This window comes from Schistocerca americana, chromosome 5 (assembly GCF_021461395.2).
Source record: "Schistocerca americana isolate TAMUIC-IGC-003095 chromosome 5, iqSchAmer2.1, whole genome shotgun sequence".
NCBI classification, from domain to species: domain Eukaryota; kingdom Metazoa; phylum Arthropoda; class Insecta; order Orthoptera; family Acrididae; genus Schistocerca; species Schistocerca americana.
Window position 1 is genome coordinate 324818870 of NC_060123.1, and position 144179 is coordinate 324963048.

Sequence of the window (144179 nt, forward strand, 5' to 3'; positions counted from 1 at the left end):
AACGAACACAGCAGGCAGTATCTACACTGCCTTCAATGGGTTTATGGTACCTCCTCTGTAAACAATACCTGTTAACTGTCTAAAGTTAAAATGGAGAAGGACAAACATAAAAATTACTTTGGAATAAACGGATCATGCGCAATTCCAACACTGAATTAGCGTAAAGGACCAGCAGCTCAATTTATTTGTTCTTTATTTAGTTTTCTGTGACAGTTGCATATAATCTTTAATAATGCTGTGTGCACTCATTTTCAAACCATTGCCTGCACATCTAACATCTGACTGTAACATAATTCCACTGTAACAAGCGGAAGGCTTGCTCGTACATCCGTGCATATTTGTTACGAGGGGTATTCGTTTATTGAGGTCCGGTTGGTCGCGAAACGTAAAGCACAACGAAAATCCGATGAATCTCTGCACAGGTGTGTTGCAGTATGTCTGTCGGTCACGTGACGTCTCTCTCTTTAGTTCTGAGCGCACAGTGAGCATATAAAGATGCCTAGAAAATATTGTCTCCCCCTTGGCTCTCTCTGAGTTTCATCTCTGCTGACATGAACCGCTAGCTATGAAGACAACATTTTGCCACAGAGAACGAGCTGTAGACCACTGTAGATAATTTGCAGAAAGAACGGGTGGCTGTCTTACATCTAAAGCTGGTACAACGCTTTGATAAGTGCCTAAGTCGGAGCGATGACTATGTAGAGAAGTAACTGGAAGGTGTAGCTAACCTTGCAAATAAAACTTTTTTGATTTTCTCTGTGGTTTCCATTTAGAAACGAACAGCCCTCTTGTGTTGACCTGGTGAATGAAGAAGTCTTTCGAATGTTCCATCGGAATTATATCACAGCCATATATTAGAGGTGCAGGCAGTGGTTTGAAAATGAACAGACGCCTTCTAAACTGGTCACCATTATAGATTATATGCAATTGTGACAGTAAACTAGAGAAATTTCGAATAGAATTTATTGTATTGTATACGGGGTGGAGAAAAATTGTGTCACAAAATTTTAACCTTGGATAGCTGATGCCAATACAAACCAAAATTACTAATGTTGTGTAGGTGGACAGCGCACCATTTTCAAACTATGGCAACTTGGCACCACCCGCTACGATTGACCGTGGGTTGTCCTGTTGCCGTTCGTTGGTTGACGGACAGCGCTATGGTTGTCGGCTCACACCTACAAACGTCCCTCGCCCCGTCACTGCCCCAACGTGATACGCACACGGGTCGAATAGGGCTTGCTGTTTGTCTTCACCTCACGTCAGAGGCATTCACACGTAATCTTCGCTTCAGAGTACACACACATCAACTGCGATTTAGTCATACAGTAAGCATGGTTGCACAGTATTCGTTTGAAGAACAACGAGATATGGTTTTTGTTTATCGACTAGCCGACGGTAATGCGCATGAAGCTCGATGGTTGTATGAGGAACGGTACCCAGCAAGACGCCACCCGCACCTGCAACCGTTTACAGCATTTACTGGTGACTTGGCGAAACAGGGTCGTTAGCCGAAGATCATGGTGATGCTGGAAGACCTCGAACACGACGGGTTGCTGCATTTGAAGAGACTGTTCACGAGCGCTTCGAGGAAGAACCTATGACAAATATTCGAGCGGTTGGACACAACATGGAGGTTTTGAGGGATGACGGCCAGCATCCATTTAGTTTCCACCCTGTCCAAGACCTAAGTCGTGTGGCAGACTATGAACACAGGCTAGGGTTTTGCCGGTGGTTTCTGCAACATGTTGCACGAGGTCCCGACTTCCCTGCCATCGGGTTGTTTCCTGACGAGTGAACTTTCCATCGGGATGGCCTTTACAACACTCGAAACGTTCATTACTGGGCAAGGGGAAATCCTCAAGTCACTTACGTCCACGGACACCAGGAACGATTTTCGCTCAACATTTGGGCAGGCATTGTGGGTGACCATCTGATTGGGCCGGCCCGCCTACCTCCTCGACTTACTGGGGCAAATTATCTTCACTTTTTGCAAGAAACTCTACCCAGCCTGCTGGAAGATGCTCCCCTGGACATACGGCTACGCATGTGGTTCAACCATGGTGGGGCACCTGCACATAACAGTCGTGCTGTGCGCGGGTATTTAAATGAACGGGTAATTGGCAGAGGTGGTCGTAGGACATGGCCCCCGCGATCACCAGACATCACGCCACCGGACTTTTTCCTGTGGGGATTCTTCAAGGTTCTAGTTCACGTACCCGGACACGAACCACCTAGAAACGAAGAGGAATTAATGGATCACATTCAGTATGCTGCCAGTCACATCAGGGCAGTGGCAGGAATCTGAAAGTGTTCGGTAGAACACCGTTCGACGTTACCAAGCTTGTGTAGCGACGGTCGCCAGTTCGAGCACCTGCTTTAACTAAACAATGTCCTAGCTGCAAAAAAGGCCCTTTTCAGGGCCGACACAATTTGTAAAAGAAATTCTGTACGCGAATTAACAGCTGTTGACGGGTTTGTTCCCGGTATGTCTTATCATGAAACTACAATGGATGTGTCGGGACCCTGGTGGATTCACCCCCAGATGGAAGGCTGGCGTGCTACCACCGAGCGTGCGGGCCTCCTCGGACACATCGCCATCTCCGGCAGGCAAAGCAATCACGATCACGCGTTATTTAGAGCATTCAGCAACAGGGTAATCCCACAGCCAATCAGAGCGCGTGGCGCCAAGTTTCCGTAGTTTAAAAATGGTGCGTTGTCGACCCACACAACATTAGTAATTTTGGTGCCTACTGGCATCAGCTATCCAAGGTTAAAACTTCGTGACACAATTTTTCTCCATCCTGTAATTCCCCGTCTAATCCGCCTCTCTAGGTAGCGGATATCTCCATCAAAGATCTGTCCACCTGGAAAATGCTGGCTCATGAAGCCGGTGCCTTTCTCGCAAACCGAAAAACAGCTATATTGATTAGTGAGTATCATTCACTCCCTAATTCATACACACATTACGTTTCAAAAACCAGCTGCGCCCAACTTGGCCCATGAGCCCCATCCTACCCGCACGAGGGTAGACAGATGACTCCCCTAATTCATGAGATCCAAAACGCCCCACGAGTATAGATGACTCCCCTAACTGGTGAGATCCAAAACGCCCCACGAAATGTCCGCAGCTCGTGGTCTTGTGGCTAGCGTTGCTGCCTCTGGATCATGGGGTCCAGTGTTCGATTCCCGGCCGCGTTGGGGATTTTCTCTGCCCAGAGACTAGGTGTTTGTGTTGTCATCATTTCATCATCATCATTCGTGACAGTGGCTCAATTGGATTGCGTGAGAAACTGGACTGCGTAAAAACTGGGACTTTGTACAGGTGCTGATACCGAGCAGTTGAGCGCCCCAGAAACCAGACATCATCATCAACTCCCCTTTCAGCCAAACAGAATGAGCAGAATGTACTCATTTCCATTAACTGCATCCTGCTCCCAATCAAACAGCTTTTGCCAGGTGTTGCTTCCTTTTTTCTGTAGCAGATGTGGAACACACCGGCTGTCGTGAGAAATCGAAGACCTTTAAGCCTGCCATGTAGGCTCCGAGCACAACCCATTTAGTTTTTGTATGTCCATCCTTTTGACTGGAGATCTTGGGGATTGCGGCCGATCATTATTATAAGAAAATGGAACACCTACAGCCGTCCTTATGATCTTATTTATTGTGTAGCTACCAGTTTCGGCTCTTCAGTGCGCTATCTTCAGGCATCGGTTGATGCTGAAGGGGTTATCACGATCCATACATACGCTACATCAGTGGCCAACATAACTGGTTTATGCAGACTATCTGTAACTGCCCAGTTGATGGTTGGAATGGTGGCATTAATGTTGTAGATAGTCTGCGTAAACCAGTTATGTTGGTCACTGATGCTGCGTATATATGGATCGCAATAACCCCTTCAGAATCAACTAAGGCCTGAAGATGGCGCACTGAAGCGCAGAAACTGGTAGCTACACAATAAATAAGATCATAAGGACGGCTGTAGGCGTTTCATTTTCTTACAACCCAATTAGGATGGCTATGGAAAGACCGACTCATCAACTCCATGTTGGAGGACATCTCGTTCCCCCTGACACTGACTCTAGCTTTCACAATAGCCACATGACGAACAGTCTGGCGTTGTCAGGAAACGATATGTTACAGATCCAAGCTTTACTTTCTACTCGACCATCGTCGTTCTTCGAAAAGAGAGTCGGCCTGTCGCGGGCCACCAGCATTCCGTAGGCAAGCGGGAGTGTTTATTGATTGGCGGCAGGGAGAGAGCGGCGCCCGCACATCGCATCGGCCGAGCAAACAGCGCCGCCAATTACTGCGCCCGGCCCGTCCCCGGCCACAGAGGCGCGCGCGCGCTCCGGGCAGCGGCGGCTCGCACGCTCGGTCAACAGTATCTGAGCGCGAGGCTCACAGTCAGCCAACAAGGGCCCGTCGCTGCGCTTCCGTACGGTAGCCACTCATCCTACGCGATGACGATGAGGATTAGATTGAAAGTACTTTTCCTTTCAGTAGCTCCACAGTGAGGAGACCCTCCAGGATGCGGAACAAGTCAGAAAACAGGAATTTAAAATAGGAAACAGCGATCAGGCCCTGAAGACCACGCGATAGTCAACTGACGGGCATGTCATCCACAGTCATTCATCATTAGATGTGGTATGGAGGGGCATCCGTGCCCAGAGACTGCAAAGTTGCACAAGTCACAACAAATTCCAAAAAAAAAAAAGGTAGTAGGTATAATCCACTAAATTACAGGTCGATATCATTAACGTCGATATGCTCCAGAATTTTGGAACGTATATTGTGTTTGAACATTATAAATCACCTCGAAGAGAACGCTCCTTTGACACACAGTTAACACGGATTTAGCAAACATCATTTTTGTGAAACACAGCTAGCTCTTTACACACATGAAGTGTTGAGTGATATTGACAAGGGATGTCAAGTTGATTCCGTATTTCTAGATTTCCAGAAGGCTTTTGACACTGTACCACACAAGCAGCTTGTAGTGAAATTGCGTGCTTATAGAATATCATCTCAGTTAAGTGACTTGATTCGTGATTTACTGTCAGAGAGGTGACAGTTCGTAGTAATTGGCGGAAAGTTATCGAGTAAAACAGAAGTGATTTGGCGTTCCCCAATATAGTGTTATAGGCGGCTTGCTGTTCCTTATCTTTATAAGCGATTTAGGAGATAATCTGAGCAGCCGTCTTAGGTTGTTTGCAGAAGATGCTGTCGTTTATCGTCTAGTAAAGTCATCAAAACAAATTGCTAAGCGATTTAGAAAAGATGTCTGTATGGTGCGATAACTGGCAATTGACAGCCAAAGAATGAACAGTGCGACGTCATCCACATGAGTACTAAAGCGAATCCGTGAAACTCCAGTTACACGGTAAATCAGTTGAATCTTATGGCCGTAGATACAACTAAATACCTAGGAATTAGAATTGTGAACAACTTATATTGGAAAGAACACACAGAAAATGTTGTGGGGAAGGCAAACCAAAGACTATGTTTTATTGTCAGAGATGTCACAGATCTACTAAGGAGACTGCCTACACTACGCTTGTCCATCCTCTTTTTGGAGTATTGCTGTGCGGTGTGATATACTTACCACATACGGTTAACGGAGTACACCGAGAACGTTAAAAGAAGAGCAGCACGTTTTGTACTATCGCGTAATAGGGCGAGAGTGTCACTGGCATGATACATCATTAAAACAAAGGCGTTTTCCGTTGTGGCGAAACCTTCTCATGATATTTCTATCAACGGCTTTCTCCTCAAACTGCGAAAATATTTTGTTGACGCCGACATGCATAAGGGGAAACGATCATCATAATAAAATAAATGGAAATCAGAGATCGGGCAGAAAGACATAGGTGTTCGTTTTCTCCACGCACTATTCGAGACTGGAAAAATAGAGAATTATTGTGAAGAAGGTTCGATGAACCCTCTGCCAGGTACTTAAGTGTAATTTGCAGAGTATCCACGTAGAGGTAGATGTAGATGGCGTCTGCACACTGTACTCAGGGCCACTGCCGACGCTGCTACCTCGGTGCCGCTACCACTTAGCCAGGTAGCTCCTCATTTGACATCAGGAGGCTGAGTGCAACCCAGTCCAGCCCCCTCACTGAGGAAAAATCCCTGGTAGTACCAAGAATCGAACCCAGGCCTCTCTCATGATGATGTCTCACATTGATCACTCGGCTATGGAGTATTTATACACAATAAATGTCTGCTATATACAGCTTCATTCTAAGGTAACTATACACACTTCGTGTGTGTAGTGTACGCATCAAGACAAGAGTAAAATGTTAAAAAGAATAGATTGATAAATCAGCCAACCAGTTGAAAATAAAGGTTTATTATTATTTAGTCTCTGACACAAGGTACATGTAAATTACCCAAATATTTTATCTTGTGACGCCTGTTGCACCATGTGATGTAATACGGCCAATACTTCTGAAGAATAGCCGGCCGGAGTGGCAGTGCGGTTCTAGGCGCTACAGTCTGGAACCGAGCGACCGCTACGGTCGCAGGTTCGAATCCTGCCTCGGGCGTGGGTGTGTGTGATGTCCTTAGGTTAGTTAGGTTTAATTAGTTCTAAGTTTTAGGCGACTGATGACCTCAGAAGTTAAATCGCATAGTGCTCAGTGCCATTGAACCATTTTTTTCTGAAGAAGATATTTTTACAAATATCGAAACTATGGCCAAGGGATAATAAACCTTTATTTCCAACTGGCTGGCTGATTTTTCAACCCATTCTTAATCACAAAGTTGCTGTTTCGCAGCCATGTTTAAGATTTTTAAAAGTTAAACTTTTGTCAGAAATAGTTTTATTTCCGAGATATACAGTAGAAGTGGATCACAAATAACACAAAATTAATTTTTCTCAGAAAGCAAGGACATGGGGGGACCTAAAATTCAGCTCAACTACGTACTGTGCGTTTACCCAGAACACGTTTAAAATGACGCCTAAGTAGAAGAAGACAGTGACTTGCTGAATGTCTTACTGCTCTCGGAATGTTGCCTGCTCTGTTCATATCCTTCTGCGTAGTTTCATAGCTGTTTTCAGTTCACTACTGTACTTGTGCTACCTTCTCAGTTCCAAAACCATACAAGAGCTGTCTGCAATGGCCCAAGGGTGAAAGTCCACCGGATTAAGATTCGGCGATCTGGCAGGCCAAGCAACTAGTCCTGCATGACTTATCCACTTATCAGGATAAGCTATACTGAGATACTCTCTTGCCTCCTAACTAAAAAGTGCAGGGGCACCGTCGTGCATAACCCATAAGTTTGTTCGTGTAGTGAGTGGGATATCACGAAGCGGAACGCCCAACTCATGTTCCAAAGACCGTCCGTGCACTCTGCCAATCAGGCACTGTGGAATAACACGCAGTGTGAGTAATTGATTCTCCACCATGCCACGCTAAATGTTCACAGCAAAGCGATGTTGATATTCTTGCACTATAGTTACGTGAGGGTTCTCATATGCCCACATATGCATGTTATGAGTGTCCACGATACCTGCACAGGTAAAGATGCTCTCAGCCATAAATAGTACCTAATGACTGAATATTGGATAATCTTGCATAGCGTTTGAGCAACATCTTACAGAAATTCTGACATCTAGGGTAATCTGCCAGTGTCCTGCACCTTCTACAGGAGAAATGGGTGGAATTTCTGTCTCCAAAGTGGGCTCCACACAGATGTCTGAGGAAGCCCTACAGTGGCACTTATACAGCAGGTACTTATGATCGTATCTTCATCTACCACTTCCAAGACGTTCTCACCATCCAGTTGAGGCTGACCTAACTGTGGTACACCATGAATGCCATATTCCCTTCAACACCACACCACAGCTATGAAAGTCTGACATTTACACACATCGACGTCTTGCTGCTCGTGAAGTACCTTTTGCTGCAGGATGAAGGAGGTCCATATCCATGCATTCCCTGTTTGAATATGCCAACGTATCATATACAATGACTGCAGTCTATGAACTACTGACAGAATGAATGTACGTAGTATATCTGGTGACGCTACACTACAATGGTGCCATGGAGTACAACAGACCACACCAAAGTCAAATAAGCAAAGGCATTTTGTGCTAGAATCAACTGAGCAGTTTCTAAGGGCGTATAAAGCAACATCAGCTGGGGAAAACAAGCCGAAACCTTGTAATGGCCCATGATGAAATGCCTACCACAAATGACGTTATGCATAATAACTAGGAGATAAAGGAATTTCAGACAAAACTTTTTGTAATATTTTACTCTTATTTTTATGCATGTATTACAACTATGAAGTGTGTACAGTTACTTTTGAATCATCCTGTATATAAAGCAGAGTGTATGTGTCTAAGTGTGGATCTCCTTTCAAACTCCTGGGTCGATTTCAACCAAATTTGGCACATAAACAGCAGGCATCACTAGTATCAGTGTTGTGAGGTTCATAACTTCCTAACTACAATAGGAGAGGCGATATGAGCACTAACGTATGTTTCCAGCCCTTGGCATATAGGCTGCCCTACATGACACGCATTTTGTGTTCAAACAGTGTTGGCCTGCCAAATCAACCTTTTTACCAGAACAGCATAAATGTCAGAGGCGAGAAACGGTTTTCTGTGCCTGAACATGTAGGCTGCCCTGTTTGAAAGGAGTTTTCTGTTGGACAAGTATCGTCCTGCTTTATCGACCTGATTTGTATGCCGGCCTGAACATCATAGTAAAAAAAAAGCATTTCAGCCACTTATTTGCCCCTGATGTGTAGCCTGTGGTTCATGACAGACATGATGTGGGAGTAGTATTGGCCCACTTTATTGAACAGTATTGCAAGGGCCAAGTGTGCTGATGAGTATAGCTGAGGCCAGGTTGAGATAGGTAGAGGAGAGGATGGATCGAACGAAGGAAGGAGAAAAAGGGCAGAGATAGGGGATGGGGGGGGGGGGGTAGATGCATGACACAGGTGGAAGGTGTAGGAGGGCAGTGAGCAGGTGAAAAAGGAAGAGTAGGAGGTGAGATGGAAAGAGAGAAGGGGTGGACGATATGGTCAGAGAGATGGGGTGGAGGAAATGGACAAAGAGAGGGGGAGAAGGAGATGATGAAACAGAGTGGAGAGGAGGAGATACATAGAGATGGGAGGATGAGTTAGATAGACAGAGGGGGAGGAGGAGGCAAGTTCACTATGTGTGTCATACACATTTGTGGGCAAGGCTGTGGGGAAAAGACTAATTTACAAATACAAGCAAATATGCTAATGTACCTTCCACAGATGCCAATTGCAATGCTCTTCACGGGTGTGAAACAAGCAAAAAAATTTTGAACATATTTTCATTTAGAATGTAATAATACCTTTTCGCAAAACCTGTAAGCATTCAATAGACTGAATCACATATGATAATACGCTATTTTCCTATGTTAAAAATATGGGTTGGCTTGTTGTTATCCTGATTTATTACAATATTGAAATAGCATTTACGGTCAATGTCCTCACAAAATACCTGTTATCTTTATGTAATTAAGCTTAAAAATCAGTAAATATCAATATATCAAGATCTGGTCACGTGATCGAAAATGCTCTGTTATAGGCCGATTCTCTGGTGACGTCACAGGCTAGGAGTAAGACGAAGCTATATGTGTGTTACAGGAGCGTTAGCCAAAGTTACGAGGTTCTTCCGTGCTCTTTCTGCAAACAGTTTAGTTATTTCGTGGTGGAAAACGCAATTACAATTTCTAAATAACAATAGAAAGGAATTTTGTGAACACTAATAGTGAAAGTCTTCCAAAAGTTGATGCATTTGCGCTGCAGGGGTCCGTATATTATAACTAGTTTTTCTACTATCAGTGATGAGCTACGACCCAAAACACAACAAAATTATTCTTGGCAAAACTTAATGCTGATTTCCTTTATAGAAGACACTCAACAGAGAAACTGTCTTTGAGGCGTTCGGTGTCGCAATGGATAACACATCTGACTGCAGAGAAAGAGGTCACATGTTCGAATATTAGATGTTCACATGTTCACATGTTCGATGTATATTAGAGTCTTACACGATGTAACAACTGTTTCGAATGTGGGATGTATTATATATAGCTTCACATTAGTCTTAGTGTGAGAAGTGAACAACAAAGGACAAAGGCATTTACTTTGAGAACAAACAATTCACTTTTTTGGAAAGCATTGCTAGTACTGAAAATATCGCCATACGCCTACAGTACAATGGGGTGTAGAACGATGAGGTTGTACAGAGAGATGTAAAGCGTCTACAACTTGCAGGTGACAAAAACGTAAGGGCTGACATTTCTGTGAGTGTAAACTAACGTTGGCGTCTGAAGCAGACTTGCTTCATCTTTATGTAAGATGACGAAACTGCAAAAGTTTAAGCATTAAGGATCCTAGTTGGACCATTTTCTCATAAAGTAAAAAGCGTGTGGTCACATTAACTAGAAAATAACTTTTTGAATGTAAAGTGTGTGAACAGCGACTGCAAATGTAAGTGCAGCCAGGAAATACAATAATATTCTGTTTCAGATCCGCGTGATGAAGTTTCTTGATTGTGATTTGTTTATCATGTGAGAGGACTGTAGAGTCGTTTCAGAAATGTTCCTTCGGGTTAGCCGGCCGGGGTGGCCGAGCGGTTCTAAGCGCTACAGTCTGGAACCGAACGGCAGTTACGGTCTCAGGTTCGAATCCTGCCTCGGGCATGGATGTGTGTGATGTCATTCGATTAGTTAGGTTTAAGTAGTTCTAAGTTCTAGGGGACTGATGACCTCAGAAGTTAAGTCTCATAGTGCTCAGAGCCATTTGAACCATATGAACCTTCGGGTTAGATTCGAATCAGCGATGTATGGACATCAGCTCGTAAAATTCGACGGTCTACCGCTCTAACAAATGAGCTACCGAACAATAAGGTTTAGCTGGGTAAAACAACAAGGAGTTTAATTTCGTTGAAGCCGGCCGAAGTGGCCGTGCGGTTAAAGGCGCTGCAGTCTGGAACCGCAAGACCACTACGGTCGCAGGTTCGAATCCTGCCTCGGGCATGGATGTTTGTGATGTCCTTAGGTTAGTTAGGTTTAACTAGTTCTAAGTTCTAGGGGACTAATGACCTCAGCAGTTGAGTCCCATAGTGCTCAGAGCCATTTGAACCAATTTCGTTGAATGACGCTATCCTTCATTGTGACAATGGGAGAGCATATTTTAGAGGTAAGTTAATGTTAACATCACAGTGTAACACATTTTTAATTAGGTTAGTGAACTTGTGCGTCGAGGTGGTCGCAATTTACAGGTATAGTGCAACCGTGACGCCGGCCGAAGTGGCCGTGCGGTTAAAGGCGCTGCAGTCTGGAACCGCAAGACCGCTACGGTCGCAGGTTCGAATCCTGCCTTGGGCACGGATGTGTGTGATGTCCTTGGGTTAGTTAGGTTTTAGTAGTTCTAAGTTCTAGGGGACTCATGACCTCAGCTGTTAAGTCCCATAGTGCTCAGAGCCATTTGAACCATTTGACTGCACAATTCGTTCCCTTCATCTACCTCAACAATCCCAACCTTTGTGAGACCATTATCCCTCAATGCAATCAGCTAATATCGCCTCCCTCGCCACAACTTTATCTACATTAACGCCTAATTAAACATCATATGCATCTTCTCATTCTCTGGAACACTCAAAAACAACTTTTCAGGAGTTTTTATACATGTATTTGTACAGTACGGCACTACGCACCGTTTGTAACCCATTTTCTGAAACCTAAATTTCAAAGCAAGACATCGCTGTGAATTCGCATTATGACAGTAGGAGCAGCGGCATATCCAGTGACGTCACGGGCATCACATGACTCGAATGGAGCGTTTTAGCGGTCCTTCAAGTAATTTGAATTTTATTTCCGTTTTTTATAGAAGAAAGCTGAATTTGGGTGCAAGAGGAGAAAACGCCGGTTAGGAATGCAAATGACATAATTAATCATTTAAGACAATTTCAAGAAAACAGTCAAATACCCTTTTCTTAGGCTATTATAGCCATGTATCATCAATTACAGAAACCGTTTTTTGGCACTAAAACCGTACAGAAGTCAGATTGCATACTACTGATATTTAAATTATTTGATATTGTCAGTAACATATACACATCATTTGGTTGTACTAAGAATTTCATCAATAGAGTAAAAGGAGTTGGACACCTTTAGGCTCCACTTAAACTGAGTTCAAGCTTTCAGTAGACTTGGGAGCATATGACAATTCTTACTCTATTACAGCCATGGATCATCAAACAGAAAAATCATTTTACAACACTAAATCTGTACGAAGGTCAGATTGTATCTGAACTAGTGTTACGATCAGTAACATGTACACATCAGTTGTGTCTACTAAGAATTTCATCAATGAAATGATCGTATGGTATTTACTGGCCGGGATATCCCCTTCGGGGCTCGACCGCCGTATTGCAAGTCTTTTTAGTTGTCGCCACTTCGGCGACTTGCGTGTCAGTGATGATGAAAATGATGATGAACGACTCACAACGCCCAGTCCCCTACCGGGAATCGAACCCGGGCCCCCTTGCGTGATAGGCGCAAACGCTAACGCTGCGCTACGCAGGCGGACATTTCATCAGTAGAACAAAAGGAGTTGGTCACCAATAAATCCTTTAGGCTCCTCTTAAACGGAGTTTTATTAGTTGTTTAGTTTTTCATGGATGCTGACAAGTTATTAAAAATGTGTGTTCCTGAATAATGGACACCTTTCTGGACCTAAGTAAATCTATGTGACACATTACGTTTACATGCGATACATCTTCCGGAAGATGAAAAACTGAACTTTGAAAAACCGATCCCGCTGTCACGTTCACACGTTAAGGCCTGAAGTAGATTAGCTACCCCAGTTAAATATGGTGCCCCGAAAACAGCTGTTACAGTTTATGATATAGTCAGCACACTCGCTATTTCTCTTCATTAGACGAGGTATAATCAGTTTCAGTCTAACATTTATACAACCCTTCACAATACAAAAAGCCACCAGATCCATATTAGCCAAAACTTTTTTTAAAAAAAACAATACGAAACTTGACAGCCCAAGCACGTTTCAAACCCGGTTGCGTTTACAAGAGAGCGCAAATCGATTGCGGAACTGGAAAACAGGCAACCAGAAGCGGATTTCCTTAATCGATTTTGAAGTGTTTACGTGACCACCCAAAAGCGGTATTGAGAAATCGGCTTAGGAAATCCGTTTCGGGAGCCCCATGTAAACGCGGTGAATGATATCGCAGAACTTTACGTAGTCAACTGAGGGGGAATGACGGAAGCGGGACGGAGTGGTAAGAAACTTTCCTTTTGTCGTCTCTCGGCCTGATTGATTAGCGGCGTGCTTGCCGGTATTCAGTCGAGTTGTTGACGCGAATTGCTCTTCTGTGGCAACCTACTCATTTTAGACCAGCACTCTCATCCTATGTCTTCAGTTATTTGTTGGATCAACTCTTCCTCAAATTAAGGCCAAAGCTTGATACTAGTAGTTTCGATGTAGTCGCTGATCTCATTTCTGCTACTCTTCATTACGTTCGTCTTTGCTGTCCGTGTTTTCAACGTGTTCCTCTGTTCTTCTCATATATGTTACCAGTGTAGCTAATTTTCAACACCCTTCTATAGCACTACATCTCAAACGCTCCCATTCTCGTCTTTTCCATCTTCACACAGTCCATGATTCATTTCCATAAAATTCTGTGCTCCATATGTACATTTTCACAATTTCTTCCTCAGTTTAAGGCCGATTGTGCGTACTAATAGACTTCTTTTGGCCTAGAATGCCGTTTTATCCCATGTGAAAAGCTTTCCATATCCTTCTAGCTTAGTCGGCCATGTGTTATTTTGCTTCCAAGACTGCTCAATTGCGGGCCGAGTGATTCTAGGCGCTTCAGTCTGGAACCGCGCGACCGCTATGGTCGCAGGTTCGAATCCTGCCTCGGGCATGGATGTGTATGATGTCCTTAGGTTAGTTAGGTATAAGTAGTTCTAAGTTCTAGGCGACTGATGACCTCAGATCTTAAGTCCCATAGTGCTCAGAGCCATTTGAACCATTTGACTGCACAATTCCTTCCCTTCATCTACCTCAACAATCCCAACCTTTGTGAGACCGTTATCCCTCAATGCAATCAGCTAATATCGCCTCCCTCGCCACGACTTTATCTACATTAACGCCTAATTAAACTTGACATTAAAAAAAGAATATATTCGATATTCAGTTTTTGTAGGTGTATTTTAGAGCATGAACTAATAAGTCAATAACACACTTTGAAGTGCTTATTTCTAACAACGTTTTTTTTTAGAGTATGATGAAGAAGTTCTCCTTGTATCACAAATGCTACCTACAACTCCTTTTAAGAAAAGTCTTCTAAAAACCGTAGTAAAATGTTACAACAACCACAAGTGAACCGTTTCAATAACGAATAAAACTATGCGTGTTTATGTATGTAAATGTGCTGAAATATTATTTTGGAACGAGAAAAATCTCCTTCTTTATGTGTCTTGAACACAATAATATGAATAATAAATGTATTTCTGTGTAACAAATACTAAGAATAACAAAGACTTCGAGTAGATCATGTCACTGAATTTCTGTATAATAGTGGAACAATCACTTGGAAGAATAAAACGATCACACTGGTGTCAGCTCTCGAACCTATTAGACGTTTCTGTACGCGGTTGCTTCTGAATGCACGATTTTGTTAATTGTACGTCAGTTTTTCACTAGTATATATATATATATATATATATATATATATATATATATATATATATATATATAACGTATTTGTCCCTTTAATCTCATTTCATATCGCACCTCCATGTGAATATAATTAAGTGGAAATAATTAAGCATCGCCAGAATTCGTGTTTTATCATTTGCTATTTGCCATTCTTTTGTCGTAATGGCGCACTGGCAGTCATTATGTGAAATATAATTAATCACATGATTTTCGGGCTTCACGCACAAGATAAGAAGAAAATGCATTTGCATGACATATACACGATGAACGGGAAGGTAATAAATAATAATATGAAGCTCAGGCTTGCTTATGAGTAAACCGCTGACTGTTAAAAAAAACTTGTTTTAACTGCAGTAATCATAATTAACAGTATACGAGGTCAGGGTATAATAAACAATTTACGCAACTTTGAGAATAATAGTGCAGCTACGCAGTGATTATATCGTGTCTCTCTCTGCAACAGAATTTATATATCAGGCATTAATTAATTAAATACTACAGTTTTAAACAAACCAGGCCTATTTTTTAGCTAGCCGTGTGTGTTGACAAGGTAAATTATTACATCCCAACCTAGTACCTTTACTCAGAATTATTTGCCTATGTATCAACATTGATGATTGTTAGCGTACATTTTAGCCGCTACTACGAGGACACGAAATATAGGCAGCGTCACGAACTTGTAAATATTTTCATCCACTATTCCAAACGTAACAAAGCGATACCTTTTATAAAGAAAAAAAACATGGGACCTTATTTCCACAGGATAGAAAGAATAGATAAAATATATTGATGTATTGTATTGTGCGTGAAATTAATTTGTGCATATTACTGGACAACACTAAATTCCAAACGATCCGGACATAATGCTGCACTTAAAAACGGTAAGGCACTAGGGTGTTTGGTGACAGGACATGAAGCTGCTATGATAACCCTTGGACATTTTCAATTTTTGTGTGTTATATCTTGAATTGTCTGTACCTTGAGTATAAAACAGGAATAGTTCGTAATCGCGTGAAGCTTGAGGTACATTTTCACTGCGTTTAGTAGCAAGTCTCTCCCGCAGCCTTGTAACAACTGACTCCACAACTAAATGTTCAAATGTGTGTGAATTCCTAAGGGACCAAACTGCTGAGGTCATCGGTCCCTAGACTTACACACCACTTAAACTAAATTACGCTAAGAACAACACACACACACACACCCATGCCCGATGGAGGACTCGAACCCCCGGTGGGAAGGGCCGCGCAATCCGTTTCATCGCGCCTCAAACCACGCGGCCACTCCGCGCGCCACTCAACAACTGACTGTGGATTCATACACGACAGCTGCTACGATTAATTTTGCATTTACTAACATTATGAAGTGTGCTAGAACACGTCAGCGAGGGAGAAAGGAAACAAAAATGTCTGATTTCGAATCTCTAGCTAGTGTACAAGAATTACAAGGTGAAGGCAGAAAATTAACCGAACCTTTCTCCCAAGAAGACATAAGAACGCAATCGGAGCAGCTGACACACAGCGAGTCAGAAACCAACCATCATCGGCAGGAATGCTGGGCGATGATATCTTCCCATTATTTTCTCAAAAATTAGAACTTAGAAAAAAGAAACGTGATGAAGCTCTTTTAGCAAAGCTACGTCAACAACTAGAGGATCACGATAAGCAAACGAATGAAGCACTAGCACTTAAAGAAAGGGAACGTGAAGATAAATTAGCCATTAAAGAAAGGAAACGAGAAGAGAGGTTAGCTCTTAAAGAAAAAGAACACTATGAGAGGTTAGAGGGTAGAGAGAAACTACAGGATTGAAACATTACCCATCAATTAAATGAAGTATTAATAAAGCGTAATGAAGCTTTATTACAAAAACTAGAGCAACAGCTACGAACCAAACGAACTTACGTGACTGCTATGAAGGAAGCTTATCGTAGGCTACTTGATGCAGTAGCCAACGTCACCAATGAAGATCGAAAGTGTCAGTAAGCACAAAATGCCCTGGACACTAAAGTGCAGAAGATCACTATTAGATTAAACCATCTTTCTCTAAACTAAACTGAGAAGGCTGAAGAGCACATGAAGGCTTAAACTGAGAAAATAAGATCTGCAATAATCAGTGGTTATCGAAGGAAGATGTTGAGATTAGAGAACACGTAACCACTGAAATACAAGCGGTAGTACAAAGAGTCACGATTGAAGCCGCATTCGGTGGTGGTGAATCTGCAACCAGATTGAGATCCGAATTAAACAAAGTTCAACGAACTTTAGATGAGGAAGATCCACAGTCGAAAAATGAAATTACAGCATGTATTGCACGTCTAGAACGAAAGGAATCGAGTGTGTAGCAAAGTGATCAAAATATGACGCAAGAACGTTAGAAATACGGAAACGAAAGTTATTGTGAATCGATAGCTTTCCAGGAGCGGAAAAATTACAGTCCAGCTCCAGAGAGAGTAGCAGTTGTAGCTGAGAAACAAAAACCAAGCTACGCAGATATCAAATTACAGGAAAGCCGTATAAAACATAGGCAATTTCAAACCTTCTCAGCTGAGGAAAATATTATATACCGCATCCACACCTTTAAACTAAAGTTGAACACCCCATGCCTTCCAGTAGTGGTCATAGGAGAAAAGTGAAAGCACCTCTACATAATCATGTTGCGATACATCGACGGTGAGGATATATGTAATGAATCAGCGTTGACCCGAAATTCTGTAGTGGGACGGGTAAATCCGTGTTGCTAGCTGCAGTGCACGCTGAGACAGGCAGTACACCGATTACTGTGGGTTTAAATACAAAAGCAACGACAAGTGTGATGAGCTTCGCTTTACATAAAAAATTATGTCAGGTATATAAGATACTGGCTTTTCCAGTACGAGGTTGTAGAATAGTAAGTCCCATTATCCAAATTACAGGTAGTCAAAGCACAGGTGCAGGACTAACTTTTAATGGGAAATGGAGCCTTTAAGTGCACGTTCCTGGTGATAAAAAACTTATCAGTGGCCTGTATCCTTGGTTGGGATTTTATTGGAGAGAGGAACACAACGATGGACCTCCCGTCTGCTACCTGTACTGCGGATAACTTAGGAACATGATTGGCACTGGAATTAATCGCTACAGAAGATGTATATGGCAAATATTGCCAGAGTCTCTATATTAAGCATACGCGACCTCAGTTGTTACACATAAACAGTATTTTATCCACTCGGAGATACTGTACCTTAGGAGACAATTGCCACTAAAAAATTTATTCGACGAAAGATTGGCTAGTCAGAGTGCTTAGATATGTAGCATCAGGCACAGTTAATGGGTTTGCTAAGCAATTATACGGCTTTCCTGAGAAGCGAGGAATCAAAAAAGGTCAAATTTATAACACGGAAGAGTACCGATACGAAACATATTGCCGTGCAACTTATTCGGTCCCTTGGACGAAAAAAGGAAACGGTAACCAGAGGAATAAGAAAGATGTTAGACTGGAATATTATAGAGCCTTTCTGTTCTCCTTATAGCAGTTCACTATTAGCTATAGCAAAGGCAAATAGAAGTGTAAGACTTTTGTTGGATGCGAGGGATATTACCAGGATAATTGCACCGGTACCTACCTAGATAACATACACGATGGGTAGACTATGTGGGTGAATTTCAGCAAATATACAATAATTTGCCTCATTATTCCTTTTTGTATACCCCTGTGCAGATTATGTTAGCTGCTGAGGAAGAGAATGAGTGAACAATCCCAATAGCCAAGCTAGTCGGATCAGAAGTAACTCGGGAAGCAAGGACCACCCAGCCTTTAACCAAAAGAACTCAAGAAGCAGAAAAACGCAAAAGGAAGTATGATAAAATTGTAAAGCGAGAAGGAGACTATGACGTTGGAGAACTAGTACTCCTAGAATCCATCCTAAGCTTCCACATACGGACTTTAAAAAATTTGTAGAATAACTTGCAAAAAGAAGTGCGAGACTTCTCGAGATAATATTTGATTTCTTTGTATATGTATGTTGTTCGTTATGTAAATATTTCGAGTATGTAAGTAGTAGACAGAAGATTTTTATCTTACATAACATTTTCAATGTATTTGTTAACAGCATGCCCAAGTGGCAAAAAAATGTTCAAAAGTGTTTGAAATCCTATGGGACTTAACTGCTAAGGTCATCAGTCCCCAAGCTTACACACTACTTAACCTAAATTATCCTAAGGACAAACACACACACTCATGCCCGAGTGAGGACTCGAACCTCCGCCGGGACCAGCCGCACATATCCAGGTGGCAACTAAAGCAGAAATCGGCCTAGACAAACAATGTCTATTGCGTTTGAAATTACTTTAAAATGTTTTTCAAACATTTTTAACTATGTCTCTTGTATAATATTTTGAACAGGGTTAGAACATCATTAAATGCTATCTACTTGATTTGCTGATGGTTAATTAGTCTTTTAATTCAGATTCTTTTCCTTAAAAGTTTTAATGAGAATAGCCATCTTTTTTTACGTTTTATAAACCTAATACATACGAATATTACGATGTTCCATTTTTATCATACAATTAAACAATGATTCACTATTTACTTAAATGTTCTTGTGTGCCTTGACAAACATCCGTGGATTACCAAAGTCTGAAGTGCTTTGGGATGAAGTTTTTCTTACTGGATCTGATGGCAGTTTTGCCGATTAGTTTTCGCGTTTCTGGTGTGTATATATAGGAAATATTATTTCTTTCATTTACATCTACGTCTACATTTACAGCTATACTCCTCAAGCCTTACGTTATGTGGCAGAGGGTACTTTGAGTGTCTCCAGAACTTTTCACTTTCCTGTCCCAGTCTCGAATTGTTTGTAGGAAGGTCGAGTGTGCGTAGTATTGAAGTAAGGTAATTACACAGTTAGAACATATGCTGAACTTGATTCTCATGTTCTCCTAGCAAGTTTGAGTTTATCTGGCAGTGTTTCTTGGTACATTATCGATATGAAGTACGAAATCCACGCACTAACAGCTGTTAGTCCGAATCTCTGATTTTATCTTCATAGCTTTTTCGTGAGATATACGTTGGAGGAAACAATACATTGGCTGACTCTTCTATGGGCAGAAGATCATGAAATTTTAATTGTAAACTATGATGCAGAACGCCGCTATTGCATGCTCGCCACTGGAGTTGGCTAAGCATTTCTACGACGTTTCCTGGCTTACTAACTGAACCTGCAACGAAACGGCCCAAGCAGCGAACAGCATCTTACAACTTTATTTTAGCTAGTGATTGGTTAATGATATAAGATATGTGACTGAAAGAATAATTCAGTATCTCGTAAGTGGACGGATGAACACTTGTTATTAATGAAGACAACTGTAAATTGCAGCAGTTTATAAGAAAAATACCTTTTTTCATACATCCCGAAGTGTTTCACCTTTTTAAGAAAGCATCTTCGTTGTGTATCTTTGAATATTACATTATATTTTCGTTGTGACATACTAGTTACACATTTAAAAACAGTTCATGGAAGTATTTTATAATAAACTGGAAGCGTACTTACAGTAAAGCGCGTATTTCATTATCTGAAAACCATTCAACTTTTCCTCATGTGGAACACCAGTTGAAAGCCTCCACTTTTTTGTGTGGGTACTGTAGTTCCACAACGTAACATTACAACTACGATTTCCTGCGCCTAGGTTATCCTTCGTTTTTTAAGTGTTGTACTCACAGAAACACAAAAACGAAACTTAGTACAAATACATCCAGGAGCACCAGTGCTCAGAAGCCAGCCCAAAATACATAAAGATAGTATTCCGATAAGGCCATTTATCAACTTCAGGAGTACTCCAGCGTATCACATTACAACGTTCGCTCACAAATACTTAAGTGAACATTTCAAAAGTAGAGGACATCAGAAGTATAAAATACTCCTCAGAATTAATATGAAAAGTAGACATACGCAAGTTCCACAACTTGTTGTCTGTTCTAATTGTGTAGTATTTTATTTGTGACCTGCTAGTGTTCCCTGCCACTTTTCATTACAATTTGACGCAAAACCACTATTTGACTTTCACTGTTGTAAAAAGCATTTACATCTAACAATGTTACAGGATCTGATGATGATGGCGTAGTTCGTCGAAACCGATAATAGTAATAAAGGGAATTTCCAGGTATCTCGGCAAACTTGATTCTTCCAGATAATTTAATCTTCAGATCACCCCCAACAATTAAAGCAATGTCAAATACATATAATATTTTACAGAAATAGTAGAAACAAAAAATATAAAGTAATATACTGACACAGTTACATAGATGGTACCACTTACCTCATAGATGAACAACAAGAACATACAGAGTGTTCCAGAAGGAATGATAGGTATTCAGAGATATGACAGCAACGATCAGTCGAAGCAAAACATTCTAGTAAACATGGGCTCTAAAATGCACACCTTAGAAGCTATGGGGAGTTTTTCATCTGCGCTACTTTGAACCATGTCCCCACAGCTCTTGCTGTGTGCATTTTGGATCCATATTTACTACATATTCTTTTCTCGTTTTTTTCCATGCCAAAATGGCGTCAAATAAAAAGACCTGCACCAGGTGGCGAATCCCCCAAAAGGAAACTCCCAGCCAACAATGCCATAAGCACTTGTTTTGTTATTGGAACAACTTCAGCCCTTGTGCCGCATTGCCGTTACGGATTTACGTCTCTAGAAGACATTACTACCGGCAATAACTTGTCCTGGGCTAAGTTTCTGTTCTATGGAATATTTGGACACCAAAGTTCATCTCGAGATATTTCGTTAGCTGTAATAAACCAGTATTGTTTTACTTGGAGTAATTTACTTATGTAGTGGTTTCAGAACGCTACACTGGCGCAATAATTACAAAGCACATCACAACACTGTTATTGTGTCAGCTTCCATCTTACCTAACAAAATTTGATGCACATCCAACATTCGATTCTGCTTCGCTTATCCTGTTGATCTTACTAATTTCAATTTTTTCCCTTAGTAAATTTTGATTATATTGTATCAGATCATCTCATGGACATTTTAGGATAATTTTGAGTGAGTGGAGAAGCATCATGAAACGGTGCTCACGACAAAACAACACGTGTTGCTTGATGAATGTTAGGAGAAGCACAATCCATATTAAACGTATAATCATATAGATCTTATGATTAAATATTTCCCTGAGACTTTCAAGTCTCTTTTTTATTATCTACGATAATGATCGAAGCAGCAGAAATGAATAAAAATTTGTGCTGCGGCCGGGACTCGAACCTGTCTTCTTGCTTGCTAGGCAGAAATGCTAACCTTTTTTATAATTCTCGTTTTGTTCGTTTCAGTTCGTTGTATCTGCTATGGCCGGACGTCACAAGACATCCGTTTTAGTTCGTCGTTGACCCATTAACTCAGTTTTTGTACTACAGAGGGCAGCTCACCTTCTGACCGAACACGCTGAGTTACCGTGCCGGCTGCCATTACTCTACCGCAGCACACTAGTCAACGCTGCTGCACGAGCTACTGTGTTAGTGTAATGGTTAGCATTTCTGCCTAGCAAGTAAGAAGACCCAGGTCCGAGTCCCGGCCGTAGCACAAATTTTAATTCATTTCGTTTGCTTCGATCATCACATTAAACGCGTTTGTGCAAGAGTTTAACACTAAAAAGTGTTTTGGCAAAATCTCCAGAAGCGTCTGCAATGCCAAACTTGGTTGAAAAATGACGTGAAAGACGCTCTGCAGATGAATGTGCATGGCTGCTGCCATAGGATGTAGCTGTGGTGGACAGTCTGGCACGTTGCATGAGACCCTCAGGCGTCGCTTGTTTCGCCCACAGCCTCTGCTGCGGAGGCACATCTTCGTGTACCGGAAGCTGTGGATCCACCCTCCTCGCAATAGGATGTGTGGCAGGTGATAACGCGGAGGGCCAATGTAGAGTTAAGTCGTCTGGCCTCGCCCACTCATGCTGTGGGTGGAATGGTGGCAGCTGCTTCAGCAGGTCCTGAGCATGTGCATGGGGAATGAGGTGTACTGGTTATCAGGGGCTCCAACATTAGGTGAATTGTGGAGCCCCAGAGGCAGATATCGTTTAGCACCGGGAAGAAAGCTAATATACACTCTGTATGTCTGCCAGGGGTTCTCATCTGAGATGTGGTGGCCGCCTTCCCTGTAGCTATCGATCATACAGGTTGCAGTTGTTTGCAAGTTATGGCTTACTTCGGCACCTGTCGCCTGGGTTCTGAGGCCATTTTCAGTTCATACTGGCGGCTGGAGGAGCTGGTGAAGACTGCTGGCCACACAAAATTTGCAGCATTGTTCCCAGAGTCGATCAGGCTCCTTTGATTTGGAGCGGTGTGGAGGGTCTCAACCAAAGACTTCGTCGACTCTGCGATGTCTGCATCTTTCTCGACGTGCGTTACTGAGTGTGGAATTGGTGGACTCCCTTGATAGATCATGAGTGGATTACACAAAAGAAGCAGCTACTTAGGTAGAAGAGTACTTGTGGAGTGTGCATGGTGGTCTTTTAGGCTAGGACCTAGGTTGAGGTTGTTTGAACACTCGCCAGACGATTGGCAGACAGCGAAATCTGACAATGTTCAGGTAAAGACAATCCGACTACAAAATTTTATCAATAAATTGATGATGTATTTGTAACAAAGTTCCCGAACTCTAGTGCTAAAATCATTCTCGGGCGGAGAGCTGGCTGAAATCCAAAGTAAGAAGCTCTGATTTGTTCAGCGACTCATCGAGCGTATATCGTAACGACAGATTAGACGCCATAGGAGAAGGGTGTCTTCATTGCAGTTGACAAAAATATTAAGGGTGACAGAAGTTACCTGGTTGCTTATAACAAGCCTAGGTGAAATCAAGTTAGTTGTTGGATGCTTTTACCGGCCAGCCGATTACACTGTGGCGGTTTTAGAGTCATTGACAGAAAGTCTACGGGCAGCAGTGCAAAAATACCCAGATCTGCAATATTAGTTGGAGACGACTTTAACCTAACTGCATATAGACTAGGACGTCTATGGATTCACTGCAGGGGGTGCAGACAGAAAGTCTTGCAAGGATCTTTTGAAGCTATTTCCCGAAAAATGTCTTGAGCAGCTGGTGCAACAGCCCTCACGCAGCGGAAATTTTAGACCTCATGGGTACAAACAGGCTTGACCTAACCGACGGCGATAGTATAGAAACGGGGATAAGTGACCACAATGTCATCATAGCGACATTGGTTAGTAAAGTTAATAAATCAATCAAGAAGACTACGAGACTGTTTCTGCTATGAGCAGATACATAGTTGTTAGCATCCCAATAGACAATGAAAGGACATGATTTAATTCCAGTACGATGGATCTAGAGGAATTATGGGCAAAGTTTAAGTGGATTGTATGTCATGCTCTGGAGAATAATGTGCCGAATGAGTGAATGAAGACTCACCGCGCCTTAACGACTATATTCTAAAAATGCTGAGGAAGCAAAGGCTGTAGCACTCTCGGTTCAGAAGATAATGCGCAAATGCCTACAAGTAAAAATTAATATAAATTCGTGAGTCTGAAAAACATATATGGGAGAAGCTCACAGCAACTTTCACCATCATACCTTATGTAACTCCCCACCTGTCACTTATCCGGTTTTGGCGTGTGTTCGCCCCAGCTAACTGACTAACAGATCAACAGAGAGTGCAAAACTGCTGCAATATCGGATAACGCAAAATAAAGTAATAAGGCCCTGTGACTCCTGATTGAACTGCGGTGGCAGTGTTGACATTAATTGATTCAGAATTGATCACTTTTAATTAAAAAGGGGTGCACATTCATGTTATATTCAGCTATCGAACACCAGATGCAAATGTTGAACATAAAATTAATTAAGAAAGTAACTTGGGATTTCAACTACTTGATTGAAAACAGATGCAGTCGATTAGCACAAATTTATTTTAACTCCCGACCTTCAATCATCACATTACAAGACTCCCCTATCAGGCAGTGGTAATAAATTGCGTTTACGTGGAGTCAAGCACAATAACTCAAAAGTAATTCCTATCGACTGACCCAGGCGTAATGTGAAAGTGCGAAAAGAATTCTACAATACACGGCCCATGAAACCCTCATGGGAACCTTGCCGACGTGATCCAACAAATTAATCAGTGGCCGAACCGGGTGCAATATCACTGAATACAGCGTGGCGGAGCGGTGTTGTTGTGCAGATGTCGGCCGACCTCGTGGTGCTGCAAGGCTGTGCTCGTCTATTCACTCCTAGCTATCATGCTCAGTACATAGCTGAACCAAAACTTCCTATCTCCAAGCTCAATCGTTCCATTTGCTAAGTCCTAAACTGCAGAGATGCTCACTCTTTCTCAAGCAAGCTGAGTAAAGAACGCCACGTCCGCACTCTAGGCAACCTGGGAATGGAAGACCCCTACGGAGACTTCTCACAGTAAGCTCTTCGCTTCGGTTTCCCCTCCAGCAAAATCACTTACGCCAATTGCAGTGCAAGTCGCGTTTATTATGTGTCGCTTCCCAGCGCCAACCAATGCCTGCTCTGGGAAGTGAACAAATTCCCACAAAATTTCCCTTCCTCTCAACGTTTGCTGTTTAGCTCCTCCCAGGCCACCCATCAAGGTTAGCGCCTGCACAAACACCAATTTTTCCGGAATTCTGACTCCCAGGAGAGTACTTCAAATTCCTTGGTCCTATGTTCCCATTGGAGGCCGGCGTATTTCATTCTGTCGCTCTTCACCTGATTTACTTCAGACTCTGCGGACCGCGAATTCTGCGTGAAGTTGCTATAGTCATGAACATGCATATTTTGACCTCTGTTGACCGCTCCAACATAGCTTTGCGCGGCTTTCTCGCATGTTTCACTGAAAACGGAACGACGGACATTTATCAACAGGCGTACAAGTTCTCCGTCTGCTTCCCGGTACACCAGCATGGGGTCAACCACCCACTCACTGTCACTCATCTTAAGGCAGCTGGAGGCCGCACCCAGTTACCGCTCTCTCAGAGCTTGAGCCACCCAAAGCTGCCTATTGTCACTTCCCTTCGCCGCTCCCCAGCTATGCGCCGCAGTCAACTCTGTATACTTCCCTGGGATAAACTAGCCTCCAGTAAACTGATGTGTTTCCACACAGTTTTTCATGTCGTGTGAATTACTTTAAAACCATCACCTGACATTAATTATTCCAATATATCCATACTATACACTCTACAGATGCATTGTGCCTTGTCAGTCATTTTTGTTCAGCCCTAATGTTCGCTCAATGTGAGTTAGGTGATCTTTAATGACTTCATGTAAGGGGCTTAGTTCTTGACATCTTACACTTAGCTATAGTTGTTGCTGAGAACCGGTGAAAATTCTGGTCCCACGTAAAATTGCTAAGTCGGCACAAGTATTCTGTCCAGTCACTCGTCAACCAGTCTCGTGTGGTATTATGAAACACCAAAAATAAAGCCGTAGCTTTAAATTTCCCGTATAAGAAATCGTTCACATAGAAAAATCGTACAAACATGCCATCGTTAGACCATCGCACAGACTCCTGTATGGAGAACAAAGTAACAAGCAACCCTGTAGCAGAGAAACAACTGAAAGAGTTGAAACCTAATAAGTCGACAGCTCCTGACGGTATCGCAGTTTGGTTTCATAAAGAGCACTCAACAACAGTGGCCCCTTGCTTAGCTTGCAATTCTCGAGAATCTCTCGCCCAGAGCAAAGGCTACGTGACTTCCGAGAGAGATGAACCATTTGGTCAGATGGACTAGCTTGTTCTTTTTTTTTTTTTTTTTTTCATCAGCCTTCTGACTGGCTTGATGCAGCTCCTTCAAGAATTCCTCCCCTGTGCGAACCTCTTCATCTCAGAGCAGCACTTGCAACCTAGGTCCTCAATTATTTGCTAGATGGGTTCCAATCTCTGTCTTCCTCTACAGTGTTTTCCTTCTGCAACTTCCTCTAGTACCATGGGCTCATTTCGTGACGTCTTAACAGATGTCCTATCATCTTGTCCCTTCTCCTTGTCAGAGTTTTCCACATATTCCTTTCATCTCCGATACTGCGCACAAACTCCTCATTCCTTACCTTATCAGTCCACCTAATTTTCAACATTCCTCTGTAGCACCATATCTGAAATGCTTCGATTCTCTCCTGTTCCAGTTTTCTCATAGTCCATGTTTCACTATCATACATGCTGTACTTGAAATGTACATCCTCATAAACTTCTTCGTATGATACTAGTAGACTTCTCTTGGCAGGAATGACCTTTTCACCAGTGCTAGTCTGCATTTGATGACCTCCTTGCTCCATCCGTCATTGGTTATTTTGCTGCCTAAGTAGCAGAATTCCTTAACTTCATCTACTTCGTGACCATCAATCCTGTTGTTAAATTTCTCGCTATTCTCATTTCTACTACTTCGATTTATTCTCAATTCATTCTGTACCCTTCTGTACTGTTCATTCCATTCAGCAGGTCATGTAATTCTTCTTCACCTTCATTCAGGATAGCAATGTCATCAGCGAATCGTATCATTGAAATCCTTTCATCTTGAATTTTAATTCCAATCCTGAACCCTTCTTTTTTGCATCATTGCTTCTTCGATGTACGGACTGAACAGCACTTCGTTCTTGATCGTCCAGTTTTATTATTCCCTCTTGACTCTTGCACATATTGTATATTATTCGTCTCTCCCTACAGCTTACCCCTATTTTTCTCAGAATTTCGAACATCTTGCGCCATTTTACGTTGTCGAACACTATTTACATCTCACAAATTCTAAGAATGTCTCTTCATTTTTCTTTAGTTTTGCTTCCATCATCAACCGCAACGTCAGAATTGTCTCTCTGGTGCCTTTACCTTACCTAAATCCAAACAGTTCGTCATCTAACACATCCTCAATTTTCTTTTCCATTCTTCTGTATAGTATACCTATAAGTAGCGTGCATGCATGAGCTGTTACTCTGATTGTGTGATATCTCTGGCGCTTGTTAGCTCTTCCAGTTTTCTGAATTGTGTTGATGATATTTTCCCAAAAGTCATATGGTATGACACCAGACTCATACATTCTACACACCAACGTGAATGGTTGTTTTGTTGCCACTTCCCCCAAAGATTTTGGACATTCTGACGAATTGTTGTCCTTCCCTTCTGCCTTATTTCATCTTAAGTCCTTCAAATCTCTCTTAAATTCTGGTCCTAATACTGGATCCCCTATCGCTTCTAAATCGACTCCTGTTACTTCTTCAATCACATCAGACAAATCTTTTCCCTCACAGAGGCCTTCAGTGTACTTGTTTCATATATCCGCTCTCTCCTTTGTACTTAACAGTAGAATTCCCGTTGCACTCTTAGTGTTACCGTCCTTGCCTTTAATTTCACCGAAGTTTGTTTTGCTGTATGCTGAGTCAGTCCTTTCGACAATCATTTCTTATTCGATTTCTTCACATTTTTCTTCCAGCCGTTTCGTCTTAGCTCCCTTGCAGTTTCTATTTATTTCATTCCTTAGCAACTTGTATTTTTCTGAATTTCCCTGAATGCTTTTGTACTTTCTTCTTTCATAGATCAGCTGAAGTATGTCTTCTGTTACCCATGGTTTCTTCGCAGTTTCCTTCTTTGTACCTATGTTTTTCTTTCCAACTTCTGTGATTAAGCTTTTTAGAGATGTCCATTGTTCTTCAGCTGTATTTCCTACTGAGCTATTCCTTATTGCTGCATCTAGCCTTAGAGAACTTCAAGCGTATCTTGCCATTCCTTTGTACTTCCGTATCCTACTTCCCTGCGTAATGTCTTAAACTTCGGTCTACTCTTCATCACTAATGCATTGTGATCTGAGTCTAAAGCTGCTGCTGGGTACGCCTTACAATCCAGTATCTGATTTCGGAATCTCTGTCTGCCCATGATGTAATCTGACTGAAATCTTCATCACCTGGCCTTTTCCAGGTATGCCCCCTCATGTTATGATTTTTGAACAGAGTATTCGCTATTACTAGCTCAAATTTTCTCCCCTCTCATTCCTACTACCAAGCCCGTATTCTCCTTTAACCTTTTCTACTAATCCTTCCCCTACAACTGCATTCCAGTTCCCCATTACCTTTTAGATTTTCGTCTCCATTTACACACTGTATTATCTTTCCAATATCCTCATATACTTTCTCTATCTTTCCATCTTCAACTTGCGACGTCGGCGTGTATACCTGAACTATCGTTGTCGGTGTTGGTTTATTGTTGATTCTGTTAAGAACAACCCTACCACTGAACTATGCACTGTAATACACTCTCTGCCCTATCTTCCTATTCATAACGAGTCCTACTCCTGTATACCATTTTCTGTTGCTGTTGATGTTACCCTGTACTCATCTGACCAGAAATTATTATCTTTTATCCATTTGATTTCACTAACCCCTACTATATCTAGATCGAGCCTTTGCATCTCCTTTTCAGATTTCTTGCTTTCCTACCACGTTTAAGCTTGACTTTCCATCCTCTGACTCGTAGAGTGTTATCCTTTCATAGGTCATTCAGCCCTATCTCATGGTCATATCCCCTTTGGCTGCCCCATCCCGGAGATCCGAATGGGGGCTACTTCGAATTGCTTTGCCAATGGAGAGACCATCATGTCACTTTTTCAATTACCGGCCACATGTCTTGTCGATACACATTATGCATGTTTAACATAGTGGTTTCCATTGCCTAGTGCATGCTCATGCTATTGATCGTTGCTGATTCTTCCACCTTTAGGGACAGTTTCTCACCCCAGGGCAAGACAGTGCCCTGAACCTCTGTCCACTCCTCCGCCCTCTTTAAGAAGGCCATTGGCAAAATGAGGGTAACATCTTATGCTGGAAGTCTTCGGCCGCCAATGTTGATTATTACACAAAATTTAAGTGTTAACTTTATTTACTATTCAAAGACGCTACCTCTAGACCATGGGTGCAACTACTAACTCTTTAGTTTCTACCTAATCTGCTTGAACGCGCCACCGGTGGCCTTGAAGCAACACGGCGGATGAGATAAGTGCACCTTGCGTTTTTAACTTGGTTTATGGCAAGTTTTCCGTCGACAAACTGCATAAATGTGAATTTAGGCACGTTAAAGTTTTCTCTCCGCCTCCACTACACGTTTTTCACACTAGCATCATGTTCTGTAGCCTCATTAGCGTCCATTAGTCGTTCAGTCAAGTATCGTACAACACTAGATGAGAGGTTAAAAGCGTCTCGTAGTACTTCTTCTGCATTGAAGTCCCACACCCTCGATGTCGGAAGATTTCGGCTGCCTGGGCTACACTCAGAGCGAAATTGAAGCTTTGGAAGAACCCCCCCCCCCCCCCCCCCCCCCCCGACACCATCGGCAGCCGTCTGTCACATCTGCTGTATCCGTCTGTCCGTCGCTCAGTGCTCGCCACCACTGGCCCATCTTTGTTCCCTTTCCCTACTTCGGTGACACCTGTCGTCAGCAGATCGCACTGTCCACCATGGACACACTCACTCCCACCACCACCATCCTACACACCTCCCCTTCCTCTGTCCTCAACATTATCTTCTGGAGTGCCTACTCTGGGCTTGCCTCCCCTCCTCACACTCTCCTCCCATTCTATCTCCTCCTCACCTCTGTATCCCCATCTGTATACTACTCCTGCTCATCCTCCTTCTTCCCCCTGCTCCTTCTCCTGCTCCAGCACCCTTCCCCCCTCCTGGCACTACCACCCATCCAGATAACTTTCCTCCAGTCCCTATTTACCACACTATGACCACCCCTGCTTCTTCCACCAGTGACACTGCTTGCCAGGCCACATTCGCCACCTTAGATTACCCAGCCTCCCTTCAAAGTGCCTCCACCTCATGCAAGTGGGCTGGCTACCACCACCTCCCAATCCAACCTGTCCCTTACCCCTCCACCCAGGCCACCTCTGCAAAAAAGACCCCCAAATGCCCGAATGCCAATCTCACCTCCACTCCCTCCTCCAAGAAACCACCACCCCCTCTTCCCCCTATGGACACCACCCCTCCTCTGGCATCCCCAACCCCCACACTGCATACATTCATCCTTTCAACCCCGATCCTAAATTCCTCAATACCCGCACCTTGCCATCAAAATCCACAAGCACATCCCCTGTACCCCCACTGCTCAACTTATCCCCCACAGAGACTCTGTCCTCATCAGCTTGCCTCTTCCTCTTTCCACACTAATCTCCTCTGGAAACTTCCCCACATCACCTTTGGCCCACATGCTTCCCTACCACCTTTCCTTACCTCCTCCTCTCCCCATCAGTCCCAACCCCCTTGTTTCTGCAGACCCTCACTGTCTTGATCACAAAACTCAGCCCTGTGGTCACAGAGGCGAAGATGTCGGCAGAATTGAATGCCCACCCCACCTGGAAATTTGCTTGGCCCAACAAATCTGCAACAGCTTCGGCCCTACGTTTCTAATGTGTGTGTTCACAGCATCTGCCTCCTCCATCACTCACTTCCTAACTCAGGGAGCCCTGATTTTCATCCTTCACCACCCCATTGACCTCTCCTGTTCCTCTCCTCAGACCCACCACTGCCAAAGCTGTCTCATCTACAATGACCAACTCAGCCCCAATGTGGTGCACCCACTTCCTCAAACAGTATCGCAACCTCACCTCTCCTGCTTCTTGCAACACCTGCAATGAACCCCACACCACCTACCCCTCCAAAGGCCAAACCCCTTCCCACCAACTGCGAGTCCCATTTGCCCCATGATCAGCCCCTCCACCCCAACAATTCCGTCCACACTCCCCCTATGGCTGAAGATATCATCCAGTTCCTGATCATCATCCTCCAGAGTATCCACCCCTACCAAGTCCACCCCATACCCTCCAGCAGATCTCCCTCACTGCCCACTCTGCCTTACATTTGAATACCTACACCACATACTCCCACAACCCACCTCACCTTCACCCACCTAGACACCCACATTTAAGCCTCTCTCCTCCTTCCTCCACTCCCTTCCCCCTCTCCCCCTGGTTTCTCAACAGTATTGTCTCCTATAATTAAAACAGTTACTCCCTCTGTGCAACAAATACCTCTCCATGCATACCCTGTTCCAGCAGCAAGTCAACTCCTTCATCCTTAACAAAACCTCACCATGTTGTCTGCACCTTTCCCTATCTCCTTCGCTGCACCAACAATGCCCTTCCCCTCGCAGGAGGTGGGGTTGCTACTGGCTACCACAAGCATACCCCTGCTCAATGACCCAACTGAGCACCTTATCCTCATCACCTTTTTTCCATCCCTCATCGTCACCTGTAACACTATCTATGTCCATCCTACAGCTCCTCTTCCCTACAGCTTCACCTCCACCTAAGTGATTGCCACAGACCTCAACATCCACTGCCACTAACCTGCCACCCTTCAGTGGTACCATCAGTTCCTCGCCACCCTCCATGGTGACCTTGTTCCCCTCCCACAGTACACCTGTCCCAAAAGTAACTCCACCCTTGATGTCTCTTTGCTCCCCTCCAACCTCCTTGGTTGTACTGCCTCGACCCCATTGGTAGCAACCACCTCCTGCCCTGATTCCCCTCCAAAGTTCATCCATAACTACTGCCATTCCAATTGGGATGCCTACCAGGAATCCATTGCCCCACAGGTCGAAAGCCACCCACTTACCTTTCACCATCCTGCTGATCTTACCTATGCCTCAGCCTTCCTCACTGATGCCTTAGAAACCCACATCCCTACCAAACTTATCCACCCTCATTGCTCTACTCTTCCTACACAGGCTGTCCTTCTCCATGAATCATGCAGGCTTTACCCCTCCTTCCTCTGCACCTGTTGTTGGGTTACACTCTCCTGCCACAAGAAATTACAACAACACATCCAAAACCTCCTAACAGCAAAGAAATTCCGGGACTGGCGCCAGACATGTGCATGCCTCAACTCCACCCTCCCTATCAACTCCTCCAAGTTCTGCTCTGCCTTCCACTGTCTTATAGGTAGCCACCCCACCCCACACCCCCACAACAACCACCTCTTCTCTGACAACCTCAGTAAAGCTAACCATTTTACTTCTCAGCTCTGTGATGTTTTCTCCATTCCCAATGATCCTCATTTTGATTACTCCCTCTTCCACACAGTCCTGGAATGCTCCAATACTTCTCTCCCACCACTCGCCCCAAGTTTCTGGCTCAAAAATGGTTCAAATGGCTCTGAGCACTATGGGAATTAACTACTGTGGTCATCAGTCCCCTAGAACTTAGAACTACTTAAACCAAACTAACCTAAGGACATCACACACATCCATGCCCAAGGCAGGATTCGAACCTGCGACCGTAGCAGTCACACCGTTCCAGACTGTAGCGCCTAGAACCGCTCAGCCACTCTGACTGGCCCAGTTTCTGGTACTTGGATCAATTACCCTATCCAACATAAACACTCCCATTACTGCACACAACATCAAACTCGTCCTCCACTCCAAATGCAACACTGTCCCTGGTGGCAGTGGTGTCACCTACTGCGACCTCAAGGAATCCACCCAATCTTCCTGGCTGTCCTTGCTACACTGTATAATGTGCTCCTCTTCACTGGCTTTTACCCTGACCTGTGGAACACTTCCCATGTCCTGCTGCTCCCTAAACCCAACAAATCCCTCTCTGATACCTCTTCCTATAGTCCCCTGTGCCTCACCTCCATGATCAATAAGGTCTTGGAGTCTATCCCATCCCAGTGTATTCATCACCACCTTAATCAACACCACCTCCTTCGCCCTACCCAGTGTGGCTTCCAGTCCTCCTCCTCATCCAATGACCAGCTCCTTAACCTTACCAATCTTCTTTCCCTCCAACTTAACTCCCATTGCTCTGCTATTTTTGTTTCCCTCGACATCCATAATGCCTACTTCCGTGTCTGGCAACTCAGGCTCCTCTTTAAACTCCAGACCTGCGGCTCTTCCTATCAATTACGTCCATCTCGTTGTTTCCTTCCTCTCCCATCGTCCCTTCTATATCACTATCCACAATACCAACTTACACATTTTTTTATCTCATCCCTGGCGTGCCCCAATGCTCCAACCTCTCTCTTCTTCTCTATCCCCTGTATACTGCAGATATGCCCAAACTTCCACCCACCTGGTCACCAGTTCGCTGATGACACCGCCTTCCTGGCCCTTTGTCCTACCCTTGAACGGTCCCCACATACCCTTCAAACCCACCTCGACCAGTTCACTGCCTAGTGCAACCAGTGGCTACTTCACATCAACCCTTCCAAGACCCAGACAATCATCAGGGATCATACCACCAGCCCCTTCTGGCTCCATGGTTTTTAGCTCGCCATTTATGGTCGCCTTATCCACCTCACTCCTACTCTGAAATACCCTGGCCTCACCCAAGACTGTCACCTCACCTGGACTCACCATTTCCTTATTATACAACACAACACCCACAATAGACACCACACCCAAAAATTCCTGTTTGGCTGGAAATGGGGACTGCATCCATCCACCATCCTTCACACCTACAATCCTTGACCCACCCCATCTTTTGCTACACCAGCATCACCTGGATTTCTGTCCCACCCAGATTCTTGACTGCCATCCACTCTACCTCACCTTCCATATCTGCCATCCATCCTCCACACAGATCCACTATAACCTCATCTCCTTCCCACATCTTCTCCTTTTCCTCAAAAACATCCACACCCTGTACATCATCTGTAGATTCAATCCCACCCATCCCCCGGTGTCTTATGTCCTCTCTACCCCAGTCCACTTCTGAACATTTACCTTGTTGCTCTGTCCTCTCTCCATCTCCACACCCTCCAACTCCTCTCGCAATGCAACTTCCAGTGGCTACCCATTGTGGATGATGTGCTTTACCCTGACTCCTACCCCTCCCAGCAACTCTATTCCTACATTCACCAACCCCCTACTCAGGGCTCCCTCTCATGTACTCTCCCCTTTCCCTGAGTGGCTTTTTCCTTCACCCCCTCCCTTTCCAGTGCACCTCCTCTGCATCTCTGTGCTCTCTCCTGACTTGCCTTCCCCCTCCATCTCCCACCCCATGCATCTCCTGCCCCTTGCTGCACCCCCCAACCCCACTGTTTTTCCTCCCACCCTCTCCAGCCCCCTCCCCCTCTGCCTCCTCGTGTCCCCTCTTTTCTCTCCTCTCAGCCACCCCCTCCCTCAGCACGTCCTTCCCAGCAGGTTTTACTCTTTGTCATGTGTGCTCCGTCTTGTGCAGTGGTTTTTAAGTGTTGTCGTTCTGGAGTGTTTTAATTCTGTGGCAACTTTTAATTTTTGTATGTGACTTCAGTGTATTTTAGTGCTACACACATTGCCCTCTTTGTTTTTTAACTTTATCTGTACTTTTTTAACTGTCCCACATGACAGTCTCCGTATACATGTACATTTCAAGCCCCAATGTCTCCCTTTTATTGTCTTTCATATGTCCCGTTTTCCAGTTTTTATTAACTGTATCACTCAGCTGAAGAGTGGTGGATTGTGCTGCTGCCAGCCGTCCTTTGCCCGTATGGGGCAGGGGAATGAAATCGAAATAAAGAAAAAAAAGTCTCCTGGTAACAGTGCCCAGATGACGACTGGTCCATGTCTACCAAAAACTTGGGAGAGACAGACCACTAGACTGGCCAAGCTCTTCAGTGTTGTTATGCAAAATTGTTGACCTATGCGCCAACTGCAACTGTTATAGTTTCAAAAATGAAAACTTCAAAGAATGTGACTAAAATTAGCCCTTTAATGTTTTTTGTGTTTTTAATAGTTTTTCTTTAAAATTAGTATTTTATTTCAATTTTTATTTTTAATTGAATTATATTAAATACCTTTTAATTTCTGAAATTAATTAATATAATTGTTGATGGAACTATTATAGTTCGGTACAAACTAGTATTGTAATATACAATCATGCTCCTGAACTTTCCATTATAATGGCCTCAATACAAATGCAAATTCTTACTAAACTTTTTATATTCTTATTTGTGCAGTAAACTACCGACAAGTTATGAAACAAGGACAAGTTCTGTAAGGGGAAGTTGGAGCGAAGAAACTCTGCAGAAGGCCTACAGTATTGTGAAGAACCGAACACTAGGTGTCAGTGCAGTTGCCAGACATTAACAGATACGTCAACATTAAAAAGAAAACTAAATTCCGGCAACGAGTCGAAAGTTCGTCTTGGGCCACCAACTGTTCCTGGAGAAGATGCTGATTAAAAAAAAAATGGAGCAGCACGAAATAAAACTGCAGTCCAGCGGCTCTTCTCCTAATAGAGAGACAGTTCGAGTGAAGAGTGTCAAATTAGCTGAAAGCCTGAAAATTCCCCACAAAATTTAACAAGGAACGCCAATAAGCAGGTTATGACTGATTTGAAAGTTTCTTGGCTCGGAACCCCCAGTTATAAGTCAGAAAACCTGAAGAACTGTCAATAAATAGAGCTGCAAGGATGAATAAGGAAAGAGTAGAAAACTATTTCACCATGCTGGAGAGATTTCTCCGGGACAATGATTTATTCGGGAAATCGGAGCACATTTTTAATATAGATGAGGTCCCGAGCTCGAGTCTCGGTCCAGCACATAGGTTTAATCGGAAGTTTGATATCAGCGCACACTCCGCAGCAGAGCGAAAATTTAATTCTGGGAACATCCCCCAGTCTGTGGCTAAGCCATGTGTCCGCAGTGCCAGGAAGTTTCATAGATGAGAGTGGTTTACAACTGAATAATAAACTGGGGCAAGTAAGAGCTAAGAAAGGCTAAAACAAGTGAGCACTATTACTAGCGGTGAAAAAGTGAAAGAATTTCAGCTGTTGCTTTTTCAGTGCTAAAGGGGGGGGGGGGGGGGGGGGGGGGTCCATTCCTCCATACATAATTTTCAAGGGGGAGAATGCGAAACAAGAGTTTACTGACGGAATGCCACCTGGGTCACATGTTTTGATGAATGAGAAGTCAAGCTATGTGACTTCTGATACGTTTTATGCTTGGCTCAGAGATTATTTTCCTCCTAGGAAACCACCTAGAAAAATCCTTATTTTGGATAGGCATGTCCCTCATTGCTCAGTGGTGGACATGTTAGAGTGTGCAGGGCTGACAAGTGATACTACCTACTTCCTGCAGCCTCTTGATCGCCGTTTCTTCAAGTCATTTATGAGGTTTTACTATTATGCTTTTAACAGTTTCACGTATAATAACCCTGGTACACAAGTAACAAGGCTGCAGTTCGGCGAAATGTTGACATCAGCTTAGACGAAAGAAGCAACAATAGCGAACGCCGTGTCTGGATTTATGGCAATTGGGATTGTGTATTTCCATACGTTAGCTATTCCTGAGCGTGTCTACCTCACCACCAAGGGACTAGCACAACCAAAAGTGGAAGAAGCATATCCTATCACCAGTGGAAAACCTAGCAGTGGTCCTTCAAATAGTTTTCAAGACACCGCAGAGAAGCTAGTGAATCCAGAGGTTGTTCAGTCACCAGCCGATGTCCTAAATAAAATTCCCCCATCGTGGAGATCTAAAAAGAATCACATCGCCAGGTGGTGCTACAAGTGTTGGTAGAATTTTAGCCGGCCGGGGTGGCCAAGCGGTTAAAGGTGCTACAGTCTGGAATCGCGCGACCGCTGCGGTCGCAGGTTCGAATCCTACTTCGGGCATGTATGTGTGTGATGTCCTTAGGTTACTTAGGTTTAAGTAGTTCTAAGTTCTAGGGGACTGATGACCATAGAAGTTAAGTCCCACAGTGCTCAGAGCCATTTGAACCATTTTTAGAATTTTAAATTCTAGGGAAAACAATAAACTGCAAACTTTAGAAGCCAACAGAAAAAACAAGGAGATAGATAGGCAACAAGTGAAGAATCCAAAAGCCCCACCAGCGACGAAGAAGAGTAGGAGCGACACTCTAACTCACAAGACTCTTGTCCCAACCTGGATGACAGTGAAGAAGGCGACGAGAGCGTTTGTGTGGGCTGTGGGGAGGACTGTTACTGCATAACCAACAAAGCTGATTGGCTCAAATTTGTTATCTTCAGCCGATGCTTGCATGAAAGACGCACAGAATTCGATAACACTTGTGACGTATGCAGTAAATTTGAGTAGCGAAGTAAGAGACAAGAAACACATTTTCAATTTTGTTGAGTGCTATTTTGTCTAAAACTGACACGGTGAAGTTGATTCTTACAAAGAAGAAGACAGCAGCCAGCCACTATTAACACTGCTATGTTATGTCTATTCTTTAAAAAAAGTCATACTGTGAAATCAAAGCAATCTGTGTATTGTAATATCTATGAGAGAGACGGCTGATCCCAGCGGAGGTTCGAGTCCTCCCTCGGGCATGGGTGTGCGTGTTTGTCCTTAGGATAATTTAGGTTACGTAGTGTGTAAGCCTAGAGACTTATGACCTTAGCAGTTAAGTCCCATAAGATTACACACACATTTATGAGACAGAACATCTCTGGCGCTATTGTATTTGTAAAACTGCAATCTTTGTGTCAACTTTAAATGTGGTAAATGCTTTTTGGTATGTGTGTGTGTGCGTGTGTGTTTGTGTGTGTATGTGGTGCCTTGCACAATATGGTTATGTGTAAATCATATAAGTGCTGCATATATTTTGGAATATTTGAAAAATACAATCCTGAAACTTCGCAACAAAACTGAGCGGAATTTTCGATGTAAGAACCATAATCACTCAGCCTCACATATTTGTTTACTCTGTATTTCATCGTTTGAAGATTAGTTATGTTCACAAATGGCACTTCTAACACTGTTTTCTACCGTAGGGTACCAGCACATCAAGAATATTTCGCCACAGTGGAAGAATAAAAATCGAAAACTGACGATTATGTAAAGTGCATCTTGTAAATCTTGTGAACAGCCGTCTGATGATGAACTTCTCAGTTTGAAACCGGTTACGGCGCTGTTTACTTCAATAAATAGACGTATTAATAGTGGCTGGTTGCTGTCTTCTTCTTTGTAAGAATCAACCTACATTAATTTAGTTGAGGTTCATAATTTTTAAAAATGTTACCCGTTTGGAAGGTGAAGAGCATCGGAAAGAATTTAGTCGGCGACTAAGCTCTTATTTCTTTACTTTGAATGTCTCCTACGATTTATTTCACGTTGTACCCAATAAAACTTTGCATAATTTCACAGACTGCTTCGAAATTGTCAACTAGTGGTCGTCAGTCCGCCTCACCCGGATGGTTCGTTCTTATGGACCAGCCACCAATTTCCTTTTATTTAATCCTGGCGTTCTAGTTGACAGTTTTCAGGAATTTTTCGTATTAATGTTGCAAATGTTTTTGATGTAACTATGTGTCTTTTTAATTGTTACAAAATGCCTGGGGTGTCCCAAAATCGCATTATAGAAAAGATGGTCCATTTCTCCTGGGGTTACCCTATAAAGAAGGGTAAAAGACCGGACCCACAAAATTTGCTGCAGAATCCTTGAACGTATTTTCAGTTCGAATATAACAAACTTCTTTGAGAGGGAAAAGTTTTGTCCACAAATCAGCTCGCTTTTAGCAAGCATCGCCCGCAAGAGACCGGGCTTGTCCTTTCCTCACATGATATACCGCGAACCATGGATGAAGGGCAACAGCTGGATTTCATATACATAGATTTCCGTAAAGCATTTTACACGGTAGCACACTGCCGACTGTTAACGAAGATACAAGCATACGGACCACGTTCCCAGGTATGTGCATGGCTCGAAGACTTCTTAAGTAACCGCACGCAGCATGTTGTCCCCGATGGCGAGGGTTCAGATGACGCAAGGGTATTGTCAGGACTGCCTAGGGAAGTGTGATAGGATCAATGTTAATTTTTATATGCATAGCTGATCTGATGGACAGGGTAAGAAGCAGTCTGCGGCTTTCTTCTGATTATGTTGTGGTGTATAGGAATGTTTTGTCGTCAAGTGTCTCTAAGAGGACAGAAGACGATTTAGACAAAATTACTAATTGTTGTAATTAATTACAGCTAGCGCTAAATGTAGAAAAATTTAAGTTAACACATATGAGTAGGAAAAACAAGCCCATAATGTTCGATCACATTATTATTAGTATGCTGCTTCACGAAGTTACATCGACTAAATATCTGGGTGTAACTTTGGAAAGCAGTACGAAATAGAATGGGCATGTAACGTCTTTAGTAGGGAAGGTGAATGGTCGACTTCGTTTTATTGGGAGAATTTTAGGAAAGTGTGGTTCACCGTTTAAAGGGGGCCGCATTTAGGACGCCAGTGCGAATTATTATGGAATACTGTTCAGTGGGATCCGCACCACGTCGTATCAAAGGAAGACATGACGCAGTTCAGAGACGGGATTTGTTACCGGTAAGTTCGAACAAGTAACTCATGACGGACGGAGCAAGGAGGAATACAAAGCAGGATAGCATTGGCAAAAAGGGCATCCTGGCCAAGAGAAGATTACTAGTATCAAACATAAGCCTTAATTTGAGGAGAAAATTTCTGAGAATATACGGTTGGAGCACAGCATAGTATGACATTGAAACAGGGACAAAGCCGCGCGGAGTAGCCGCGCGGTCTGAGGCGTCTTTTAACTGTCCGCGCGGCTCCCCAAGTCGGAGTTTCGAGTCCTCCCTCGGGCATGAGTGTGTGTGTTGTCCATAGCGTAAGTTAGTTTAAGTTAGATTAAGTAGTGTGTAAGCTCAGGGACCGCTGACCTAAGCAGTTTGCTCCTATAAAATCTTACCGCAAATTTACATTTACAAAAAACATGGATGGACATTTGAGATGTGGTGCTACAGAAGAAAGTTGAAAAAGAGGTGGACTGGTAAGGTAAGAAATGAGGACGTTCTCCGGAGCGTAGGTGACGGAAGGAATACATGGAAAACAGTGAAAAGAAGAAAGGGCAGGATCGTAGGATATCTGTGAAAGCATCATAGAGTAAAGTCCATGGTACTAGAAGGAGCTGTAGAGAAAAAAACTGTAGACGAAAACACAGACTGGAATACATCCAGCGAATAATTGTGGACGTAAGCTGAAAGTGAGATCAAGAGGCTGACACAGGAGAGCAATTCATGACGGACCACATCAAACTAATGTATCAATATTATCGAGGAGTTTGTGCTCACCTAAAGATATGCCTCTCCACTCACAGATGCAAGCTCTTTCATGGACGTTTGTTGGATGATAATGGGTCTTGCTTCTCACCACATCAAAGCACGTTTGCAGTCAGTTTGCAAGCTCAACTGCGACTGTTAGTGAATTTCATTGTGCTTATTGGTATGACTGCTGCAAAACACTCTCTTCTGTGGCGAGTACTGAACGATACACAGGCTATAATAAATGACATACTGTATGTACCGATAATATTCACCCTGCTTATGGATTATTAATTCATTTGCGACACGTTTCAGGCCCCTAGTATTGACCATCAGGCATCGAGACATACATTTCACTTAAGTATTATTTACGTTACGAATATAATTAGCCACATTATCGGCAATTTTCTGAGTTTTCAGGGACTTCTTAAGGTCTAGAACAACGAAGACCATGCAAAATCAAGAAATTAGCGTTATAATCTAGTTAATAGTATTAGTACAATAAATAATACATAAGTGACTTCTATTCCTGGATGCATGGTGGTGAGTATTACTGGTTCGAAACGTGTCGCTAATAAATTAGTATTACAAGATCAATAATCGTTAATCACTACGAATGCTTGCGGTACATACGTACCTCTTATACAATCCCTTTAGTGCAGAAATTATTTGCACAGTTTTCTGTGTTTCAGCTTCTGCGTAGCGATGTTACAGCCAGTGTAATCTACGCCTCGGGGATGGCTGCATTGTGTTGGGCAATTGAGAGCGTTGTTTTCTGCTCTCGGGTGACGTATCACAGTTCCGCTAGTCGACACCAGCGAGGGATCTGGCAGTTTTCGCAGAACTTCCAAGCGAAAACTGAGCTAAAAGCCACGTGGCGGCACTCTTACATTATTCACCAGTAAATGCGATTTACATTTCAATGAATCCAACTTGTAGCCTCTCTAAGGCAAAGTTAGGACAATATGAGAATGGAAACGATGGCGACATATTGCTACAGTCTTCTAGTTTTCAACTTTTTGCCTCATTTCATTGAGTGTCGCTAAATACGTGGGGGAGTTTGAAAATAAGTTTCCCCTGTCGACTGTGGTCATTGAGACATTTGCCACACCGCTTTATATGCTTCAAAAAGCCTTCCAGGAAAAAAGCAGGGCGTTGCATACGGAAGAAGCGTTGAACGACTTGTTTGACGTCAGCATTGCTGCCAAAGCGCCTTCCGCCGAGAGTCTTCTTCAAAGCAGGAAACAGATGGAAGTCACTTGGTGCGAGATCCGGACTGCAAGGCGGATGGTGTAGGCTCTCCCAACCAAGAGTTGCAATGTGGGTTTTGCGTTGCCGTCGCCGTGTATGGTCTCGCATTGTCATCCAACAGCAGAAAACCAGATCTGAAAAGGCGAGGCGGCTTTTTCTGAATCGCCTCTTTCAGTTTCGACAGAGTGGCACAGTATCGCGCAGCACTGATGGTTGCATCCTCTAGAAATTAATTCCAGCAGCAAAACTGGCGTCCCAGAAAACGGTGAGTAGCACTTTACCTTCAGACGGAGTGCTTTTGAACGTCTTTGGGACAGGAGATGACGGATCTTTCCACTCCATGGATGCGGCCTTCAATTCGGGCATGCAATGGTCGACCCACATTTCATGCACCATCACAATCCGAAACAGAAGGTCATTGCCAGATTCATGGTAACGCTCGAGCTGTTCCTGGCTGAACGCCATGCGTTGTTCCATGTGTGTCGGGGTCAGTTGGCGGGGCACCCATCGTGCTGACACCTTCCTGTATCGAAGAATGTCGTGGATGATCTTGTGAACTCCCTCATGTCCGATTCCAAGTTCTGGCGCTACTCCATCGATGGTTCGCTTTAATCGTGTCATCCACCTTCCTGGCATGTGCAGCTGTAGTGGCCGTGAGCGTCCGTCCAGGTCTCGGTATGTCCTGCACTTGCTGACATCCATCACTGAATTGCTGGCACCATTTCCGCACCATTTGCCTCGACATCACACCTGACCCATACACCTCAACAAGGCGGTTATGAATTTCTATGCCTGATACTCCGCGTGCCCATTCATAGCGTATAACAGCTTTCACTTCCGCCTTTGACCACGACTCCAAAGCGCACCTTCTCTCCACAGCTCCGGGAGAAGACTGTGCGGCTGGCCTCCGCTTTGCGCAGGCACTGCGACAACGCCATCTGCTTGATCACGGTCGACCTCTATCCAATGGTGTATCGGTGTCTTGCACGTGCGCGTTCACCTGCCGTGTTTTCTTTCGGCCATATCACACAACTCTGCGCACAGTCGACAATGGAAACTTATTTTCCAATTCCCTCTCGTATTATCGAGAATTTTTCAACAATAACATTACGTCATTACAACAGTGTTCGGTCTGTATGAAGAACTTAGTAATACGAATTTGTACCTAAATTAATTAAAATAAAAAAAATAAGAATGCCAGAATGACTCTTCACTCTGCAAAGGAATTTGCGCTGATATGAATTTTTCTGGAGATTAAGACTTCGTGCCGGACTGGGACTCGAACCCAGGACTTTTGCCTTTGGCTTAGGGCTCATGCGGAGGCATATAGATAGCTCTTTTTCCCTCGCTCTGTTTGCCAGTGGAACTGGAAGGGAAATGACTAGTAGTGGTACAGGGTAGCCTCCGCCATTCACCGTACTGTGGCTTGCAGAGTAGAGCATTTGACGTGCTCTACCGACAGAGATAACTAGACATGACTCACGCAGCTTTAGTTCCGCCAATACCTCTCTTCTACTTTCCAAACTCAAAGAAGTTCCCCAGCATGCCTTATGGGATAGGGCTCATGGAAAAAAAGGATGTAGCGGGAAAACAGCTTAGCTACATCTTAGGGGAGCGTTTCCAGAATTAATTTTAAGTCTGCAGTGGAGTGTGAGCTCATTTGAAACTTCTGAAAGTTTAAAACTGTGTCTCTACGTCCACGTCTACAGCTACATTTACATCGATACTCTGCAAGCCACAGTACGGTGCATGGCGGAGGACACACTGTACCACTACTTGTCATTTCCCTTCCTGTTCCACTCGCAACTAGAGCGAAGGAGAAACATCTATCTATATGCCTCCGTATGAGCCCTGATTTCTCGTATCGTACCTTGGCGGTCCTTACGCCCAATGTACTCTGGCGACAGTAGGATCGTTCAGCAGTCAGCTTCAAACGCCAGTTCTCTAAATTCTCTCAACAGTGTTTCGCGAAAAGAACGTTGCCTGCCCTCCAGATATTACCATTTGGGTTCCCGAAGAATCTCCGTAGCACTCATGTGTTGTTCAAACCCACCGGTAACAAAGCTAACAGTCCGCCCCATAATTGCTTTGTGTATACCATCAATCCGACCTGGTACGGAACTCAAACATTCGAGCAGCACTCAAAAATAGATCGCACCAGCGTCCTATATGCGGTCTGCTTGACAGGTGAAACATTCATTCCTAAAACTCCCCCAATACACCGAGGTCGACCATTCACCTAACCTGGCACACTGGGACTCGGAATCGAAACAGAGTCACCGTCCGGCACACAGTATTAGTGTAGTAAGAGATTACAATTAAGAACACATTTTTAGAAACTGTACGAGTTGTTCTAAAAGAAACTGCTTAAAGAGCTTACTTTTAAAGTGTAGTTTGAATAGACTAGAACACATTTACTCATTACCGATAGAATGTTTTACATTCTGTGACAGACGATCGAAATCTACAAACTGAGTGCCTTTGTTTGCACTCACGATCCGCAGCGGTCGTCGCCTGAAAAGGAGGGTGGGTGGGTGGATGGATGTGAGAGGAGGTGCGAGCATAAATTCACGACAATTGTCAGCACCTCTGTTTCATAAATCACGTATCGAAATAAAAGTGGTGAAGGAAATTTGAGAGCATGATAAATTGTTCGGAGCTTCAGCTCAGGGTCGTTGTACGAAATGCTAATTTATTATTCTTTGCAAGAATCGTCGTTGAAACGACAAACATCGAAACGCAATATTTTATATTTTCTGGGCAGGTACGATTTGTTTCCTCGACTGTTCGCTTAAAGCTGTGAGATACGACTGTCGACACACAATATTTACTGACAAAAGATTGTCATCTTTGACAGATGTCATAACAAGAAACTGATGATTGGCTGAAATTTTACTTGTTTGTTTAATATTCATCTAACTGGGTCTCTGGTCAAAGACTCAAGGTAAAAGAACACGCTATAAAATATCGATGAAATTATTAACAATATGTATCAGAATAACACAAAGCTGACATACGAAATTCCAGAAACACCTAAAGACCAAATACCTACAGAGACTTTAATCCTTGAACACCAGCAGTGTCTGCCTGAAACCGAAATTTTATTAATATTTACATTAATATTTACATTAATATTTACCAGTGGCTTTCGCATTGAACAACCTATGCTACAGCAAGATATACTTATACCTGTACGAATGTAGTGCGTTGTGACAGTCGGCGTACAGATCGTGTTACGTGATTGCGATATGTGATTTTTTTATAGTGATCATGTTGAAGAAATCTTTTGCAGTGAAAGTAAGTACATCTAAAGTTTTCGTAAAGTAAATTGGCGTTTGTGCTACTCTTTTTATAAGTTGTCTTGTGACAGCCAGAGCGAGAGCACCAGCAGCAGCGAGTACTGTTTGTATAAAGCGTTTATTTTGCATTTTGTTTACGACCTTCCACTAAGGAAGGCATTCTATTTGTGTTTATCTGCTCTGCATAGTAACTAACAGTTCTTGATAAAACTTTACGTAGTTTTCGTGTTAGATTTCTTAGTGTTTTCTTGATCGTTTAGAACAGAAAGCGCCCTAAAACCGTCTTTTGTTTGTTTCGCGGCCGTTAGCCACTAGTCACTTGAATCAGCAGTTGTCTTGTGACAGCCAGAGCGAGAGCACCAGCAGCAGCGAGTACTGTTTGTATAAAGCGTTTATTTTGCATTTTGTTTACGACCATCCACTAAGGAAGGGATTCTATTTGTGTTTATCTGCTCTGCATAGTAACTAACAGTTCTTGATAAAACTTTACGTAGTTTTCGTGTTAGATTTCTTAGTGTTTTCTTGATCGTTTAGAACAGAAAGCGCCCTAAAACCGTCTTTTGTTTGTTTCGCGACCGTTAGCCACTAGTCACTTGAATCAGCAGTTGTCTTGTGACAGCCAGAGCGAGAGCACCAGCAGCAGCGAGTACTGTTTGTATAAAGCGTTTTTGTATTTATTTGCTGCGCTTAGCTTTTAAATAGTTTTTCTGGGAAAACCTAGCGTAGTTTTCGCGTCTCGTATTTCAGTGAGTGTTTCTTGATTATGAGAGTAGCTCATCAGAAGATTATCTTGGGAATTTGTCACCGTATAGAGTAGGGTAAACATAGTCATGTGTAGGGACTGTGGTTGTTGTGAGCGGACGCAAGGAGAATTGGGCACTCTTCGGGGGCAGGTGGAGGCTTTGTCTGTTAGGCTCATCGAGCTCGAGGCGCAGGCGTCGGCTCGTAGTGGCGTTGGGGCAACTGTGGTGAGACCTATGCCTACTTCGGTGGCCTTGGAATCACATGGAACCCCTGATGTCGCTGCGTCTTCCGGCAGTGAGCATCTTACCGGTCAGCCATCACTCCAGGGTGAATGGCGGACAGTGGTGGGCTCGCGCGTGCCTGGCCGAAAGGCAAAGGTGGGATCTGGCCGCGTGGCAGCTGCCTTACCCCTTTCCAACAGGTACGGGGTGCTTCGTAGTGGTGATGACATCGTTTCCGAGCCACCACAGGATGCCTCGCCTGTTGGGCCAGTGGCCGATTCTCCGGCAAGGTCCCGACAGTCACAGAGGGCGGGCCTATTAGTTATAGGGAGCTCCAACGTTAGGCGGGTTATGGATCCCCTCAGGAAAATAGCGGGTAGGTCGGGGAAGAATGCCAGTGTGCACTCGGTGTGCTTGCCGGGGGGTCTCGTCCGTAATGTGGAGGAGGCCCTTCCGGCAGCTATTGAACGCACTGGGTGTGACCGGCTGCAGATAGTAGCACATGTCGGAACGAATGACGCCTGCCGCTTGGGTTCTGAGGCCATCCTTGGTTCCTTCCGGCGGCTGGCTGATTTGGTGAAGACAACCAGCATCGCACGCGGAGTGCAAGCTGAGCTTAATATCTGCAGCATAGTGCCCAGAGTCGATCGCGGTCCTCTGGTTTGGAGCCGTGTGGAGGGTCTAAACCAGAGGCTCAGACGACTCTGCGACTATAATGGTTGCAAAAAAATGGTTCAAATGGCTCTGAGCACTATGGGACTCAACTGCTGTGGTCATAAGTCCCCTAGAACTTAGAACTACTTAAACCTAACTAACCTAAGGACAGCACACAACACCCAGCCATCACGAGGCAGAGAAAATCCCTGACCCCGCCGGGAATCGAACCCGGGAACCCGGGCGTGGGAAGCGAGAACGCTACCGCACGACCACGAGATGCGGGCGATAATGGTTGCAAATTCATCGACCTCCGTTATTGGGTGGAGAACTGTAGGGCCCCCCTAGACAGGTCAGGCGTGCACTACACACCGGAAGCAGCTACTAGGGTAGCAGAGTACGTGTGGCGTGCACACGGGGGTTTTTTAGGTTAGAGGGACCCCCCCTTGGGCGAAACGATAAAATACCTGACGGCTTACCAGAGAGGACATTATCATCGTTGATAAAGAACGTCCGTCCTCAGAGACCAAAAACAGGAAACGTTAACGTAATATTGGTAAACTGCAGGAGTATCCAGGGCAAGGTTCCTGAATTAGTATCTCTTATTGAAGGAAATAGTGCGCATATAGTATTAGGAACGGAAAGTTGGTTAAAACCGGAAGTGAACAGTAACGAAATCCTAGACACAGAATGGAATATATACCGCAAGGATAGGATAAACGCCAATGGTGGAGGAGTATTTATAGCAGTAAAGAATTCAATAATATCCAGTGAAGTTATTAGCGAATGCGAATGTGAAATAATCTGGGTTAAGTTAAGTATCAAAGGTGGGACAGATATGATAGTCGGATGCTTCTATAGACCACCTGCATCAGCAACCGTAGTAGTTGAGCGCCTCAGAAAGAACCTGCAGAACGTCGTGAAGAAGTTTCGTGATCATACTATTGTAATAGGGGGAGACTTCAATCTACCAGGTATAGAATGGGATAGTCACACAATCAGAACTGGAGCCAGGGACAGAGACTCTTGTGACATTATCCTGACTGCCTTGTCCGAGAATTACTTCGAGCAGATAGTTAGAGAACCAACTCGTGAAGCTAACGTTTTAGACCTCATAGCAACAAATAGACCGGAACTTTTCGACTCCGTGAATGTAGAAGAGGGTATCAGTGATCATAAGTCAGTGGTTGCATCAATGACTACAAGTGTAATAAGAAATGCCAAGAAAGGAAGGAAAATATATTTGCTTAACAAGAGTGATAGGGCACAAATCGCAGAATATCTGAGTGACCACCATCAAACGTTCATTTCTGAGGAAGAGGATGTGGAACAAAAATGGAAAAAATTCAGAAACATCGTCCAGTACGCCTTAGATAAGTTCGTACCGACTAAGGTCCAAAGCGAGGGGAAAGATCCACCGTGGTATAACAATCATGTACGAAAGGTACTACGGAAACAAAGAAAGCTTCATCATAGGTTTAAGAGTAGTCGAATCATAGCTGATAAGGAAAAGCTGAACGAAGCGAAAAAGAGCGTAAAGAGAGTAATGAGAGAAGCATTCAACGAATTCGAACATAAATCATTGGCAAACAATCTAAACAAGAACCCTAAAAAGTTTTGGTCATATGTAAAATCGGTAAGCGGATCTAAATCCCCTATTCAGTCACTCGTTGACCACGATGGCACCGAAACAGAGGACGACCGAAGAAAGGCAGAAATACTGAATTCAGTGTTCCGAAACTGTTTCACTGCGGAAAATCGTAACACGGTCCCTGACTTCAGCCGTCGCACGGACGCCAAAATGGAAAATATTGAAATAAACGATATCGGAATTGAAAAACAACTGCTATCACTTAGTAGCGGAAAAGCATCCGGACCAGACGAGATACCCTTAAGATTCTAAAGTGATTATGCTAAAGAACTTGCCCTCTTTCTATCAGCAATTTATCGTAGATCGCTGGAAGAACGTAAAGTACCTAGAGACTGGAAGAAAGCGCAGGTCGTTCCCATTTTCAAGAAGGGTCATAAATCAGATGCGAATAATTATAGGCCTATTTCGCTTACGTCAATCTGTTGTAGAATAATGGAACGTGTTTTGTGTTCTCGTATTATGACGTTCTTAGATAATACAAATCTCCTTCATCATAACCAACATGGATTCCGCAAACAGAGATCATGTGAAACTCAGCTCGCCCTATTTGCCCAAGAAATTCACAGTGCCGTAGACACTGGCGAGCAGATTGATGCCGTATTCCTGGACTTCAGGAAGGCATTTGATACGGTTCCGCACTTACGTTTAGTGAAAAAAATACGAGCTTACGGAATATCGGACCAGGTTTGTGATTGGATTCAGGATTTCCTAGAAGAAAGAACACAACATGTCATTCTTAACGGTTCAAAATCTGCAGATGTAGAGGTAATTTCGGGAGTACCGCAGGGAAGCGTGATAGGACCTTTATTGTTTACAATATACATAAATGACTTAGTTGACAACATCGGTAGCTCCGTGAGGCTATTTGCAGATGACACGGTTGTCTACAAGAAAGTAGCAACATCAGAAGACTCGTACGTACTCCAGGAGGACCTGCAGAGGATTAATGCATGGTGCGACAGCTGGCAGCTTTCCCTAAACGTAGATAAATGTAATATAATGCGCATACATAGGGGCAGAAATCCATTCCAGTACGATTATCCCATAGGTGGTAAATCATTGGAAGCGGTAACGACCGTAAAATACTTAGGAGTTACTATCCGGAGCGATCTGAAGTGGAATGATCACATAAAACAAATAGTGGGAAAAGCAGGCGCCAGGTTGAGATTCATAGGAAGAATTCTAAGAAAATGTGACTCATCGACGAAAGAAGTAGCTTACAAAACGCTTGTTCGTCCGATTCTTGAGTATTGCTCATCAGTATGGGACCCGTACCAGGTTGGATTAATAGAAGAGATAGACATGATCCAGCGAAAAGCAGCGCGATTCGTCATGGGGACATTTAGTCACCGCGAGAGCGTTACGGAGATGCTGAACAAGCTCCAGTGGCGGACACTTCAAGAAAGGCGTTACGCAATACGGAGAGGTTTATTATCGAAATTACGAGAGAGCACATTCCGGGAAGAGATGGGCAACATATTACTACCGCCCACATATATCTCGCGTAATGATCACAACGAAAAGATCCGAGAAATTAAAGCAAATACGGAGACTTACAAGCAGTCGTTCTTCCCACGCACAATTCGTGAATGGAACAGGGAAGGGGGGATCAGATAGTGGTACAATAAGTACCCTCCGCCACACACCGTAAGGTGGCTCGCGGAGTATAGATGTAGATGTAGATGTAGAAATGAAAGCTTAGTGGCAGATTTATTAAATTTTAGGCCCATTTTTCCTTGTAATTTGGGACTATAATTTGTTTTAGACATTATGAATTCGTGGTAATTTCTAGATGTAGGATTGTGTCTAGGATAAATGCGAAGTTGCTTGCAGATACATGTCATAAAATGACGGTTGGTCGAAAGTTATATATCCCAGTGTCTTCAAAGTGAAACGACCTCCTTAAGAAAATTATTTACTTTCCCCCAATTTCTTCTCTTGTTCGTTGATTGTTTTGTATTGTATTGTATGTTAACCGGGGACCTAGAAACGACGGAGAGGCTCCTTCCCCGCCGCAGCCGCAGTAGTCCACAACCCCCCGACGACTACTGCAGTCCACCCCTCCGCCGCCCCACACCGAACTCAGGGTTATTGTGCGGTTCGACCCCCGATGGACCCCCCTCACACCAGACAAGTGTAACCCCTATGTTTGCATGGTAAAGGTGGTGTACGCGTACGTGGAGAACTTGTTTGCGCAGCAATCGCCGACATAGTGTGACTGAGTGGAGAACTTGTTTGCGCAGCAATCGCCGACATAGTGTGACTGAGGCGGAATAAGGGGAACCAGCCCACATTCGCCGAGGCAGTTGAAAAACCACATAAAAACCATCCACACACTGGTCGGTTCACCGGACCTCGACACAAATCCACCGGGCGGATACGTGCCGGGGACCAGGCGCTCCTTCCCGCCTGGGCTTCGTTGATTAGTGTCATAATAAATTTAAATTTTGAGAAATTAATGGAATTGTTAAGAAACCTTTTCGAAAGATGTTTAAATGGGGAAGATGTCCCAAATGATTTGAAAGTAGGATATATTTCAGTGATACATAAAAAAGGAGCGAAAGATGAGTGTAAAAATTATAGGGGAATAACAGTGACCAATACCTTCAGTAGATTATACGGAAGAATTATTAAATATTTGTTAGAACAAGAATACAAAGAAAAGGAGGCTGAAGAACAAGCAGGTTTTAGAGCTGGAAGATCAACAATTGATCATATCATTTGCCTACAACAAATTATTGAAAAAAAAATGGTTCGGGCACAACCTATACATTTAGTATTCATAGATATAGAAAAAGCCTATGATAGTGTGCCTTTATCCAGTTTATGGAAAGCTTTAATATCAATAGGAATAAATCCAAGAATAATTAAAGCAATTCAAAATTTATATAAAAATTCTATTTCAAAAATAAAAATTGGTAAATATCTATCACATGGATTCCAAGTCACAAAAGGATTACGTCAAGGATGTAGCATCTCACCTACATTGTATAAAATATATACAGAAGTAAATTTACAGAATTGGAAGAAAAAATGTCACGCTATGGGAATACCAATAAATGATAGAACAATGTACTCGTTACAATTTGCAGATGACCAACTGATTATAGCCCAAGACTGTGAGGACATAGAGTATGTGACCAGAAAATTGATTCAAGAATATAAAAAATCAGGTCTAAATGTAAACATGAGTAAAACAAAGTACATGGTAATTGGTGGAGTGAATGGAGACTTAATATTAGAAGAAGGGATGGGAACAATAACAGCTACTGAGGAATATAAATATTTAGGTGTGAAAATTACAAATGATGGGAAACAGGACAAAGAAATTAGATCAAGAATAAATTCTGGAAAGACGACAATCTCTTTATTGAATGGAATTCTCTGGGACAAACACATAACAACTGATAACAAAATAAGGATTTTTAAAACAATAGTTAGGAGCATTATTACATATGGTTCAGAAGTGTGGACAACAAAATGGCAACTGAAATCAAAATTATTAGCCACAGAAATGGATTTCTGGAGACGTTCAGCAAGAATATCAAGACGAGAAAGAATAAGAAATGAAGTAATCAGAGACAAGATGAAATGTAAAAATTCAATTATTGATTTCATCGAGCACAAACAACTTAAATGGTATGGACACATCAGACGAATGGAACAGGAAAGGCTACCAAAATGCATAATCGACTGGGTACCAATTGGAAGAAGAAAAAGGGGACGACCACCTGATACATGGATACGGGGAGTTCAGTCAGCAATGAGGAAGAACAACATTCCTGAAGATTTATGGACAAATAGAGAAGAGTGGAGAACAATAATTAGTGACTTACTGTAATCTAGAATAGGTGCTGGAAAAATGTACTCACATTGTAAATCCAGAATAATAATAATAATTTTAAAATGGATTTTTTTATGTTACTGGGACTCAGAGGGTTAAACCATCAGTATGTAGGAACATGTGGCCAAAACTCATGAGGCAGCTTGTAGAACGACACAAGTTCCAGCCCTACACATAAACGACGTGCGGCATTGATTTACCGACAAATTTACTCGAGTAAATGAGAAGTAGGCTCCCCATGATCTGGAAAAGCAAGAGGTAATTCACACTTCGGCTAGCGAATGAGCTAAACCAGTTCACGATCCAGACATCACGCGTTCAAATGGTTCAAATGGCTCTGAGCACTATAGGACTTCTGAGGTCATCAATCCCCTAGAACTTAGAACTACTTAAACCTAACTAACATAAGGACATCACACACATTCATGCCCGAGCCAGGATTCGAACCTGCGGCCGTAGCGGTCGCGCGGTTCCAGACTGTAGCGCCTAGAACCGCTCGGCCACTTCGGCCGGCCACACATCGCGCGTTGCATTTACCAGTAGGACGCGAGATCGCATTTTATAGCGAATGGCGCCAAACCATTAGACTTAATTTGTCCACTGCAGCTCAAAAATGCAATCTCCCCTATTCTGTTCACCAAGGTAGCGTCTAACACGTATGTACTCATCACCGTAAGAAAAGTTGAAATGGTACTCGTCCGAAAACATTTTATTTTGCCATTCAGCATATCATTGGCAGAAGTTTCATCGGACCGCCTTTAAGCTGCTTCTCTACCGTTCCGCTCTCAAACAGCTCGAGATAAAAAACGAACACTTAAATCTTTCCGTGCGAGCTCTGATTTCTCTTATTTTATTATTCTGAAGAGAAAGCTGATGACTGAAATGTCATGAGAAGTTCCTGCCGTAGCACCACTCGCATATCATTGACCACTACACGTGCCCATCGCCGTCGTCTGAGGAGTTAGTGGTTACTCTGCTACGGAAACAAACGCAATGTGCCACCAGTTCATCCCTCAGCATACGGCATCGAACCACCCACGCAGACATGTGCACACCCATAGCAGTGTTTCAACGTCGAGCCAACACTAGACAAAGTTGCTCTGGCGCTGACAGTCATGAGGAATATATGGCGGTCATCGCGCACTGTTGTCGCCTTGTGTGGTCCAGTACCAGCCTCGTCTATCCATTGATTCCACACATGCATCACTGTCATAGCAGCGTGCCCTTTACTAGTCCCAGTGTCACAATACAACGAAACCATTTAGCGGAGACAAATCATTCTGCCCCGCTCAAGCTTACTCACAGAACGATATTGCATTCTTTGCCGTCGACCTGGCGTACCGGAACTTGCTCGCACACTTCCACTACGTTTGACGGCTCTGCACCGGCTGATAGTGGCTAACACTGGCCTTTCCGGTCACACAAAAGCCATCTATCAGCAATCGTATACACTTGTAAACAGTTCCACTGTTCCACACATCCTCCGACTTGTAAGTGATTCAGACCATTCCGTTGTTGCAGTTTTAATAAATAACAGTATGTGTAAGTAGTGAGTGTGTCAGAGACTAGTTTATAAATCTAATAGCCGCAAATTCAACTAAATACCTAGGTATTACAATTACGAACAACTTAAATTTGAAGGAACACATAGAAAATGTTATGGGAAAGGCTAACCAAAGATTGCGTTTTATGGCAGGACACATAGAAAATGTAACAGACCTACTAAGGAGACTACATACACTACGCTTGTCCGTCCTCTTTTAGAATACTGCTGCCCGGTGTGGAATCCTTACCAGATACGACTGACTAAGTACATCGAAAAAGTTCAAAGAAAGGCAGCACGTTTTGTATTATCGCGAAATATGGGAGAGAGTATCACAGAAATGATACAGGATTTGGGCTGAACATCATTAAAAGAAAGGTGTTTTTCGTTGCGAAGGAATCTTCTCACGAAATTCAATCCCCAGCTTTCTCCTCCGAATGCGAAAATATTTGTTGCCACCGACCTACACAGGGAAGAACGATCACCACGATAAAATAAGGGAAATCAGAGCTCGTACGGAAAGATATAGGTGTTCATTTCTTTCCGCACGCTATACGAGATTGGAATAATAGAGAACTGTGAAGGTGGTTCGATGAACCCTCTGCCAGGCACTTAAATGTGATTTGCAGAGTATCCATGTAGGTGTAGATGTAGATGTAAGTTAATTGTGACGACTCACAAACTGTTTCTGGGATCATTCTTTAGTAGAGAGATGAAGTAGTGAAGGCAGCGGAGGGTCATATAAGTAAAAAGACAAGGCGTAGTAGAAATCCTTACATAACACATGAGATATTGAATTTAACTGATAGAAGGAGAAAACATAAAAATGAGGCAAATGAAGAAGGCGAAAGGTAACAGAAACGTCTAAAAAATGACACTGACAGGAAGAGCAAAATGACTAAGTAGGAATGGCCAGAGGACAAATGTAAGAATTTAGAAGCGTATATCACTATGGGAAAGATAGATGCCATCTACAGGGAAACTGAAGAGGCCTTTGGAGAAAGGAGAACCACTATATGAAAATCAAGAGCCCAGATGAAAAACCAGACCTAAGCAAAGAAAGGAAAGCTGAAAGGTGGAAGGAGTATATAGAGGGTCTATGTAATGGAGGTGAAGGCAATATTATAGAAATGGAAGAGGACGTAGATGAACATGAGATAGGAGATACGATACAGTGAGACGATTTTAACAGAGCACTGAAAGACTTAAGTCGAAACAAGACCCCAGGAGTAGATGACATTCCAGCAGAACTACTGATTGCTTTGGGAGAGCCAGCCATGAGAAAACTCTTCCATCTGGTGAGAAAGAGGTATGAGACAGGCGAAATAACCTCAGACTTCAAGAAGAATATAGTAATTCTAAAGAAAGCAGCTGCTGACAGGAGTGAATACTGCCGAACTATAAATTTAATAGTTCATGGCGGCAAAATACTAACACTAATTCTTTACACAAGAATGAAAAAAAAAACAGGAAGGAGCCGATTTTGGAGAAGATTAGTTTGAATTCCAGAGAACTGTAGCAACACATGAAGCTATACTGACCTTGTGAATTATCTCAGAGGACAGGTTAAGGAAAGGCAAACCTACGTTTATAGCATTTATAGACTTAGAGAAAGCTTTCGACATTGTTGACAGGAACACATACTTCGAAATTCTGAAGATAGCATGAGTAAAATACAGGGAGCGAAACGCTAATTACAATTTGTACAGAAACCATACGGTAGTCATAAAAGTCGAGGGGCATGAAAGAGAGGCAGTGGCTGAGAAGGAAGCGAGGGTTGTAGCCGGTCTCCGATCTTATTCAATCTGTACCCTGAGCAAGCGTAAAGGAAACCAAAGAATAATTTGGAGTAGGAATTAAAGTTCAAGGAGAAGAAATAATAACTCTGAGGTTTGCTGATGACATTTTAATTCTGTCGGAGACAGAAAAGACTTAGAGGAGCAGTTGAACGGAATGGACAGTGTCTTGCAAGGAAGATATAAGACTAAAACGCAAAAGCAAAACGAGGATAATGGAATGTATTCAACTTCAGTCATGTGATGCTGAGGGAATTAGATTAGGAAATGGGGCACTTAAAGTAATAGACGAGTTTTAGTATTTGGGAAGCAAAATAACTAATGATGGTCGAAGTAGAGTGGATGTAAAATGTGGACTGGCAATGGCAAGGAAGCGTTTCTGAAGAAACGCTCTGGCCGTCTCCAGAAGGAAGAGGAGGAGGAGGAGGAGATTAGTGCTTGCCGTCCCGTCGACAATGAGATCATTAAAGACAAGTTCGGGTTACGGAAAGACAGGGAAGGAAGTCGGCCTCGCTCTTTCAAAGGAACCATCCCGGCATTTTCCTGAAGCGTTTGCCTGAGAATCTAAATCAGGTTGGCCATACACGGGTCTGAACCGTAGTCCTTCAGAATGCCAATCGACCATCCACCGGGAGGCGAACTCAGCGCTAACTAGAGGCTGCGGGCTACATGGGCCTGTTCTCTTCGCCAAGACAAATGATCTAAAATAGGGTCGGCTGTATCCTAGTGCCGAGTGGTATTTAGGACAGTGCTTGGGCCAGGCCAGACGAGTTAACTCTGAGTGAGTTTTCCTGAGCCCGTTGTAGATTCTACAAGGATTCAATCAATGAGATTTCTCACCCAAAAGCCACATCTATGATATCGCTGCTGTTCACGTCTGACTTCGCGACCGCGGGAGCTGCCAGCAGCGGCCTTCAGAGTGTTCGTGGCCTACTCGTTGAAGAAAGTGGCAGATGGCGTGGCAGACTGTGGACTTGTAAATTTATTCCTGTTTAACTTTCAAATGGCTACACGACGGACTTAAAAAATTGTACTCTCTATGGGACTTCGAGTTTTATAAAGTGTATATTTAGTGATCTTAGACTCAATGACAATCTAACGGCCTTCAGCCACCAGTAGTGTTATTGTTCTATTTCAAGAAGTGACACTTTATGTGTTTGTTTCAATCCACATCGGAGCAGACACACTATTAATCTTGGATAAATAATCTTGTTCAATCATGGCTATCCGAATATTTTATGTGCCACAATCGGCAGACACATCAGTTTGTGTTGAGGGTTAGCGTTCATGTCAGACTCATGCATGTGTCTGATCTAGGAAGTAATTGCTTCCATGTGGTTTCCACTTGACTGTACGCTCGTTATAACGTTGCTTACAGCGTGATGGAACCTGTGGATTCCTCTCCTCGAATGATGATACTATTCCAGCAGATGAATTGCATTCACGAACTCCTGATCGAGCGTCTGGTGAACATCTCCACGTCGCCTTTAGAGCTCTCCTCCTGCCTCTCGGAGATCATTTCCATGGTCAAGCGTTTCCAACTAGCGCCATTAGCTTACCAGGTCGAACCGTGAGCAAACTACATTGGTTCCGTGGAGCAGCATTTCCTGGATCAACACGTCTCAGGTGACAACCAGTGGCGCGCTTTCTGGTTCAAATGACTCTGAGCACTATGCGACTTAACTTCTGAGGTCATCAGTCGCCTAGAACTTAGAACTAATTAAACCTAACTAACCTAAGGACATCACACACATCCATGCCCGAGGCAGGATTCGAACCTGCGACCGTAGCGGTCGCTCGGCTCCAAACTGTAGCGACTAGAACCGCACGGCCACTCCGGCCGGCAGCGCGCTTTCTATCGGCATATATAGGCCTGGACGTTTATTACCTATTACAATAACTAAATCCGGAAGTGGAACCCAATGCCCTTATGTATGACAAGTTTAGGATGGGTTTATTTAAATACTTTGACTCTCAAGTGCATGCGGCAGCAGTCTACCAGAAGCTTTTTTGCTGTCTTAAACTCCATGGACAGTCATACAGAAAATGAATAGTTTGCGTACAGGATTTATTTCGCGCTATCGTTTTCAATGCAGAAGGCAACGGCCTTGCCGCAGTGGATAAACCGGTTCCCGTGGGATCACCGAATTTAAGCGCTGTTGGGCGTGGCCGGCACTTGGAAGGGTGATCATCCAGCCGCCATGAGCTTTTGCCGTTTTTCGGGGTGCACTCAGCCTCGTGATGCCAATTGAGGAGCTACTCGGCCGAACAGTAGCGGCTTCGGTCAAAAATACCATCACAACAACCAGGAGAGCGGTGTGATGACCCTACGCCCCTCCTATCCGCATCCTCCTCGGAGGATGACACGGCGGTCGGATGGTCCCGGCAGGCCACTCGTGGCCTGAAGACGGAGTGGTGGTTTTCAATGCAGAAACTCCGCGTGCAGACAATCATATGCTGCTTCCTATGTTAGAGATCAGATTTTAATGTGTGCCCTGGATGGCGAACTAAGAACAGATCTCTTGAAACGCAAAGACCAATCTCTAGAAACTTGTCTTCCCATCACCGGGACGTTCAAACAATCTCTTCACTCCTCAGCTACCATACAGGGCTCCTCACAAGTGTTTGCAACTCAGGAAACACGCAGTCCTCAGATCAAATTACAGATAACTGCCCTAACAGACTTACGAACTTCAGGCAAAGACATGGCACTCCATTGCCATCTCCAGCAGCTTCCTTCCAGAAGCTAGCTTTTTATCAATCATCAGCGACACCAATGCCATTACCGGCGAGCAAAGGCCACCTCTTGTGGGTAATCCCCATATAGGGCCGAAATGTGTCATCACATCTGAAGATGTCAATGGACTGCACCCATATGTACCCCACATACATGAGGGCAGACAACATGAATGAACTGTACCCAGAATAGCATACATTCCATTAGTATTCCCATAGTCTAAAGGAAGTCTCTCATTAACTATCAAAATAACGTACCCATCTTCTTGCCGATAGATAATGGTCAGCCGTGAGCATTATTGATCGGAAATCATTTTATGTGAAGTTTCAGCAGTGACTTTACAAAAATAAATGAACAATTTACGGCCAAAGTACAACTCCGGTTGCACAACATCACGGCCATGTTTTTGGTGGTGGATGCCCAGAGGACAGTCAGTCTCTTAGACATAGACCTTTTTCATGTTCTTCGTTTAGAAATTCATGACTCCACCACCACAGTCAACTCCCAGGGTGAAAACCAGTACCTCAAAGACTTTTTTCAGAATTCAGATCTATATTTTCACAACCCTCTTTGGGTGTTAGAGATTGCAGCTCTCACGTAGCATTTCTTCCACCGGCAACGCCTAGGTTTTCTGAGGCCAGAGATGATTTTGCAGTCCCCAACAGCCGATGTGCCTTACCTGTTCTCATGGTTGATAAATCAATCCACGGATTTGTAAACATTTCAAGACGACCGTCAGTGCCCAATAAGTCATTGAAGCGTAGCTGATACCTAAGGTGGAGGATATCGTGTCCTGTCTATCGGTTAGAAAAATGTTTGCAAAAACTGACGTGAGGGACACAAATTTCCAGCTGCCACTGGACGAAGAATCCAAGAAAGCTTAGTCATCAACAGTCCCTTCAGGCTGTTCCAGTACAACAGACTTCCTTTGGTATAGCCAGCGCCAGAGCGGTATTTCAACAATATCTGGAGCAATCACTCATGGTGTACTGGGGACAACAAATTATTTACACAATATTCTCATCGCAGGCAAAATTGCCCAGTACCTGCCCAACTTGGACGCTCTGTTCACTGTCCTCCAACAGGTCAATCTAAAATACAACTAAGGCAAGTGTTGTTTCTTTTTTCGTCAAGTTAAATGCTTGAGGCACATTTCCAGGGCTCCTGGCGTCCGCCCCATGCCTCAGTGCATCAAGGCAGTACAAAATCATCTGGCTCGTACCAATATCAGCAAGTTGAAATCAGTGCTGAGAGAGATATATTCCATTTGGCGTGCGGGGGGTGGGGGGGGGGGGGGTTAACAGTCTTCTGACTGTTTTGATGCTGCCCGCCACGAATTCCTCTCCTGTGTCAACCTCTTCATCTCAGAGCAGCACTTGTAGCCTAAGTCCTCAATTATTTGCTGGATGTCTTCCAATCTCTGTCTTCCTCTACACTGTACTCTACAGCTCCCTTTAGTACCATAGAAGTTATTCTGTGATGTCTTAAAAGATGTCCTACCATTCTGTCAGCTCTTCTCCTCAGCGTTTTCTATATATTCCTTGTTGCCTAGATAGCAGAATTCCTTAACTTCATCTAGTTCGTGAATGTCAATCCCGATGTTAAGTTTCTCGCTGTTCTCAGTACGGCTACTTCCCATTACTTTCGTCTATCTTTGATTTGCACTCCATCCATATTCTGTACTCATTAGATTGTTCATTCCATTCAGCGTATCATGTGATTCTTCTTCACTTTCACTCAGGACAGTAATGTCATCAGCAGATCATATCAATGGTATCCTTTCACCTTGAATTTTAATTCAACTCCTGAACTTTTGTTTTACTTCCATCATTGCTCCTTCGATGTACAGCTTGAACAGTAGAGGCGAAATACTACACCCCTGTCTTACACCCTTTTTAATCCGAGCGCTTCGTTCTTGGTCGTCCACTCTTATTATTCCCTCTTGGCTCTCGTACAAATTGCATATTACCTGTCTTTCCCTATAGCTTACCCCTGTTTTTCTCAGAATTAGGAATGTCTTGCACCATTTTACATTGTCAAACGCTTTTTCCAGGTCGACAAATCCTATGAACGTATCTTGATTTTTCTTTTGCCTTGCTTCCATTATCAACGGCAACGACAGAATTGCCTCTCTGGTACCTTTTTTTCCCTCCCAAAAACCAAACTGATCGTCACTAACACAGCCTCAATTTCCTTTTCTATTCTTCTGTATATTATACTTGTCAACAACTTGAATGCATGAGCTGTTAAACTGATTGTGCGATAATTCTCGTACTTTGGCAGCTCTTGCAGTCTTCGGAGTTCTGTGGATGATATTTTTCCTAAGTCAGATGGCATGTCACTACACTCATACATTCTGCACACCAACGTGAATAGTCGTTTTGTTGCCACAACCTCCAATGATTTTAGAGATTCCGATTGGATGTTATCTATCCCTTCTGCCTTACTCAATTTTAAGTCCTCCAAAACTCTTTTAAATTCTGATCCCCTATCTCTTCTAAATAGTGTTTCTTATTCTATCACAGCAGACGAATCTTCCCCCTCATAGAGGCCTCTCTCTCCTCTCCATCTAACAATGAAATTCCAGTTGCACTCTTAGTGTTGTCATCCTTGCTTATAATGTCAGCGAAGATTGTTTTGACTTTTCTGTATGCTGAGTCAGTCCTTCCGACAATCATTTCTTTTTGGATGTCTTCACATTCTTCCTGCAGCCATTTCGTCTTAGCTTCCCTGCGCTTCCTGTTTATTTCATTCCTCAGCGACTTGTATTTCTGTATTCCTTAATTTCCCTGAACATTTTTATACTTTCTTCTTTCATATATCAACTGAATAATTTCTTCTGTTACCCTTGGTTTCTTCGCAGTTATCTTCTTTGTATTGTGTTTTTCTTCCCAACTACCGTGAGTGCCCTTTTCAGAGATGTCCATTCCCCTTCAGCTGTACTGCCTCCTGAACCATTCCTTATTGCTGTATCTATAGCCTTAGACAACTTCAAGCGTATGCCGTCATTCCTTAGTACTTCTGTACCCCGCTTCTTTGCGTACTGATTCCTCCTGACTACTGCCTTAAACTTCAGCCTTCTCTCCATCACTGCTATATTGTGATCTGAGTCTATATCTGCTCCTGGGTATGCCTTAAAATCCAGTATCTGATTTCGGAATCTCTGTCTGACCATGATGTAATCTAATTGAAATCTTCCCGTATCTCCCGGCCTTTTCCAAGTATACCTCCTCGTCTTGTGATTCTTGAACAGAGTATTCGCTATTACTAGCTGACACTTGTTACAGAACTCAATTAGTCTTTCTCCTCTTTCATTCCTTGTCCCAAGCCCATATTTTCCTGTACCTTTTCTTTTACTCCTTCCCCTACAACTGCATTCCAGTCGCCCATGACTATTAGATTTTCGTCCCCCTTTACATACTGCATGGATGGAGACCTATTCAGAAAAGCTAGCTGCAAGGCATCCCAAATATGCCCAATAACGATCGTGTCTGGTGAGTTTTTTGGCCAGAGGGAGCGTTTAAACTCAGAAGAGTGTTCCTTGAGCCACTCTGTACCAATACGTGTGAGCTGTTGCATTCTCCTGCTGGAATTGCCCAAGTGCGTCGGAATGCAGAATGGGCATGAAAGGATGCAGGTGAGTAGACAGGATGCTTAGGTACGTGTCACCTTCAGAGTCGTATCTAGATGTATCACTCCAACTGCGCACGCCTCACACCATTACAAAGCCTCCACCTTCTCGAACAGTCCCCTGCTGATATGCAGGGTCCATGGATTCATGAGGTTGTCTCTATACTCGTATTCGCCCATCCGCTCGATACAATTTGAATCGAGACTCGTCCGACCAGGCAACATGTTTCCAGTCATCAACAGTCCAATGTTGGTGTTGATCGTCCCATGCGAGGTGTAAAGCTTCGTGTCGTGTATTCATCAAGAGTACACGAGTGACCCTTCGGCTCTGAAAGCCCATATATGTGATGTTTCATTGAATCATTCGCTCGCTGACACTTGATGGCCCAGCATTGAAATCCGCAGCAATTTGCAGTAGGGTTGTACTTCTGTCTCGTTGAACGATTCTTTTCAGTTGTCCTTGGTCCCGTTCTTGCAGGATCTTTTTCTGGCCGCAGAGATGTCAGATATTTGATGTTTTATCGTATTCCTAATTTTCATGGTGCACGAAATGATCGTGTGGAAAAATCGACAATTCATCACTACCGTGGAGAAGCAAACTCCAATCGCTCGTTCGCCGACTTTGCCCTCCACTCCACGGCAAGTATCCACAGCAGGCATCTAAGCCAGTTGTCGGCGAGTGGGGTTTAAATACCTGTCCGATGGCCCAGTTTTATGTTTTCCCGGTTTCCTTCGAATAAAATAAGACAGATTCCGTCACTGACGACCTCTTTTGTTCATGGCGTTAAAATCTAATTTCCTTTCCCACTGCAAAAACGCATCATGTAGTTGCAAAGTTTGCCCAGTCAGACTTTACAGTAACAGACCAAAGTGTGAAAATTCAGTCGGCGACATTCATTTACAAAAGAAACTGTTCACAGGTAGTGCTCAATGTATACTGAGGTGACAAAAGTTATGAGATAGCGATATGTACACTCACAGATGACGATAGTGTCGCGTACACAATGTATAAAACAGTGCATTGGTTGAGCTGTCTTTTTCTCAAGTGATTCAAGTGAATAGGTTTCCGACGAGATGACGGCCGCACGATGGGAATTAACAGACTTTGAACGTGGAATGGTAGTTGGAGCTAGACCCATGGGACATTCCATTTCAGAAATCCATGGAGCCAAGTTGTCAACAAAGCACTGTGCAAGCTGGTGGTGGCTCTGTAATGGTGTAGGCTGTATTTACATGGAATGGACTGGGTCCACCAGTGCAGCTGAACCTATCATTGACTGGAAATGACTGATTGTCTGCTTGGAGACCATTTGCAACCAAACAACGGTGCGTCATGTTACTGGATTACAATTGTCCGCGATTGGTTTGAAGAACATTACGGACAATTCGAGCGAATTATTTGACCACCCTGATCGCCCAACATGAATCCCGTCTAATATTTATGGGACATATTCAAAAGGTCAGTTCGTGCACAAAATACTGCGCCGACAACACTTCCGCAAGTATTGACAGCTATGGAGGCAGCCTGGCTCAGCATTTCTGCAGGGGATTTCTAACGACTTGTTGAGTCCATGCCACGTCGACTTGCTGCACTGCGCCAGATAAAAGGATGTCCGACACTATATTATGAGGTATCCCATGATTTTTGTCATCTGTGATACAGGAAAGAGTGCATAATACTGATTCACTTAACGATCCTCCTTCCTTACGTTATAGAAATAACAATGGCTCTGAAAGATACTTTGGTACAAGACAGTTCAGAATATTGTTAACTGCAAGGTAGCTCATTCGTAAACCAGTCAGCACAGAATTCCGACCCTCTTGCGGCAAATTTTTACCGCATACTGCAATATTAAACGTAAAATCGACTAGTGAGCGAGAAGACCGCAAGAAATTGGGCGTAAACTGCAGAGCGATCTAGTTAGCGGGGACGTGCTGGAAAGCATCGTGTCGGTTTACATAGCAGCGATAAAAGCCCTGGCTTCTCTCCAGCTCGTCCTCTCCGCCAGCAACGGCTCCTCACTTAATTGGTGCAAGCTATCACGCGAAAGACGCGCAAAAAGGACAAGTACGTCTCAAAAATAAGAATCTGTTTACCGAGTGGATGCTATGGTCTGTGCTTTGAATTTGCAGACGTCTTCTCTTTATAAGCACGAGCGAGTCGTTTAATTCCGTGGAAGAGCCAAGCGGGATGACAGCGGCAATTCCAGGATGGCGTCTCTCAGAGCAAACGTTGTACTGAGGAAGAAGCAAACAGACGCGTTAGCTCGCAGTTTCCTTCTTCTGACGCCTTACTCGGCCACTCGGAGTGGACCTCGTTCTCATACTTTAGCGCTCCTAACTTTGAGGACAGAGCTTTTGTCGTTGTCGTTCTTCGATGTTTCAGACTGTTTGTTGATCCCAAACAGAGATATCTCTGTCGGAAATTCATCCTCCTACACCTACGCCAGTAGAGCTGGAGCCACTGTACTGCGTGTAGTGTCAGTACACAATGTGCCAGCTACATTTTACTGCGTCCTAGTTCCGTACACGTCTGGTGCACGAGACAACTCATTATGAACTTCTGTTCACTTAGGACCACTCACCTTCTGAGACACAATCAAAACAGGTTCCGGCCAAAAATGGCCATCTTCAGGAGCTTGAATTGGAAAAAAAGAGTGAAGCAAATATTAAGATTTTTAAACCTGTAAAGAAACGTTTGCTGGTTCTACTTATGACTTAAGTAATGTACAATTTAAATATACGTGGTTAATATTGGAAGGCGATGATCTCTTCTGAGACGTTTAGGTGTTTGAACCCTAGTCAGCCTATCAGAACACAACGCCGTAGTTTTTGCCTCTTCCCAGCATTCCGGTCAAGCACATCGAGGTAGCACTCTTACGAGCGTTCGGCGTTCCCTTATGGCTGACCTTTGTTAGGAGGAGCCGGCACGCTGACTCTTGATCGGTCGTCAGTAGCAGCAAGCCGTATCAAGTAATTGTTCAGACCTGTGTATAATGCATAAGATGGAAGCTTTAGAGCAGCACCCATCGAGATAATGTGGTGTGATGCATATCGTTGCACAGAATGCAATTAGTTTCATTTTCAAATGGGCCTTACAGGATTATGAAGTTTGTAATTTCGCGTGGTGAGCGTGAGTCTCTGTTCGACTTACACATTTTACAGAGCAGATGAGGTCTGGAACACTTTTTAGTGACAGGCATCCTGAAGTGTCTTACACGCAGCTTAACCCATCGTTAATGTAAAAGAAAGACACCCATTGTTTCTCGACTAATCAAAGGGACCACATATCAGTAGGCGATACTTTGGGGGAGGAGGATCTTTTGCCCTGTAAGATGGACTTTTCGTAGCTGCGAGTTGAAAAAAAGAGTGCTTTTTATCTTTTCTACTTTCCCCAAGACATCTGAGTCTCAGAAATATTAACTGAACTTCACACTAGGTTATATCACAACGAAAATACGGAACGGAAACCTACAAACCAGGAACTGAACTTTTATAACTGCATTCTAATATCCTTCTCTTGCGGAAGAACCAGGTTAGTGAGCCCACGGGGAAAGAGTGCGTTCTGGTACGCACATTGGGGAATAGTTTAAAGAACTAAATTGGTAATTAAAGGACAGTCACTATCAAAGTGGAGCGTACTTCTGGACTTCATTAAACATGTGGCGCATATAAAATATAAACGCCATGGTTCCGTAGGAGCGAGCTGTACTAACCATCATTATTCGGCGAGTTTTAGACAGGGTCAAAACATGGACGCACGTATGTTCACATCGAAAGACTCAAACATTGGCAGAATAACCAAAGATCATATTCATCATTTTCTAGAAAAAGTTAGGTCTTCAGAACTGGCTTGTCTTTGCAGGAGACATAGAAGGCGTTCGTAATCACGATACTAAAGTGAATCATCACTGATTAAAGAACGAGTTCTACCCCATCTGAATATAGTTGAATAAGAGTAAAATTATCAGTCACGAGAACACCATAATGCTTCTAACAAATGGTCTTAACATTACAGAAAGCCCCTAACTCAAAAAATCTGAGCTAATTCCCAACCAAAATCGGCGTCTAAATACGTAAAGAGGGGTACATCATATTCACCACACACCAGCCCAGTGACTCTTATACGACAAACTGTGTACAAAATCCAACCTACCTCACCTCTGTGCACATAATCCGCAAAAAAAATGGGAATGGGACGAACTGCCCAATCAACAAGAGGGATTTTTCAGTGGTGCCAGACTCTTACTCCAATCACGAGACGAGAGAGACTACGCTTGTTCCCACATCCTAAAATTTTTCCATCGTTTCAACGTTTTTGAACAAATTAGTCCCTGGCGCGTGGACCTGAATTAGCCAATCATGATGTCGCCCAGCCGGCCGGTGTGGCCGTGCGGTTCGAAGCGCTTCAGTTTGGAACTACGTGTCCGCTACGGTAGCAGGTTCGAATCCTGCCTCGGGAATGGATGTGTGTGATGTCCTTAGGTTAGTTAGGTTTAAGTAGTTCTAAGTTCTAGGGGACTGATGACCTCAGCAGTTAAGTCCCATAGTGCTCAGAGCCATTTGAACCATTTTTGATGTCGCCCACTGAAACAAGTGCGCATATAACTTAACTGTCCGAGTGGTGCCTAAAACGAACTTTGAAACTTAAACTCAACTGCCGTTATCAGGCCTCTGCTGTGAAACACACCCACATTTACTCGATCCAGCACACACTCAATGTCCGTTCGCAGCATGGTTGTTCTCCCTGGCGTGGAGAAAATATCAGGAGACACAGCCAGAGAAAAGGCACTGCAGAACTCTTTGAAATTACAAAATTAAATGAAAGATGGATTGACGGATGCCTTTCAAACGTTGTGTTTACCCCGTGTGGAGTATTTCGTCGTGTGCTTTTTGAGGCACTGTGAAAAAGCATTTAAAGTTAGTGCATCTCAATGTATGAATATTGCGTATTTGATTCCGTTTGCAGTTATATCTTCAGCCAATTCAGTGTGCCTACCATAATTCATTAACTGATTTCACATTTTTGTGAGTCACTAACTTTCCATGGAACGCGGCATCCATATTAGAATTCTGAATGAAACCACTTAACAAGCCCATAAAGTCGGTAGAATCTGGTATATAAGGAACACTAGAGCGTTCTCTTCGAATTTACCTTTCGTAAGTACTTTTAAAATTCCAAGGTAAGTGTGCCCCTGACGCAACTTGGACTTATTGATCAGATAAGAGAGCTTTGCGTGTTGTTAAGCAATGATGAGCAACCGACACTTATTCACGTTTTCTGGTGTTACAGAATCTACTTAGGAGCACACAGTTTACAATTAATGTTCATATTCGGTATGGCATCACGATTTAAATCACTTTCCTCCAGTTGTTGCGCTTCGGCGTAAGCCTGACCTCCCTATCATTATTCTCCTCCGGTCGCGTTATCCTTTAAACTTTTTTCTCCTGTGTGGGTATATTTCTGCTAGAAAAAGCAGACAGACAATAATTAACATCCCACTTAGATAATGAACTGATATCATGTAGTTGCAGTACGATGGACGTATAAGAATTAGGGGTAAAGTTCAAACGGATTATAGCTCATGCTCTGGGAAGTACGTGTCCAGTAAGTGGATTAAGGACGGAAAAGACTCACCATGGTTTAACAATGGAATTCGAAAAATTGTCGAGGTACCAGAGAGGTTGCTGTACTCTCGACTCAAAAGAGAGCGCGCAGATGAGGACTGGCAAAAGTTAATAGAAATTCGTGGGTCTGTTAACAAGTCGACGCGCGAAGCTTACAACCACTAACGTCATGCTTTAGTAAAACATCTTTCGGAAACCCCAAGAAAATTATGGTTCTACGTAAAATTATGAAGTGGGTCTAAGGCTTCTATCCAGTCACTCGTTGACCATCTAGGTGTGGCAGTAGAAAATAGCAAACATAAAGCTTCAGTTGTAAATTTCGCATTTAAAGAATCTTTCATGCAGAAAAATAGTACAAAGATACCGTCGTTTCACTATCTCACAGATTCCCGGATAGATGACATACTAATAAGTATCTGTAGCATAGAGAAATACTGAAAGAGATGAAAGCAAACAAGTCACCAGGTCCTGGTCGAATACCAGTTCGGTTTTACGAAGAGTACTCTACTTGACACTTACTTAGCTTGCATTTTTCACGAATCTCTCGCCAAGATCAAAGCCCCATGCTACTGTAAAAAGGAACAGGTGACTCCTGTATACAAGAAGGGTAATATAACGAACCCAAAAACTTACAGAGCAATACGTTTAACATTGGTTCGCTGCAGGATCCTTCAACATATCCTCAGCTCGAATATAATAAATTTTCTTGAGAGGGGAAAGATTCTGCTCACAAATTAGCACGGTTTTAAAAATGCATCGCTTGTGCGAAACTCAGCTTGCCCTTTTCTCACCTGATATCCTGCGAACCATGTATCAAGAACAAAAGGTGGATCCCGTATTCCCAGATTTCCGTAAAGCAGTTGACACGGTGCCACACTGCCGACTGATAACGAAGGTAAGAGCATAGGGATTAGGTTCGAAGACTTCTTAAGTAACAGAACTCAGTATGTCGCTCTCGACGACATGTGTTCATCAGAGACAAGGGTACAATCTGGACACATAAATGATCTGGCCGATAGGATAAGCAGCAATCTGAAGTTTTTGCTGATGATGCTGTGGTGTACGGAAAGGTGCAAGCCCTGAGAAGCTACAAGATGACTTAGACTAAATTTGTAATTGGTGTGATGAATGGGAGCTAATTCTAAACGAAGAAAATGTAAACTAATCTCGGTGTGTAGGAAAGACAAACCCACAATGTTCGAATACGGCATTAGCTGTGTATTGCTTGACACAGCAACGTCGATTACGTATCTAGGCATAACGTTGCAAAGCGATACGAAATGGAATGTAAGGATTGTTGTAGAGAAGAAGAATCGACAACTTCGGTTTATTGGCAGAATTTTATGGAAGCGTGGTTGATCTGTGAAGGAGGGCGTATAGAGGACAATAGTATGACCCATTGTTGATTACTGCTCGAGTGTTTGGCTTCCGTAGAAGTAGAAGGTTGAAGTAAACGAAGAGACGGGCTGCTAGATTTGCTACCAGTAGGTTCAAACTACATGCAATGCTTCGGGATCTCGAATGGGAATCACTGGGAGGGGGGGGGGGGGGGGGGAAGGCGACGCTGTCTTCGAGGTGCACTACTGAACAAATTTCGAGATCCAGCAATTGAAGCTGACTGCAGAACAATTCTATTACCGCCAACGTAAATTTCGCGTAAATACCCTATCTGCAAGTGGAACAGGAAATGACTAGCAGTGGTACAGTGTACTCTCCGCCATGCACCATACGGTGGCTTGCGGAGTGTACACGTAGATATTTCAGACCATAAGTAATTATTTTGAACTTGTAATTGCAAGTTTTAGTTCACAATATTGCAGCGAGATTATAGTACCTATTGTGCCAACGGCCTTGCCGCAGTGGTAACACCGGTTCCCGTCAGATCACCGTAGTTAATCGCTGTCGGGCTGGGCTAGCAGTTGGATGGATGACCATCCGGTCTGCCGAGCGCTGTTGGCAAGCGGGGTGTACTCAGCCCTTGTGATGCAAACTGAGGAGCTACTTGATTGAGAAGTAGCGGTTCCAGTCTCGGAAACTGACATAACGGCCGGGAGAGCGGTGTGCTGACCACATGCCCCTCCATATCCGCATCCAGTGACGCCTATGGGCTGAGGATAACACGGCGGCCGGGAGGTACCTTTGGGCCTTCATGGCCTATTCGGAAGGAGTTATAGTATCTATTAGCCATGGCCACCTTTTGGTGAGCAACAGGTTCGTTACTGTGTTGTCAGACTAAACATGATAACAAAAATAAGGGAATTGTGTAGATATCAACAAGTGCGCTTTGCTTTCCCTACTCTTTGTGCTAGATGCACCAGCATCTGAAGATGGCCATTGTAGTCCGAAACTGGTTATGACTGTATCTTAAACAAACGAAACTTCATAATAAGCCAGTCACCGATCTCCTTTACTGAAAGTCGTTTCTTCCAAGTACTGCCTCGCCAAGCTTTTCTAAAGCTAACACTATCGGATCTTCCGAACAACACTACAACTAACTTCAACAAGACTTTTTTTCAATTTAAGCGTAATTCCATAATATATAACAATAGAGATTAGTAATTCTTCCCAGAGAACTAGAAGAGCCAAACACAAATGTAAACTGAGTAAAAGTCGAGTTGAAGGACGCTTATAAGATACAGCAGCTCTTAAAAACAGTACCTACAGACGGCTGTTGTTGAAACTGGTTACAATTCTTTCAGATTCTGATTGTATCTGAAATAAACAGAGCTCGGTAACAAATCGATCGCTGATTTCCCTCAACGAAAGGCGATTTTTCCGAAGACCAACAACTGTTCGTTAGCGTCACCATAAGCACGAATTTCTTTCGTTTTACCGTCGTGATCATTATGTGACAGGTATGTGGGAGAAGTTAATGCATTTGTTGGTTTGTACTGAAACTTCTCCCGCAGAGCTGTAAGAGTAAACCTCACCGTAGCGAACAAGCTACTTCTTGTAAATAAGGATGACTAAAGAAGAAACATATCCTGCACCACATTGGGCCACCCAACCAACAACATTGAGTAAAGACGCTCGTTCTCTCCGGGAAACACTGTTATCAACGGCGCAGGACACCATCTGATGGCCAACTCTGCGCCATGGAGACAAAAGTAAGGAAACGCCACGAACTCAACACATTATCATGCCTAATACGGTGTAGGAAAAAACGTAGACATTCAATACAGTTTCTAGTCGTCTCGGAATGGATAAACATAGACCCTGTGTGGTTTTCACGGGAATATTATGCCATTCTTCCTCCAAAATAGTGGCAAACTCAGGTAACGATCATGCAGGTGGGCAGCACATTTCTCTCCAAAGTAAACTACAAAGGGTTCAATAACATTCAGATCTGGTGACAGATACCCAAGGGAAATGCAAATTCATTCTCGTGCTCACAGATCCAGTGCTGGATGATGCGAGCTGTGTGAACATGGGCGCTGTTGTCTTGGAACACAGAATCACTATTGGAGAACAAACATTCTAGCAGGACATGGACCTCATCAGAGAAAACGGTCACATAATTCGTGGCAGTAATGCGACCTCGCAGAGCACCCATGGGAGCCATGGAATATCACTATGTGGCTGCCCAGATCATCACCGATCAACCGACATGTTTCACGCTTCGGACATAAACTCGCCCACAAGCTAGAAACAGTGTAAAACAAGACTTATCCGACCGAATGGCTTTCTTCCATTGCTCCACGGTCCAGATGTTATGGCTTCGGCATCTCGTTTTCCTGTTACGCGCATTTGCATCACTGATGAATGGTTTTAGAATTCCAGCTCGCCGTGCAATTCCTGCTTTTGGAAATCTCTACTCGTTGTTTTGGTGGTGAGAGTTTTCGAGAGTGTGATATTCAGTTCTGCAGTGACTTTTTCAGCCGTCGCCCTCTTATTTTTCCCTACAGTGCACTTCGATTACCGTTCTTCACCACCACTCAACACACACTTCTGTCCGCGTTGTGACGTAGCTGACGATATTTTTTCCGATTTCCGTGCATGCTGTATAAACCTTCGATACGCTACCTCTTGAAACACCAAACACTTCGGTTAGTTTGTTTACGGAAGCACCCACAGTACGAGCGCCAACAATTTGTCCACGTTCGAATTCACTTAGCTCCAACATAACACACTTACGATTACACAAAACACTGTTCTGACGACGATTGCACAGATGCTGATCGTGCTCAAATACAACAGTGCAGCCTACAAGCTTGGCTATCATTTGCACATATGCTCATGCATGCATTTCTCATGGTGTTTCCTTATTTTCATGCGACTGCTGTATAGGCCATAATTTGTCTCCCAAATACTGTTGACGAAAACTTAATACTTTCCCCATATAATGAATTATCTACAGCAGGGGTTCTCAACAAAATTTTCTCGAGGACCCACTCATCGAGCATGATTGGTACCGTGTCATATCACAGTATCAAGTACCTAAAAAAGCCAAATTAAGTCTTTTTATACGTTTTCTATTTTTGGTACTTAGAAAAAACATTCACGTATTCATTATCGAAAAAATAGTCAACTTAAAACTTTTTCAATTTAGCCATCATTGTTATTGTTAATTTTTTGATTATTGCTCAAAATCTTTGTCTTCAAATCTGGATGTTTAGTATAACAAACTCCTTAAAAAAATAAAAATTGAGTATGAACTGAAAATGACAGGAAAAAATTAAAACTGAGCGTATTGGTCTTTCGAGTGTACTATAGTTGAGATTGCATTGAGTAGACATGTGTGAAAAATAAGAAAACACTAAGAGGCAGCGCACGCAGTCTAACGGCATACAGCAGAACTATTCTAGTTTTGTGCTAGAGTGTGCTAGTGTCAGTTGGCTCTAGGAAGACGCTAGACGCAGAAGTTAGCATTCGCTGAAGCTCTGCTCATGCAGGAAGCGGCCAAAACAAAAAATCTGTAATCATACGAAATATATTTAATATATTTTTTATTCTAATAGCATCTTGCGGATCCCTCTGGAATAGCTCGCGGACCCCTGGGAACCACTGATCTACAGCATAGGACAGAAGGAGAGATAGATTCTCCACAGTAGTCTTCTGTGTAAGATAGTTATTCCCCATGGCCAACAGTTCTAAATCTGACCAGGGCACTGTAAAAAAAGGATTTGAAGATTAGGGTTCAACGTTCTGGCGACAGCGAGGATATTAGAAAGTGAACATAACCTGGGATTGGGGAAGGATAAGGATATAGATCGGCTGTGCCCTTTCAAGGGAACCATCTTAGCATTCACGTTAATCTGAATTGCTCGACAGGTATATGAATCAACATCCTCCGCGTTAACGGTGAGAGGGAACAGCTTGTTTCATTTCATTATAATTAACTTGTTCCATCGCATTGTACTGAATACTATAGATGTTTGAGATAGTTTCATTATTTTTCCAAATTTAAGAAATGTTATAACTCTAGTGAAGAAATGGACTGCTTGTTTATTTAATTCATAATCACTCAAATCTTCCTTTCCTTAATCCCTCTACGTTGCCTTGGGTTAATTAACTTTGAGTTTGTGTCAAGAGTTCGTTTGCTGGTAGTTGCAAGGTAGAGATATGGTCACTCTGTAGGTTGGTTACTGCCAACATAAATTTGAGGTAAAGGCAGCGATGATGCACCTGTTTGCCAGGGGTAGTTCGGGGTTGGTAACAGGTTCCCCTTCCCTCCAGGGCGGAGGAGAATGACGGGTGAGGGCCACCACGTCAGGGATACTCTGGGGGAAGCTGTTGAACAGAGCGGACGGAATCGAAAGCGATCTCCGTCTTTGCCGCCAAATTCTTTGTGGGATAAGGTATAATTTATTATATTTTATTAATCCGCTCTTTGTTAGCCTGTCGTTACGGTCACTCATTTTTTGAGGAGTTACGACTGTTAAAATTAAAATTTTCGGTAAAGGTTTCTTTTTCAGAGGTGAGCACGGGGCTCACGTTATCCATTTGTAATAATGCAATCAGTTAGTGCCTTCAGCACACGAGAGCAGCAAAAGTAACAAAAATAATATAGTTCCAATTTTAGCAGTAACTTTTTTTCAATTTTAAATTTCTTACTGGTCTGGCTAAAGTAACAAGGGACCTCACCCCACATAGTTAGCTTAACACGTGGTCATAGCCGCTGATGAGAAATTTAGACGATGATTCCGTGTGAAACGTGCTAGGATATGCATTTGTTTTGTGTGAGTTACTTAAGGCTCTAAGCGTGTGACGTAATTTTTTGGCAAATTCGTAAATTTTGAGCACGGATCTTTTGATTTATGACTACCCTCATTTGCAAGCAGCAACCCAGACGAGGCTTCATGTCCTAACTAATTAGTAAATACACACATGAAAAAAAGTTTTGTGCCAGCCAGTTCCCAGAACTCCTGAAGATAGACTTTGACTGTGGATAATCTACCACAGACACATTCCCTTTGACTGTTCAGAGATGTCGCTAAACCCATCCAAAGATGTAAACAACAATGCATGAGCAGCGCCTATTAGACGGAGGGGGTCCGATAGCCGATCAGTTCCAGTCATTCCACCAGGAAGGAGATACACGGCTCGTATTGTCTGTAGTTCAACCCTGGCTGGACGGTCAGTGCCGCGGTTCGATCACGTTCGCATTGTTACTTTGTGCCAGGAAGGACTCTCAACAAGGGAAGTGTCCAGGCGTCTCGAAGTGAACCAAAGCGATGTTGTTCGGACATGGAGGAGACAGAGAGACAGGAACTGCCGATGACATGCCTCACTCAGGCTGCCCAAGGGCTACTACTGCAGAGGATGACCGCTACCTATGGATTATGGCTCGGAGGAACACTGACAGCAACGTCACCATGTTGAATAATGGTTATCGTGCAGCCACAGAACGTCGTGTTACGACTCAAACTCTGCGCAATAAGCTGCATGATGCGCAACTTCACTCCCAACCGCTCAGGATTGGCATCAGGTTCTCTTCACCGGTGAGTATCGCATAAGCATCCAACCAGACAATCGTCGGAGATGTGTTTGGAGGCAACCCTGTCAGGCTGAAAGCCTTAGACACACTGTCCTTCGAGTGCACCAAGCTGGAGGTTCCCTGATGTTTTGAGGTGGCATTATGTGGGACTGACGTACGACGCTGGTGGTCATGGAAGGTACCGTAACGGCTGTACGATAACTCAAAGCCATCGTCCGATCGACAGTGCAATCATATCGGCAGCATCTTGGCGAACATTCGTCTTCATGGACAACAATTCGCGCCCCCATCGTGCACATCTTGTGAATGACTTCCTTCACGATAACGATATCTATCGAATAGAGCGGCGAGCATGTTCTCCACACATGGACCCTATCTAATATGCCTGGAATAGATTGAAAACGGCTGTTTATGGACGACGTGACCCACCAACCAGTCTGAGGGATCTAGCCGAATCGCCGTTGAGGAGTGGGACAACCTGGAACAACAGTGCCTTGATGACCTTGTGGATAGTATGCCACGACGATTACAGGCATGCATCAATGGAAGAGGACGTGCTACTGGGTGTTAGAGGTAGCGATGTGTACATCAATCTGGACCATCACCTCTGAAGGTCTCGCTGTATGGTGGTACAACATGCAACGTGTGGTTTTCATGAGCAATAAAAATGGCGGAAATGACCGAGGTGATGCAAAACTTTTTTTGATTTGTATAATAGGTTGTGCGTGTGAATAATTGTATAGATTGAAAACAAGAATGAACAGTGGATTGAGTACAAAAAAATTAGCCGTGGGTGTCGATCACCCATGTGGTGTCGAATTGCACCGCCAACGAGTACCAGTTCGTCCTTGAAAATACACTCCTGGAAATGGAAAAAAGAACACATTGACACCGGTGTGTCAGACCCACCATAGTTGCTCCGAACACTGCGAGAGGGCTGTACAAGCAATGATCACACGCACGGCACAGCGGACACACCAGGAACCGCGGTGTTGGCCGTCGAATGGCGCTAGCTGCGCAGCATTTGTGCACCGCCGCCGTCAGTGTCAGCCAGTTTGCCGTGGCATACGGAGCTCCATCGCAGTCTTTAACACTGGTAGCATGCCGCGACAGCGTGGACGTGAACCGTATGTGCAGTTGACGGACTTTGAGCGAGGGCGTATAGTGGGCATGCGGGAGGCCGGGTGGACGTACCCCCGAATTGCTCAACACGTGCGGCGTGAGGTCTCCACAGTACATCGATGTTGTCGCCAGTGGTCGGCGGAAGGTGCACGTGCCCGTCGACCTGGGACCGGACCGCAGCGACGCACGGATGCACGCCAAGACCGTAGGATCCTACGCAGTGCCGTAGGGGACCGCACCGCCACTTCCCAGCAAATTAGGGACACTGTTGCTCCTGGGGTATCGGCGAGGACCATTCGCAACCGTCTCCGTGAAGCTGGGTTACGGTCCCACACACCGTTAGGCCGTCTTCCGCTCACGCCCCAACATCGTGCAGCCCGCCTCCAGTGGTGTCGCGACAGGCGTGAATGGAGGGACGAATGGAGACGCGTCGTCTTCAGCGATGAGAGTCGCTTCTGCCTTGGTGCCAATGATGTTCGTATGCGTGTTTGGCGCCGTGCAGGTGAGCGCCACAATCAGGACTGCATACGACCGAGGCACACAGGGCCAACACCCGGCATCATGGTGTGGGGAGCGATCTCCTACACTGGCCGTACACCACTGGTGATCGTCGAGGGGACACTGAATAGTGCACGGTACATCCAAACCGTCATCGAACCCATCGTTCTACCATTACTAGACCGGCAAGGGAACTTGCTGTTCCAACAGGACAATGCACGTCCGCATGTATCCCGTGCCACCCAACGTACTCTAGAAGGTGTAAGTCAACTACCCTGGCCACCAAGATCTCCGGATCTGTCCCCCATTGAGCATGTTTGGGACTGGATGAAGCGTCGTCTCACGCGGTCTGCACGTCCAGCACGAACGCTGGTCCAACTGAGGCGCCAGGTGGAAATGGCATGGCAAGCCGTTCCACAGAACTACATCCAGCATCTCTACGATCGTCTCCATGGGAGAATAGCAGCCTGCATTGCTGCGAAAGGTGGATATACACTGTACTAGTGCCGACATTGTGCATGCTCTGTTGCCTGTGTCTATGTGCCTGTGGTTCTGTCAGTGTGATCATGTGATGTATCTGACCCCAGGAATGTGTCAATAAAGTTTCCCCTTCCTGGGACAATGAATTCACGGTGTTCTTATTTCTATTTCCAGGAGTGTAGTTAAGGTGAGGATGCTTGCGTGTGCTGTAAATTATTAATTTGCGTGTGCCAGTTTTTATAGGATGTTTTATTTTAAAGAAATTTGTGGTGTCACCGCCAGACACCACACTTGCTAGGTGGTAGCTTTAAATCGGCCGCCGGCCATTAGTACATGTCGGACCCGCGGGTCGCCACTGTGTGATAGCAGACCGAGCGCCACCACAAGGCAGGTCTCGAGATACGGACTAGCACTCGCCCCAGTTGTACGGACGACATTGCTAGCGACTACACTGACGAAGCATCGCTCATTAGCCGAGCAGATAGTTAGAATAGCCTTCAGCTAAGTCCATGGCTACGACCTAGCAAGGTGCCATTAGCCTTACATAGCAATTGATAGTTTGATAGTTATCGTATGAAATGTCTCATCAAGAACGCTGTATACAAATGGTGGATTAAAGTTAAGTATTCCAGCAGCTACGTACTTTTCTTTATAGCATTCATAAGTATCCTGTTTCAGACCATCAAGTCCGCCTGCTTGCTTAATGGCCGCCTCCCTTAAATAATGTGCGTAGTGTTGGCAATCTGTCAACACTACAAAATTGTTTTTTGTGTATACCAGAGATGTTTGTACCTACTTCGTTCCCCCCGTTTTCCCGCCAAGAATTTTTGCTATAATTTTTACTAAGGGAACGGTGCTGAGAGAGTGACCATGGATGAGCCGATGCGCGGTTCATTGATTCATTACGATTCGGTCCAAGTAGCAACATGGGATGCGAATTTCAATCACTGTCCAGGCAAACGGACCAGAGATGCAGCAACGTAGATTCCTGTCCTTTACTAGTGCGCAATATTATAAACAAGATCAGATTTCTGATAGTATAAGCACCTTCAGTGCATGAGAGTGTTGAATAGTTTTCTGATAATATGGGCACCTTCAGTGCTCGATAAGATAGAATTTATTCGTCTTTGCTTTGTTAACTTCAATAATGAGATCGCTTACGTAGCGAGTAAAAAGTATGGTTATAACGTTTACAAAGTTTCTGGGTAAATAATAAAAAATGTAATGAATTTAATACCATGGATTCACTGACTGATCATAACACCCCCATTCTGTGTAGAGAACAATGTTAGTACTAAATTGTAGTCACGGTAATCTGGCGGGAATGAAAATTAACAAGGATAGTGAACATAGGTCATGTTAGAGCGTGATAATTAGTTACTTAAACACTTGTTTGCTTTGCCCTCCCCCGCGTTATCCGTTGCGAAATCGGAATATGATAATAACCTAATCAATCAAATATTAACTTCTGGCCTGTCCCCTTTCAGTGAACCATTCCGAGCATTGAACCAAGCTGGTAAGCAGCCTGTATGTGAGATGCCTTGGCAGACGCGCAACCGGCACGCTCTAACATAGGTTGGGAGAGAAAGAAAAAAGATAACAACGGGGAAGGTAACCATTCAACGGGTCCAACGTCTTGATATCGCGCCATGTCGTCCAGTTCGGAGCGCTCGAAAACTGTACTTTCACAATATAAAATTCCAGTTCCTAAGAGGGAACGATAGCCTCAGGATAGACTGAGGGGTACTGAAGGAAATAGGCTTCAGCCTAGCGAGAAACGAGGAAAAAGAAAAAGAAGAAATTCCTAGTTGATCACGGACGCTAAAACACTGACTTGGTTATGTCTTTGACACAAGCTCCCTGAAAAAATTGGGCATTGAGGGGCCCATCTTTTAAGTACTTAGTATGATATTTGCATATCAACAAACTAACTCTGATGTCCTCTTCAGCCTGCCTGTAGAACCTGATATTGACTTTCACAAACATAAAACTATGCTGTATCAAGCAGACAGTGACTTGAAGCACAGCACAGAATAATAATCCATCACGACCCTCGAAATAGGCCAATGGCGTCTTGAGGTTTATCACTCCATGGTATAGTATTTAGGCTGCTCAAAATGAACGACCAGAGCACACACTAAACCTGACAAGGAATCCCGCGTTCATGTCTTGTTGTGTCACAGGCTGGACGCATCAGATAGGATCTTGATGTTGGCGACAGGTGATCATTAATGTTGAATGATCATTCTGTCTCCACTTCTGTCACATATCCGGAAAATATTCCACTGAGTTATGATGCCACTGAAGTCGCCGGCAAGGTGTTTGCCGACAGCGAGTTTCAGACCTCAACACAAAGACGATAATCTTTTTTTTTATGAAGGAATATATGTGTTCTGGGCTACCCTTTACGAGTTATGCATATGGTCATGATACGCGTTACCGTCTAGCGACCTACTGCCCAGCAACTATTGATGCTATCCTCTGGACTCAGTCCTGTCACTCAGCTTGTGCTGTTGTAATACTGTGTCTTTAGATAGGGGGAGGGGGCGGGGGGTGCTATTACGAGCGCTGCTTTCAGCTTGTATCGTTGTAATACTGTGTCTTCAGTGACGTGCATCTTATCAGTGCTGCATTCTGCTTGTGTTGTTGTAATACTGTGCTTTCAGTGGAGCGCATCTTATCAGTAGTCAGCTTGTGTTCTTGTAATACTGTACATTCAGTGTGTAACATTACGTGTAGGCGGGTGAGCAATTTGGTCGCCTAGAGGTGATATGAGGGGAAGTGAAATTCTTGTACGGCTGAACAGTAGCAGACCTAGGGCTCAGGACGAGCCGTGGCATGTCCGGCTAGCCCAGCAGCATGGGGGAGTCCAGCGTAAAGATGAGCATCGTCGCGCCGGCAGGGGTGGCCAAGCAGTTCTAGGCGCTACAGTCTGGAACTGCACGACCTCTACGGTCGCAGTTTCGAATCCTGCCTCGGGCATGGATGTGTGTAATGTCCTTAGGTTGTTTTTTTTTTTTTTTTTTTGGTCATCAGTCTACTGACTGATTTGATGCGGCCCGCCACGAATTCCTTTCCTGTGCTAACCTCTCCATCTCAGAGTAGCACTTGCAACCTACGTCCTCAATTATTTGCTTGACGTATTCCAATCTCTGTCTTCCTCTACAGTTTTTGTCCTCTACAGCTCCCTCTAGTACAATGGAAGTCATTCCCTCATGTCTTAGCAGATGTCCTATCATCCTGTCCCTTCTCCTTATCAGTGTTTTCCACATATTCCTTTCCTCTCCGATTCTGCGTAGAACCTCCTCATTCCTTACCTTATCAGTCCACCTAATTTTCAACATTCGTATATAGCACCACATCTCAAATGCTTCGATTCTCTTCTGTTCCGGTTTTCCCACAGTCCATGTTTCACTACCATACAATGCTGTACTCCAGACGTACATCCTCAGAAATTTCTTCCTCAAATTAAGGCCGGTATTTGATATTAGTAGACTTCTCTTGGCCAGAAATTCCTTTTTTGCCATAGCGAGTCTGCTTTTGATGTCCTCCTTGCTCCGTCCGTCATTGGTTATTTTACTGCCTAGGTAGCAGAATTCCTTAACTTCATTGACTTCGTAACCATCAATCCTGATGTTAAGTTTCTCGCTGTTCTCATTTCTACTACTTCTCATTACCTTCGTCTTTATCCGATTTACTCTCAAACCATACTGTGTACTCATTAGACTGTTCATTCCGTTCAGCAGATCATTTAATTCTTCTTCACTTTCACTCAGGATAGCAATGTCATCAGCGAATCGTATCATTGATATCCTTTCACCTTGTATTTTAATTCCACTCCTGAACCTTTCTTTTATTTCCATCAGTGCTTCCTCGATGTACAGATTGAAGAGTAGGGGCGGACGGCTACAGCCTTGTCTTATACCCTTCTTAATACGAGCGCTTCGTTCTTGATCGTCCACTCTTATTATTCCCTCTTGGTTGTTGTACATATTGTATATGACCCGTCTCTCCCTATAGCTAACCCTTACATTTTTCAGAATCTCGAACAGCTTGCACCATTTCATATTGCCGAACGCTTTTTCCAGGTCGACAGATCCTATGAAAGTGTCTTGATTTTTCTTTAGCCTTGCTTCCATTATTAGCCGTAACGTCAGAATTGCCACTCTCGTCCCTTTGCTTTTCCTAAAGCCAAACTGATCGTTACCTAGCGCATTCTCAATTTTCTTTTCCATTCTTCTGTATATTATTCTTGTAAGCAGCTTCGATGCATGAGCTGTTAAGCTGATTGTGCGATAATTCTCGCACTTGTCAGCTCTTGCCGTCTTCGGAATTGTGTGGATGATGCTTTTCCGAAAGTCAGATGGTATTTCGCCAGACTCATATATTCTACACACCAACGTGAATAGTCGTTTTGTTGCCACTTCCCCCAATGATTTTAGAAATCCTGATGGAATGTTATCTATCCCTTCTGCCTTATTTGACCGTAAGTCCTCCAAAGCTCTTTTAAATTTCGATTCTAATACTGGATCCCCTATCGCTTCTAAATCGACTCCTGTTTCTTCTTCTATCACATCAGACAAATCTTCACTTTCATAGAGGTTTTCAATGTATTCTTTCCACCTATCTGCTCTCTCCTCTGCATTTAACAGTGGAATTCCCGTTGCACTCTTAATGTTACCACCGTTGCTTTTAATGTCATCAAAGGTTGTTTTGACTTTCCTGTATGCTGAGTCTGTCCTTCCGACAATCATATCTTTTTCGATGTCTTCACATTTTTCCTGCAGCCATTTCGTCTTAGCTTCCCTGCACTTCCTATTTATTTCATTCCTCAGCGACTTGTATTTCTGTATTCCTGATTTTCCCGGAACATGTTTGTACTTCCTCCTTTCATCAATCAACTGAAGTATTTCTTCTGTTACCCATGGTTTCTTCGCAGCTACCTTCTTTGTACCTATGTTTTCCTTCCCATCTTCTGTGATGGCCCTTTTTAGAGATGTCCATTCCTCTTCAACTGTACTGCCTACAGCGCTATTCCTTATTGCTGTATCTATAGCGTTAGAGAACTTCAAACGTATCTCGTCATTCCTTAGTACTTCCGTATCCCACTTCTTTGCGTATTGATTCTTCCTGACTAATGTCTTGAACTTCAGCCCACTCCTCATCACTACTATATTGTGATCTGAGCCTATAGCTGCTCCTGGGTACGCCTTACAATCCAGTATCTGATTTCGGAATCTCTGTCTGACCATGATGTAATCTAATTGAAATCTTCCCGTATCTCCCGGCCTTTTCCAAGTATACCTCCTCCTCTTGTGATTCTTGAACAGGGTATTCGCTATTACTAGCTGAAACTTGTTACAGAACTCAATTAGTCTTTCTCCTCTTTCATTCCTTGTCCCAAGCCCATATTTTCCTGTACCTTTTCTTTTACTCCTTCCCCTACAACTGCATTCCAGTCGCCCATGACTATTAGATTTTCGTCCCCCTTTACATATTGCATTACCCTTTCAATATCCTCATACACTTTCTCTATCTGTTCATCTTCAGCTTGCGACGTCGGCATGTATACCTGAACTATCGTTGTCGGTGTTGGTCTGCTGTCGATTCTGATTAGAACAACCCGGTCACTGAACTGTTCACAGTAACACACCCTCTGCCCTACCTTCCTATTCATAACGAATGCTACACCTGTTATACCACTTTCTGCTGCTGTTGATATTACCCGATACTCATCTGACCAGAAATCCTTGTCTTCCTTTCACTTCACTGACCCCTACTATGTCTAGATTGAGCCTTTGCATTTCCCTTTTCAGATTTTGTAGTTTCCCTACCACGTTCAAGCTTCTGACATTCCACGCCCCGACTCGTAGAACGTTATCCTTTCGTAGATTATTCAATCTTTTTCTCATGGTAACCTCCCCCTTGGCAGTCCCCTCCCAGAGATCCCAATGGGGGATTATTCCGGAATCTTTTGCCAATGGAGAGATCATCATGACACTTCTTCAATTGCAGGCCACATGTCCTGTGGATACACGTTACGTGTCTTTAATGCAGTGGTTTCTATTGCCTTCTGCATCCTCATGTCGTTGATCATTGCTGATTCTTCCGCCTTTAGGGGCAATTTCCCACCCCTAGGACGAGAGAGTGCCCTGAACCTCCATCCACTCCTCTGCCCTCTTTGACAAGGCCGTTGGAGAATGAGGCTTTCTTATGCCGGAAGTCTTCGGCCGCCAATGCTGATTATTTATCAAAATTTAGGCAGTGGCGGGGATCGAACCCGGGACGGAAGACGTTTTGATTATGAATCAAAGACGCTACCCCTAGACCACGGGTACCCACCTTAGGTTAGATAGGTTTAAGTAGTTGTAAGTTCTAGGGGACTGATGACCTTAGATGTTAAGTCCCATAGTGCTCAGAGCCATTTGAACCATTTGAACATCGTCGCCAAAAATGGGTAAATCCTACAACTGGGAATTTGGACTCCTGTTGCTCGCATGGCCTTTGTGCAAGAGATGCATCAAAAACGGCTGAGTGTCACCCGATGGATGGCTCCTTACAGCTCTTTGAGGCTCTATTTTAATTCACAGTCAAGTATTAATGCAAATCTGAATACATCTGCGATGTCAGAAAAAATGAGGCTCATCCAGGCTCAGAACAGTAATTTCGATATCTTTAAAGCTGCAGTAGTTGATATTTTACGGTGAAGAAACATTTTCACATTGAACGTCTGAATTTGCAACTTTTAAACGCTTCATGTGATTTCAACAAATGATATCTCAGGTGATAGCGTCGCGGAGGTAGCCGCGTGGTCTAGGGCGCCTTGTCACGGTCCGCGCGACTCCGCCAGTCGGAGGTTCGAGTCCTCCCTCGGGCAAGGATGTGTGTGATGTCTTTAGCGTAAGTTAGTTTACGTTAGATTAAGTAGTGTGTAAGCTTAGGAACCGATGACTTCAGAGTTTGGTCCTATAAGACCCTACCACAAATTTCCAATTTCAGGTGATAGCACTGCACAATAGCTATCATCCATGAAAGACACTCATCCCTTTCTGTTTTATTTATTGACTTGCCATGTCTTTTATATCTTCTTTTATTATACCAATGTTTGTCAGAACATCATACTCTCGACAATTACACAGAAAATGCATGCACCATGAATACCTCATATCATGAGATACTTGTGTAGTTATTAAAATGTTGACTGCAGGTGCTATTAGAAAACTGTGCTAATTTAAAAGTAGTCAACCTCATGTGTTACTGGACACTGCAATTGAAAAGTGGCCCAAAGGACGCTTCTGTCAAGAAGGCATAAGCAATTGTTTAATCATTGTGTAACGACAATTCTTTGTCGTTTAACATGGGTGCACTTGCACATGAGTGCTAACTTATTTATATATGAACAAACCTCTATTTATAATTATTGGTGAATTATCCGAGTGACCAAACATTTATAACAGTTATTTATTTAAATATTGTTGTAATACATTAGTTTAGTCCATAAAGTGGTCAAACTGAGTCAACTCATGTCTGTAGAACGTAAGAACGATGTATTTTTGGTGGGGACGGACTTCAGCCAGTGGAAAATCAGACAGTAGTGGAACACTACGGGTGTCAAGTGGAGACTGTGACTTTTCGAATGAAGAGCTCAAGGGAGCGATTCAGCGACTTTGGAAGCTCGTTCTGAAGAAGCCAGACCTGTCTGTGGTATTGTGTAGTTTTTGATGGAGTGGATGATACTTTGTAGGCAGTGAGCGGCCACTACCATGTTCTAATTTTTTTTCTTTATTGTGATTTTAAACACCTTATACAAAGGCGGGCTGTCAGCAGCACAATACGCCGCTCTTCAGCCTCGAGTTTGACAACAAGTAGTACATAAAGGTGGCACAGGGAAGACAGTCAAAACGGTGGGCAAAAAATGTAGACACTAAAAATCGAAAAAACATGGAGCCGTTCACGCTGGACGAGAAACAGCACTAACACTAGGCGACACGGTGCACAGAACATGGATGATGGCGACGGCATGTGAACGGTGGTGGCGTGACGGCGAACAACACTACACACAAACAAAGGCACACACACGAAACACTGACGGCGACGATCTCCGGCGCGCGAATGTTCACTGAGCGTGTACGAGTCCGGGGATCTGCCAAGAGTGGAGGTGGAGGAGGAGGAGGAGGGGAATGGGAGAGGGGAGAGCAGAGATGCCATGGGCAGAGGAGAGAGGGGGAGGGAGGAAGGGGGAGGGGAAGCCTGGGGGAAGAGGGGAGGAGGAAGGGGGGAAAGGAAAGAGAAGGGAAGGGAAGGGAGGGAGGGAGGGAGGGAGTGTGCCTAAAGGAATGGACACAGGAAGGGGGGAGGATCAAAGTTGATAGGAGGGGTAGATGGAGGGGAGGAGGACATCATCAGGGAGGGGGAGCTGGCAGAAGCCACCTTGGGAGAGGGTAAGGAGGGTGGGAGATGGAGACCAGGTGGGACGTGGGAATACATGCGCGGCAGCAGGCGGAGGTGGGAGAGGATTGGGGAGACTAGCAGGTGAGGAGGATCGAGTTTACGGGAGGTGTACAGGATCCATATCCTTTCAAGGAAAAGGAGGAGGTGGAGAAAGGGGATGAGATCGTACAGGATCCGCGTGGGGGAGGGGAGACGGATGCGATAGGCGAGGCGGAGAGCATGGCGTTCAAGGATTTGGAGGGATTTATAAAAGGCAGGGGGGGGCAGAGATCCAAGCTGGATGGGCATAACAAAGGATAGGGCGGATGAGGGATTTATAGGTGTGGAGGATGGTGGAGGGGTCGAGACCCCACGTACGGCTGGAGAGGAGCTTGAGGAGACTGAGTCGGGAACGTGCCTTGGCTTGGATTGTCCGGAGGTGGGGAGTCCAGGAGAGGCGACGGTCGAGGGTGACGCCAAGGTACTTAAGGGTGGGAGTGAGGGCGATAGGACGGCCATAGATAGTGAGATAGAAATCAAGGAAGGGGTGGTTTTGCCTACAATGATCGCCTGAGTTTTGGAAAGGTACAGAAGGGGGGAGAGGACGGAGCCTTGGGGCACACCGGCGGAGGGGAAAAAGGTGTAGGAATCTGTGTTATGGATGGTGACATAGGAAGGACGGCGGGAGAGAAAGGAGCCGATCAGACGGACATAGTTAATGGGAAGGGCGAAGGTTTGGAGCTTGAAGAGGAGACCGGAATGCCATACGCGGTCATTAGCACGTTCGAGGTCCAGGGAGAGGAAGATTGCAGAGCGACGGGAATTAAGCTGGTCGGAAAGGAGATGAGTGATGTGAAGGAGAAGGTCGTCGGAAGAGGACGGCCGAAAGCCACACTGGGTAACGGGAAGGACCATGTTTTAATTTCTCAGGGGCCTTTATATTTCGAGAGGTCTGAAAGTGCTTCAGAGTATGAGTTTCTACTCATCATCTCATATGTGTTAATTTGTAAATCATCATGATGAACACTGAACTGTTTTGATCTGGTAAATATTTCGTGTATTTTGATTACGAAATTGAGTTAGTTTTCATGTAGCTTTAATGACTATTTAGTTGAAGGATTTTTCCACCGTTTTTGTAACACTGTCAAGGTAACTTTACCGCATTTGATGACTAATACTTCGGCCCTTTCCACCGGAGGTTCGAGTCCTCCCCCGGGCATGGTTGTGTGTATTGTCCTTTGCTAAGTTAGTTTAAGTTGTGTGTAGGTCTAGGGACCGATAACGTTATCAGTTTGGTCCCTTAGGAATTCACACACATTTGAACATTTGATGACTACTTCCTATCTGTTTGAGATGTCGTTTCTCGAATAAACATCATTCAACATAATTCTCTGTCGTCTACATCACTTACGGACGTTAGAACAGGACCAATGTTATTAAATTATTCGTTTAATATTATTTTGTATTTCTGTGTATTTTATTAACTGGTAATGCTAGCCAATGCATATATTATTTGACTGAAAGATCACAGCTAAGGATTATTATGTGCAGTAAATTAGCTGCAGGGCATGAAAATGGACGTGCGCAGATCGACGCTGTGACTACATTGAACTATACTTTTTAAACAGAGCCGTCCATAGCCCAAGTATCTCAAGCACGAGTGGCTAAATGGTTCAGATGGCTCTGAGCACTATGGGACTTAACATCTGAGGTCATCAGTCCCCTAGAACTTAGAACTACTTAAACCTAACTAAGCTAAGGACATCACACACATCCATGCCCGAGGCAGAAATCGAACCTGCGACCGTAACGGTCGCCTGGTTCCAGAATGAAACGCCTAGAACCGCTCGGGCACACCGGCCGGCAAAGCACGAGTAACTGCAGTAAAGACGCCACTTGTTTGCTCTAATGGGATGCTGTTTACAAGAGCAACTACGCTGTCTGTAACTGTTAGTTAGCGTTGTAAGTGGTATGCATCTCACCTGTGCTGCATTTGGCTTATGTTGTTGTAATATTGTATTTTTAGAGTTGTGCATCTTACCAGTACTGCATTCAGCTAGTGTTGTTATGATTTGCATCAATGTCGTGCATTGTACTGGTCCTGAATTCATGTTTCCTCCAACGAAAGATGGATTTTGGATTTGATTATCTCACTGACATGATTATGTGTTCATCTACATCTACATCCACATAGATATTCTTCAAATCACATTTAAGTGCCTGGCAGAGAGTTCACCGAACCATCTTCACAGTAATTATCTATTATTTCACTCTCAAACAGCGTGCGGAAAAAAGCGAGCACAGATTTCCCTTATTTTATTGTGATGATTGTTCCTCCTTGTGTAGATCGGCGACAACAAAATATTTTCGTATTCGGAGGAGAAAGTTGGTGACTGTAACTACGTGAAAAGATGCCGCTGCAACGAGAAATGCATTTGTTTTAATGATGTCCATACCAAACCCCGTATCATGTCTGTGACATTCTCTCCCCTATTTTTCAGTTATACAAAACGTGCTGCACTTCTTCCAACTTCCTCGATACATTCCGTTAAATCTATGAGGTAAGGATCCCACAGTGCGCAGCAGTAGGCTACTCCAAAAGAGGAAGGACGAGCGTAGCATAGGTAATCTCTTCAGTAGATCTGCATCTTCTAAGTGTTCTGTCAATAAACCGCAGTCTTTGGTTCACCTCCCCCACAGCATTTTCTGTGTGTTACTTTCAGTTTAAGTTGTTCATAATTGTAATTCCTAGGTATTTAAGTGAATTTACGACCTTTAGATTTGATTGATTTATCGTTTAACCGACAGTTAACGGATTTCTTTTAGCACTCATGCTGATGACGCCATGCTTTTCATTATTTAGGGTTAATTTCCAATTTTCGCACCATATAGATATCTTTGCTAAATAGATTTGCGATTTGTTTTGATTTTCTGATGACTTTACTAAGCGATAAAAGACAGCGTCATCTACAAACAACTTCAGAGGGCTGCTCAGATTGTCTCATAAATCGTTTATAAGATAAGGAACAGCAGAGGGCCTATAACACTACCTTGGGACACACCAGAAATCACTTATGTTTGACTTTCCGTCAATTACTACGAACTGTGACATCTCAGGCAAGAAATCACGAATCCAGACACATAACTGAGACCATATTTCGTAAACACGTAACCTGATTATAAGCCGCTTGTGAGATTCGGTGTCAAAAGCCTTCTGGAAATCTATAAATACGGAATCAACCTGAAATCCCTGCCCAACAGCACTTAACACTTCGTGTGAGTAAAGAGCTAGTTGTGTTTCACAAGAACGATGTTTCCTTCACACATGTTAACTGTGAGTCTATAGACCGTTCTCTTCGAGATAATTGGTTCAAATGGCTCTGAGCACTATGGGACTTAACATCTGAGGTCATCAGTCTCCTAGAACATAGAACTACTTAAACTTAACTAACCGAAGGACATCACAAACATCCATGCCCGAGGCAGGATTCGAACCTGCGACCGTAGCAGTCGCGCGGCTCCGGACTGAAGCGCCTAGAACCGCTCGGCCACAATGCCGGCCCTCGAGGTAATTCATAATGTTCGAACACAATATATGTTCCAAAGTCCTGCTGCATATCGACATCAATCATATAAGCCTGTAATGTAGTGGATTACTCCTACTGACTTTCTTGAATATTGATGTGACCTGTCCAGTCATTGTATATGGATCTTTCGCCGAGCGAACGGTTGTATATGATTGTTAAGTACGGAGCTATTGCCTCAGCATACTCTGAAAGAAACCTAAATGGTAAACAGACTGTACCGGAAGACTTATTTTTATTAAATGATTGAGCCGTGTGCGGCTCGCGACGATGGCCTTCATAGCTTGGCATCTTGTAATAGCGATAGTGGCCTCTCGTTTTCTTAGTGTGTCCACTGGCGCCACTACGTTTGCTCGCCTTATCTCTCCGTGAGTGACAGCAGTAGCGCTTGTCGATAAAGCATACTGTGGTACCATCTTTGGAGCGGCCGCTAGTATTTCCGGGTCGTCGTGTGTCGAGCAAGTTGAGTTGGGGCGGAGTAGCAGTGAGGTCGGGATAGCCAGTACTCGCCCGACCGCTGGCGACACACATGCACTGTCCGACGCAAGGATGTGGTCGCGAGAGTGCATGACCACGTCAAGGACCGGATTCATTGAGTTTTAGTTGAATGGACCGTGATATTCGCGTAAAGCAACTTTCACTTGTGTGTGTGTGTGTGTGTGTGCGTGTGTGTGTGTGTGTGTGTGTGTGTGTGTGTGTGTGTCCACCCGTCGAAGTAACGTCACGCCAGTAAGTTGTCAGTTGACGATTAATAGTGGGATCTTTCCCGTGCCTGACTTGAGCGTGGACGACCGTTGGTTGGTCGTTCGGTCGGTCGTCGCAGCGGACGACGTGCGTTTTGTCTTTCGACCGCTTCTGGCTTCTCTGTGTTTGTGCCAACTTATAATTCGTCCGTGTTGTTTCACAGTTACTGCTTTTAGTATTGTGAGTTGTTGGTGGAATTGTTGTCCCGCATTCGTGTGTGTCCTGTGGTTTTGAATGAGCAGTTATTTTAATGCTGTCTGCGTACTGGATTTGGTGAGGGGTTGCGAACGGACATCAGTTCGGTTGAGTCGCAGCAACGAGCAGGTCCGTGCAGCGCGAGGGCAAGCCGAGGCCGCTGGCGCCGTGCTGCCACTGCCAGATCGAGGAAGGGTAGCTGCGAGAGCGACGACTTCGTTGCACACCGAATGCTGGACTTTTAAGTTGGAAGAGTTAACTGCTAATGCAACCTCGACTATTCTGAGATCTCGCCTTTGGTTGGTGTGTTGCTACTACCAGGGCCGCTGAGCCTGGCAGCAACGAGTGAAGTGTTTCGAGGCAGTGAAGAATTGCAGCAGTCTTTCTCTATTTGTTATTCATCGTTGAATTTAGTATTATTCTTATTAGTGAAGTGCAACCAGCGGTATTCTCTGCCTTGTGGCCGCTAAGGCCCCAGTTACCTGCCCTGTAGGTTAGCGTACTTTTCCGGCAGTGTACCTTTCCTCGTCGTGTTGATGCTGTCCGACATGGCGTGTAGTTCGAAAGCCTCTTGTATTGTACTGTGCATAATTTTTTGTGGAGGTCTACCTTGTTTCTAGAGTTTCCTTCGGTCTTGGGTGTTTTCTGAAGACATAGTGCTCTCTGTCTCTTCACGCTTGCCTAAAAATATTCCATCGTCGTACCAGTGATCGGACGTTAGGCGGATTGGTTAGTCGGTCGGTCGGCGCTTAAGCTGCCCCTACTTTGAGTTGCCATCCTGTTACGTGAGTACAAGTCTTGGCTGCCTGTCTCACCGCTTACACAGCTGTAGTCACCTACCTCAGGTCGATCCAGAGAGTACTGTCTGTGTATCACTCCATCTTATTTGGACAAGTTGTCATAATTGTTTAAAATTTACCCTAATGTTTTAACATGTTCTTGCCTTCCCCACTTGTAATTCCGGCCTTCAGCCGTTAATTGTTTATAACATTGACTGTGGCCTTCAGCCGACAAATTATTCTCAATTTTCTCTTAATAAGGCCTGCAGCCATCAACGTAAGTTGTTACAGTTATTAAGCTTGTTAAAAGGGTTTTTGATATTTTTACATGTAATTGTCTACCTTATTGCTAATTCAAGCCTTCAGCCACTGTGTATTTTTTAAATTGCTTCTGGCCATCAGCCGACGAATAATTTTGAACCTTCTTAATCAGGCCTTCAGCCGTTGATTGTGTGTAACATTGCTTCTTCTAATAAGGCTTTCAGCCGTCAGTGTAGTAAAATCTTTTAAAAATTATTGTTGAGAGACTCTCTTTCATTAAAAAAAAAGGTGTATGTGTTTTCTGTCCAACCAACGGTAACTGACTATGCCCCGTCCACACCTTTCCTGCTTTCCCCAAGTCCCACGTTTCAATGATTTTATTTGCTTCACTACTTACCTACTTCTAAGTTTCTCATGTTGCAAGCTGTTCCAGCTGTGCTTGATTCGAATTCTGAAATATTTACTTCGTCTTCTTCGGTGAAGGAATTTCGGAAGGTTGGTTTTAGTAACTCTGCTTTAGCAGCAATGTCATCAACAGTATGCTGAAGCGAAAGGAAGTAGAAGAGCAGCTCTTCGTATCCACGAAAACTGTTCCCTAACAGAAGACACCTATACCACAATATCTTTCTGCAGTTCATGGACGCGTACGAGAAACTGAGAGTTTGCATCCTCAGCATGTTGGTGGTGGTAGCTTGACGTGAGGACACCAGATATGGAAGGTGAAGTGATCTGTAGATTCAGCTATGAATGGTCACGCATCACGCATACCATAGCCCGTGCTATGTGGACAGGTTACAAATCTGTTCGGTGAGTATTTCAGAACTACAATCTACACCACACACCTTCATCTAATGGTAGAGATTTTAGGACCAGCTGAATACACACGTCGTGTGCAGTTTGGGCAGTGGTTCGCGCACCAAAGAATGAATGATGTTGCCATCCACACAAATGTTTTATGTACACATGAGGCCTTCTTTTTTCAACGCTATATTTCAAAAGCAGGAACAATGTGGGACTATGCGAACCTGCATTTTGTTGCTGTTGGATCACACGAACTAAGATTCTCCATAAACATGTGGTTAGGAATTGTGGATAATCACCTTCCTGGACGTGTAACACTGCCACCTTGATTACCTGTAGCATCCTACAGTCACTGCAGACCACACGACCGGGACTGCTGGACCGTCTACCGCTTGCTGTGAGCAAGAGGCCTCTGGTTCCAGCATGGTGGAGCCCCACACACTTCAGCTTTGATGCGTGAGCACAGCTAACTATCGATTTTTGGAACATTTGATAAGGCAGGGAGGACCTGTTGCCATGCCAGTGCGTTCATCCGACTTTCTAGGGGGACATGTCAAGAGTGGCGTTAGCGCTATCCTAATTGCAACTAGAACTGATTCATTATCTGACTCAATGGTGCATTCTCCCTAATCCTACAGAATCTCCAGAGTTGCATGGGAATTGGTACGAAACAAGTCTAATAACAATAAACGGAACATCTGCACAATTGTCGTAACTCATTATTATAACCTTAGGGATGCGTTCAAGACTATATGCTCCTTAACAACAACAACAAAAAGATGCCTTCGTGTGACTTGTCATTCCTCAAAATTTGTCAGTAAGGCCTGAAACATCCTGTACAGGCGAGAGATTTGAGTCTGATATTCGAAGAACAGTCTGGGTCTTCACTGTGTGCCCCAATACCAGGAGACACCGCCACGACACTTTCCCTCATCTCTGGATAGCATCAGTTGATTTAGCTACTATATGTCACTCATTTGGAGTCAGCAGCAACCTCTACATCGGCATCCAAGTCACTGTGATGTGCATGCTATTGCACCACTTATTAGGGTTTCTTCCAGCAGCAGGAATGGCTGGTTCAGGGCCTCTGTGCATGCTGCGATTATTCTAATCTTGTATTCGCAGTCAGTACGGGAATGATTCGTAGGAGGCTGCTGTATATTCCTAGATTCTTCATTTCATACTGGTTCTTGAAACTTTCGCATCATAATTAACAACCATACGCATGCACCTGTCAGTTCAGCTTTTTCAGCACTTCGATGATGCTCTTTCGCATGTCAAACAAACCTGTGACTATTCGTGATGCTTTTATTCTTCGTATACATTCAATCTCCCCTGTTAGTCCTACGAGGGGCGTTTGAAAAGTCCGTGCAAAGTTCAAGAGATGGCATCACCAGTGAGTATCGAGGTCATGTTTAGTTAGTAGCATCTTTGGAAAGAACACCAAGTTTGAGCCATATTGATCTATTTCTTTGTGTTTGGCATTCTTGTGAACCAAGGATGTCGAGTGATTGTCAAAAAATGGACGAAAAAGAATTTCGTGTGGTGATTAAACTTTACTTTATGAAAAGCAAAACGTCTCAGGAGACTAAAGAGAAGTTTGATAAACATTACGGTGACTCTGCACTTTCGATTAGAACAATTTATAAGTGGTTTCAAAATTTTCGGAGTGGCCGTATGGGCACAAGTGATGCTGAACATTCTGGACGCCCTGTGGAGGTTACGACTCCAGAAATCATTGATAAAATCCATGATATGGTGATGGATGACAAAAGAGTTAAGGTGCGTGAGATTGCTAGTGCTGTGGGCATTTCAAATGAACGGGTACATAATATTTTGCATAAGCATTTGGATGGGTTCCGCGATTGCACATGCTTGACCAAAAACGGAATCGTGCGAAGTATTGCAAGGATGGTTTGCAGCTGTTCAAGAAGAATCCGCAGGACTTAAAGCGTCGTTTCGTCACTGTGGATGAAACATGGATACATTATTATACTCCTGAGACCAAATAACAACCAAAAATGGGTTACCAAGGGAGAATCTGCACCAAAAAAGGCGAAGACCATTCCTTCGGCCGGAAAGGTTATGGCGACTGTCTTTTGGGATTCGCAAGGGATAATTCTCATCGACTTTCTGGAAAAGGGTAAAACTATTACAGTTGCATATTATTGATCGTTATTGGACCGTTTGAAAACCGAGCTGCAAGAAAAACGCCGGCGATTGGACCACAAAAAGTCCTTTTCCGTCACGACAATACACCAGCACACACCTCAGCAGTTGTGGTCGCAAAATTAATGGAAACAAGATTCCAACTCGTTTCACATCCCCCCTATTCTCCAGACTTGTCTCCCTCGGACTACTATTTGTTCCCCCAATTTGAAGAAAGGGCTGACGGGACAAAGATTTTATTCAAACAAGGAGGTAATTGCAGCAACTAATAGCTGTTTCGCAGACTTTGACAATTCCTATTATTCGGAAGGGATCAACAAATTAGAACAGCGTTGGACGAAATGTATAAGTATAAAAAGAGACTATGTCGAAAATTAAAAAGGTTTACTTCAAACACGTAAGTAGTTTTAATTTTTGCATGGACTTTTCAAAGGCCCCTCGTATTTACTACTGATCATACACACTGGAGCAATGTTCTATGATGGGTCGCACGTGGATTTTGTAACTAGTCCCCTTTGTAAACTGTGTTTTCCCAATATGCTACCAACAAAGTCTGACACCAGATCTACCTACGACTGAGCTATTTCATCATTCTGTTTCATATCCCCACCAGCTGTTATACTCAGGTACTTCTATGTGGTGACTGTCTCAATTCTGTGAAATTTACAATTTTAAAGTTCTGAACACTGCCAGTCTTATGAAGATCTGACTGAATACACGCGCACAGATATTTTTCAGACAGTTCTTCATAACGCCTGATCTAGGAAGTCGGCCTCAGTAGCAGCGTGGTCAGCGCAGCGGATTGCTAATAGAAGGGGAACGGGGTAGGATTGCCAAATGGTTCAAATGGCTCTGAGCACTATGCGACTTAACTGCTGAGGTCATCAGTCGCCTAGAACTTAGAACTAATTAAACCTAACTAACCTAAGGACATCACATACATCCATGCCCGAGGCAGGATTCGAACCTGCGACCGTAGCGGTCACGCGGTTCCAGACTGAAGCGCCTTTAACCGCACGGCCACACCGGCCGGCTAGGATTGCCAGCCGGTTTGGAGATTTTCTCCGCTCGAGGACTAGGTGTTGCGTTGTCCTTCCACTGTTGAGATGGCTGTATGGGCTCTCCCGAAAGCCACTAAAAAAAATAAAAAATGAAAAGAGGGTAGGATCTTTCACTAGTAACCAAAACTTCCTGTTTCCACGGTTCGAACCTCGCCACTGCTTGAATTTTGTATAAAAATCATCAGCAAATGGCGACCGAAGATTTCTGGCCTAAGAAGTCAACTCTCTTTCCGCCAGCGACTTGTGAATGAGAACCGGACAGAGGTTCAGGACACACCCTTGCCGTTGTGACAGGAAACTATCCCTAAAAGCCGGAAGAATGAGCATTGCCGATAGCAATGAGAACCACCGCATTAAAAAAAAATGTGTATCCACAAAACATGTGGCCTGCAACTGGAAAAGTGTCATGATGATCTCTCCATTGGTAAAAGATTCCAGACTAACCCCGCATTCGTATCTCCTTCAGGGAACTGTCAAGAGGGATGTGACCATGAGTAAATGATTGAGTAACCAATGAAAGGATAACGTTCTACGAATTGGGGAGTAGAAAGGCAAAACTAGGGAAGCTAGAAAATCTGGAAAAGGAAATGCACAGGCCTAATCTAGATATATTGAGGGGTAGTGAGGGGAAATGGAAAGAAGACAAGGATTTCTGCTGAGTATAAAGTAATATCAACACCAGCAGAAAATCGTATAACAGGAGTAGGATTCGTTATGAATAGAAGGGTAGGGAGAGAGAGAGGTCCTGTGTTTAGTCATAGGGTTGTTCTCACCAGAAACGACAGCAAACCAACGCTGACAACAATAGCTCATGTATTCATGCCGACGTCGAATGGAGAAGATAAAGAGATAAATAAATTATAAGGGGATACTGAATGGCTAATTCAGTACGTAAAGGGAGATGAAAATCTAATAGTCATGGAGAGGTTGAAATACTGTTGTAGGGGAAGAGGTAGAAGAATGGTATATGGTACTGGTTGTGGAAACGAGAGGGGAGAAAGTCCAATTGAGTTCAGCAGTAAATTTCAGCTAATAATAATGAATACTCCGTTGTAGAGTCACAACAGGAGGAGATACACAGTACGTTTCTCAGAAACGATAGATTATCTACGGATAAGCTGAGACAGGTATTTGCTTATTTTGACCCTTCCTCCACTGAGCGAGGTTTCTGGAAAATCTTGTTATGGCACTTGCCGTGTTCTTCACGTAAGTAATAACAGTGTACACGGCATTCATGGTAGAGATGTGATTTCCAGTGACTTATGATTAGCAAAGGGATGATTAATACTAAACTTTTCGAAGCTCACAGTGTTTATTTGGACGCGTAATTGATGGAATTGTGACTGTAAAAGGATAGTGCAGAAATCTAACACCCGATACTCGGAGAGTGGCTTCAGAAACAGTGATTTGAGGGAGAATTTCTTGTAACGGCCTGATAAACTAAAGTGACATTTGACAAAGATACGGCAATGAATATTCGTCATTTTAAACGTTTCGTAAAGTACTATCACACGCAACATTCTCGTGAATTGAACTGACTGCAAGAGAAGACGATATCGCTCCCCCAGCGTTTCTTTATGCGAACCACGCAGTATGTGAGTGGAACAATAGAACCTCGCCGCTCCCAAGGCACAAGTTTCCGACCGACCGCCTGTTTTCTGGTCACGTTCAACGCAGCTACCGCCCTCTCCCTCCACCCACAACCCCAAGCTAATGAAAGCCTTTCAGTCACTTCACTCCTCCGTCGTAAGCAGGAAGGAATTACGGAGAGCAGAACTTTTATTTCGTAGCAACTTCAATACCAGCTGACGTTCTGTAGCGTAGTTAGTTTCAGGAACGAAATTTATAAGCAGCAGCTTTGTAGTTGTGCTTTTACTAATTTTTCCAGTAACATTTACCAATATGAATTATGAAGAAATATTGGTGCTGAGGAACCTATTTCTTCAGTACTCTTAAGGAAGAGATGATGATGATGATCACGTTTCAAAAGCCGGCCGGAGTGGCCGAGCGGTTCTAGGCGCTACAGTCTGGAACCGCACGATCGCTACGGTCGCAGGTTCGAATCCTGCATCGGGCATGGATGTATGTGATGTCCTTAGGTTAGTTAGGTTTAAGTAGTTCTAAGTTCTAGGGGACTGATGATCTCAGAAGTTAAGTCCCATAGTGCTCAGAGCTATTTTTGAATTTTTCAGAAGACATGACGTTCTGAACTTTTCATTAATGTAAGTAGTTACAGAAGAAATAAAATGTCATTTTTAAATATGAATTTACCTTTTTGGCGAATTCGTTGATTATCAGAACTCAGACCTCAGCTGCCATAGGAGATCCCTTTCATTTGACAACATACTACAGTTTTTGAAGTGTTCTTGAGTTTTTGAAATGAATACGTAGTTTTTTATCCTTTTTATGGGTTAAAAGTATCTCACAGCTGAGGCATTGTACAAGAATACTCAAAGTAGCTTCAAAGAGAATTTCACAATATGCAGTCTGGAGCCCATTTGTAGAGCTAAAAATGAAATCACTAACTCTTTCATCACGCATTTCTCCGGAAATACACGTATCCAACAGCTGTGATCTCAAATAGGAGTAAACAAAATGAACTGTGGTAGATTTACAATGGCTATTCGGAAAGTAAGGAACGATCGGTCGCGAAATGAAAAAGGCCTGAAGAGGGTGTACCGAAGCACCGAAACTGGTAGCCATATAATAAATAACGTCGTAAGGACGGTTTTACGTGTTCCGTTTTATCACTCGCTAGCCGGCCGCGGTGGTCTAGCGGTTCTAGGCGCGCAGTCCGGAACCGCGCGACTGCTACGGTCGCAGGTTCGAATCCTGCCTCGGGCATGGATGTGTGTGATGTCCTTAGGTTAGTTAGGTTTAAGTAGTTCTAAGTTCTAGGGGACTGATGACCACAGATGTTAAGTCCCATAGTGCTAGAGCCATTTGAACCATTTGAACCATCACTCACTATTTTCCGGAGATTTTACGCACTCAGTTCTGAGCAGAACTGAGAAGAGCGACGTGATGCTATCTACAGGCGTGGTACAGACACCGCCTAACACATCTATACAAAGCTTCATCAAATTTTCAGTGTGCTTTCCATTTCGTGTTCGATCGCTCCTTACTTTCCGAACAGTCTTCGTCCTTTAAGCTTTAGAATCACCTTAAGTTGTGCTTTGGTTACATTTCTCAAATTACTTACTTACTTCAATTAATCACAGCCACAACTAAATTACTTAATGCAAAACACATAAACATAAACACAGAATTAATCAGAAAAGTACCACAGAAATAAACGCTCAGGCTGGGTAGTGCAAGGTCCTTAAATAGAACACCTAGAGAAAGCGAACTTTGAATTCGAGAAATGTTTTAAATAAAACATTTAAAAATTTATTAAAAATGGAGACTCATGAAATTAACTCGTTACAACACAGCATTTAACAAATGATTTTAGTTGCGAAAGCAAGCAGCTACAAGTCACCAATGAACGCCAACACCAGCCACCTAAGGTCAGCCTTATACAACAGTTTACAACAAACAGTACGGGCAGGAATTACTTCCAAAAAATATGCTAAAGGAAAGTACTACCACACATGAAATACTTCAATAAACCAAAGAGATGATATAAACCCACTCGAGATCTGGACTATAAGTGACTGTTAACCATCAAATGGATAAATAACTGACATAACGTGATAAACCACAAGACTGCGAAAGAACATAGATTAGTACGAACTAAAAAAATTATCAATAAACAAATGAATAAACCAAGTGGGCGAGTCCGCAATTAAAATTAACGGCTCAGATCTAAAATTTTACATATCCGCTCTAACTGTTAGCCGCTCTGTTCTCAAAGGAATTAGTAGTAGACACAGCTGTGAATTAAATGTACCAGAATATGCTTTAAATTAATAACATATGGTTCAAACGGCTCTGAGCACTGTGGGACTTAACATCTGAGGTCATCAGTCCCCTAGAAATTAGAACTACTTAAACCTAACTAAACTAAGGACATCACACACATCCATGCCGGAGGCGGGAATCGAATCTGCGACCGTAGCAGCAGCGCGGTTCCTGACTGAAGCGCCTAGAACCGCTCGGCCCCCACGGCCGGCAATTAATAACAGACAAATAAAGTTGATTTACGATTTCGAAAGAAACAATCAATTTTTTTAAAAAATCAGTAACTCTGCACAAGCAGTACAACAAGGTGCTATAACATTACATGGCAGCAAGTTCTCAATAGTTCATTACAATTAAAGCGCAACACTGACGACATTAAGTGAGAGCACAATTTTAAACCGGTTATCTCGTGGTAAAGGCAAGAAATCATCAATATTCTCGCCGTTTACAAAACGCAGCGCTGTAGCCCTCACAAATGGGTTCCATGAGTCATTGATTGGCGACTCCATAGAGTGCTGTGTGCACAACGACCATATACGTGAAATTAGAGAAACGGTCAGCGCTGGCCGTAATATTGATGGGTTATTGACACCAAAATCAATTTTCAATCACATAGCGATCATCTTCAGTGCTGCGGTGTACAAATTGAACTCATAGGCATTGGTGTCAAATTATTATCAGTAACCAAAGCTTACGAAACGATCACAATAACGATGGTTCACAATAACTGATCGTTTGATAAGCTTTGGTTACTGATAATAACTGGATAGCAATACCTATGAGTTTAATTTGTACACCACAGCACTGGAGATGACCACTATGTGATTGAAAATCGATTTTGCTGTCAATAAACTATCGATATTACGGCCAACGCTGACCTTCTCTCTAATTCCATGAGTCAATTATCCACCCACTGTGAGTGCTCGACAGCCCTGAAGACAAAATTTAGCAGACGTCTCCATTAATCCAAACTGAATCCGCCAAACTCCTTTTACTGTGGACCGTGGACGCCCCCGCACACCTCGGCCTATACCGGCCGGCGCCATCTAAACCTCAATGTTGCGTTGGGCATACAGCACACCGTGCCCCAGTACAGGCCCCACACCACACAGAGCGTGTTAACACTTCATCAACTCCAAACGAAAGCATTCACGCCTGGGTAAAACTTCAGCCAAGACACGAGGCAGAGCACGCCAGCAGACTCCCTGAGAGCCGGCCCCATTACCAACTTTAACTATCGATAGCGCAGTTCGTCCGTCTCCTGGCTGGCAGTAATGCCATACATCCAAGAGTCGGAAGCAGACCTTTGGGATCCACTATGGGCTGGCTCACAAAAATATGATCCACATCTATATTTTAGTGATTCTGTGCAACTTCCAGGGAACATTATTTATATTAATCAAAAGTATGTACATTTAAAAGTTCCAAAAAAGTCCAAGTTACTTAATCAACTTCATAACCATCTCATCACTGTCTCCAAAATCTTACAGTATATTCTTACAATATCTGTTTCCAAACTGACCGCAGAATCTTTTTAAGGAGATTTAACTGCTGGGTCAATCATGGCCATGAATGACTCTTTCTCATATTCTTTCAAATCCATCATGGTTGGTTTTCAACGCACCCTGGAATTCGTCAATTTTTGTCTCACCTTAGCTAATGCCGTACCCTCTGGATTCCAATATACCAAAAAAGGCATCACTTAGATGAAGATGTCTGCAAAAGTACGTAGAGTGACACAAACTCAGATCTTGAATCATGGTTTAAAATCTACAAGCAACAGCAGAGGCTCCTTCGTCCCACTTAACTGTATCTATTATCTTCTTGAAAAGCCAAACCAGTTGACTGTGATATAAACACTCCATCCGAACAGACCTTGAAGGCCCAACACCACCTACTGACCGCCGTGTCTCCCTCAACCCATAGGAGTCATGCAGATATGAAGGGGCATGCGGTCAGCACACCGTCCTCCAGGCCGTTGTCATTTTTCGTGAGCGGAGCCGCTACTTCTCAGTCAAGTTGCTTCTTAATTGGAGTCACAAGGGCTACGGTGCATCCCACTTGCCAGAGTGCTCGGCAAACCCGGACGGTCACCCATCTACGTGCTAGCCGAGCACGACAGCGCTTAACTTCAGTGATGTGATGAGAAACAATATGACCACTGCGGAAAGGCCGTTGGCGATTACGATATAAGGTTCTGAAACGTCCCCTTTGAACAATTGTACATGACTGTGCTTAAACTGACACACAATATTTTGTTAGCGCAACGCCATCTGACTTTCAAAATTCCCTACAAAAGAATGGCCCTGACTAACATTAAACTATACCTCTCACAAATCACTTACCTCACAAAAATCTTCGCTGCTCAAGCTACTGCAATACAGCGAGCGCCACTACTGCCAGCTAAATAAAAGATTCAAACTATGGAAGGCACTAACTAGTGATAGGGATGGTTAGCAAATGAAAGATATTAATAGAGAACAAACAATGTATTTACCTTGATATCATCATATATAAATATAGCAGTTCATGACAAATTTCAAAACTCCGCCATCTCTCTCCCCACATCCACCACTGCTGGCGGCTCACCTCCAACTGCCAACGCTACGTGCTGTTCACAGCCAGCTGCCTAACACTACAATGGCGAGTATTACAACAATGCAAAGCAGCCACAGACTGCACACAGCACAGCCAGTGATTTTCATACAGAGGTGGCGTTACCAATAAAAAAAACCTAAACAGCCTACAAAAACCTAAACAGCCTACTTACAGTTCTTACCAAATAGAATGATGAACTCCTCGCTTTTGGCAGACGTTTTTTTATTTTCTGGTCCTGGACAATGTTTCTTGACAAAAAAGTAGCAAGACCATTCAAAGTGATGAAAAATGTACATAATTTTATGATCTGTGACAGGACTTGTGATAGCACTGAATTCAGGTTCTGAGTGAAACAGTGAACGAACGTTGCAATAGAAGATCGGCCGCTGTGACCGAGCGGTTCTAGGCGCTTCGGTCCGGAACCACACTGCTGCTACGGTCGCAGGTTCGAATCCTACCTCGGGCTTACGTGTGTGATGTCCTTAGGTTAGTTAGGTTTAAGTGGTTTTACGTCTAGGGGACTGATGACCTCAGATGTTAAGTCCCATAATGCTTAAAGTCATTTGACCATTCTTTGCGATAGAAGACGTGTTTACCATTCTGAACCGCAATACATTCAAAGTAACCGCTACTCTGTCATAACCCTAGGCATGTTCAACAACGTTGAAAATCTTCCATCGATTTGAAAAGCAGCTTTGATATAGTCATGTACTGGAGAGACCTGCGAGAAATTACATCAGTTACTTCACAAAATTCGATTCTTATTTTATTCATGAGCGTGTTTGACACAGACGCTTCCGTAAACAAAGAAGGTTGTTCTAGATGCTGTTTCAGTTTTTGCTACATCACTAAGAAGATGCAAAAATTGAATAAAATTCCTTCACTCAACTTTTGCACGTTAGAGCATCCTGACAGCCACTTGTTCCTATTGAAATATGGCCATTTCTATTCTCTTCTTGTCCAAACTATTTATCGTCCATGTTTCACTTCCATATATGGGTACACTCCATACAAATACTTTCAGAAACGACTTCCTGACACTTAAATCTATACTCAATGTTAACAAATTTCTCTTCTTCAGGCCGCTTTCCTTGCCATTGCCAGTCTACATTTTATATCCTGTGTACTTCGACCATCATCAGTTATTTTGCTCCCCAAATAGCAAAACTCATTTACTACTTTAAGTGTCTCATTCCCTAATTTAATTTCCTCAGCGTCACCCGAGTTAACTCGACTACATTCCATTATCCTTGTTTTGCTTTTGTTGATGTTCATCTTATATCCTCCTTTCAAGACACTGTCCATTGCGTTCAACTGCTCTTCCAAGTCCTTTGCTGTCTCTGACAGAATTACATTGTCATCGGGGAACCTTAAAGTTTTTGTTTCTTCTCCATGGATTTTAATTCCTGCTCCGAATTTTCCTTTTGTTTCCTTTACTGCTTGCTCAATATACAGATTGAATAACATCTGGGATAGGCTACAACCCTGCCTCACTCCCCTCCCAACCACTGCTTCCCTTTCATGCCGTTTACCATAGCAGCAGCAGGAAATAAATAACAACTTTTGTTGCAGCCTTACACCAAAGCGAAAAGTCACCCCAAAGGATGATCACAACAAAATTCTTCAGTTGTTCCAGAAGTTAGAGCGACTGAACTGATAGTACAATTAAAAAGTTTGTTTGTGTGACAATCATTCGCAGCAGGCACACAAATATTCATTTTATAAATAAAAAACGTCTTTTTCTTGCTGCAATGTATTTCAGTGGATTGGTGCATAAGTTCGCAGGAATTTTCCTTATTTTTAATGAATACAACAGTTACACATGAGAGCAACATTAGTCATCAATAATATGTTGTCCTTCACTATTTACAACAGTCTGCCAACGCTGACATGGTTTGAGGCGAAGAACTCGACTAGCCATGTTCGGAGCGCATTTTCATCCCAAAAGGAAGTTCCTTGAAGGTTTTTCGACAGGGAGTGGAAAAGATGAAAATGTGAGGACGTAAGATCAAGTGAATGCGGTGGATGTGGAATGACTTCCCGATTCAACTCCTGCACAGTGCTCTTTGCCAGTCTAGAAGAATGCAGACGGTCGTGGCATCGCTTCATACAGTCTTCCTGCTCGTTGTTCTTAGATTGCATCGGGCATGACGTCTCAGCTGTTGACAGTAACTGTAAGCGGTGATGATTATGCCCCGGGGAAACAATTTGTAGTACACCACACCATCGCTGTTCAACCAGATGCATAACATTGTCTTTTCTGAATGCGTGTAGGTCTTTGTACAGGAAGTTGCTGCTTTGTCTGGGCTAAACCATTCCTTTCTTTTCCTTATGTTAGCATAAAGATACCATTTCTCGTCAGTAGTAACGATGCAGGATAGGAATGGTCGGTGTTCATGAACCAACTGATGATGAGCAAGAAGAGATGCACGTATGGTCAACCACTGCTATTTGTGATTTTGGCTTAGGGTATACATCAGACTTTTTAAGCTTCTCCATTGCATGCAAATGGCGCACGATGGTGCAGTGATCACAGTTCACCACATCTAGCAGTTCTCAAATGCAATGACATGGATCATTGTGGAGTCATGCGTTTAAACAATATTCATCAAACCTCGAAGATTTTCCTGAACGTGGAGGGTCACTAACGTCAAAACGACCCTCCTTCAAACGAGGAAACCATTTTCTTGCCGTGCTCTGTCCAACATCATTATCCGCACATATGGTGCAAATATTTCTGTCTCCCTCCGTTGCTCGCGCACCACTATTGACCTCAGACAGAAGAATAATTCGAAAATGTTCCGATTTCTCCACTTGGCACTCAATTTCCAGCTCCACTCACTATCTCAGTGACAAAACTATAATATGTAAACTCAAATAGCAATAGAGAACTACAAATAAAAAATAACACTCCACAAATAAACGTACGTCAACCGAAATACCAACATGTAAAACAAAAACGCTACGAACTTTTATCCAACGTAACATCTGTTCTAGACGCGATACGCGTATTACTTTAAGGCATCTTCAGTGGAATCTAGAATGATACAGTTTTGTTTTGACCTTTTTTTGCAGATTGTGAAACAGTTCACTTTTCTTATGGCATCTGCGTTTCTTGTCATCCGGTCATACGCTGGAGGTTGCACTATAACTTCGCTCACGAAACATAAGCATTTTTCCTCATACTCTTCACATTTTTGTGCTGATTGTTGTGGAGCATATATCAGTAGCTGTATGTACGAGTAAGTTACCGAAACCTTTAATTTAAGGTCGTACGCTTTGTGTTTCTTCCTATTTGGTTTGTTTATGTGCATGTTGACAGCCTAACGAACGTCTGTTCAATTCTGTTCCCTCTTCCCCCCACCCCTCCCACCCACTCTCTCTCTCTCTCTCTCTCTCTTTCTCTCTCTCCGTGCGTGTGTGTGTGTGTAAGTAAGAGACGAGAGGCTTCCAGTTTACGAAGTTGCCATTTGGACTAAATGTGTCGTCAGCTGCTTTCAGTAGGGGTCTGAATTCCATGATCCCAGAAACGCTAAGTAACAGAGTGATGCTGTACATTGATGACGTACAATTCTCAGAGAAGACGTGGGAAGACGACAGAGCACTATTAGAGTAGTTACTTAGTGCTCTCAAGGATCAACAAATTACGGTCAACTTAATGAAGTCGGAGTTCCGATGCAAGGAGATATAATTCATGAGCAGGGAATTCCACCTAGCATCTGTGGATACATTAGAAAAGGTGTAACCTCGAAATTATGTGCTATACATATGCTAACTGCGTATCCACTAACTGATATTACCCCCTAAATTATAAAATTATGTGCATAGTGAAGTTAAAACCTTCTGGGTTGTTAGGTCGCGTCATATTTCTTCAAACAATTGACGTTTGAACCCACCTGTTGAGACCTTTTTCACGATCTTATGGTATCCATTCTGCAGTGGACAACAAGCCCGTGTCGTTTTCTTAGTCAGGTGACTCTGGTCAGATGTATGCGTCGCATTCAAGTGCGGTTCATGTGTCTTGCGTTACCTAAAATCCGTCAAATAGCACGGTTATGTGGTCGAACAGCGACAGCATTCATTTAATTTTTCATTTGTTAATGGCCCAGAGCCGTTATTAATAGTTTCTGGTTTGATCATTTTATGTCAATTTGGTTACTGTGTATATTGATTATGTGAATCTTATTGTTATACGTCTAATGTCACCAAGTAATAATATTCGAGGGTTTTTGGGTAATGCACGACACACGAAAGCCACGTGAAGATGAGGCAAGCATCTGACCAGACTCAGTTGACCCTTGAAAGGAGGCACAGGCTTGACTGACTGCCGATCTGAGGAGGGGACAAAGCCATTCTTCCCAAACTGCAGCCGTCTGTAGAGAGCCACTTTGCTGTCGGCATATGTCAGCTAAGTCTCCAGGTAGCGAGACAATCGTTGGGCGACTGATTCTTCGCCATGGGCGCCGATGCATTCCATCCGCTCTAGGAAACCGCTACGAAGAACTACGGGCACAAAGTATAGAAGTGAATAGAGAGGCCCTCGGTCTGTGTGAGGTGTGTCAAGCTTCCCCCTCAGTTTGGGCACCCGCAACTGAGATGCTGGTCTCTCCGAGCAACAAGTATGGCACGATAGATAAAACTTTAAACACTGTCCGAACAGGCCTTGGAAGGACCAACAGTACCGACCGGCCACCTTGTCATCCTTAGCCCACAGGCGTCACTGGATGCGGATATGGAGGGGCATGTGGTCAGCACACTGCTCTCCCGGCCGTATGTCAGTTTAAGAGGCTGGAGCCTCTACTTTGCCTAACAAGGGGTGAGTGCTCCCCGCTTGCCAACAGCGCTCGACAGACCGGATGGTCACCCATCCAAGTGCTAGCCCAGCCTGACAGCGCTTAACTTCGCTGATCTGACGGGAATCGGTGTTGCCACTGAGGCAAGGCCGTTGGCGGGCCCCATAGATGAGGAGTGAAATCATCCTATTTGCCCAAAGAAAAAAATGTTTTACGTAGATAAAACAAATCTACATCTTTCTCTGTAGTTAGCTTCTAGTTATGCTTCTAGTTTTCGGGTAAAAAAAATAAAAATCGCTCTTTTGGGAGTCACGCGTGTTCTCTGCTATGCAGTCTTTCTCATTCGATTTTGAGGGGGGTAGAATGTCAAATGGGCTGACTTGGTGCAGGAGAGACACGACAGGACATTTTAATTTCCAGTGTCTATATTTTTACAAATAAATTCATAAAACTTTATCAGCATGACCAGGAAGGATTCAGGATTCACAGTCATAGCAGTGGAAGTTAAAAAACATGACAAAATACATGTGAAATTTCATCATTATTTTCACTTACTATTGGCTGCATTTGTTGCTATAGGTGCATTTTTCTTCATAAGTAAGAGAGATTCTTTGATGAATTTTGTACAGCATACAAACCATACTTACAGGTCTATGAAACTCTAACATTTATTTAATTTATGAAAAAATGAATGAGCTGTTACATTTTAAACTTTATGTTCACAAAAAAGTCAAATTTTATAGTTAATTATCTCAATTTTTACCACAGTTTTTAATAGATTTGGGAAATTCTAGAGTTTCATACACCTGTAAGGATGGTTTGTTTGCTGTGCAAAATTCATCGAAGAATCTCTCTTACTTATGAAGAAAAGTGTACCTATAGCAACAAATGCAGCCAATAGTAAGTGAAAAGATGATGAAATTTCACATGTAAAAAAAATTATTTTGTTATGTTTTTGAACTTCCACCGTTATGAGTGTGAATCCTGAATCCTTCCTGGTCATGCTGACGCATTTTTATGAATTTATTTGTAAAAGTATAGACATTGGCAATTAAATTGTCCTATGGTGCCTCTCCTGCTCCAAGTCGGCCCGTTTGACGTCCTACCCCCCTTAAGGAAACTATTCGCTAATAAAATATTATCTTTCCACGTCCTTGCAGCTTGATAATGAACTCGTTTCCTTTTCGTTACGCTCTACAGTTGTTCTGATACTTTGAAGTAAAGCACGATACCACGCATATTTTGACAAGTTTGCAGTGAAAAAGTAGTCATTCGCCAGTTTATGTTTTGCGGGTCTTAGAGCACACTTTGCCGCATACGAAATATATCTAACTTATCGAAATTGTTTTTAACAGTGGAGAGAGAGTGATACCTCCTTCCAGTCTTCAGAAAATTGTTAGCTATATCGGAGATTCTCCGTGACAGGTTGGCAGCTGCGCGCAATGCACGCGGCTATTGCCGCCTGCGATGCAGAGTGCGTAGCTGCATCCTGTTCCTCTTTTTCGTATGTTGCTGCTAGTAGAATAGAAAGCTGAAAATGAAACGAAAACTTTTTTGTTTTTTTTTTCAGTCTATGGTGCCCGGTTTCATGAAACAATGTTACCTATGATATTTTGTTAACGACGTTACCTACATTATTTTGTTCACAGCGTTACCTATATTACAGTATTTTGTCCTCAACGTTACCTGTATTAATGAATATTTTCTCTCATTCCTGTATAACCTCTTCACATTACAATTATCGTCATAGCTAAGCACGCTGCGAACTGTTGACATGTTTTACTACTGTCTGTTTCGAATGACGCACAAGCAATGTAACTGCTCTCAGTCAAAATGTAACACGGCTCCTGAACTGTACTCGGTATAAGTGCAGAAAATCGAACAAACATACATTCTGTTAACAAACGTCTATAGAAAAACAGTCGAAATGAACAATATGAAAATGAGCAGCAGTGCATATGTGCATGGAGGAGGCAACGGTACTTCTGCTTTTAACATATTGTACAGAAAAGCGTTGGAAATGAAAAAAATTTAAATAAAATAAAACTTGTTATTAGTACATTCTTCTATAGAGAAGCGTACGAAATTAAAATCAAACTGTTGTATTACGATCTAATAACTGGAGTTGGGGTTCAGCTCACAGTTTTCGGTTTCTTTATACATTTCTCGTTTTTTCTCATCGTTCTAAGACAGTATGCATGACATGATACAGTGTCTTCCCTGTCAACAGATATATCATACTTCTCAATTGTTTGAAATGTAGCAGAACTCTCAGTTTTTTTTTCTCTCTCGACAGAACCAACTACTTTGTTTATTATCACTTTTCCACCTGAGCGTTCTCTTCGATAACTTACAGCTGTGTGATGATTATCCATTTCAGCAGACGCTAAGAATACGCAGAAACAGTAGCGCACGGTGACTACAACGTGCCTGTACAACACCGAGGCACGTGCGTCAATCGTTGGTTGGTTGGTTTTTGGGGGAAGAGATCAAACAGCGAGGTCATCGGTCTCATCGGATTAGGGAAGGAAGTCGGCCGTGCCCTTTCAGAGGAACCATCCCGGCATTTGCCTGGAGCGATTTAGGGAAATCACGGAAAACCTAAATCAGGATGGCCGGACGCGGGATTGAACCGTCGTCCTCCCGAATGCGTCAATCGTGTAATGTCGAGTATTGGCGGACGCCTTTGGTCCCACCTGTTGGTAAACAAAGTTCAGTTCCGCTTTCTGCCGTCGGCAGTTGAAAAATGAACAAGTTAATTTCAAAACTAAAGCAAACTCGATAGAAAGGCGGAATGAGATAGTGAGTAAAGAAGTAAATAGAGAAATAATAGCAGAGCGACTGGTGCTGCACGGGGCGCCGTAGGTACCTAAGGAGTGGGCGATTCGGACATACGCCCTCCGGTGCTTCGCCACGGGAAAGGTCGTTCTGCTTACGTCTATGCTCGGTGATTACTGGACACCTGATCTACTCATGGCAGCCGTTACTCCATCTGTCCTGCAGACCGCGAGGCTATGGCGACGCATTGATACAGAGGCTATCTAAACCTCGTCGACAACATAAACTGTCACGCAGGCTATTAAGAAACCCGAAACATTAGTGAACCTGTTTGGGATGTCTATATAGGGAACCTCCCATGAAGAGTGAGACACTCCAAGGCACATGAACTCTTGCCTCGATTATCCATCCCTGAGTCATGCTGTTCAGATATATACAGAATACTGTTAGAAACGACTTCATCTTTCTTCATTACTTGTGTGGGAGAATGAACATTTTAATGGCATTCGCCACAAATTTAAATCACTTCTGAGTCATGAAAACTTTTACTGTTGCTCACGAACTTATTGAAGATTGGTTGTATCTTAGAACAGGAACTCGCTAACTTGACGATCTGCACACTGTTAATAACGTGGGAAATGAGGAATTATTGTAAGGAGCGGGCTACGCTTAGTACACTAATTGCGGTCAGGGCGTATCATTTGGACAAGCTACCAATTTTGGACTAGTGAATCGTGTCGCACTTCCGCCGGAAGATCTGCTGAAACAGTAAATACTGTTTCGTTTCAATGATTTTTGTGTGCCGAAATTTCTGTATAAACAATCCTTACGTTTCGATCAGTGTGTTGCTCGGAAACAACGTAGTGATCGTGGTTTGTGTCTTGTAAGTCTACTTTTTCAGGAGCTATATTGTAAAGACTTGGCACTGGGTCCAAGAAACATTTGTTCACTGCCTTATGCATCAAGAAAGTAAAGGATTGCATGCCATCAGCGGTGCCGCAAATTTATTTACAATGTTTCGAGTTTTTAGTTCATTATACCCACAGTAATTCGTAGTAAGTATGCCTTTGAGAATTTACAAATTTCTACGCTGAACTATCATACAATAACACAAGTTCAGTACGTTTTGTTTTGTTTGTGTCTTGTTTACTTTGAACACGAATTCCTATAATTTTCATTCCTTTGTTATTCAGTGTGACTTACTGCACAGGCGCTTCTATAAATGGCATTCTTATTGTGATGTGTAATACACTATGTAGTTGCTGTTTGATATAATTTACTGTACATCTGTTTCTGCTAATGTCATTCTTATTGTTCAATATAATATACTATGTAGTACGGTATGATTATAACAAACTGAATCATTCGGTGTTGAAAGATCATAGGTGTGAATGGAGGAATTAATTGTGGTTTGATGTGAGTATATGTGAACCCTGATGTCAAGCCATCTATGCGTGTGTGTGTCTATCATGCCATTCCCTTCATACACGTTAATTGCAATAGTAACTAGTATGGGTGAGTAATATTGTAATAACTAGTGTTCTCATTATTATTATTATTGTTATTATTATATGCGTCCTCAAATAAATATCCCAGTGCTCTGCTACATCTTAGTGAGTGTGAAGTGACTTGCACGTAAGTCCGGTTGCGTATTTGCATGTTGTTTACCTTAGCACCAGATTGAATAAAATGGTTCAAATGGGTCTGAGCACTATGGGACTTAACATCTATGGTCATCAGTCCCCTAGAACTTAGAACTACTTAAACCTAACTAACCTAAGGACAGCACACAACACCCAGTCATCACGAGGCAGAGAAAATCCCTGACCCCGCTGGGAATCGAACCCGAGAACCCGGGCGTGGGAAGCGAGAACGCTACCGCACGACCACAAGATGCGGACCAGATTGAATATTATCACCAGATGCACAGCACTTATCAGACAGTAAGTGTGTGGGAAAAAAGAAAACAGATCAAATGTAATATTCATTCTCAGTTAAAATGTAGTTGGCGAACTTGTGCTACAGATGAATCTTAGCACAACCTAATCGGCAACCATTTCTTTTGCAGCAGGGAGGTGATCGTATGTGGCAGCTTTTCCCAAAGCTATCACGTAACGTATTTCATAATATTATCTGCTCATCCCCTTAAGTCAAACTCTTTTTCTTTCTTTCTTTTTTTTTTTTTTGAGTTATCAGTCTTATGACTGGCTTCATGCACAAATGCCTGTCCTGTGCTAACCTCTTCATGTCAAAGAAGCACTTGCATCCTACATCCTAGTTATTTGTTGGATGCACTCAAATCTTTTTTTCCCCTACAGTTCTTACCTTCTCCAGCTCTCTCTAGTACCATAGAGGTATTTCATTATGTCTTAACACCTGTCGTATCATTCAGTCCCTTTTTCTTGTCAGTGTTCGCCATATGTTCCTTTCTTCGCCGATTATTCGGAGAACCTCAACATTCCTTATCTTATCAGTCCACCTGATTTTCAATATTTTTTTTGTAGCACCACATCTCAAACGCTTCGATTCTCTTCTGTACCGGTTTTCCCATCGTCAGTAGTTCACTGCCATACAGTACTGTGTTCCGAACGTACATTCTCAGGAATTTCTTCCTCCTTGCTCAGTCCGTCATGCGTAATTTGGCTTCCAAGGTAGTAGAATTCTTGAATTACGTCTACTTCATGTTTCCCAGTTTTGGCGTTTAGTATCCCGCTGTTCTGCTTGCTGATTATCACCTTTCTCTTTTTCTGGTTTACTCTCAGCCCATATTTTGTACTCATTAAACTATTCATTCACTCGAACATATGCTGCCATTCTTCTGCACATTAACTGAGTTTAGTAAAGTCATCGGCGAATCGTAACATCGATATCCATTCACCCTGAATTTTTATATCACATTTGAACTATTCCTTTATTTCCATCATTACTTCTTCGAAATGTAGACTGAACAGTAGGGGCAAAATACTGCATCCCTCTCCTACACCCTTTTTAAGCCGAGCACTTCCTTCTTTGTCTTCCAGTCTTATTACTCGTTCTTGATTTTTGTATATATTTATGTTACGCATCTTTCCCTATAGCTTACTCCAATTTTTCTGAACTTCGAATATCTTTCGCCAGTTTACATTGTCGTCGCTTTTTCTAGGTCGATGAACGCTGGGAGCGTGTCTTGACGTTTCTTCGACTGTGCTTCCATTATCAAGCGCAACGGGAGAACTGCCTCTCTGGTGCCTTTACCTTTCATAAATCCAAATTCATCGTCATCTAAGTGATTCTCAACTTTCTTTTCCATTCTTATATATATATATTATTCATGTCAACGGCGTAGATGTATGAGTTTCTACGCTGATTGTGGCATAATTTTCGCAGTTATCTGCACTTACTATCCTCGGAATTGTGGGGAAGATGTTTTCCCGAAAGTCCGATGGTACTTCATCTGTCTCATAGATTCTACACGCCAATATGAATAGTCGTTTGGTTGCCATTTCACCGAATGATTTTAGAAATTCCGATGAAATGTCATCTACCGCTGCTGATTTACTAGATCTTGAGTCTTCCAGAACTCTTTCTAACACTGGATTCCCCATGCCATACCTACCTACTCCAACTTCTTCTTTTAACACGTTATCACGGAAGTCCTCGGTTCAATCCCGCGTCCGGCCATCCTGATTTAGGTTTTCCGTGATTTCCCTAAATCGCTCCAGGCAAATGCCGGGATGGTTCCTCTGAAAGGGCACGGCCGACTTCCTTCCCCATCCTTCCCTAATCCGATGAGACCGATGACCACGCTGTCTGGTCTCCTTCCCCAAACCAACCAACCAACCAACGGAAGTCCTCCCCTTCATAGAGGCCTTTAATGTATTCTTTCCACCTGTCTAACCTCTCTTTTGCATTTAACAGTGGAATTCCCATTGCACTCGCAGTGTTACCACCCTTGCTTCTAATTTCACCGAAGGTTGTTTTGACTTTTCGAAATGAAGAATCAGTCCTGCCATCGATCATTTCTTTTTAGATATCTTCATATCCTTCCTGCAGCCATTTCGCCTTGGCTGCCCGGCATTTGCTATCGTATGTCATTCCTAAGTGATTTACATTGCTGTATTCCCGTCTTTCCCTGAACATACTGTATTTTTACTCCGTTCTTTCGTAGATCACTTGAAGTTCTTCATCTGTTATCTGAAGTTTCATCGCACTTACCTACCTTGTATTTATGTTTGTCTGTCCAGCATCTGTGGTTAGCAGCCGCGCGGGATTAGCCGAGCGGTCGAGGGCGCTGCAGTCATGGACCGTGCGGCTGGTCCCGGCGGAGGTTCGAGTCCCCCCTCGGGCATGGGTGTGTGTGTTTGTCCTTAGGATAGTATAGGTTAAGTAGTGTGTAAGCTTAGGGACTGATTCTTTCTGACGATTCTCTTGAACTTCAGACTACTCTTAATCACAGATAAATTGTGGTCTGAGTCTACATCTGCAACTGGGCTTGCCTTACAATTCACTATCTGTTTTCGGAAACTCTGCCAGACCGTGATGTAATCCAGCTCCAGTTTTCCCGTGTCTCTCGGCCTTTTCCAAGTACAATTTATCCTCTTGTATCTCTTGAACAGAGTATTTCCTGTTACCATGTGAAATTTATTTCGGAAGTCTATTAGTCTTTCTCCTCTCTCATTCCTACTGCCAAGCACAAATTCTCCTGTAACTCTTTCTTCTGCTCCTTTCCGTACAACCACTTTTCAGTCCTCCATGACTATTAGATTTTCGTCTCCCTTTATATACTGAATTACCCTTCAACAACCTCATATACTTTTTCTATCTCTTCATCACTCTCTTGCGACACTGGTACGTATACCTGAAGTATCGTTGTCGGCGTTGGTCTGCTGCAGAATCTGATGAGAACATCCCTATCAATGAATTGTTCACAGTCGCTCACGTTCTGGCCTACCCCTACTCATACCGAATCCTACCCCCGTTATACCACTTTCTGCTGCTGTTGATATTATCCTATATTCGCCTGACCAGAAATCTTTATCTCCTTTCCATTTCACTTCACTAACTCCCACTACGTCTAGACTGACCACAAATTTCTGACATTCCATTCTCTGCATGTCCTGTGGTTACATGGTTGTGTATCTTTAATGCAGTGATTTCCATTGCCTTCTGCATCGTTATACCACAGATCATAGCTGATTTTCCACCTTTTAGGGGTGGTTTCCCACCTCATGGGCAAAAGAGTGCCCTGAACCTCTGTCTCCGTTGAAATTCCGTTGGCAGAATGCGAGTGACTCCCTGTGCCGGAAGTCTTCGGCTGCTGATGATTTTCATTCAAAATTCAAGCTGTGGTTGGGTTCGAAACTGGACCCAGGACATTTAGATTAGTAGTCAAAGCTCTACTGCTAGACCACGGGTAAACACACTTTCGTCGCATTAAACTGCAGATAATATGGAGCACTAGCAGTGAGTGGTCAGTTAATTGCCTCTTCTCTTCCCTGCTTTTATTACTGTGAGATCTTGTTATTTTTCTGCGGAGCTGAAACCTTCCAAACTGCCTGGTCTGAGATATGAATTTACTTAAAGGAACAGGGAGAAGAATCATGGATGTGTTAGAATCGAAGGCTGATTCTCAGTGCAGGTAGCTGAGAATGGAATTTGCTTCGCCCATCCCCGCACTCTAGGCGGTACATATGTTCGTCTAGCTGCTAAAAAACAGCATTGTTCGAATAATCCCTTTAGAAAGATAAAAATCTAACTCAGGTGTAGCCTTTCAGAGGCACTGCAGCGTCAGAAACGCTATATGCTTCGGCAGCCACACCGTGGAAAAACATTCTGTTTAGACCTTTGTAACAGGCTTCCTCATTGGTTCATAGCGTTATTTTGTGTAGAGCACATGCTTTTTCATGCGTGACTACGTATAAGCCTTCCTATTTGTCAGCTTCAGAATCATACCATGGATTGAGAGAGATTTCCTGACCTCCTCCCGACGCCCCAGCATTATTGGTTAATAATAATGAAATCTGCAGGGGTAGGAGTTTGTTTAATCTTATAAAAAAATTATTACTGGTTGGAACTCACAATGTCTGATACTATACGCCGGCAAGATTCCTGTTTTGGCAGAAACAGCCCAGTGTCAGTTTGTTAAGATAGTGGACACTTGGCACTGGGAGATCAACGAATAAAGACTCGCTGCTAGACAAGCCTAGCTGTTGTATAGAAGGATGTCTTCACTTTAGTTTTGAGTGTGGAGTTCCATTTGAACTCAAAAATCTCCAGTTGTTAGTGCCATCGCCTTCTGTATTCACGCTGTATAAGCGTGGTAAGAAGGGACTGCACTGCAATCACCAATTCCGTAGCGACGAGATGTTAGTCAATTCCCATCAGGAGCGAGTTGCATAGATTTAACGTTTCACAGCCAGACGGTTGCTTTCATCAAGTACTTGGCGATCTTATTGGTGTTCGTACTTATTTTTCAATGTTCTTTCTTTAAGCATTATCTACTCTTCCACTCCTGCAGCATTCTCACGTTATGCTTTTATCTTGCTCATCAACCTGTGCCAGAGTTACATTTATCACTTAGAATCCCTTGTAAATTTACTAAATACTCATTTATTTCAGATGTCAATGCTTTTGATTAGTAAGCTGGACTGTTATAGTGACTACTTTCCTGTTACAGTTAAGTGAAACATCAAGCGATTAATATACCTTAGGTGGTGTAGTATCCATATTTTCATACTTGACTGGGCCACCGCTACTATTTGTTATTCAGTAAGACATTTCCATTTGTACAAAAATATCGTTTCCATAAAATCTGCATGATCTTATGGAGTGCTTCCCTTCTCCGTAGGTCACCAGTCTACACCATTCAGGAGTATGTTAAACAGCACACCCAACACCCCACAATATGCTGACGTATTGAGGTAAAGAGGGTGGCGAACGTACACACTTTATACATTGATTTGTTCTAGATCACACTCGAAGTGTCATGGATACATTCGCCAACCAATCATAAATGTAAACTACAAGATTAGTCGACTCGGACATTAATTACAAGGGCTAATTGAATTTGACGATACAGCAGCAGACCTGACAACACCCTTGGTTTCTCAACTCGACGCTCACGAGATCAGGTCTCATGAACACGAACACAATGAGAAATTTGGTAAATTAGTTCCCTCCCAAACTATGATTCCTGCCTCCTGTCCTGAAGAGAAAAATGTACGGACATACAGGGAGGCCCAAATAAAAGTAACGTAGCTGAGGAAAGGAAATACGACACTAACCTGACTACAGAAGATGTTAAAAGTGACCATCATTCATCTCTTGGGACTTCTTGGCCCTGATCAGCAAGTTGCTGAAGGCGGATCGAAGCTGGAGTGAATTGCTGCAGTCTCATCCGAAATTATCTTTAGCAGTTCTTGAAGACTATGTGGATTGCGGCGATACAACTTAGACTTGAGGGCTCACCAGGCAAAGTACTCACACACTGACAGATCAGGTGATCTGAGTGGCCAATTAGAGCCTCGACCAGCCCTCTGCTAACAAGCCTGTCAGGCGTGAAGATTTTGTATGTGTGCTCCAAGGTTCGACCGCCTGGATGGGTAGTTGCTCTATTTTGATGGGACCAATAATGTGGCGTGCAGACACTACACACCAAACCCCAACCTTCTGAGCACGCAATGGTGTTTCATGGAAGCTATGTGGGTTCTCCGCTACCCAGCAACTGTGATTCTTTGAGCTGACATAACCACTCAGGTGAAACCAGGGTTCATCAGACACAAAGAACAGATCCATTTCAAAGCCGTTCATTACTATCTCAATAAACAGGCGCTCACATAACAAGAGGCGTCAGGTTGTATGTTGGATGTTGTATGTTAACTGGGGACCTAGAAATGACGGAGAGGCTCCGTCCCCGCCGCAGCCGCAGTGGTCCTCAACCTCACGTCGACTAACGAAGACCACTCCACCCCTCCGCCGCCTCACACCGAACCCAGGGTTATTGTGCGGTTCAGCCCCGGGTGGAACCCCTCCCCCCAGCGAACGTATCACACCAGATGAGTGTAACCCCTATGTTTACAAGGTAGAGTAATGATGGTGTACGCGTACGTGGAGAACTTGTTTACGCAGCAATCGCCGATATAGCGTAGCTGAGGCGGAATAAGGGGAACCAGACCGCATTCACCGAGGCAGATGGAAAACCGCCAGTCAGCTACATACTGGCCGGCCCACCGGACTTATACACAAGTCCGCCGGGCGGATTCGTGCCGGGGACTAGGCGCTCCTTCCCGTTAGACTGCTCGGCTAACCTGGCGGGCGGCGTCAGGTTGGTTTGGTGGGACTCTCAAGCATTTTCTGGTGAACTGCAGCCACATTTTCTGATGTGCGGGCACGTTTCAGAATGTAATTTGACTTGTTCAAAACACATCCTGTCTAGTGCCATTTTCAGACGAAGCGTCCCATAGAACTCTTTGCTGACATCTTGACACCATTAAACTTCTCAGCGAACAACTGACCACACCGTTTCCACGATTTGCTGTCACATAACTTTCGACAACGAACATCCGCTGCTCCACCGTGAGTAGCATCGTCTCATTTGCACTACTCCACTCTCACAATTCGAAATTTCAGAGAAAATCTTCAGCAGTTAGACTGGGATGAGGTGTACAAGGAACCCGATGCTAATTTAATATATAACTTATTTCATGATACACTTGTAAGAGAATTTGAAAACTGTTTCCCCAAGAAAGTAGTTAAATCAAATTATAAGAAACCATGCAATAAAACCTTGGCTTACTAAAGGAATAAAAATATCTTGTAACCACAAAATGGGACTGTATCTAACAACAGAAACAGCCAAATATTATAAAAACTACTGTGATACGTTAAGAAAGGTTATTAAAAAGTCCAGAAGCATGTGCATCATGTCTGAGATTAATACCTCTGATAACAAAATCAAAACAATTTGGAATATTATTACAAGGGAGACAGGACAACCAAGAGTACAGGATGACGTCATCACCATCAAAACGCATGGAAACTTGATAAACAACAAGCCGGAAGTCGAAAACATTTTGAATAATCATTTTTTAAATGTTGTAGAGAAAATAGGATCTAAATGTTCATTAGAAGAAGCAAGGTAGTTAATGGAAGAGCCCTTACCCACACCATTTGATACAATTGAAATTCCACCCACCTCTCCTTCTGAAATTAGGAAGATAATAAACTCTGTCAAGAATAAAAGCTCACATGGAATTGATGGCATTTCCAGCAGGATAATAAAAGCTTGTTCCCAAGAAATAAGTGGGATTCTTAGCCACATATGTAATAGCCCTCTGAAGCAGGGTATTTTCCCAGATAGACTGAAGTATGCCATTGTTAAACCACTGCATAAAAAAGGGCATACGTCTGATGTCAACAACTACCGCCCAATCTCTCTTCTGACTGCCTTATCCAAAATTCTTGAAAAAGTAATGTATTGTAGAGTAGCTTCACACCTTTGTAAAAATAAAGTTTTTACAAAATGTCACTTTGGTTTCCAGAAGGGTTTTTCAACGGAAAATGCTGTATATACTTTCACTAATGAAATATTAAATGCTCTGAGTAACAGGAAGTCACCCGTTGGGATTTTTTGTGATGTATCAAAGGCTTTTGATTGTGTAAATCATGGAATACTTCTAGATAAGCTCAAGTACTGTGGTATGAATGGGACAGTGCTCAAATGGTTTAAATCATACCTAACTGGAAGAGTGCAGAAAGTTGAAATAAACATTTCACATAACATGCAAAAAACTGGAGATTTCTCAAACTGGAGATTTCTCAAACTGGAGAACAATCAAGAATGGGGTGCCGCAAGGCTCCTCTGCTGTTCTTAATATATATTAATGACTTGCCATTCTATATTCACGAAAATGCAAAGCTGGTACTTTTTGCCGATGATACAAGTATAGCTATCACACCCGACAGACAAGAATTAACTGGTGAAATTGTAAATGATGTTTTTCAGAAAATCATTAAGTGGTTCTCTGCAAATGGGCTCCCATTAAACTTTGACTGCTGGGTTGGCAGAAGAGCCAACACCGTGTTACTATCGGAGGCCGAAATGCACACGTTTTAGCTCACGCAGGCTGGCGTGAGGAGGGAAGAACTATACTGGAACATGCCAAGGAATTAGAATTCAGAAGGCGGACGTAATTAGTTTGATACTTAACTTTATTCCATTAATGATGAACGTCGCTCTTGACGGTACATAATTCACAATATTATCTGTTCAGAATACATTCGTAGTAACTGAATATGGCGCCTTGCTAGGTCGTAGCAAATGACGTAGTTGAAGGCTATGCTAAACTGTCGTCTCTGCAAATGAGAGCGTATGTAGACAGTGAACCATCGCTAGCAAAGTCGGCTGCACAACTGGAGCGAGTGCTAGAGAGTATAGACTAGACCTGCCGTGTGACGGCGCTCGGTCTGCAATCACTGATAGTGGCGACACGCGGGTCCGACGTATACTAACGGACCGCGACCGATTTAAAGGCTACCACCTAGCAAGTGTGGTGTTTGGCGGTGACACCACATTGACAAAACACAGTATATACAGTTCCACACAGTGAATGGAATGACCACATTAATAAATATAGACTTCGATCAGAAATCGGTAGCTAAGGTAGAATATTCAAAATTTCTAGGTGTATGCATTGATGAGGGGTTGAACTGGAAAAAACACACTGAGGATCTGCTGAAACGTTTGAGTTCATCTACTTATGCTATTAGGGTCATTGCAAATTTTGGCGATATACATCTGAGTAAATTAGCTTACCACACTTATTTTCATTCTGTGCTTTCTTATGGCATCATATTCTGGGGTAACTCGTCATTGAGTAAAAGAGTGTTCATTGCACAAAAGCGTGTAATCAGAATAATTGCTGGAGCTCATCCAAGATCATCCTGCAGACACTTATTTAAAGAGCTAGAAATCTTCACTGCAGCCTCACAATATATCTATATTCACGTATGAAATTTGTTATTAACAATCCGAAAGAATTCAAAAGTAGTAGCAGTGTACATGGCTACAACACTAGGAGAAAGGATGATCTTCACAACTCAAGGTTAAATCTAACTTTGGCTCAGAAGGGGGTAAATTATACTGCCACAAAAGTCTTTGGTCACTTACCTAATACCATCAAAAGTCTGACAGATAGCCATATAGCATTTAAAAGGAAATTAAAAGAATTTCTTAATGGCAACTCCTTCCACTCATTAGATGAATTTTTGGATATAGTAAGTGGGAAATTTCCCAATCCCCACAAAAAAAAAAATATGAGTGTCATGTAATATTTTGTCTTATGTAATATCTTGTATAGACACCTTTTATTAACCTGACACGTTCCACATCATTAGGAAGTGTCGCATTCATGATCTATGGAACAAGTACTAATCTAATCTAATCTACTGACACGCCCCGCACTACGCTCTGAAGCGGTGTGTATCACGTGACGGGCTTACACGTGGTGTGCGTGTGGTGTACGCATACATTCACGTCCAACCGTATGCACTCGCCCGGGTCACTTTTATTTACCCCACCTTGTAGTATTAACAGGATGTCATAAATACAATCATCCAACAACAACTACACCGTAAAATATTTAAAAAATTGAGGATTATTTAATTCGTGTTTGCCATTTCATTTGTCTTTGCAAAACGGTACTTCAAAGCATTAGATTTTGTATTAAAAATTAGTGCCTGTTTTTGAAATGGTGCAGCAAGACTCATATACTTTTCAGACTAACTGTCTTATGTAATTGTGTGTTTATAAAATCTGATTTTATGCAACAGTATTTATATTTCGCGTAATGAAGTCAGAAAAATGTCTCGTATGTTGCGTTATGTTACATAAATTTATGTGGTGAAATGGGCTTTGCTTGAGGCCGATAACAAAATAAAATAAAAATTTGGTGTTGTTTAACTCTCACCGTCAGCCCCGAAATAAAGTAGTTGGCCATATCAGCCGGGTAATGGCTTCTGCACCCTAAGAAAGGATGGCGTGAGAATTTTAAATCACTGTAACCCAATATTCTCTTCTGCAGAACCACTCAGCCGTGTAAACGAAGGCAGCCAGCTCTACCGAAAAAATAAACGCTGTTATTTATTGCAAGTAGCAGCAGTAAAAATTGATTGCACGCTTTGTCACGGAGTGCCCCCTCCGACTGCAATGGGAAGTCGAACTTGTAAAATGGTCAGAGAAGCCGAACCTTGTGTGTGTATGTGTGTGTGTGTGTGTGTGTGTGAAGCGCCGAGAGAAACGGAGAGGCGGGGGGAGGAGTGGTAGCTGGAAGCTGTGTGTGCATTTCCCAGGAAGACAAAGAGAAGCACGGAATTCGAGTACGAGAAATACAGAAGCAGTTTTAGCTTGTGGTTACGTACTGCAGCGTGAAAACATTTTGCATTTCCATAATACCACAGGAGTACCTTCGGAGACATCCATATCGCCACGGGAAACGTCATAGCTGCTGCTGTCCACAAAAATGCTACGAATGCGTCAAAGGAAAGGCAACACCGCGCGAGGAGGAAAAATAATCGTCATAGCTAAGCGCTGTGGGTTCACTTTTTCATGCAGTTTTTCATGATCAAATATTCAGAGTAACTGCTTAAGGAAATATTAAATTCCTCTGACACAACAATGATGTTGCTAGCAATTTTAACACTACCGCTGACGAATTACTGTAAGGTACACTTCATTTAGACTTACTGTTGCCGAAAGGAATGCACGTGAAAAACACATGTCGTGGGGCGAAAACATTATTATTTCGTAGTCTACGAAAAATAAAAGAGAAAAATTATACACATGAGCTTAGGAGGCGGATTTTGATTATTTATTTAGTCGCGCTTTGTATAACATAATGTTGTAAAATTTTGTCCCGTTGATCATATTCACAGGCACCTGTTGCTGAATATCAGACCCTCATAGTATTCGATTCTGTTTTATAAACACAATTCAGGTGAGTAGTAGTACAATCTACTAAGAGGAATCGTATATTACTGTACGGTACCTCATCTCATACACCTCAGAGTTCTCCCGGCACAGCGGGGAGTTTGCGTTTTCCTCAGAGTCCATTTCACACTGTAAAAGACTGAAAACGTAAGGAAAATAATATTTTCCTTTGATTAGAAATAGTGAAATTTCTGTTGATTCCTTTTGTCTTTGCCGGCCGAAGTGGCCGCGCGGTTAAAGGCGCTGCAGTCTGGAACCGCAAGACCGCTACGGTCGCAGGTTCGAATCCTGCCTCGGGCATGGATGTTTGTGATGTCCTTAGGTTAGTTAGGTTTAACTAGTTCTAAGTTCTAGGGGACTAATGACCTCAGCAGTTGAGTCCCATAGTGCTCAGAGCCATTTGAACCAACCTTTTGTCTTTCTTCTTTAAATCGTGAATGCTGTTAACGTGGTATATACGATTTATGGTTTCATCTACATCTACATCTACGCGATTACTCTGCTATTCACAATAAAGTGCCTTGCAGAGGGTTCAATGAACCACCTTCAAGCTGTCTCTCTATCGTTCCACTCTCGAAAGGCTCGCGGGGAAAAAGGAGCACTTAAATTTTTCTGTGCGAGCCCTGATTTCTCTTATTTTATCGTGATGATCATTTCTTCCTATGTAGGTGGGTGCCAACAGAATGTTTTCGCAATCGGAGGAGAAAACTAGTGAATGAAATTTCATGAGAAGATCCCGTCGCAACGAAAAACGCCTTTGTTTTAATGATTGCCAATCCAATTCACGTATCATGTCTGTGACACTATCTCCCCGATTTCGTGATAATACAAAACGAGTTGCCCTTCTTTGTACTTTTTCGATGTCATCCGTCAGTCGCACCTGATGCGGGTCCCACACCACACAGGAATACTCCAGAATGGATGGACAAGCGTGGTGTAAGCAGTCTCTTTAGTAGGCCTGTTGCACCTTCTAAGTGTTCTGCCAATGAATCGCAGTCTTTGATTTGCGCAACCCACAATATTATCTATGTGATCGTTCCAATTTAGGTTATTTGTGATTGTAATCCCTAAAACCCGCCAGGATAGCCGAGAGCGCTAACGCGCTGCTTCCTGGACTTAATAGGCATGCCAGCCCCGGAAAGAATCCGCCCGGCGGATTAACGACAAGGGCCAGTGTGCTGGCCAGCCTGGATGTGGTTTTTAGGCGGTTTTCCACATCCCGCTAGGTGAATACTGGTCTGGTCCCCACGTTCGGCCTCGGTTACGCGACTCGCCGACATCTCAACACGTTTGCACTATTCCATGACTTACACTGGACACACACAGCTGGGGTACAATAATTCCCTCCCGGGGGGGGGGGGGGGGTTCAGGTTCAGGGTGGCGGCAGGAAGGGCATCTGGCCTCCCCTTCATCTTAACCTTGCCAAGTCCGTTCCTAACAATGCTGACCCTGCATCAGCGTGGGACATGGCACCAGTGAAAGAAAGACAGTAATTGTAATCCCTAAGTATTTAGTTGAATTTACAGCCTTCAGATTTGTGTGACTTATCGCGTAATCGAAATTTAGCTGATTTCTTTTAGTACTCTTGTGAATAACTTCACACTTTTCCTTATTCAGGGTCAAATGGTTCATATGGCTCTGAGCACTATGGGACTTAACATCTGAGGTCATCAGTCCCCTAGAACCTAGACCTACTTAAACCTAACTAACCTAAGGACGTCACACACATCCATACCTGAGGCAGGATTCAAACCTGCGACCGTAGCGGTCGCGCGGTTCTGAACTATTCAGGGTCAGTTGCCACTTTCCACACCATACAGATACCTTATCTAAATCATTTTGCAAGTCGTTTTGATCATCTGATGACTTTAAAAGACGGTAAATGACAGCATCATCTGCAAACAATCTAAGACGGCTACTCAGATTGTCTCCTATGTCGTTAATATAGATCAGGAACAGTAGAGGACCTACAACACTTCCTTGGGGAACGCCGGATATTACTTCTGTTTTACTAGATGACTTTCCGTCTATTACTATGAACTGTGACCTTTCTGACAGGAAATCACGAATCCAGTCGCACAACTGAGGCGATACTCCATAGGCACGCAGTTTGGTTAGAAGACGCTTGTTATTTAGTATTGGCCATAAGACACAAATTACAGTCAGCAGGTAGTTGTACGAGGGGTGTTCAATAAGTAATGCAACACTTATTTTCTGGAAGCAGGTTGATATTATTCAGGATTCCGATACACCATATTAATCCCGATTCTTTTAGTTACACGGCCTTACGCCTTCTTACTGGGGGGGGGGAGGGAGGGGGTAGGCTTAAGCCCGCATGGTAACCTCTCTACTGGTTGACCTTGGAGCCAACGTCTTGCTGCATCAAGAACGTCCCCATCATCCGTGTACTGCTTCCCGTGGAGCGCACGCTTCATTGGGCCAAACAGATGGAAGTCGGAAGGCGCGAGATCCGAGCTGTAGGATGACAAGGAACAGTCCAATTAAATTTTGTGAGTTCCTCTCTGGAGAGTAGACTTACGATGTCGTAAAAAAGGAGAAGCTCTTTTCACTTTTGTGGCAACAACCACGCTAAAGACGTTTCTTTTTTTTTTTTCAATTTCCTGAGGGTAGCACAATACACTTCCAAATTTATCGTTGCGCCACGAGGGAGGACATCAAAGACCATCGCCATTACTTTACGGTTGAGGATGCGGCTTTGAACATTTTCTTCGGAGGAGAGGTGGTGTGGTGCCACTCTATGGACTGCCGTTTTGTTGCCGGTTTGAAATGATGAACCCAAGTTTCAACGCCTGTCATGAGGTTCAGCAAAAAATTGTCACGATCAGCCACGTAACACGCAAACAATTTTGCGCAGGTGGTTCTTCGTTGCTTTTATGGTCTTCTGTTACGCAATGAGGAACACGGCGGCCACAAACCTTTGAGTATCCCAACTGGTAAGCCGTCCGGGGTGTCCGAGCGGTTCTAGGCGCTACAGTCCGGAAACGCGCGACCGCTACGGTCGCAGGTTCGAATGCTTCCTCGAGCATGGATGTGTGTGATGTCCTTAGGTTAGTTAGGTTTAAGTACTTCTAAGTTCTAGAGGACTGATGACCTCAGAAGTTAAGTCCCATAGTGCTCAGAGCCATTTTTGAAGCAACTGGTAGACGACTGTGTCAGCTTTACTAACAGAGGCGACCAGCTGTGCAGCGAGGAGTTGCGATTCGTCCATCTCCTCGAATGAGAGTGTCCGCACGTTCCAACATTGCAGGAGTCACAGCGGTGAGCTGCCGGCCGGCACAAGGGAGGTCGGGCATGTTTGCGCGACCCTGTTTTAGCGATGACAAGAGACTTTGCCCAATGACTCACCCTGCTTTTGTTGACTGCCATGTCTCCGTAGATATTCTGCAAGCACTTATGAATACCTACGATGCTCTGGTTTCCCGCCGAAAAGAAACTCAATGATAGCTCTCTGCTTGGAAGGCACTTCCGTTATAGTTGACATTTTTAAAGCTACGTTTAGATGTGGGGTTTTAGAAACTATGCCTCCCTTGTGTGTGAATATCTTTCGGGTTGCTATGGTCATCTACGGACGCAATGATTTATTTATTCTGTGTATTGAGCTTTATGTGTGTAATTCGTGTAGCTCACTTAATGTATTAATAAATTGTTCCAATCAGAAACCGCCCGTAAATTACTCTGCTAACAGGTTATGGGCCCAGAATTACAAATCTGCGTAATATTCTAAAAAAAATTGCGAGAGTACCGTCTCGGGAAAATTAGCAGCAGCGCGCGGTAATTTGGAACGAAGAAATCGCTAAAATCATGGTCAAAGTAAATACCAATTAATTGCCTACGATCGAATAACTGATGGGAAGAGAAAACTACAGTACCTGGCAGTTCTCTATGCGAACATATTTAGAACGTGAACAATTGGGGGGATGCGTCAGTGGTGAAGTACAGGATCCAACTAAAGTTTGTACAGCAAGAGCCAAAATTATACTTTCCGTCCATCTGTCGATATATGTTCACTTGCAAGATACATCTACAGCAAAAGAAGCGTGGGACAAGCTAAAGCGAGTCTACGAAGATTCTGGTCTCTTCAGAAGGATAGGGTTATTAAAAACATTACTGTCAACCAGATTGGAGAATTGTTCGTCAGTAGAAGTATATATGTCAAAGATAATTTTCACGACACAAAAATTATATGGCTTGAATTTTGAAGTTAAAGAAGAATGAATTGGGTCTATTCTGCTTGCAGGATTACTAGACTAATATAAGCCTATAGTTATGAGCTTAGAAAATTCAAAAGTGCCGATCACAGGAGGCAACATAAAAAATAAATTACTGCAAGAAATAAACGATGGAGCTTGTAATAAACAATCGATTAGCGATGCTGCTCTGCGAGTTAACAACAAAAAGAGCGATGTAATATTCAAAAAGGGTCCCAGGTGCTGTAACTGCAACAAGTACGGGCATCTGGCTAAAAACTGTCGCAGCAAGAAGAAAAACGACGAAAAAACTTCGGCCAAGGTAGTCAGCTACCAGACGTTTCCAACAACAGCAGCTGCAGGTAAAGATACACGGACAGAATGGAACGTAGACTCAGTAGTAGTAGTAGAGGGGTTTTGTGGGCGCACGACAACAAGGTCTTCAGCGCCCGTTCAGTATCATAGTGAGACGGGTGTCAAAAAAAAAAAAAGCTCAGAATATTTACATAAAACGGAACATAAAACACGGGAAACAATCATCGGAAAAGATGTGCTCACCCACACCGAAGCGTGGGATGAAGCAGGGCGTCAGCAGTAAAACATGGACAACACAGGAAGAAAACCAGAGAGGGGGCTAAAACAATGTAGCAGATGGAAGTGGCCGGCTGACCGCAAGGAAAAAAAGGGAGGTGTCAGCCACTCTGCAATACACTAAAACCTCCAGCCTAAAAGTTTATGCCAGAGTCCAGACACATCACAAAACTTAAAAACCCTAGACACACACGTCTCATCATTACCTAAAACACAGGGCAGATCACCATCAACTTGTGCTTCTGCCCTTGCATCACGGTATAAAATGCAGTCTGTTAAAATGTGGCGGACAGAGATGTGCACACCACAAGCATCACAAAACGGACGATCCTCCCGCCGTAATAAATAGCTATGCGTCAGAGGACAGTGCCCGATCCGAAGACGTGTGAGGGCCACCTCTTCCCGCCTGAGCAACCGACAGGAGGAACGCCACGGCCGAGTGGTTGACTTTACCGACCGCAGTTTATTGGCCGTCACCGCCAGCCATTCGTCCTCCCACAACTCCACGCACTTCCTGTGGAGTGCAGCGATGACTGACTGCAAGGGGATAGGACACTGGACCACATCCTGCTCTCTGCAGGCCTCCTTGGCAGCCCGATCAGCCTGTTCATTGCCCCAGATGCCGACATGACCAGACACCCAGCAGAAGGATACCTCTTGACCCCGCTGTTGGAGCAAGTACAGTTGGCTATGTATCAGCTGGACCATCTCTTCAGTCGGGTACAGGTTCTGCAGCGATTGTAAGGCACTAAGAGAATCGGAGCAGAGAAGAAAGCGATCGCCCCGAACTCGATGCATCTGCTCCAGTGCCGTCAGGATCGCGTGGAGCTCCGCTGCGAAAACGGTATATTCAGCAGGGAGGCGAATCCGGGTAACATGGTCAGGGAACACCACAGAGCAGCCAAGGAAATTCTCCTGTTTGGAGCCATCAGTGTAAACGACAGTGAAACCGGGATGCACATCTAAAATGGTAAAAAAAAGTGACTGGAATGTAAAATCTGGCGTGCCATCCTTCTTAAAACGAGTCAAATCTAAAATAAGTTTGGGTCTCCGGAGGAGCCAAGGTGGAGATCTGCTCCAACCGCGACGTAAAACACGAAGACCAGCCATAGACATTGCAGCGAGGCAATCCTGTGCGCGAATCCCATAGGGCTGCGTCGCAAGTTGCCGGTTATGAAATAACCGTGCCAGAGGAGGCTGAGCAACGGTATGGTATGCAGGTGTGTACGGTGTGGACAAAGTTTTATACGCCTGGCGTACCGTAAGTAGCCGTCGCCGCATATGAAGTGGCGGTTCACCAGCCTCTGCACAGAGGCTTGGTATGGGGCTAGTTCGGAATGCCCCAGTGGCCAACCGCAGCCCTTCATGGTGGACAACGTCCAAAATCTTTAAGTACGAAGGCCTCGCAGACCCATACACCGTGCACCCATAATCGAGCCGAGATCGCACAAACGCCCTGTAAAACTGGAGCAGACAAGTCCTGTCAGCTCCCCATGTACTGTGGCTAAGACATTTTAAAATGCTTAAAGCCTGAAGCGACCGCCGTTTCAGGTCTTTAAGATGAGGTAACCACGTGAGCCTCGAGTCAAAAATGAGACCCAGAAATCTCACCGTGTCTTTAAAAGAAAGAATAGTGTCCCTCAAGCGCAACTCAGGAAAGGTGAAAATCGAACGAGAACGGTTAAAAAGAACACATACAGACTTCTCGGTGGAAAACTTAAATCCACTCTTCAGCGCCCAGTCATCCAAACGCCTAATCGTAAGTTGCAACTGACGAGTTGTCGTTGCAAGGCTTGAAGAAGAGCAGAACAAAGAGAAATCATCCGCAAACAAAGAACACTGGACAGGACTTTTCACCATGGACGTAATGCTATTAATAGCGATGGCAAACAGAGTCACACTTAAAACGCTACCCTGAGGGACACCATTCTCCTGCTCAAAGCGATCAGACAGGACGTCACCAATTCGGTATCTAAAATATCGTGGCGAGAGGAAAGACTGAATAAAAAGAGGAAGACAACAACGAAAACCCCATTCGTGAAGCTGCTCCAGGATGAGACGCCGCCAAGTGGTATCGTAGGCCTTCTCGATGTCGAAAAATACACCTATAAGGTGATGACGGCGTAGGAAAGCTTGTTGGATAGCCGCCTCCAGGAGGGCAAGGTTATCGAAGGTGGATCGAAACCTCCTGAACCCACACTGAAAGCGACTAAGTAGTTGCCGGGATTCTAACATCCAGACAAGGCGGCGGTTGACCATCCGCTCCAAGGTCTTCCCTATGCAACTAGTGAGGGCAATACTACGGTAGCTACTTGGGCTCGAGCGGTCTTTCCCAGGTTTTAAAAAAGGGATTAAAACTGCCTCACGCCACGCGTCAGGAAAGTGACCCGACGCCCAAATGGCATTAAAAAGTGCGAGGAGGATTTCTTTGTTGCGCATTGTGAGGTGCCATAGCATACTGTAATGGATCCTGTCGTGACCAGGGGAAGTGTCACGAGCTCCAGACAATGCAGAATCCAGCTCCCACATAGAAAAAGGGCAGTTGTAAACTTCATGAGAGGTGGGCTGGAAGTTCAGACTACACCTCTCAGCAACCGCTCTATGGCGCTGGAAACCTGGATCCTGACTGGTTGTGGCAGTAACTGTCGCAAAATATGCTGCCATAGTCTGGGCAATGTCTCGCGGATCTGTGTGGAGAGTGCCGTTATTCATTACAGCAGCTATGGGGCACCTCCCTCCTCTGCCAGAAATTCTCCTAATGGTCTCCCACACAATGGAACTTTTGGTGGAACGATTAACGGTGTTCAGGAACTTTTGCCACGACCTCTTCTTGCTCTCACGAATAATGCGGCGACATCTCGCCCTCGCCACCCGAAAGGCTGCAAGATTCTCAGCAGTCGGCCGACACTTGAACCGCCGCAGAGCCGCACGCCTGGTCCTGATTGCAGAGCGGCATTCGTCACTCCACCAAGGCACAGGTGGCCTTTTCCGGTGACCTGTGGAATGGATGCCGCAGCGGCATGGTGGACCGTTTTGGTAATATGATCCACCCACACCTCAACATTCGCACAGTGTTCGAATTGGGCCAACTGGCTATAAAGTGTCCAGTCAGCTCCACTGAGCACCCATCGTGGTGGTCTCCTGTCGGGGCCCACGCCATCTGGCAGGTGAATCCAGATTGGGAAATAATCACTGCCGTGCAAGTCAGCGACCACTTCCCAGTGAGCACTAGCGGCAAGAGCTGGAGAGCAAAGCGAGAGATCAATGGCAGCGAACGACCCAGTCGCTGTGCAGAAATGAGTACTCTGTCCTCCATTGAGCAAGTAGGCACAAGATGACAGGAGAAGCCTCTCAATTGCTCTACCCCTGGGGCAGGTAATTGCAGAGCCCCAAAGCACATTGTGGGCATTAAAATCACCACAAATAATGAATGGCTGGGGGAGCTGTGTAAGAAGGTCGGTGAGGGCCGCTTCATCAAGAGCATCATGTGGGGGCAAGTAAAGTGAACATACAGTCAATGGATGACGCACGTGCACGGACACAGCGACGGCCTGTAGAGTCGTCGTAAGTGAGAGAGGCGAGGAATGGTAGTCCGTCCTGACGAAAATACCTACGCCTCCTCTAGCTCTCTCTCCACGCAGGTCGTCCTTTTTGTGGAGTGTATAGCCTCGTATCTCAGGGGAGTATGATGGATGGAAATACGTCTCCTGGAGACAGAGACACAATGGTCGACCCTGAGAAAGTAGACGAAGTTCCTCCACATGCGTCCTGAACCCTTGCAAGTTCCACTGGAGTATGGGAGCCATCTATGTTGGGGGGTAGCACCTTCATCCTGTCTCTCCGACGGGGTGGGGAGACCGCAGCAGGTGGAGGGGCAGGCGTGGGACGAGATGATTGCCCCACACATACATCGTACTCCATCAACTCTGGGGAAGAGTCAGATGAAGCCTCGCGTAAAACAACATCCGCATGGTCAGATGGTTTACCACGGGATTTGACCCGCTGTTGCTGCTGCACAGTAGCTTTCTGTGGCTTGGTGGACTTTGGGGGAGCGGATGTGGGAGTGGTAAGTGGCGCACTGGGCTTGGGGACAACCTCAGCTGTTGGAGGCGCGAGGGACTGGACCAAGTCCGCCACTGTACTTTTGTCTGCCGTTCGAGTAGGGGCTTCTGGCTCTGGAACACTGGCTGCGTTGCAAGTGCACTGACAGCTACAGGTGTTAGTGCCAACACTCACCACCTCAGTCTGCGTTGAGGCATCGACTTTTGGAGTAGGCTTCTGTACCAGGGAAGCAAAAGATGTAGCAAATGTGGGAGGTTGCATCGACTTATAAATCTTCTTGGCCTCACCATAGGGGATACGCTTGGTTGTTTTTATTTCCTGGACCTTGCGTTCCTCTAAAAATATGTGGCAGTCCCTACTCCAAACAGGGTGGTTCCCAGAGCAATTAATACATTTAGCCGGAGACGAGCAACCAACTCCTTCATGAGCAGCATGACCACAGTTTCCACAAGTCGCTTCGCCTTTACAGCCTAAGGTGGTATGCCCAAAACGCTGGCATTTGAAACAGCGCATTGGGGCCGGGAAATAAGGCCTCACACTAAGGCGAAGGAAGCCAGCTTTAACATGTTCAGGAAGTGTTGTGCTACTGAAGGTCAGAATAAAGGAGTCGGATTTGACAAGAGTGCCATCAACCCTCTTCATGATGTGTTGGACATCAACGATACCTTCCGGAGCCCACTCACGTTGCAGTTCTTCCTTGGGAATATCAGCTAGATCCCGGCATGTCACAACACCTTTGCTATAGTTCAAGGTGCTGTGCAGCTCGGTGTCTATGGCATACTCTCCAAGGCATTTAGCAGATTGGAGGTTAGTTGCTTGCTGGGAAGTGGAAGTTTCCACTAGCAAGGTCCCATTACGTAAGCGCTTCACCGATTTTAAGGAGCCACAGATTCCCTCCAATCCCTTTTGTATATAGAAGGGCGAAACCTTCTCGAAACTACCCTCCTTCCGTTTCACAATGAGAAACACATTCGGATTACCAGAATGCATTCTGTTACCTAAGACTGGACTTTTCAAAGAAGCCCCGGAGTCAGGGGGACTGACTGCACGGGCCCTCTTAAGAGACTGGGTGTTAGAACCTTCCAGCGGCCCACCCTTTCCGCTGGGAGGAAGAAAAGAGAATTTCGAAGGATCCATCTCGGTCCCACGAGCAGCTAGGGAACTAGAAGTCCACCTAGACAGAGCCCCGCGTGCCTAGGTAAGCCTTATACAACTGAGGTGCGGCAGGTTCCCCAGAGGTTGCCCGCTATCGACTGTTCCACCTCAACAACCATGCATCTCATCAGCGCGCAGCACACCTTGAGATTGAGGGTTTTTTTATAGAGGTTTATTCCACCCTCGCGATCCGGGCGGTCAAGCCAAGATCCCCATTCCCTGAGACACACAACATTCCACCGCCGCGCCGCACGGTGGTCGTTGAAGTATGCTTAGAGGTTACGGTGACGGGGGACTGGCGGCGCTTACCAGTCCCCAGCTCAGGAACCCCGGGGTCGCCAAGCCCGTACCCAGCAAACGAATGCTGAGCCCCTGGGGGCGAACGTGGACTCAGGCGCATCAGCGCACATTTCTAAATATCCTTGTAATGAAAGTAGTGTTGGAAGCATTGACAGGCTCGCAAGTTTTAATAGCAAATAATGAAAACTTACCCCTAAAAGATATAGGATCTACATTTGTAGATGTTCTCATTGTTAATAAGAAAGCTAGAATCAAAGTAGAGGATACTCTGTATGTGCTTCAGCTAAGCACAAATCTACTGTCTGTTAGTAAAATAGTAGAAAAAGGTCATTCGATTTTATTTCACAAACAAGGTTGTCGTATTTACGACGCATACAGAAACATGGTTGCTAGTGCGTCATTAGCAAAAGGAATGTACCGACTAGACCAACCATATGATCGAAATTTTGAAACAAAATCCGTATTGCAGGCAAATAGTGCAGACTTGTGGCATAAAAGACTAGGTCATCTGCATTCTGAAGCTATGGATGCCCTTTGTAATGGCCTGGCTAGTGGAATTACATATAAGGGAATAATAAATACTCCCTGTGCAATTTGCTTAGAGGGAAAACAAACAAGACTTCCTTTTCCACGATCAAGCTCAAGAGCGACAGAAATTCTCCAGATAGTTCACTCAGATTTGTGTGAGTCGCTTCAAACTAGATCAATTAGAGAAGCCAAATACTTACTTACTCTAATTGATGATTATTCCAGGAAAGTATTTGTATGTTTCCTCAGAAATGAACATCAAGTAGCACAACTGATACGAGACTTCAAAAATCTAGTAGAAAGGCAAACTGGAAAAAGGATCTGCACTCTACGCACCGATAATGGTACAGAATGTTAGGCGCGTAATGGGGCCCCTTAGGGATATGGCGGCTATGGAGGGGAAGAAGTCCAGTGTGCACTCCGTGTGCATTCCGGGTGGAGTCATTCCTGATGTGGAAAGGGTCCTTCCGGATGCCATGAAGAGCACAGAGTGCAGCCAGCTGCAGGTGGTGGCACATGTCGGCACTAATGACGTGTGTCGCTTTGGATCTGAGGAAATTCTCTCTGGATTCCAGTGGCTATCTGATTTGGTGAAGGCTGCCGGTCTTGCTTACGAGATGAAGGCAGAGCTCACCATCTGCAGCACCGTTGACAGAACCGACTGTGGACCTTTGGTGCAGAGCCGGGTGGAGGGTCTGAATCAGAGGCTCAGACGGTTTTGCGACCGTGTTGGCTGCAGATTCCTTGACTTGCGCCATAGGGTGGTGGGGTTTCGGGTTCCGCTGAATAGGTCAGGAGTTCACTACACTCAGCTGGCGGCTACACAGGTAGCGGAGGATGTGTGGCGTGGAATGGGCGGTTTTTTAGGTTAGAAGGTCTCGGGAAAGTACGGGGTGGGCTGCAATCTCAAAGGGTGAATGGCAAATACGGGACGAACTTGGATCAAGGAACAGTCGGAATTGTAGTTGTAAATTGTTGTAGTTGTGCTGGGAAAGTCCCTGAGCTTCAAGCGCTAATAGAAAGCACAGAAGCTGAAATCGTTATAGGTACAGAAAGCTGGCTAAAGCCTGAAATAAGTTCTACAGAAATTTTTACGAAGTCTCAGACGGTGTTCAGGAAAGATAGATTAGGCAGAATTGGTGGTGGAGTGTTTGTGTCTGTCAGTAGTGGTTTATCTTGTAGTGAAGTCGAAGCAGATACTCCGTGCGAATTGGTATGCTGAACAGTTCAGAGAAAATTAGAGTCTCTTAACAAATAAATACCCCACTCATACGGTTATAGTTGGTGGGGACTTCAACCTTCCCTCGATATGTTGGCAAAAATACTTGTTCAAAACCGGTGGTAGGCAGAAAACATCTTCCGAGATTGTCCTAAATGCTTTCTCCGAAAACTATTTCGAGCAGTTAGTCCACGAACCCACGCGAGTTGTAAATGGTTGCGAAAATACACTTGACCTCTTAGTCACAAACAATCCAGAGCTGATAGAGAGCATCATGACTGATACAGGGATTAGTGATCACAAGGTCATTGTAGCTAGGCTCAATACCGTTTCTTCCAAATCCACCAGAAACAAACGAAAAATAATTTTATTTAGAAAAGCGGATAAAGTGTCACTAGAAGCCTTCCTAAGAGACAATCTCCATTCCTTCCGAACTGACTATGCAAATGTAGACTAGATGTGGCTCAAATTCAGAGATATAGTAGCAACAGCAATTGAGAGATTCATACCTCATAAATTGGTAAGAGATGGAACTGATCCCCCGTGGTACACAAAACAGGTCCGAACGCTTTTGCAGAGGCAACGGAAAAAGCATGCGAACTTCGGGAGAACGCGAAATCTGAACGCGAAATCCCGAAGATTGGCTAAAATTTACAGACGCGCGAAATATGACACGGACTTCAATGCGAGATGCCTTTAATAAGTTCCACAACGAAACATTGTCTCGAAATTTGGTAGAAAATCCGAAGAAATTCTGGTCGTATGTAAAGTACACAAGCGGCAAGACGCAGTCAACACTTTCGCTGCGCAGTGCCGATGGTACTGTTGCCGACGACTGTGCCGCTAAAGCGGAGTTATTGAACGCAGTTTTCCGAAATTCCTTCACCAGGGAAGACGAATGGAATATTCCAGAATTTGAAACACGAACAGCTGCTAGCATGAGTTTCTTAGAAGTTGATACCTTAGGGGTTGCGAAGCAACTCAAATCGCTTGATACGGGCAAGTCTTCAGGTCCAGATTGTATACCGATTAGGTTCCTTTCAGATTACGCTGATACAATAGCTCCCTACTTAGCAATCATATACAACCGCTCGCTCACCGATAGATCTGTACCTACAGATTGGAAAATTGCGCAGGTCGCACCAGTGTTTAAGAAGGGTAGTAGGAGTAATCCATCGAACTACAGACCTATATCACTGACGTCGGTTTGCAGCAGAGTTTTGGAGCACACACTGTATTCAAACACTATGAATCACCTCGAAAGGAACGATCTATTGATAGGTAATCGGCATGGTTTCAGAAAACATCGTTCTTGTGCAACGCAGCTAGCTCTTTATTCGCACGAAGTAATGGCCGCCATCGACAGGGGATTTCAAGTTGATTCCGTATTTCTAGATTTCCGGAAAGCCTTTGACACCGTTCCTCACAAGCGACTTCTAATCAAGCTGCGGGCCTATGGGGTATCGTCTCAGTTGTGCGAGTGGGTTCGTGATTTCCTTTCAGGAAGGTCGCAGTTCGTAGTAATAGACGGCAAATCATCGAGTAAAACTGAAGTGATATCAGGTGTTCCCCAGGGAAGCGTCCTGGGACCTCTGCTGATCCTGGTCTATTTAAATGACCTGGGTGACAATCTGAGCAGTTCTCTTAGGTTGTTCGCAGATGATGCTGTAATTTACCGTCTAGTAAGGTCATCCGAAGACCAGTATCAGTTGCAAAGCGATTTAGAAAAGATTGCTGTATGGTGTGGCAGGTGGCAATAGGCGCTAAATAACGAAAAGTGTGAGGTGATCCACATGAGTTCCAAAAGAAATCCGTTGGAATTCGATTACTCGATAAATAGTACAATTCTCAAGGCTGTCAATTCAACTAAGTACCTGGGTGTTAAAATAACGAACAACTTCAGTTGGAAAGACCATATAGATAATATTGTGGGGAAGGCGCGCCAAACGTTGCGTTTCATTGGCAGGACACTTAGAAGATGCAACAAGTCCACTAAAGAGACAGCTTACACTACACTCGTTCGTCCTCTGTTAGAATATTGCTGCGCGGTGTGGGATCCTTACCAGGTGGGATTGACGGAGGACATCGAAAGGGTGCAAAAAAGGGCAGCTCGTTTTGTATTATCACGTAATAGGGGAGAGAGTGTGGCAGATACGATACGCGAATTGGGATGGAAGTCATTAAAGCAAAGACGTTTTTCGTTGCGGCGAGATCTATTTACGAAATTTCAGTCACCAACTTTCTCTTCCGAATGCGAAAATATTTTGTTGAGCCCAACCTACATAGGTAGGAATGATCATCAAAATAAAATAAGAGAAATCAAAGCTCGAACAGAAAGGTTTAGGTGTTCGTTTTTCCCGCGCGCTGTTCGGGAGTGGAATGGTAGAGAGATAGTATGATTGTGGTTCGATGAACCCTCTGCCAAGCACTTAAATGTGAATTGCAGAGTAGTCATGTAGATGTAGATGTAGATGTAGAATATATGAATGATAATCTGATAACACTTTTCAGAAAGGAAGGAATCCTACATCAGGCTACAGCGTCATATACACCAGAACAATACGGGGTGGCTGAGCGTTACAACCGTGCAATAGTAGAAAAAGCAAGGTGCCTACTCTTGGAAGCAAATTTGCCACATAAATTCTGGGCAGAAGCAGTTTCCACTTCAGTTTATTTAATTAACAGGTCTCCGACTAATGCACTAAAGAACAAGACCCCAAAGGAAGCTTGGACAAACAAGAAGCCGAATCTTAGGCATCTTAGAACATTTGGAAGTAAGGCATATGCACACATTCCAGGAGCCAACAGACGAAAATGGGACAAAAAAAGTGTTGAGTGTATTTCGGTAGGATACTGCGAAGATTCAAAAGCATACAGACTTTTTGAACCTGTCAGAGAATCATAAAAACGAGAGATGTGATTTTTGATGAAGATACTTAGAAACAGTGTAAAGAGGGAACTGAGTCAAAGGAACCCAGTCGACTGTTTCTCCACTGACAGAGAAGAAGCAAGATGAAGTACCTACAACTGGATTAGAGGAAATTGAACCTGAACCTGAGAGTGTAACATCAAGTAGTAGTTCAATGGATACTAGCAGCAATGATGAAACAAGTCCAGACGATCAAGTTAATGATAATGAGCAGCTGCAGCAAATACGAAGGTCATCGAGAATCCCAAAGCCAAAGAAACTCCATGACTTCGTAACTTATCAGTCTAAACAGTCAACTGACTCCGATCCTTTGACATTAGAAGAAGCGATGATTTCAGACAACGCTGAAAACCGGCTGAAGGCAATACAAGACGAGCTACAATCTCACAAAGAGAAGGAAGTGTGCTGATTTACCTTCAGATAAAAAGCCATTAAAAGCAAAATGGGTATTTAAATGAAAGAAAGATATGAAAGGTCTCATTGTACGCTATAAACCACGGCTAGTGATAAAAGGTTGTGCTCAGAAGCAAGGCCTGGACTATGATGAAACATATGCGCCAGTCATAAGATATAACTCATTAAGGTATTTGTTTGCTATGGCTGCTAAATATGATCTTGACATTGATCACTTAGATGTTGTCACAGCTTTCTTACAAGGTGACTTACATGAAGAGATTTATGTGAATGTTCCAGAAGTAGATCCAGTTACGAAGACAGTGAAAGATACTGGTGTAAAAAGACTGAAAAAGGCAGTATATGGATTGAAGCAAGGTGGTCGCTGCTGGAACTTGAAATTAGGTGGTACACTATTGAATCTAAACTTCAAAAGGTCAACAGCTGATCCTTGTGTCTATTATAAAAATCAAGGTTCAGACATTTTAATGGTTGCCGTTTATGTGGACGATATGCTCATTTTTAGTAACAATTCACAAGACAGAGATGCTTTTAAAAACAAACTCAGAGAAAAATTTAAGCTAATAGATCTTGGTGAAGTTACAAACTGTTTAGGCATCCGGATTACTAAGAACCGCAATGAAGGTTATTTGCGGGTGGATCACACACACTATGTGGAACTAATTCTCAACAGATTTAATGTGAAAGAGTGTAACCTAATATGTACACCACTGGACAGTAATCAGATGCTCACTCATGATATGTGTCCGAAAACAGAGCAAGAGCAAGAGCAAGAAGCTATAAAGAACATACCCCATCGTGAAGCAATAGGTAGTTTAATGTATGTTCAATTAGGAACAAAGCCAGACCTAGATTTTCCGACAGGTAGTGTCAGCCGTTTTTTTTTTTTTTTTTTTTTTTTTTTATAATCCAGGCACACCGCATTGGCAAGCAGTCAAAAGAATCTTCAGATATCTAAAAGGTACTAAGGATATGAAACGTTTGTATTCTAAATCAGAGGACTGCCACATAGTAGGTTATTGTGATGCAGATTGGGCCAGAGATTCTGAAGACAGAAAGTCAACAACTGGATATCTCTTTAAATCTCAAGGAGCAGTGATATCTTGGCAGTGTAAGAAACAGCCAACAGTAGCCTTATCTACAACTGAGGCAGAATATATGGCTTCAAAGGCTACTCAATGAAATATCACCAAACCTCAAAAAAGACCCTGTCGAGCTATCATGTGACAAGAAGGCATCAATTGACCCGTTTAAGACTAGCGGTTATAAGAGTCGAACCAAACATATAGTTACAAGACACCACTTCATGAGGGAAAAAATAGAATCAGCACAAGTTACTGTGGAGCACATACCTTCAGACCAAATGCTGGCAGATATGCTGAAAAAATCTCTGACGAAGGCGCGCCGTCATCTGCTACTGCAAGATTTTGGACTAAGAAAGTAGTTTTTTGTTGCGTGTGTGTGTGTGTGTGTGTGTGTGTGTGTGTTTGTGTGTGTGTGTGTGTGTGTGTGTGTGTCATTTTTGCGGGCATAAATCTAGTGGGGGTGTGGGATTTTAGAATCTATGCCTCCCTGGTGTGTGAATATCTTTTGGGTTGCGATGGGCGTCTACGGACGCAGTGATTTTTTTTATTCCGTGTATTGAGCTTTATGTGTGTAATTCATGTAGCTTGCTTAATGTATTGATAAATTGTTCCAATCAGAAACTGGCCGTAAATTACTCTGCTAACAACAGAGCCGCCACCTATCGGATATTCATGAAACTACAGGAGCTGAAGCGGGAATACTCCACAATGTCCAACAGCAAATTCCTCATTTTTTAAACCGAAATTGGTAGAGAAAAAAATGTGTTAAATTATTTAGTAACACCCCTCGCAAACTCAAAGCCAGATACTTTGCAGACAGAGTCGAAAACTCATTGGTGGTATCTCTTCACAAGAGAGTAGAAATATATGAAGTAAATAATAGTCACAAACGTATTATCAAGTGTTTTCCAAGGAATCCTTGAAGAGGTAAAAGTGGTGTTATCCGTTTTAATAACCCAACGTATTAGCAGATTCACAGTCCATTACTCAAGAACTGACAAACATATTTACTTTTTTGCGGTAAACAGTCGAATATTTCTTAAACTGATATCGTTAGTTCATAGACATCATTTAGGTCGCTGGTTCACAAACGATGAAATCTTAAACTGACGACATAGCAAATTCACCTCTCATGAGATTTATGTTGACAACATGCGATTGTTTTTTCGGTGAACGCAAGGCAGAAAAACTAACATATTTGTATGGTGGGAGCAAGGGAATGGTGGGTAGGGTGGAAGGGGGGTGGGGGGAGAAAGTCCTTAAACACCGCAGCGGAAAGCGAGCATTACTCTGCTGTGGATCTATTTTCAACAGGTTTCCCCAAGTAGTGATGAGTATTAGTGTTAAGTTCAAAGCTATTTATTTAGCACTAAATTTTGATTTTCTAATGAGCTCTTGTCAGTACTGATCGGGTTGGCGGACGAATGTGCTGATCCACAAGAGTGTATTTTCAGGTAAGCGTGTTATAAGTCCGATTAAATACGCAGACAAGGACATAAATATAATAAGACAAAGCATTTCATATTGTAGAGAGTGTTTTCTTTACGAAACTAAGAGTTAGCACATTCTTCCGCCGGCACCTTCAGTTGTTACCAGCGTCAGCCATCCTAATTTGGTTCTTCCTTGATTTTCCTACAACTAGTGAGTGCCAGAACGGTTGCTATATAGAGGTAAAATGCTATCTTCTCCTTCTGTATCTACAGTAATCTGAAATGAACGTCTCAATGTTATTTTTATTATTTACTATTGTTGTCATTATTGTTACTGTGATCTTCAGTATGAAAACCATTTGATGCATTCTCCACGTAAGTCCAACCTATATTAGCACCATTATTGTAACAGATATCCACCTGAACTTGCTTACCGTATTCTTATATAGGTTTTAGCACCACCACTTCCCTCTAGTAGCGTACTAACCATAACTTGATGTCTCAAGATGTGTGCTGCCGACCTAACACTTCGTTCTTCATATCACGCGATAAATTTCTTTTTTTCTCCACTTCGATTCATTACCTCTTCATTAGTTAGCCTGTCTCCTGATCTAGCCTAAATTATTCATTTGCATCGAGCGAGGTGGCACAGTGGTTAGCACATCGGGCTCGCATTCGGGAGGACTACAGTTCAAACCCACGTCCAGCCAACCAGATTTAGGTTTCCCGTGATTTCCCTAAATGGCTCCAGGCAGATGCTGGGATGGTTGCTTTCAAATGGCGCGGCCGATTTCTTTCCCCATCCTTGACATAATCCGAGCTCGTGCTTCGTCCCTGATGATCTCGATCTCGACGGAATGTTAAACCCAATCTTCCTTCCTTATTATTCGTCTGTAACACCAATTATCAAAAGCTCCTCATCTCTGCTTGTCTGTATTATTTATTGCCCAATTTTTACTTCCACATGAGCCTACACTTCAAACATTTTCAGTGAAATTTCATAACATTTAAACTTACATCCGATGATAAAAAATTACTCGTGATTCTTCAATTTCATATGGCGTATTTCTTGCTCGAACAGTCCACGGGTGTGCTGCCGGTCCATAGTGTCCAACGGGTACAATATTTCGGCGATCAGACATGTCAGTGTGGGAAGACTTATATTGGACAGACAGTACACACTATCGAAAATCGTTGCCGAGAACATCAGAAGCGCACTCGACTTGGGTACCCCAACAAGTCTGAGGTCGCAGATCACTGTTTGTCCGAAAATCACGAAATGGACTACCAACATACCAGGGTCTTGGCCCAGACATCAATATACTTGGACAGCGTCGTTAGAGAGGCTATCAAATACCGTACCAGGGACGGACACATTAGCCGAGATTGTGGCTACAACCTAAGCAGAGCGTGGGAACCAGCATTGAGTCTAATCAAAAAGACGCTCAGCAAAGGAAACGAACGGGCGACTAGGGCTAACAAGGCAATTACACCGACGCCACCACAGACGCCGACGCCAGCGTCTCAGCGACGGCTGACGCGCGGGCGCGGACCACGAAGAGAACACCTCGTGAGGGGAGGGGATTTAAGACGGCCGCCAGCCCTCAGGTGCCTAGTTCATCAGTGCACCTGACGATGGCGGCATGTCTGATCGCCGAAATATTGTGCCCGTTGGACACTATGGACCGGCAGTACACCCGTGGACTGTTCGACCAAAACATTATTCGTTTTCAGAAAAGGTTTTTACTGTTGACTGTGTACATTATACACGGTCCAGTCATATTAAAGTGACCTTTGTTTGACTTCAGTATCCAAGAACCCTCACAGACGACAGGTTGGGGCACTAGGAGTGGAGGGATATTAAGCGTGCCAGGGAGACACAGCAAAACAATGTAGTTGTTGTCATATGGTGGAAACAGTGATTTACCTCATGTCCAAAGAGGCATGATCATTGGCCTTCAGGCCAAGGGTGGATGCATTTCTGAAACGGCTCTGATAAATGTTCGTGTGCAGCCGTGGCCAAAGTATACCGTGCACAGCAAAATGGCGCTACCCAAAACCGGCAGCGGGGCAACTCTGGTGCACCACAGGCCATAAATGACAAAGCCAGCCGTTGTGGCCGAGCGGTTCTAGGCGCTTCAGTCTGGAACCGCGCGACCGCAACGGTCGCGGGTTCGAATCCTGCCTCGGGCATGGATGTGTGTGATGTCCTTAGGTTAGTTAAGTTTAAGTTCCAAGGGACTGATGACCTCAGATGTTAAGTCCCATAGTGCTCAGAGCCATTTGAACCATAAATGACAAGGATGAAGGATGGCTGCGGTGATGTGTACGGATCGTTCGAACAGGCAAGGAACGGACCGCCCAGGTGAACCGAGGGATTACCAAAAGTATCTCCTCAAAGACCGTTCAGCGAACGTTGCTGCGTATGGGCCTCCGCAGTGAGCGCCTGATTCATGCACCCATGCTGACTGGTTGTCATCGAAAACAAGGGCTAGAAACTGCAAGCCAATTCCGCAGTTGATCCTCCACTGAATGGCGACAGGTGGCCTTTTCAGATGATAGATGGCCGTTGACGTGCACGGCGTGAAACGTTTGAACGCAAACACCCTGCAACAGGCGTCTAAAGGGTCCAGGTAGGAGGACGGAGGTTATGGTCTGAGAAATGTTTTCGTGGCACTCCCTGGACAACTTCGTTTTCTGGAAGCCATAGTGAACCAAAAAAAGCATGCATCTACCCTCTGGGGCCATGTCCACCCTATATGTCATTTTGATTTCCTCTGCACGATGGCATCTACCAGCAGGAGACTACAACATATCACACAGCTCACAGCGTAAGTGCGTGCTTTGAAGAGCGCCAGCATGAATTTGCCCTACTCCCGTGGCCAGTCGGGAATTTGTGGACCATCTCGCTCGAGCTATTCGCGCTATGGATCCTCAACCGACAGATCTAGCGCAGCTGAGCACGGCACTGGAGTCAACATGGCTCCATACCTCTGTCGGTATCTTCCAGAACCACAATGACTCTCTTTCTGCACGTCTTGCAATGGTCAGCGGTGCAAAAGTTGGTTACTCAGGCTCTTTTCAGGTGGCCGCATTAATGTGACTGGACGGTGTAGTTCCCAGTACCTCCTCAACTTCAGGCCGCTGTGGCCGAGCGGTTCTAGGCGCTTCAGTCCGGAACCGCGCTGCTACTGCAGTCACAGGTTCGAATCCTGCTTCGGGCATGGATGTGTGTGATGTCCTTAGGTTAGTTAGGTTTAAGTAGTTCTAAGTCTAGGGGACTGATGACCTCAGATGTTAAGTCCCATAGTGCTTAGAGCTATTTGAATCATTTTTGAACCTCCTCAACTGTTCGCTGTAGTTTGATTTTTAATTCTTCAGTCAAGGTATTACGGAATGGTTCGTATGTATCGGGCATTAAAAAGAAGTTGTAAATATTCATATGTGTAAATATTTGTAAAATGTGAAGCATGTTAAATAAATGTACTTACTGTAAAATAGGAAATCTTGAAGAAGATGTTCTTAAAATCCCTATTCAAGTTTAATTTCTGAGCTAGTGCACACACAAATAAAAAATGAAGGCAAGTGGAAGACAGCTATATTCATAGACACGATGATGGTTGTTTTACGAAGTACAGAAACCAGTAATATGCTACAGACGAGACGATAAAATATTCGAAGTAAGTGTGCAGTACCAGTTTCAGAATGTGAACTTACAAGTTACGGCATAGATATTCATGACGCAACGTGTTAAATGTGAATTATGATCGAAAGAAGTATTTTGAGGTAGATGCTTATCAGAAAGTTGTAAGGTGGCTATAATTTCCCACCTTACAAGCACCCATCCACATACTTTAATGTGATCAACAAACACAATCAGGTATCATTTGATAGGCTGTACATCATATATGTGAATGCATAAAGGAGACTGACATTGTCAGGTACACCTTGTAGATAACTGGTAACGCTTATTGCGTGAAAGGTGACGGTGTGTCTTTATTATCAGAACGGCATAATGAATGATTGCCTATACTAGTAGAGGTTGGAACGCCACTGGAGATGAAACGGTAGGCGTAACTCAAGCCCTGGATGGAAGGCCAACACAGGTGTGTGTTGGTCCTGCTTAAACACAGGAAGTAGTTGGACGGACGTCATGACACCTGAGCCCGAAGACACAATACAGGGGCGACCGGCCGCTATTGTAGTAGGTTATCCTTCCGGATAATACTCCAAACTCCGCAAATTTTGGACGCAGGTGCGAGGAACGGCGAAGCGGCAGCTCGGAAACCATGCAGGCTGGGTTATTTCCAAGGATTTTTACTCAGAAGCGTACCATTGTGCGAATATAGGTTTTTCCTCGCAAACTCTCCGCACTGGACAACAAAAGACTAAAATATGGTTGGTCGGCGTTCGGAAGAATCTGTAGAGAGGGAGAATACTC

The 144179-nt window shown here is 43.7% G+C and overlaps 1 pseudogene; it reads left to right on the forward strand.

Moving 5' to 3' along the window:
* The first annotated feature begins 69561 nt into the window (after positions 1–69561).
* On the forward strand, positions 69562–69679 carry LOC124617033 (annotated as a pseudogene).
* Positions 69680–144179: the final 74500 nt, after the last annotated feature.